Source organism: Camellia sinensis, chromosome 11, assembly GCF_055761805.1.
Source record: "Camellia sinensis isolate YWXY chromosome 11, ASM5576180v1, whole genome shotgun sequence".
NCBI lineage: Eukaryota > Viridiplantae > Streptophyta > Magnoliopsida > Ericales > Theaceae > Camellia > Camellia sinensis.
The window spans coordinates 116,567,985-116,712,163 of NC_138971.1; the positions used below are offsets into that span (position 1 = coordinate 116,567,985).

The 144,179-nt window shown below is 38.6% G+C and overlaps 2 long non-coding RNA genes and 1 pseudogene across 4 annotated transcripts; all 3 read right to left on the reverse strand.

The window, feature by feature from the left end:
- Nucleotides 1–221: 221 nt before the first annotated feature.
- Nucleotides 222–33,914, reverse strand: LOC114276114 (small ribosomal subunit protein uS17-like; annotated as a pseudogene). The gene is made up of 5 exons (XR_014344595.1): nucleotides 33,870–33,914; nucleotides 25,254–25,386; nucleotides 3,161–3,323; nucleotides 990–1,058; nucleotides 222–900 (listed from the first exon to the last, which is right to left on the reverse strand). The product of XR_014344595.1 is annotated as a small ribosomal subunit protein uS17-like (transcript).
- LOC145802093 (uncharacterized) lies at nucleotides 5,356–6,183 on the reverse strand. The gene is made up of 2 exons (XR_014344373.1): nucleotides 5,805–6,183; nucleotides 5,356–5,728 (listed from the first exon to the last, which is right to left on the reverse strand). It is a non-coding gene; the product is annotated as an uncharacterized LOC145802093 (long non-coding RNA).
- Nucleotides 33,915–41,683: 7,769 nt separating the features above from the next.
- Nucleotides 41,684–117,726, reverse strand: LOC114276357 (uncharacterized). 2 transcript variants are annotated; one of them, XR_014344372.1, is made up of 8 exons: nucleotides 115,526–117,726; nucleotides 115,342–115,418; nucleotides 114,026–114,126; nucleotides 113,408–113,495; nucleotides 95,845–95,931; nucleotides 44,571–44,748; nucleotides 43,371–43,422; nucleotides 41,684–42,048 (listed from the first exon to the last, which is right to left on the reverse strand). It is a non-coding gene; the product is annotated as an uncharacterized LOC114276357 (long non-coding RNA). The 2 variants fall into 2 exon arrangements; XR_003634181.2 differs by lacking the exons at nucleotides 41,684–42,048; nucleotides 43,371–43,422; nucleotides 44,571–44,748; nucleotides 95,845–95,931 and having other exon boundaries at nucleotides 113,158–113,495; nucleotides 115,526–117,720.
- Nucleotides 117,727–144,179: the final 26,453 nt, after the last annotated feature.

A 144,179-nucleotide genomic window follows, 5' to 3' on the forward strand; every position in this document is an offset into this window, starting at 1 on the left:
CTAAAATAACCACTTCCCAAACACCCGCAAAGTTACTCAGTGGATGGTGATAATTATGGCTTTGTGGCAGAAACCAATTATGAATTCAGATCATTTTATTAGCAAGTATGGAAGAGAAGGACAATGGATAGAAAGAACAAGACAACATAATTGTTGGTAAAATCTGTGGTATTTATACCAATACCTTGAAATCATGTCCCTTCATCTGAAATGGAAAAATTAATGAAAAAATGTACAATATATCCTATACCATGATCCAGGTGATGCCATACACTTGTCCAGGTGGTTCAATGCCAACCGGGGTGCTACTTTATTTGTAACATAGGTCAAGGCCAGCTCAAGGTCCAAAAGAAGAGCATATATGGTTAGTTCTCAGAAAAAGGGGAAGAAAAAAAAAAAAAAAAAACCCCATTTGTGACGTTGAGCTACAATTTACCACTAGACTACCAACAGTTTTACAGTTTAGCTGGCCTATCATATATATTCTAGCCAATAAATCTAATCACAGACAACACAAACAAGAAATAACCTGCTCCACATAAAATCCAAATGCTTCACTAATAACAATAATCCCAGAGAAATGTATAATACAAGAAGCAATGTCAATAATCTGACAGAAATGTATACTATGTGAGGCAATGTTTCCAAAGGGACAAACTACTAGCTAGCAAACAATGACAACTTCACCACATTGCACACTCGAGTTATATGACTGACAAATTGAAAAAATTGTAAATTGGCGACATACAAAAACTCAAACCTTAAGAGAGTACAGATCAAAAGAAACATTCTAACTGAAGTTGATCCACTAAACTCACATTGTAAATGCCTTCTTCCCACCACCAGAAGAACCAGCTGGAATCACTTTCAACACATTAAACCTCAGTCTTTGACAATGGCCTGCAAAGAGGGACATAATCGTACACGGTTACCAAGAAGTAAGTATATCCTCCAAAAATTCAATGAAAGAGTAGAGCTTCAAGACAAACCTGCATTGACCAATAATATGGTCTTCCTCTTTCACAAGGAAGCAAGGGGATGTGTGAGCTGGAATAGAACCTCACGATTTATGATTCAATAAGTTTCAACCAAAATAATTTAATTCGTGCCATTGACTTTTAAATTGAGCGAATCGTACAATTTGTGTGTTTCTGCTGCATGAAATGATGTCATTTCCGCAACAGAGAGATCAATTTAATATATGATTTATGCAAATTAAGTATATAAATATACATGATTTAATTATATTAATATTTATTTCATTTTTAACATAATGTGGGTGTTTTTATATGCATATACATATCTATATATATATATATAATTATATATTGTGCTATATAAAGTAAATAAGAGGCATTCATATGATTTTTATCGATTTTGAAAAAGTATATGATAGAGTATCTCGGGATATAATCTGATGGGTGTAAGAGAAGAAAATAGTGACAAAAGGTTACATTTATGTGATTAGGGATATGAAGGTATGGTGACCACTATTAGATCACTTGCTAGAAACACAAGTGAATTTTCAATTACTGTAGGGTTACACTAAGGATCAACCATAAGTCCCTATCTTTTTACTTTTGTTATAGATGAGTTGACGAGAAATATTCAGAATGATGTGTCATGGCATATGCTTTTGCAAATAATATCGTGTTAGTGGGTGAGACTAGAGAAGGAGTTAATACTAAATTGAAAATTTGGAGAGAAGCACTTGAATTTAAAGGATTTAGGATAAGCAGAACTAAGACAGAATACATGGAGTGTAATTTAATAACAGTAACAATGGAAGCAGATGAGAAGTAAAGATTGAAAACCACGAACTACCTAAAAGTGAATATTTTCGTTATTTATGATTGATTATCACAACAGCTGGGGAGATTGGAGTGGATGTGGTCTATAGAATTAAGGCGGGGTAGCTTAAGTGGCGGAGTGCGTCTGAGGTACTGTGTAATAAACGAGTACTTACTAGACTAAAAGAAAAGTTCTATAGAACGGCTATTAGACCAGCGATGTTATATGGGTTGAAAAGTTGGGCAACTAAAAAACAACATGTAGGTAAGATGAATATTACTGAGATGAGGATGCTAAAGTGGATGTGTGGCATGACTAGAAAAGATAGAGTTAGAAATGTATATTCAAGAATGGGTAGAAGTAGTATCAATAGAAGATAAGTTGAAAGAAAATAGATTGAGATGGTTTGGTCATATACAACAGAGACTAACAAAGACAGTAGTAAGGAAATGCGATACAGTGACGGTAGATGGAAGTGTTAAGGGAAGGGGCAGACCTAAATTGACGTGAACTAGGGTAGTAAATAGAGATATAAACCTCCTTAATTTGATTAACGAAATGGTCTTGGATAGAATCGAGTGGAGAAGAAGAATTCATGTAGCCAATCTCATTTAATGGGACTTAAGACTTGGTTTGCTATATAAAGTGATCATTACCATTATGATTCACGATTTACAATTCACAATTTGACAATAATAATCACACAAGATAGCATTCTTTGCGTGGACAGCGGCGTTGGATAGGATTCTCACTATTGATACTCTTATTCGGCGTCGGTAGATTATGGTCAATTGGTAATGTATGTGCTGTAGGGATGCGGAGTCGGTGTCGCATCTTCTTCTTCATTGTTCGATTTGGGTGTTGAATTTTTCTTTGTTTGGTGTGATTTGGGTACAACAACAAAGTGTTGAGGCTGTCCTTCATAGTTGTAGAGGGGGTAGGGTTGGAAAGAGGAATAAGAAGGTGTGCGCTTTGGCACCTTTGTGTTTGATATGGATGATTTGGTTAGAGCGTAATCGGCAAGTTGACTGTAGACCGCTATGCTTTAATAAAAATGAGTCAGAAGTCGGGAGAGTCGTTCAGGGAGAAGAAGAATCAGTGACTCATTTGAAGGATCAATTTTTAGTGTTTCTGTAGAGTTGGGTGTCGGGGAGAGTGTCCCTAGATTTGTTTGGTTTTGTGGATTTTATAGATACTTTTCTTGCTTAGTTTTTGTTTTTCGGTTGATTCTTTGTCGGTTTATTTGTTAATATTGCCTGATGCTTTTTCCTTAATAATATTGACTTTTATTTATCAAAAAAACAAAAAATTTGATCACACATTTCAAAATTTCCATAAAAATGGTAGAAAAAATAGTATTGATTAAAATGAAAGTGATCGGTCTTGCCTTTGGTATTTCTTGACAAAATGAAGGTAGTTCCGTCAAACAATGATTGTTCTCATCATCTTGGCACTGTGGCAGGTTCCAGCAAGTATGCGGCCCCTAATAGAAACATTGCCCGTGAACAGACATTTCTTGTCAATATACGTTCCTGCAAACATGGAAGACATTGGGATTAGTTACTAGTTCTAATTTGATACAAATTTATATTTTTTTGAAAATTGGTTGGAATGTGTTCGTATTTAATTACTAATTGATGTGAATCTAGAAGACATACCAGAGCAAAGAGTAACAAACAATTCTAATTCCCTTATTTCATTAGAGTAAATTTCACTTTACTCCCCATGGTTTGGGCCATGTGCACAAACCAAGTGATTTGTGGACTAAACACACTGCTAAAATCTAGTAACAACGTATGTAAATGGACCTAAATACTCTCATAATCTTATTCTCTTCTAAATTAAACGTCTCTATATTATATGTACGTATACCTCTCTCATTTTTAACTCATCCTCTTCTTTGCCGGGACCAACAGCATATAACTACCGACCCATCAAAAGTCAACTTCTAAATTTGCAAAATAATCCCGACATTAAGAAATAAGCACATAATCCCATGTGATTTGTAAACTAAAACACACCCTAACATCTGTTAACGACACTTGTAAATAGACCTCAATACCCTCATCTTCTTACTATATTCTGAACTAAACATTTCTATATAATATAGACATAAGCATACATATGTAAACTTTTCTATATAATATAGACATAAGCATTGTTACCATATTCTGAACTAAACTTTTCTATATAATATAGAGATAAGGATACATATATAGTCTCTCTCTGTGTCTCACACACACACACACAAGCTTACTCAATCATAGCCTATTTAATTTAAGTACATTTCTAAACAAATTTGTGATATTCACAAAAATATTATTTATTTTTTGGAGTTCTAAAAAATACACAATATATTTATTGTAGTACCCTGAGATTTGAACAAAAAAAATATATTTACGCCCTAGCATACCCACAAAAGTACCCAACACGTACCCATGTTGTACAAACATTCAATTTTTTAAAAAGTAAAGTTCCGGATATGTATTTTGTGTACGCAACACGCACGTAGCTGTACCCGTACCCATACTGGATACATACAACCCATATAAAGACTTATGATAACATATAGATCAATAAAATTTATGGCATAAATATAAATTTTTGATGTCAAACTCCATCTTTAACACCAAAAACATTTCACCATAGATAATGGAAGTTTCAGTCCTTGTGAAATAAGAAATATGAATGCTAACAACAATGCTAAAAGAGGTAGAGCAAAATTTCAAGCTTAGAGTCAAACTGCATAGCAATGTAATCATAAAAAGAACGACTGTTGACATCATTCAAATCGTGGACATCCACAATGGCAGAACTCCTTGTATTGGATTCACAGAAAGAACAAAGATGGGTTTAATCCTTAAACTTATTATTGAATTTAGACCCATTTAAAAAATTAATTTGTGATTATATTTCAGTTTTAAACAATCATTACACCAGAGTTAGCCTTTAACGGCGGTAACAAACCGTCATTAATAGGTATATAACCGTCACAAATACTTTTAATAGTGGTAAGATGACAAAAATGGAAACCGTCATCTATATAAGTGTCGAGAATAATATAAAGGCCGTACTATTACCGCCGTTAATAATAATGGCAGTATCTATGGTGGTTATTAACAGCCACATAAAGAATTCGACGTCTATAGAAATTAGCAGCATTTTTTGTAGAACCGTTGTAAATGTAGTTCTTTTAACGATGGTTTTTTCAAGGGAAAGATGGTTGTATAATACTGCCACAAAAGATGTCAACAATTAACGACAGTAAATAACTGCCGTTAAATATATTGTAAAATTAAATGTGACTTTCTATTAGTGACGAAATTAAACCGCCAGTAATTGTGAACCATTTGCTAAACTGATTTTGTTTATACATTTATATTCAATACCTGTTAATGTACTCAATGAAAGTCATTCAATAGAAGTGTATAACCGATTAAAGCTTCCATACATTCAATATTATATCCATAGAAACCCATACACCATATTCAGTATTCAAAATCTATTCCAAAACACATGTCACATGTAGCAAAGTTCCAAAATACATGAAACACATAGCAATTAGTTCCAAAATACATTTCACTTGTAGCAATTAGTTCCAAAATATTTGTCTCAAAACGCAAGTGCCAAAATAAAAGTCCCAAAAAGCATGTGCATCATTTACATGGTCCATTTAGCTCCCTCAATCTGCAAACACAGCAACTAGTTCCAAAATGTTTGTCTCAAGACACAAAGTGCCAAAATAAAAAGTCCCAAAAAGCATGTGTATCATCAACGTGGTCCATTTAGCTCCCTTCAATCTACAAATGTAGCAACTAGTTCCAAAATATTTGTCTAAAAACACAAGCGCCAAAATAAGAGTTCCAAAAAGCATGGGCATTATCTACATGGTCTATCTAGCTCCCCTCAATCTATGGTCTGCAAGTGGATCCTCAATCTGCACATGTATAAAAATTTAACTACCACTAAGATTTATAAATATAATAAATATAGTATTAATGAATGTGCATTACATCAACTGAAGGCCAAGCTACACATTTGTGAAGTGCATCTCCAATTGTTTTGACACCTTGATGACCTTTCACCAAATTTTGACGAGGCTTTATCGCCTTCGTAATATGAACTTTCCATTATTCTGGCCCCAATCGTTGTCCATCAACTATAACAACACTCGAGGTCAAAGTTCAAATGAAACTATGAAATTTGTGGCATAAGCATGACAATTAGATCAACAGCATAGCAATTTAGCATCTAAAATTTTCACACATAGTTTGAAGACAATGTCTTAAATTCTGGAGAACAATCATCATTTTCATAAAAATTAAGATATATCAAGTTCATAAATATGAGAGATGAGATAATAAAATACTGATTGCCTTGACAAGAATGCTCATGCAGACCTGGGCCGCACATACAGCAGCATGACCCGCATGAGAGTGAATGTCATTCAGGACATTGGTCTGCAAAAACAGTGTTTCTGTCAAAAAGTATAGGCATCTACAACAAGAAACCTAAACTTAAAATATAGATAGAGTTGCATACAGCTGGAGCTTCTTCAATTATTTTCTGATGTCTTCTCTGCACACTGCAGTCTCTTTCGTATAAATGTAAGATGTTGCCATGTTTGTCCCCAAATACCTATAACATTAAGCAAATTCAGGAACACTCAATGAATCAGTACATAAGTCTTATAGACATATGTTTCTTATAATGCCATTAAATGAAAGTATCAATGCATCATCTACAGATTTTAAACCCAAATATAAATAAATAAATAAAATTAAGGAAACTGGGTATGATATAGGACATGCTGAATTTGACAGATAACATTACTTTAGTATGGATGAATAGAAACAAGAGACGTGTAAAAATAACAGTATCTGGACTTCAATGTGTCTTGGCTGTGTGATATATTTCTCTAGCAAGATTGTATTTATGCCAAAAGAAACAGTAGCCTCACATTGTGCCCCCAAGAATGAGTCAACAAATTCATTTAGACTTTGCACAATCCTCAAACCCTGAGAATGACACATATCTTGAGAATTTCATCTCAAACATAATTGATGTCCATATAACAAGGACACTCCTATTATGACCTTTGCTAAGCATGTTGTTAGAGGTTTGAACAAAAGTTGCACTATATAATTGGAAAATCTAGAAATCCCCTAGATATTGATTTGTGATTGTGTATCAATTTTAAGCAGTATATAACAATCCCAATCAAACAATCAAGACAAATCAACACAACGATTTTAATGTGAAAAAACCACAATTGGAGCACCTCCAATTGTGATAAAAAACCATGGGCAACAGCCACAAAACAATCCACTAAGAAGATATAAAGGAATTACACAGGTATACTCTCAATTACTTAGCGAATCCACGCCCGAATTAAACCAACCCCTATGTGCCTCTTCCAACCCCGTCTTCACCTCGAAATTGTCTTGACGATGAGCTACTCTAGAATCTACCAAAGCTTCAGGCTCGAATTCCCCAAAATCTACTGAAGAACAACTCTCTCTTTTGTGTAGAATAAACAAACAAACATTTGATGTATGCTTCTTAAACCATGAGTTGAATACTCAATGAAGCATCAAAGAAAACTAGCCAAATAGCCCCAGATATAAACCCTAGAACCCAAGAAGAAGATCTGGAGGCGTAATCCTAGATTTGGACTGAAACACGTATTTATAGAAATCTGTCCCGCGATCTCCGCTCGAGCGTCAGATTGGCCGCTCGAGCGGACCTACGCTAGAGCGCGGAAAGTTCCGCTCAAGCGGGAAAAAACAACATCCAGTATTTTTGCAGGCGAATAAACTTTTAGGACTCAGCATTCTCCGCTCGAGCGGGGGAACGTTCGCTCGAGCGCACAGGCAACTTGGAATGCATTTTTGCATTTTGCTTCGGGGGCGCTACCCCTCAACCTCGCCTGGGCGCTGCCCCTGACCCACCAAGGGACGCTGCCCCCTGGACCCCCGCGAGCTAACCGGGCAGCTCAATCCCCGTCATAATTAGCGAAGTGGCAATCTTGAAAGAATTAAACACCACAAACTTCTCTGCAAGGCACGATTCGGGTTGGATTCGCATCTAATAAACTCATAACCTCACTAAAATAAAAGTGCAAAAACAAGTACAACTGAAAGGAGTTTTGTCAAACAGGATTGCCAAGAATAAAAACCTAACAATAATATTAATAAAGAATGGAAGAAACGTGAATATACAAATATTGCATGAAATGTTTACTTTGATAGGGTAGGTGTAACTTAGTTGAAGCTAGTAAACAAGCATCGAAGAGGAGCTGACTGTAAAAGGGGGGGGAAAAAATTACTATAGACTGCATTAAACCCTTACAATTGTTTTTTCTGTTCTATTTTCCCATGGTTTATATACTACTCCTGCTTTGTCATACCCAGGCTTGTTCTAATCTACAGTGCATACGACATATTACTTGATGGCCTCCCATATTCAAGAGAGTATCAGAAAAATGTTCGGAGGGAACTCAACAATCGTCACACCTTCCCTCCACCTCTATGAGTTGGCTTTATCAAAATAGGATATCCAATCTTGTCTGTTTCAGACTTCCTAAGGTCAATATCTTGTTCTTCACCATGATATACAGGCACAAGTGGCAATGAAGATAGAGGAGATGAACAACAAAATATTCATGCTACTAGAGTTATTGCTTTGCACTTAATTTTTAATTTTATTTTTTTAAAGAAAAAAAAAATTTAACACTAATTCTTGACATACACAAATCCTAAAGTACAAATGATGAATGAAGAATAAATAGAAAATAGAAAAAGGCAGACACAAATGATGGAAGACTCTACACAACAGCTCAACTTTAATGAAATTTTCAGCAAGCCATACACGCACCTAAATAATGAGAAATTTGGATAACCAGCAACATGGTCTACATTGGGCATGGGAAATGAATCATCCCTCAATGATGAATGTTTTTCCCCAGCTAGAGAGACCACATGATATATCCAACCAAAAATAATTCCATTGAACCATTTATAAAATTTTCAACGAGACCATGCTTGTACTCTTAATCAATGTCCACTTTTAGTAACATAATATTGTAAACCAGCATATTTTACTTTCAAAATGTGTGTGTAAGCGGCGATAACTCAATCGAGATAGAGACTTCACATGGAAAGCATAGCACCCCCAAAAATGCAATTCTTTAGTTGGCTAGCTTTGAAAGGAATAGTTAAAATCTCAGTGTTCTTGCAAAGGATTGGGGTGTTAGATGCCAATGTCAACACTTAGTGTTTGTTCTGCAAAACAGAGGGAGAATCAGTGGATCATGTATTATTATTTTGTCGATTGGTTTGGAAGCTTTGGTCAGATATGGTCAGTTGGTGGGAGCAGTCATGGGCAATGTCTTACATGCAGAGGACTATGCCATTTGCATGAACTGCCCATTTGTGATTTTAAAAAATATAAAGTGATTTACTCTCTCATTCTCTCTTGTTTCATTTTTCTCACGTACGGTATAAACAATGGCTCGCTGAAGCTCAATTTCTCGGTGTTCTCGATCACCCTAAGCTTCTAAAACTTCTAGGATACTGTTCTGTGGATGGGAAAAGAGGGATACAATGTCTATTGATATATGAATACGTGCCCAATAAGAGCCTAGAAGGTCATCTTTTCACCAGAGATTAATAAATTTTAAAATTTGTAGAAAGACATGATTAAAATGAAGGAAAGGAATTAATCAAGATGTTGCTCGGAATTCAGAAAAGAATACATGCAAATGACAAAATATATGATCCATTAGCCCAAACAAACCCTTAAAACCAAACACACCATTACCCTCCTACTCAGATTACAGGTTTAACAAGTACAAGGCATAATAGACATTTTATCAAACAGGTGGTGAGCGCCACTAAAATTCACAATTTAAACATACAAAAGCACAACATATATGAATTTCAATAATTAATAATACGAGGTAAAGCATTTTTTTGCTCATCAAAACTCTGTAAAATTTCTTTAGTGAAAAGAGACCTACAAAAATCTCTCTAAAAATCTCTATTTTTATTTCTGGGTTTGTCTATTTTTGCTTCTTTCATCTTTGTCAACCAATATATATATATATATATATATATATATATATATATATATATATATATATATATATGTATGTATGTATGTATGTATAAAGTAATAATAAGAGGGAGATTTTAAAAATGTATAGTTGATTCTTGCTTTCATTGAAACAAACCCTAAAATGACATTACCCATTCTCTAATCACTCATGGCCTAGTAGAAACACCATCAAAAAAGGTAGAAGGAATGGCAATATAAAGAGAAGGAAAGGGGAAAACATGGAAAAAGAAACTAATGGAGGCAACAACAACAAAGAGTGAAAAAAATGAAGCTAATAGGGGAATCAGAAGGTAGGCAAAGGACTCTTACCTCCGACGATGGTGCTGCAGTGCGACAATGGTACTTCGAACGACCTCCGATGCTGAAGCTTCACTCGTGACTCTTCGTTGACTACCTCCAATGGCAAGCCTCTTTCAGAACTTAGAGATATAAGGGAAAAACTAATCAATTAGGAAAAATAGGTAATAGAAGGGACAACGATGTCGTCTGACAAATTAATTGGAGGGAACCCAATTTTTTGGGAGCATGAATTACGCTATGTTTGGGAACTTTGGAAGAAATTTTTTTTTTTTTTTTGATTATTTAAGTTATAAGAGAAAATAAAATAAAATAAATGATTATGATTTCTCTCCTTCTTATTTGGTTAGATTTCACAAGAGAAAAAAAAAATTATTTTATGTTTTATTACCAAAATAACATTTTTATACGAAAAGCCATTAAAGACATGAGTGTCAATCATTTTATTTCTTTTATTTTTACAGAGAAAATTTGATATTATAAAAATATAAGAATCGGTTGGTTTCTTTTCTATCTCTATCTCTCCATTTTTGAAAAGATTGAAAATGAAGATTATAAAAGAAATAAGTTTATCTCTGTTTCTCTCTATTTCTTCCTATTTCTCTCTACTTAAGTTATCCAAACAAGTAAGAGAAATACATATCTCTCCATTTCTTTTATTTTTTCTCTAAATCACTCAATCCAAACATAGTGTTAGAAAAACACGAAAGTTTTTTACGGCAGTCTTCAAACAACAGCCTTAAAAGAATGACCCTTCAGCATCATTGTCCATAATATGCTTTTTTTGGTCGTCATTACACACCCTTTATTAGCCCTTTTTTATAAGCACCGTTAGTAATAACTTTTTAACGGCACTTTATTTACCGCCAATAATAAAGATCTTTAATGGCTATTTTTTTCCACCATTTTTGAAACCGTTGTTAAAGACCAACTTTGACGTAGTGAATGAATAACAATCCCAATCAAACAATTAAAGACAAATTGACATAACGATTTAATGTGAAAAAACTACAATTGGAGCGCCTCCAATTATGATAAAAAAAAATCACAGGCTAAAGTTACAAAACAATCCATTAAGAAGACAAAAATAAATTACACGTGCATCCTCATTATCTAGCAAATTCACGCCTGAATTGAACTGACCCCAATGTGCATCTTCCACCACTGTCTTCACCTCGGAATTGTCTTACCCAACGTTAAATCCACAATGCTGATATATCGTTTTTGTTTTGTTTTTTGCTTCGGGGGCGTTGCCTCTCAACCCCGCTTGGGGCTGCTGCCCCGGACCTATAATGGGGCACTGCCCCTTAGACCCAGTGAGCTGACTGGGCAGCTCGATTTGTTGGGAAAAACTACTCACATTACATAATTTCACATTGCATATCGCAAAATTATGAGATGAACAAAACAAACATTCAATTCCAGGAAAAATAAAATGCTGAATAAAATACAGATAAAATATAAAATGGTTAAAGGAAGCAAACCGAAGCCTGTGTGATACCACAGTCTCCTTAAAATAGATTCGCCACCTCACCGTTGGGTGCTGGAGGTATGCCGGCATCTACTTTCTAGGATACGACGGTTTTTACCAGCTACAACAGAAGCACCTTCTGATTAGCTTAGCGAACGGACAACAGCAGCACTCTCTCTCAGGAAGAAAATTATAGGAGAAGTAGACTGACAGTGTATGGATGTCAAGGAAAAATTCTATATATCTTTTCAAGGAATAGGGCCTCCTTTTATACACCATGGGGGAGAGGGGAGGAGCCTCTAGCCATCAAGACTGGCAACTAATGCTAGCAAAACTGCCCAATCAATTTTGTAAAACTGATGAGCCTTAAATGTGTGAGTTATATACACATTTATGAGACAATTTCTTATTCAACCATTTTTCTCCAACAATCCCCTACATGAATAAAAATTGACCGAATACAGCAAAGGCTCAACGTTTATCAACAAAGACTCGGAAAGAGAGAGAGAGCACATAGACTAACCCTGCATCAGAAAAGGTAGCTGTTGGCCTTTAACCTTTCGTAGTGAAAGCCTATCGGATTTACTGGCTGACCAGTGAACGTGATGTCTTGAACTGTTCTGCCGTTTATGTAAACCGAGACAATAGACCTCACACAGGAGTTAGTCCAACCATTGTTCTTGTTCTCACTGGTGTGTTCGGTATGGCCCTGGAACACTAGCCTGGTTCTGTGAGTGTTTTTAAAGAATTCGGCCTTGGCAATTCTTAAAGAAGCGGCCCCACTTCGCACTCACATAGGTGACCTAGATACGGTATTTTATTATACCACATCACTAAGGTCATTAAAAGCATTAGCTTAACCTTCCACCCCCACAGGGCATCACTGTATAAAGGAATGGGCAAGAGGATTTACCTCTTCAGTGACTCACCCGTTACACGAAGTTAGGTTGTCCCTTTGAACCTAGATCTTGGGATCTCTAGTCAACTAGGTTGGGTTTTCCATTCCGGTAACCTTTACTAAAGGCCTTCCATTTGAGAGTAGTTGTCGTATGGAATTATGTCTACGACGAATATGTCTAGACTTTCCATTATACATATTACTATGTGCCCGACCAATCGCTGATTGGCTATCACAATGAATACTAATAGCTGGCACAGGTTTCGGCCAACGTGGAATATCCTCAACAAACTGGCGAAACCATTCAGCTTCTTCAGTTGCTTTATCTAAAGCAATAAACTCAACGATGTCGAGATACACGTTTGCTTGGCAGATTTCCAAGACACAGCTGCTCCTCCGAGGGTAAACACATAACCACTAGTGGATTTGGAATTTTTTATATCAGATATCCAATTTACGTCACTATACCCTTCTAGTACCGCTGGGTATCTGGTATAATGCAGCCCATAATCTAGGGTGTAACGGATATACCCCAACATCCGCATAATGCCCTTCCAATGAGTAGCATTAGGATTACTCGTGTATCTACTCAGCCTACTAACAGCGTAGGCGATATCTGGCCATGTACAACTCATCAGATACATCAAACTCCCAATGACCCGAGAATATTCTAGTTGAGAGACACTCTCACCATTATTCTTGGTCAAATATAGACTTAAGTCTATCGGTGTCCTAAACATACTTGTATTTGACTTTCCAAATTTCTCAAGTATCTTATTAACATAATGAGCTTGAGAAAGTACAATACCACCAGATGTTCTGGTGATCTTAACACCCAGAATGACATCTGCAAGGCCCATATCCTTCATGTCAAACTTAGAGTTTAACAATTTTTGGGTAGCTTTAATCATTTCATCATTGCTACCAACAATGAGTATGTCATCAACGTATAGACACAAAATGACATAACCTTTGTCAGTGTCTTTAACATATACGCACTTATTACACTCATTGATTCGAAACCTATTTTACAACATAGCATTGTCAAACTTCTCATGCCATTGTTTGGGAGCTTGCTTCAAACCATACAATGACTTGACAAGCTTACAGACTTTCTTACTTTTTCCTGGAGCTGAAAACCCTTTGGGTTGCTCCATGTAGATTTCTTCATCTAAATCTCCATTTAAGAAAGCTGTCTTTACATCCATCTGATGTATTGCTAAACCATGTAAAGCTACTATTGCAATCACCATGCGAATGGATGTAATCCTTGTCATAGGTGAATACGTATCAAAGTAATCCAGGCCTTCTCGTTGTCTGTATCCTTTGATAACTAGCCGAGCTTTATATTTGTCAATTGACCCATCCGCTTTCATCTTTCTTCGAAAAGATCCACTTACTCCCCAAGGCCTTACTGCTTGGGGATAGATCAACCAACTCCCAAATATGGTTCTGTAAGATGGAGTCAATCTCACTCTTAATTGCTTCTTTCCATAAAGGATTTTCAGGTGAAGTCACAGCTTCATGGAACGTTTGAGGTTCTCCCTCTAACATATAAGTCAAGAAATCTGAACCAAAAGACTTTGTGGTTCTAGCCCTTTTACTCCTTCTTGGCTCATCTACTTCATCAGCTTGATCATCTACTTGATCAGTTATTTGATCAGCTGTTTGATCATCCATGTGATCATCTATGTGATCGTCTTCGTGATCATCTATTTCTTTCATGGAACTCGGAACCCTATCTTGGGGACGACACGAAATACATCTTCAAAAAAAGATGCACTTCTAGATTCCATGATAGTATTCTTGTGTATATCTGAAATATCAGACTTGTGCACAAGAAATCTATATGCACTACTATTTTGTGCATAACCAATGAAAATACAATCCACGGTTTTCGGACCTATCCTAACCCGTTTGGGCGTAGGTACCGCCACTTTTGCAAGACACCCCCACATTCGTAGGTATTTATATGAAGGATTGTGACCTTTCCACAACTCATATGGAGTCTTGTCCACTTTTTTCTGTGGTATTCTATTAAGAATATAATTCGTGGAGAGAATTGCTTCCCCCCATAAGTTCTGTGGCAACCCAGAACTTATCAACATTGCATTCATCATCTCTTTCAGCGTCCTGTTCTTTCGCTCAGCAACACCATTTAACTGAGGTGAATAAGGCGCTGTGGTTTGGTGAATAATCCCAAATTGAGCACAAGTCTCGGTAAATGAGGATTCATACTCACCACCACGATCACTTCTCAATGCCTTGATTTTCCGGCTTTATTGATTCTCAACTTCATTCTTAAAAAGAATAAATTTATCAATAGTCTCGTCTTTGCTTTTAAGCAAATACACATAATAGTATTTAGTGCAATCATCAACAAAAGTGATGAAGTACTTGTTGCCACCACGTGATTGTACAACTTTCAAGTCACACACATCACTATGCACTAAACCCAAAGGCTGGGTACTTCTTTCAATAGAATGAAAAGAAGACCTTGTCAATTTTGCTTCTACACAAGTTTCACACTTGTGTTATGGATTAATCTTGAAAGATGGTATGTGATCTAACTTGATTAATCTACGTAAAGAGTCAAAATTTACACGACCCAATCTACCATGCCATAAATTAGGGGACTCAAGCATATAAGCAGAAGAAGAAGCTTTCTCATTAATCTTAGGGATAAGTGTCATTACATTCAATTTAAACATACCACCTGACATATATCCCTTCCCCACATAGACCCCGCCCTTAGTCAACACGACCTTGTCTGATTCAAACACCATGCGGAAGCCATGCTTGCTTAGGAGAGACCCCGAGACAAGGTTCTTACGAATGTCCAGCACAAAAAGGACATCGTTCAAAGTCAGTTCTTTTCCTGAAGTCATCTTCAGGATCACCTTGCCTTTACCCTCAACAACTGAGGTTGCAGAGTTTCCCATAAACAACTTATCCCCGTTTGAAACCAGTTCGAAAGTTGTGAACATTCTCTTCTCTGCACAAATATGGCGAGTGGCCCCAGTGTCCACCCCTACTTCCTCGGGTTTGACCCCATCATGTTCACTTCTGACACGACAGCTGACAGATGCATGTCGTCCACATCGTGTGACAATTCCTCCATTTCAGCCATATGTGCCTGGTTTTTGTGTTGGGGAAGGTTTTTCCTGTAGGGCTTCTTCTTCAGACAATCAACTGCCCGATGCCCGTCACTTCCACAGTTGAAGCATTTGCCATCGAACCTAAAAGTAGGCTCCTTTGGCTTGTAGGCTGGCCTTTTGGAGATTCCTCCTCTAGCCCCCAACTTTGAGCTTTTGCCTGTCGGGGGTTTTTTCCTCGCCCCCGAGGACTCGCCATGCTCAACCATGTTGGCTTTGACAGTGGAGGTACTCCCTTCTTTCTTCCTGTTGTCCTCTTCAATCCGGAGCCTAACAACGAGCTCTTTGACTGTTATCTCCTTTCGTTTGTGCTTCAAATAGTTCCTGAAGTCTTTCCAGTCGTTAGGCAGCTTCTCAATCAAAGCAACTGCCTAGAACGACTCACTTAGGACCATCCCTTCTGCATGTATCTCGTGCAGAATCACTTGGAACTCTTGGGCTTGACTCAGGACAGTTTTAGAGTCCACCATCTTGAAGTCCAAGAACCGGCCGACGATAAATTTCTTTACCCCCGCATCCTCGGTCTTGTACTTTTTGTCCAAGGCATCCCATAACTCCTTAGCCGATTTCTTGGCATAGAACACGTTGAAAAGCGGATCCGCCAAGCTGTTCAGAATGTAATTTCGGCATAAGAAGTGTAAGAACCCGAATATAAAAATTAAATAAATAATTAAATAATAATAAATTACAATCTCAAATATTTTGATGGTAAAACCTAAAATGCAAACTAAATATTTGGTGGGTCTTTTAATTAATTTTAAACCTAAATAAATTTAAGGTGAAAGTCTTTAATTTAGAGACAAGATTTATTATAAAGAAATAAAATAAAATAAAATAGAGAAGTGGGTGTGACTTGAACTCTAGACCACAAAATTAATAAGTTAGACTCTTACCATTTGAATTGCATGTAACTTATATATGTATTTTGTATATTTATCTATCTATTTGACCTAAGTGTGCCCACCACTAGTATAAAATAAAATAAACACAAACCCTAATTCTTGTTATAATTGTTTTCCACAACACTAGCAGCCCTAGCAGCCGTGGGTTTATGAAGGAAAGAGAGGGGTTTTTCAATCATCAAGATTATTGTTATAGCCAAGAAGAAGAGCTTTGGATGTGTTGTGCTGTGTGGCCTCCTAGGTTTTCTTCTCTTCTTTCTTTGTTCTTCATCCTTATTCTATAATTATTTTATTCATTCATGGAGAGGTTGTAGGTTTATGTATTTTGTATATATATACTGTTAAGAAATTTGAGGAGTTAAATTTATGTATAAAGAATGGTGTAATTCTTAGTCCAAAAATTCTGCACAGAATCACAAACTTTAAAAATCAGGAAACCATATCAAACAGATGAATTTTAATACGAAATTTTTACAGTAGATTAATTACATATTTAATTGCATATCTGATTTTTTTCATAATTTTTGGGAGTCAAAATCCATATAAATTGAGGTATTCAAATTTGTCCAGGAAACCAGTCTGAAACAGTAAATTCGGGAGTGTTGTTCTCTTTGGGTATAAATCCAAAAATTATCAAATTAGTGTCATTAGAACCGGTTATGAGTCTAGTTTCGTATGTTTTTGGCCTTGCATTGATTGCTCGTGTATATTAAGAGAGCCGTCAATTTCTTTAAAGTGCTGCAGAAAACAATCTGTTTGGATATAATAAATTGTAGATAATTATTTTGATAAGCAAATCAAGTGAAACCAATTGGGTTTGAAACTTAGGATATATTAGATCATATCTGAAGGTTATTGGAATTTTTTGAATAGTGTGGAATGGGTTTTGTAATTTTCAAAGTTAGCGAATAGGTTGGGAAGGCTTGTTTGAAATTCTGTTTTATCTTAAAGTCACAATTAATTAAGTTTTGACCGGAACCCATGTCTTGGGTGATTTTAAACCTTGAAGAACATGAACTTAGGTAATATTTAAGAGTAACGGTGAGTTGAGTTGAGCCGTGTTAGTGCGCTTTAGTTGAGGTTACTTAGTTCCTATTTTTTTGTATTTTTAAATTAGTTGTGACGTGTAGTTTTTTATACTTGGTTCAGGGCACTAGTTGGACTTTCATACTCTATTCGAGGATTATATTATTTTGTTTCCAGGTGAGTAGTTTCATGCTACGTATTTTCATAAATGTTCCCCTACCCTGAACTGTTGGAAAATTAAATTGTTGTTTCAAGATTAAACTGTTTTGATAAATTATTATATTATCAATTGAATCAAATTATTTCTGAAACATGTGTGAACTTGGCATACTGTAAACTATTTGTTTTGGTCTCATGTTTATAATGATGAACTACCATGTTTTGCGAAACTGATGTGTATTGATTATTGGGACCATGTGTGTATTTAGTCCAGGGAAATTATTCCACTGTGTGTGGTGACTCTGGCCACTAGGGAACAGATCCGGGTTGGGCCGTGATGACTCTAGTGCTCAACGATTGTGAGGAAAAGACCTTTAAAAACAACTAGGTGACCTTCAATCGAATCGTCTTTGAGAAAAGGCCCAGGTGCCACCCTGAGGATGACTCTTAGTTCGGTATTGGATCCAACGGGGCTTATAGCCTGAGAAATGTGTGGCGTATTATTTGTTTTTCTTGGTACCCAGAAAATTATTGGTGTTCATGTTATAATCTGTTTTAAGTGGAAAATATCATTTATCATGTTCTTGCGAGATATGAGTATTTTAAGTGTGGAACTGCGGAACCTTCTTTTTGAAAAAGATTGTATTTACCAAACTGTATGCCAATCTAGTTTCTGTGATATATATCTTATTTTGGAATTGAACCCTGTTTTCAAAACTGTATTTACTATCCACGTTGCTACTCACTGAGCTATCAGCTGACTTAGTTTTTTACCATTTCCAGGTGTTAGAAGGACTTAGAGTGGACTCATGGCGTAGCGAGGACTCAATTGCATGGACCTCTAGGGCATTTATTTAATTTGTTTTAGGTTGCTTTGTCGAGTTTTGTGCATACATTGTGGTTGCGTTTTATTTAGAATTATTTTATTTTGTGGGTGGTTTGTGTCCCATTTAGTATATATATATATATATATATATATTTTTAGGAAGTTGGTTATGACTTGTTTTTCACTTGTGGTATGTCACTGGATTGAGTGTTGATTTATTTATTTCTGGGCCATCATCACATTTATTCTTTATGGTTTTGGATTCATGTTTTAGGCTTACGTGTGCCTTGGGCTAAGTCCCTGTGGGCCACGGCCGGTCATGCCCGGATTTGGGGTGTAACAAGAAGTCAGCTTGTTTCCAAGCGTCCAGAGCCATGAGCTTTTGTTTATCTTGCTCATTCTCCTCTACGGCTGGTACATCTTCACTCAGAAACCTCGCAAGGCTTAGAGTAGTCAAATAAAACAGCATCTTCTGCTGCCATCTCTTGAAATTCACTCCCGTGAACTTCTCCGGGCGCTCGTGATGATTGAGCGGTCCTCCCGGAACAGCCGGAGTAACAACAGGAGGATTGACCACAGAGGTCACAGCAGGGGTTGGCAAGCTAGTCGCCCCGGGGTTCGGATCCCCACCAACATTAGCAGCATCAGAGACAGTTGCCATTTCTGAAAAATTACAGCCGAATTTTCACTATTCTGTATTTCCAGAAATCAAACTTAACACTAAAAAATCCCACAATTGGAAATTTAATTCAAAACTAGTCTCACCACGCAACCTAGAATCGAACATGGTCAGGAAAGTTTCCAGGAAGACTGGAGGGGTCACACCGGTCCCACTTAAAACCTAATTAACCTTAGACAAAACTTTCAAGAGCATGTTGACTCCTAGTCCATGGGAAACAACTTTAAGAATTAAATTTTCCAAGGGATGAACTAGGTTAAACACACCAAGTTCCAAACTGTACAAGCAATTACAACAAAATTGCTACAATAATTACAAGAAAATAAAACGTGCTTTACATATTGGTGAATAACCACAAATGAACACTCAAGAAAACAATTGCTTCAAATATTTAGTCCAAATTAATCATTTTTCCCATTTCCATAGGTATTCCTGCAATAAAGAGTTAGCAGCAAAATACAACAAAACCTCCCTCAGCTTTTCTTTGCTTTTGGCAAAGTAGTGATTGAAGGAGAGGGTACTAGCAAACAAACTAATAAATAACTATAAGTAAAGATTAAAACCAATCCTTAAGTTACACATCTAGAATTTAAACTAAAAAAAAACTGTAAAAAATTAATTACATAATAAACATGTAATTAACTATATAAGTTACAGACCTAAATTAAATATAATTAAACCATATTTTAAATTGGTAAATGTTACATATGAACTTATGGTACACTAAACATGTAATTAATTGAGGCAAGTTATAAACATTTTATAACTCCTAAATACTTAAATCACATTACTAGGCAAGAATTGCAAATGACATGATTAACATGCAAATAATTCTAGAGAAATTAACATGGATTTAAATATAGGCAAGTTATAAACTTTACAACTCCACACCTAAATTAAAGATTAATAGGTACAAGTTACATGAAAATTTACTACCTAATAAACATGCTAGAAATGTAAATTACACTAAAAATTAAACCCGAATGAACATGTAATTTATATTGTAAACTAGAAGCATGTGAACTAGAAGCATGTAAATCTAGAAATACAAGGCATGAACCGGTACCATAAATTAATAAATTAATTAGAAATACAGTGAATTAACGTTGCACCAATGGAACTCTTCTTCCCTATTGATAACAGTGGCCTATTCCATGCCATGGGAAGACCAAACAGTAGCATACACAAAATGGCAAAATCAAAAGCTTAACCCTGTGTACATGCATCTAATAAACCAATTAACTCGCTAGTACTACCAGTGGCCAATTACATGCAAAATTATTACACACACCTATGAATCTATTAATCTAATTCTATGATAAACGTCGAATCTATTTTAAGCTTGTTGGGAAAAACTACTCACATTACATAATTTCACATTGCATATCGCAAAATTATGAGATGAACAAAACAAACCTTCAATCCCAGGAAAAATAAAATGCTGAATAAAATACAGATAAAATATAAAATGGTTAAAGGAAGCAAACCGAAGCCTGTGTGATACCACAGTCTCCTCAAAATAGATTTGTCGCCTCACCGTTGGGTGCTGGAGGTACGCCGGCGTCTACTTCCCAGGATACGACGGTTTTTACCAGCTACAACAGAAGCACCTTCTGATTAGCATAGCGAACGGACAACGGCAGCACTCTCTCTCATGAAGAAAATTATAGGAGAAGTAGACTGACAGTGTATGGATGTCAAGGAAAAATTCTATATATCTTTTCAAGGAATAGGGCCTCCTTTTATACACCATGGGGGAGAGGGGAGGAGCCTCTAGCCATCAAGGCTGGCAACTAATGCTAGCAAAACTGCCCAATCAATTTTGTAAAACTGATGAGCCTTAAATGTGTGAGTTATATACACATTTATGAGGCAATTTCTTATTCAACCATTTTTCTCCAACAAGATCCTCATACATAACTAGCGAAATGGCAAACATGAAAGGATCAAGATCACAAATTCCTCTACAGAGACACAATTTGGATTAGATTTGCATCTAAACACTCGCATCCTTACTAAAACAAATGAGCGAATAAAATTACAATTAAAAAGAGTTTTATCAAACGAGATTGTCAATTATAAAAACTAACAAAAAAGTCAAATGTCAAAACAATTAATATAGCGATCCCGGTTTTCCCTTTCGTGCTTAACTGTAATCCGGGTTCAGTTTCGTGAGGGTGCTGTCATCTTATCCTCTTTCTATCCCTTTCTCTTTGTGTTCAAGCTTTGGGTTGTGTTTTAAAACGTAAAGTCTTTGCCCAGTTTTTGGTCTCTCCGCTCGAGCGGCGCTTTTGACGCTCGAGCGGGACTCTGTTGTTGCTTGTCCGCTCGAGCGGGGGTATTGGAGCTCGAGCGGGGAAATCACCCATCCAGTATGTTGTCTGCAGTGGTATACGCTCGAGCGGGGGATTGGACACTCGAGCAGGAGTTTGTGTCTGACGCTCGAGCGGGGAGTTTGATGCTCGAGCGGGCATCATGTCTGTAAAAGTTCTGGGAGAGTGCATCCGCCGCTCGAGCGGGGGATTGGACGCTCGAGCAGGGATCTGTGAGTGACGCTCGAGCGGGATTTTGCCGCTCGAGCAGGGCGACTTTTATATAAAGCCGAGATTCGACTTTTTTGTTCACTTTTCAATATCCTTTCTCTCTCCTACTTTTCCAAAAAGCTATTTTGAGAGTTCCTCTCACTAAAACCCAAACTTCTCTCTTAGGATTGATCTAGTAGGAGTTATTTTCCCACCTTGGGCCTTTACAAAAGTTGTGTTGATCGTCGAGGGCTACCTTTTAATCTGAAAATTTCGGGATTTGGAGCATTTCCGTTTCTTCATCTTCTTCGTTGAGCCCTATCATTCGAGGTAGGGATAACCTAATCCATCTTATGAGCTTTGTCTTTGAATTTTAGCATATTGATATGTTGGGGGTTGTTGGGAAATTTTGAGAAAGTTTGGGCCTTTGTGTAATTTTACAAAAGTTGGGGTTTGAAATATATAAACCTATATACACGTTAGGCATAGAGAAATGAGATTAATGTTGGGACATTGATGGAAATGGAGCCTTGGGGTTGTTTTGTGAATTATGGTAATTTGCCCTAATTGGTTTAATTAATTAATGCATATAATTAATTGAAGAAAGCGAGGAATTGAATTGAAAATGTTGAAATTAGGAATGTATGGGATTAAAGAGTGTAGACGAATCTTTTATTGCTCATCCAGTTGTAATGTTGATATATTATCCATTTGCGCATTTATTTCCTGCTTAGAAATAATTTTCCGTGGGCTACCGGTGGAGGGTAGTGTTGATTGTTGTAGACAATGCATGTTGATTAGGCAAACTAAAACTAGTCAATTGGTTGTGTCATAGAGTATGACGGTTGATAGAATGCATTAACTTTATGTATTGAGTGATTGTGTATATGACCAATGTGTGTATATGCATCATGTGTAGACGGTTGATAGAATACATTAAGTTTATGTATTGATCGATGTGTATATGATTCTGTTTTTATATGCATTGCTTGTGTAGAGGAGGAGATGGGGGATGTACTCCGCGGTTTAGGGGAAGATGGGGGATGTACCTCTAAACCGGATAGGATTGGGAGGAGATGTAGGATGAACTCCGTAGATACAGCTCATATGCTTGTCTAGTGAAGTGTAGATACAGCTCATATGCTTGTCTAGTGAAGTGTAGATACAGCTCATATGCTTGTCTAAGTGAAGTGTGGATACAGCTAATATGCTTATCTGTTGATGTGTAATATGCTTATCTGTTGTGGTATTGATATAGCTCATATGCTTATCTATTGGAATGTTGATATAGCTCATATGCTTATCTGTTGTAGTAGTGATATAGCTCATATGCTTATCTATTGAAAAGCTTGTTTGATTGATATAGCACTAAAATGTATATCATCATCGTTTGTGAAGCATGGAAGTAGTTTATGTGTTATTGATACAACACCAAAATGTGTATCCACTGTGAATTTTGAAAATGTTCTAGTGATGAACTATAATCTCATCAAAATGTTTTGGCCAGAGTACTAAGCCCTGTTTTCAAACCCAAAGTTGAACAAGAAATGAAAAGTGAATTGTAACGTAGACTTGGTTGTCATGGAATTGAAATAAGATGTAAATGGAAATGTAAGTATCGACCATCTATCAGTTGCTAATCTTTTAATCATTGTTCATAGTTGGTTTAGTATATCTCTGTTGGGCTGTGGCTCACCATATATGGGAACATCATTTTCAGGTACAGGTAGCATGCCACCTTTGAGGACATAGCTTGGGAGGTTAGGGGCAAACATACTTTTGTTGCCTTATTTTCCTTTGATGTATTATATGTAAATTCAAGCCAAGGGCTTAATGTGTAACCGAGTCAATACTCTCTTTTGTAACCAAGTGTTAACCTGGAAAGCTGTAAGCCCGTAGGGCATTTACTTTTATTGTTAAGGTGTAATACTTTTGTAATGAAGTACTTTGTTAAATTGAGGAAATGTGGATCTTTTGTATATAAATGTATGTTTATATTGATGGGTTTAATGTTATTATTTTGAGGGCGTTACAATTAAAAATTTACATGGAGCATAGCCTTGCAGCTAAATTACCAAACAATGGATGACTGGATAATTCCAGATAGATTCTTCAAAATTTTCCTAATAATGAATTTAAAAATTACTAATTTGAAGTAGATTTGGTTAGCTAAGATACAAAAACACAACAAAATCTAATTGGTTGCCTCAGACCTGGGTCAAGATTTCACCCAAACAATAAAAAAAACAAGTATCTTGAATTTGTGGGTTTTTTTTTAGAAGGTCTTCTCAACAATAATATATAGGCAAAAATGCCAGTCTTCTTACTCTGATTGTTACAAACTGAAGGCACCTGGGATATACAATAATGATTCATCCCACTAAAAATATCACCACTAATAGCACTAATGCATTAAAAAAGTAGAAAAAAAAAAATACAACTCCAAAACCAAAACATCACATCATTAATGGCGGGACCCACTGCCACCTAATTAGTGGGAGCACTAATTAGTGCTCCCAAGCATTTTTCTGGGATATAATAAAAGCTGACATGGACATAGGTAACCAATAAATGGACAACTAGCAAACGCTAGGCTGGACAAATGACAGTTAGGTGGAGTTTGGCAATTACTTTTTTAGAATCCAAAAAAATGCATTGAGAAAGTTGATTTTCTGTTATTAGTACTCACACTCCTTTGTTAACAATCCTAGTGATTCGATTTATATGCTTATTCTAATAGGAAATAGGATATTCAAATAAATAATTTTTTATCGAATTATTATTCATCTATTATAATTTATTGAGAAATTTTATTTTATTATTATTTTTTTTTAGCTCAAGACAAACATGTTTTTGCTTTGGGTGGTTTGCGTATGACTTATTTAGTGATTTTTTGACTTTTACAAAAATACATATAAAAAAGTAGAGAGGTGATGTGACAACTTGTAACAAATACGTCAATAAACAACTTATTTAGGTGGTTGCCAAGCCACCAGATTTTTTAGTCCATGCCAATTCGGCCTTTGTTAGTTAATGTCGTTGGTTGAGATGCTCTGTTATAGTCTGTTTTGGTATGAATGGAACATAAAAGATAGAGAAATTGCAGTAAGAAATTCTACTCTCTAACTATTGGCTGTAAGAATTGCTCACATGGTTTTCTTCAAATTTTACTCCAACAAAACAAGTGCAATGCAACATTCAAAATAAAGCATTTCAAGTAAAGCCCGGAACAACTTATTTCCCACTTGTCATTTCTCATACACAATACAATACACTACTTTGGGAAACTTTAGGGAAAAAAAAAACTCTAGAGGATCCTTGGTGAAAAGAATAACTGCTAAAAAACCATAATTCAGGTACACAGTTAAATAAAACTGAAAAAAAAAAGGCGCCATTATATACCGTATACCTTCAATGGCATCTCTAGGAGTCTTGAACCCCAATCCAACATTTTTCCAGTATCCATTCCCTCCCCTTTCGGGCCTCTTTCCCTTCCCTGATTTATTCGAGCCACAAGAATTGTTAAACAGATTCACAATGCTCTAAATATACATTAACATAAAAAGAAGCTTTAATAGTAGTATAGTCAGAAAATAAAAATGGGCAAATTACATTTTATTCTACATAAACTATTATCTAACATCACTTCACTCCTATGAATTGAAAATTGTAATACTTATTCCCCTCATCTATTCATTCTTGACAAAATTCTATTTGCATACTATTAATTGTCTCAGTACACACCATCTCTTCACTGTTTACTTAGTTCACACCACACTTAAATTAAAATTTTTAAGGGTGAATTACATTAACGGTTTCTATAGTTTGGGCCTTGCGTCATTTTGGTCTCTGATTTTTCAATTGTGACACATTTGATCTTGAATTTTGAATCTTGTTCCAAATAAGGACAATTGAAGATACCATTGAATTTTTCAAGGGCAAAATCATCAATTTGATAAAATATAAACTAATTTGACAAAAATAAATATCAAAAAATATTTTTAAATATTTTAAAATTATTTCTACCCACTAAAGATAAAATTATGTAAAATTGATAAATCTTTTAGACATTTTTTTTTTACAAAATTAATTTTTATTTTGTGTTTGGATAATAATCATGTAATTGGTGGTTATTTTTGTTTTCATTAAATTAGTTTCTATTTTTTCAAAAGTCAGATATGGCAACAAATTTGATATCATTATTAAACCAATCCATTAAATCAAAAAATTCAAAACTAAAAATATTTCATATATTAAATATAACGATTACACATTAAAAGCTTAACAACCACCCATTACATGATCATCATCAAAACATGTAATAAAAATTAATTTGGTAAAATAAATAAATAAATGTCTAAAAGATATATTAATTTTGCATAATTTTATCTTTGGTGGGTAGAAATAATTTTGAAAAATTTTAAAATATTTTTTTGACATTTATTTTTATTAAATTAGTTTATATTTTATCAAATCGACAATTTTGTCCTTAAAATGTGCCTCAATTGAAAAGTCAAGAACCAAAGTGACACGAGCCACAAATTATAGGGGCTGTTAGTATAATTCGCCCAAGTTTTAATTTCGTCTCTATATACACCATTATTTTTCAAATAATACCAAATTATCCCTTTCTCTAGCAAAACCCTAATTCTAACTAATTCACTGCCGCCCGTCAGTTGTTACTCTCTCCCTTCCGATCAATGCCTACTCCACAACATCTATTTCCTCCCGTCGCAGCCTCCCTCTTCTCTTGCTGCAACCAGTACTTACCTTGTCACGTTGTCCCTCTACCACCCCTGTGACCCCTACCCCTCATTTTTCTTATTCTTTTTCATCATCGAGATCTGAAAATCTTTGAGTTTTCTTTCTTTCTCTCTACAGTAGAGAAAATTATGGGACTGCATTGCGATGGAGAAAATGGAAAAGTGGCTCGCAATGGTTGAGGCGAGGGCAGAGTTGTTCAAGATAACGAGAGCAGGGTTGTTCGCGGTGGTGAAAAGCCACTAGTGGCTACGATGGTGATTGGGAAGGGTTGTGGTGGTAGTGGCTGGCGACGACGGTCGGAGGTAGGAATTAGACAACGGAAGAGAGAGGCGGTCGCCGATAGTGATGGTGGGGTACGGGGAGAGTGTATTGAGATATTAGGGTTTAGAAGATTGTCTAAAATGGTAATTTGATTAAGGGACACAAATGTAATAAAAACTATAGTGATGGTATATATTGAGAGAGATTGTGGTGGTGTGCAAATAGAATTACCCTTAATTTTTTTTCAATATAGACCTTAGTGATGAAAATGGGTGGCGCTAATAGTCTTCACTTTTTTTCTACGGATCCTCTATTTCTTTGAATCCCTACTTATAAAATTTAAACATTGATAAAAATTTTAAGGATCTGCATATAATATCAAAACTATCTCTCATCCAAAATATTATACACCCACCTAAACTGTCATTACAACTCCATACCGATTTTCCCCCCAATATCTTATCAACACAGAGCCCATAAACAAATGAGTGTGAAGAAAAGGAAAAGAAAATCTTGAGAGATTGAAACCCAGATAATGAAAATGAGGCTTCTTCACAGAGAGATGGGAAGTTTTTTAGGGTGGCTGCCTCTGTATATACAAAAAGAAAAAAAGAAAATGAAAAAAGAAGTCCATGATTTCTTCTCCATCTCCAAAAATCATTAATCCTTTAGGTGTGTGTTTGTATGTACTTAGTACTCTGTATTTTTTTTTATCTATATATATGTCTGTTTGGTTTTCTTTCAACATTGCAGTAACCATGAATAAGAATACTATAAGCTACGCCAATATTAGGCAATACATGCTGGTTTAAAGCACAACGGAAGAAAAGTGCCCAAGTTTTAAGACCGGTCAAAATGAGGTGTCTACAATGATGCATCAATAAAAGTTCATTTTTTGCTAATAAAAGAAAAAAAAGACAGAAAAAATGTTGCGTTGCCCTTAAAGGAGTGATGCATCCCTTGGAGGCAAACCATTGTGAAGAAAAAAGAAACATTAAGAATGTATTTCAGAGTAGAATCAATTGATTCACTCACTGTCAATAGCATGCATCTTTGATTGATATATATATATATATATATATATGTATATATAATGTAATACCCCTGTTCCGTAATATGTTAATTGGTCCTTAACATGATGTGATTATGTATTTTGATATGATTTGTGTTCCACTATGTGAAAATATGTGATTTGAAGTTCCATCTGTTCACCGTAGGAATATCTGTTTGAATAATCAGCTTTGGAAATTTAATTGAGGGCCTTATCGGCCACAGAACCCGAAATCGATTACGCCATTGTGGTTGGCATAATTTTTAGAGCCTACGGTGAAATTTAATTGAAAATTGATTCTGGTCAATTTAAACTGATTGAAATGATAAATTAAGTACCCCATTATTTTATATTATTATATTGACTTAGTGGGACTTAATATATTTGAGCACTACACCTTATTTCTCTCCCTTGGCTTATTTTGGCTGATTCTTGAACTCAATTTGAGAGGGAGAGCCGACCATAGGAGGGAGAAAGAGGGATTATGCAACTTTGGTCTTGAAACTTGGAGATTGGAAGTCTAATTCAAGATTTGATCATAGATTGTGAGGATCAAGCTCCTAGGTGAGTGATTCTTGGATTATAATTGTAATTTTGTGCATGTCCAAGCTATCTTGGTGATCAAGAACAAGATTGTAATGAAGTTGAGTTGTGTTTGTTGAATTGAAGCTTAATATGTGCATGCATGTAAGAAATACTTTGAAATTTGCATGTTTGAGCACAAATGTGTATAACCCATGTGAAATATTAAAGGAAACTCATGTCTTGATCACCATTGGTGTTATCTAAGTTGAGAAAGTGGCTAATCCATCACATGCAAGTACAAATTGAGAAGATATGAGCTTTGAATGCATGAAATGGCTACATTGGTAATGAGTTGGTGGAAAATGAGCCATGCATGTAAATAAATTATGAAATTGAGCTTCAATATGTTGTAATTCTATGTTTGTACCATGTTAGTATATGATTATGTGAAATTTGGGCCGAAATCATGCATTTAGAGCCTTTGAATGTCAAGATGAAGCTCAAGAACTCAATCTGGAAAACCCAGATTTTCGATGTACGCTCGAGCGGGTGAAGTTATGCTCGAGCGGAGAAATCGAGCTCCCAGCATTTTCTGCAGATGTGGTGTTCGCTCGAGCGGGGAAGTTTACGCTCGAGCAGGGAGCTGTGTAGGCAGGCAGTCCGCTCGAGCGGCCTAGTTCACGCTCGAGCTGGAATAGAAGGCAACCAGTACTTTCGCAGACTTAAGGGTCCGCTCGAGCGGGTAAGTCCACGCTCGAGCGGGGACCCTATTTTCTGAAATTCTGTTTTTGCATTTTGTGTTCTGTTTTCCGTTCTCTTTCACTTGCAAGCACTCTTAGGCATATATATTAGCATTGTAAATGAGTTAATGAGATAATAATAAAGCCTAAAGAGGAATATGTGAATTAAAGAACGGATTGAACTGTTAATGACCCTTTTGTGTTCATGAAACGTGTAGGGTCAAGCTCCAGGGCAAATCCACAAGCCGATCACTGTGAGTAATATCAATATTTGAAAACTTGTCAATGTCCAATTGTTATTCCCCTATAAATATTATGAGTTGTTAATTGGGATTGTGGACAAAAGTTTGACATGAATGAATGGGCCAAAGGCCGTTTGACATGAATGAATGGGCCAAAGGCCGTTTGACATGAATGAATGGGCCAAAGGCCGTTTGACATGAACGAATGGGCCAAAGGCCGTTTGACATGAATGAATGGGCCAAAGGCCGTTTGACATGAATGAATGGGCCAAAGGCCGTTTGACATGAACGAATGGGCCAAAGGCCGTTTGACATGAATGAATGGGCCAAAGGCCGTTTGACATGAATGAATGGGCCAAAGGCCGTTCGACATGAACGAATGGGCCAAAGGCCGTTTGACATGAATGAATGGGCCAAAGGCCGTTTGACATGAATGAATGGGCCAAAGGCCGTTTGACATGAATGAATGGGCCAAAGGCCGTTTGACATGAATGAATGGGCCGAAGGCCGTTTTGCCATGAATGGAAACCCGGATGGGCCAAAGGCCAGAATGGTTGGAACTACAGTTACTTGACTTGCATTTCGTGTATATATATATATATTTTGTTGTTAAACAGAAGTATGAATTGGGCCCAAGGCCGTTTGGAGCATGTTGATCTACATATTGTTATGTAACTGTTATGTTTGATATTATTCACTGGGCTATCGCTCACGCTCATTCATGTATTTGTAGGTGAGCCAAGGGAAGTCAAAACCCAGCCCCAGTGAAGTCTGCTAGGAACAACAGGAGTTTTGGGAGAGTCAGCCTTGTGCCTCGCGCATGAGACCATCCTTGCCCTTTTACTATGTACCTATGTTTTGTCTTGTTGGCAAGGACCCAGTGCATGTCTGTACATAGTCTGTTATAGGTTGACTCGTTTTGGACGATCCTGTCTGTAATGAATTTTGTGAAACTGCACTTTTGATGTGAGTTATTAACGTATCTGAGTATGGTTTGTTTGATGTGCATATAAGCACGGCTCTATGGACAAAGTTTTTAATTTTGCTTCCGTTTGGCCCCCATTAACTCTGTTAAAATGCGTTTAGAACAGTTTGAGGCCGTAGGTAATCTCATGATTACTGGCCGGTTACGTCCTTAACCCACGGGGGCGGGTTCGGGTCGTGACAGAGTGGTATCAGAGCACGAGTTAATAACTCACACACTTGTCCAAAAGAGCAATAAGCGTCTAGAAAAGATCTAGGATGCATTCATGAGATAAGTATGAATTCGAAAGCATCGAGAATATGCTTAAGTGTTTTGATTTGGGCAATTATGTGCTATAAGTTGTGTTGTACTTGCATTGCAAACTGTTTGATTACATATACTCTCTAGTATATGCATATTCGTAGAATCTTTTGTATATTGTATAATGCAAGTTTAATCAGACGGTGAATAAGAACTCCGTAAAGTTGTGTTCAACTTTAAATATTTGTTAATGATATGAAATGACAAAGTCCCCTAAAATGTTATGTTGGTATGAATTAATGATTGTTCAAAATTTTCCTTGAACATAATTGTGGTATCCTTAGCAGAGGCCCTCGCCCAGGGGACATAATACTGTGGCTTATGGTCATGAGGCCCTAGCCCGGGGGAAATAATACCGTGGCCTATGTATGAGACATGTTGCCAGTATCGAAGATTCCCTTATGGAACTTGATGTGCTTGACCAATATGATATGTTACGCTAAGGGAAGTACCACACATGACTTGAATATGAGATATGAATTGTTACACTAACGTGTCAAACAAGTTTGTTTTGTTGAAATGCACACCCATGAAAAGTTGTTTATGTGCATCCAATTCTGCCTACGGGTGTCTATGTGAAATATGAACATGATTTGAGTATATAATTACTTAGTAAATGTTCAGCATGCGATATTTGATAAATATGCAATTATCTGTTACGTAAGTGATTAATTGCGTGCGATATGTGAAAGGAGAATATAACAATGTGTCTATGTGCGAATGTACTCATGTGATTTTGTGTTTAATTTCGTATTGGGCATCCCAGTATTTGGTAAAGTTTGATAAGAATTTGTGTAGAGTGTGGGCAAGTTAAGGGCATACGGGTTGGAAGGTTCTTCCACAGCCCGACTTGATAGTTCGGAAAGAGTAGTACAAGAATTGGCAGAGATCTTGAGACAACAGCGTCAGTTGCCGCTACGGCAAGAACCTTTGCCACCACCAGTGTGAGAAACACCGAGGAGTTTGTTATCAGACTCCTGGGGCTCGTTATAGATATGGTAAAATGGACCATACGGTAAGGAACTGTCCCCGGATTGAACGAAGTGTGAATGAATCCTCTGCCTTGGCTAAATCCGTACCAGTGGTAGGAATTGCTACTCAGGATGGAGTAATCACACTCATCCCAGAAAGCACTCAGAATGTTGTAACCATTATCCCAGGTATCTATACTGTTTACAAAACGAATGCTTATGTGTTGATTGATTCTGAATTAGTACGTTTGTATGTCTTCGCTTGGGATATTATTTGATTCGGATAGGCATATATTTCATATCTGCTGCATGTGTATCTAGATTGGTTAGACCCACATGATCGAGACTGTATTCATTGGAGGTATATGCCCCGTTTGGGAAATTTGTGAAATACGTTTTGGGATATTGATGGACTCTGCACATGCACATATATCTATCTACACCTAAGCTCAGGGTGATTTATTATGTTATCGTCGTCAATGACTAAACCACTGGAATTGTGACCTTGTGATTGTATAACTAAGTTGAGCACCCCAAATAATAAACTCTGCAAATTATGGATCATGTATGTGGAACTGGTAGAAAATTGACTGAACTGCGTGACTAAACTGAGCTTGACTCGTAAGTCTTTGTTTTGTGACCGATTTGGAACCTTTGCGTGACAATCCTAGGTTATGTGTAACTGAGGAACCTTGTTTACCGTGTTACTGTGCACTATGTACTTGCATATAAGACTTATTTGGGAACTGCTGATTTGATTATGATACATACCTTTTTATATGAACAACTGCATGCAAATGCATCTACACTTGGACTTATGTGAACAATGTCGTATTGTACGTGACCTGAGTCATTTTGATATAAACAGTTGTGATGAATGACCCTGATTTGACTTTGGGAACTGGTAGACTTAGGACAGTTGTGTAACTATCAACCAAGTACCTAAGCAAACGAAGTATGCCTTACAGAACCGAATGTGCCTATTTGAGAAAATTCTTATCTGATTCGATCCGGTAGAACCTTTGCCTGATATTGTTCCGATGGAACCCTCATTTGATATAATTTGATGGAACCTTTGTTCGATCTAATCTGACAAAACCGTTGCTTGGATCGACCGATAAGACCCTCTATCTAATTTGATTTTGTAAAAAGGGGATTAAGAATGGCTTGTGAATAAATAGCCAGATTATTCTTGGCAGAAAAACTGATAGACCCAAAACTTGAATTCATTTGGGATACTTGATTTATTTGAAAGACCTTTTGTGGGCTATCAACAGATTGATCTGACTATGAACACCGTTGAGAACCAATCCCCAACTATTGAGAACATACGTGTTAAAAACGAACGGAATTGTACAAACCCCGTGATTGGGTGTCGTAAGGAGTGTTGTTCCATTTTGTTTGTTTGACGCTATGGGAACCAATGACGGTAGGCTGATTTGATTTTGAGCAAGTACTGAACATTTGTCTTTGACTGATCAGAACATGTTTTGTAAGGGAGAGTGGTTGTTTCAGTATTATCAGATTTTGGAGAAATTAGGTTATAGTGAATGGTGTTGTGTTGCTTTGATGACATTCTTAAAGTGTCCTTTTATGCTAGGGGACGTTAAGCCTATGTAGCACCTTTGATTGAGATACCTTTTGCCACCGACGGTTTCGTACGGGTGGGTTTGACTAATCGATCTGGAATCGGCCGCCGACGGTCGCAAACGGGTGTGCTTCGATTCCGAGACGATTATTCCTTTGTTTTGTTTGGAATGTCATCCTTTGGCATTATGTAAATGTTATAGACGTCCAAGAAGCTTTGAAAAATCCTGATCAACCATAAGTGTGCGAATTCAGTGCACCATGTGAACGCCTGCCCAGCGCCATCATATTCTGTAATTGGGGCCCTGAGGATGTGTAAATTGTGCTTAACATGTGATTGACTCCTTTGATACTACCTTTGCCATTATGGAGGTTTATATATGAATTGCCTTATGCTTTTAACGACTATAAGATAAAGTAGAAAGACTTGATGGAACAGAGAATTGAATACTGAACTGAATTGTGAATTGCAAACTGTAAACTGTTGAATGAACTGAGAATACGTGTGTTCTATTAGAAGTCGATTGCCTCAGTGTTGTTGTACCTTACAATCAGTATTATGGGGATGTCTGGACTATGTGTATTGTGTGGGTAATTACTTCGATGTTACCTTTGTTGTTTCGGGAATCAGTATCTGGATCCATCTTATGTTCCTGAAGACTGCTAATTGACCTTGGATAATTGTGATGAGTCACTGGACTAAATACCGAATCAGATCGTGAATTGGGGAAATTATTGAAGAATGAATTGAACTTTTGTGACACAGAATAGACCGAACTTCTGTGATAAAGTTAGCCGACATCTAAAATAAATTTGTTGGTGACCTACCATGAATGGGGCAATTAGTGAATTTGTGTTTGAATATTTTCGGTACCAACAGGTCGAAGTCGAATATCAGTGGTGGCAGAACTGCTTCAATCTCTCCATTTTGGAATGGGAATGGGAATATGTGGCTACGAATTTCGTTGTGGGGCTACCTTGAGCACCCAAGGTATAAGTCCCATTTGGGCTATTGTAGGTAAAATTATTGAAGTTGCCCATTTCTCCCTATAAAATTTTGTATGGTGCTTGTAGACTAGCCACTGTTTACATCGATGAGATCGCTCATTTACATGGAGTCCCAGTACCTATTGTTTAGACAGAAATTCTAAAATGTGTTTGAATCCGGAAAAGCCTTCAAAAGGCAATGGGGGCTCAGCTTCTGTTCTGTTATGTTACCCGGACCCGAAGGTTCCCTTGTGAAACTGGTTATTCGTAACCTCACATGTATATGTTCTGTACTGTTCCGTTCTGTTCTGTTCTGTTAATGCTAATGGATGTGTCACGTAAACTTAATCATGAATTATGATTCGGCGCCGTTTTTCCATCCGCAAATTGATGTATGATCAGAAAGAACTTGTTAGACTCTGGGAGAAATGCTCCAAATGTGTACCTTAGATTTTCGAGGAATTGGAAAGATCTATTCATCGTTGGCAGACCTTACTCACGACGACGGCTTACACTTTAGTTTCGGTATGGCACCATACAGGCCTTGTATGGAAGAAAAGGTAAGTCTCTGACCGAGTAAGAACTGAGTTTTGTTTGACTTTGGGGCTAGTAAGTGGCTATCTAAAAGAAATGGAACCGTTGAATAAGAAAGTATTCCGAATTATTTTCGACTACAGGTAAATTAAGTTTGGAGGACCAAACTTCCTAAAGGGGGGAAGACTGTAATACCCCTGTTCCGTAATATGTTAATTGGTCCTTAACATGATGTGATTATGTATTTTGATATGATTTGTGTTCCACTATGTGAAAATATGTGATTTGAAGTTCCATCTGTTCACCGTAGGAATATCTGTTTGAATAATCAGCTTTGGAAATTTAATTGAGGGCCTTATCGGCCACAGAACCCGAAATCGATTACGCCATTGTGGTTGGCATAATTTTTAGAGCCTACGGTGAAATTTAATTGAAAATTGATTCTGGTCAATTTAAACTGATTGAAATGATAAATTAAGTACCCCATTATTTTATATTATTATATTGACTTAGTGGGACTTAATATATTTGAGCACTACACCTTATTTCTCTCCCTTGGCTTATTTTGGCTGATTCTTGAACTCAATTTGAGAGGGAGAGCCGACCATAGGAGGGAGAAAGAGGGATTATGCAACTTTGGTCTTGAAACTTGGAGATTGGAAGTCTAATTCAAGATTTGATCATAGATTGTGAGGATCAAGCTCCTAGGTGAGTGATTCTTGGATTATAATTGTAATTTTGTGCATGTCCAAGCTATCTTGGTGATCAAGAACAAGATTGTAATGAAGTTGAGTTGTGTTTGTTGAATTGAAGCTTAATATGTGCATGCATGTAAGAAATACTTTGAAATTTGCATGTTTGAGCACAAATGTGTATAACCCATGTGAAATATTAAAGGAAACTCATGTCTTGATCACCATTGGTGTTATCTAAGTTGAGAAAGTGGCTAATCCATCACATGCAAGTACAAATTGAGAAGATATGAGCTTTGAATGCATGAAATGGCTACATTGGTAATGAGTTGGTGGAAAATGAGCCATGCATGTAAATAAATTATGAAATTGAGCTTCAATATGTTGTAATTCTATGTTTGTACCATGTTAGTATATGATTATGTGAAATTTGGGCCGAAATCATGCATTTAGAGCCTTTGAATGTCAAGATGAAGCTCAAGAACTCAATCTGGAAAACCCAGATTTTCGATGTACGCTCGAGCGGGTGAAGTTATGCTCGAGCGGAGAAATCGAGCTCCCAGCATTTTCTGCAGATGTGGTGTTCGCTCGAGCGGGGAAGTTTACGCTCGAGCAGGGAGCTGTGTAGGCAGGCAGTCCGCTCGAGCGGCCTAGTTCACGCTCGAGCTGGAATAGAAGGCAACCAGTACTTTCGCAGACTTAAGGGTCCGCTCGAGCGGGTAAGTCCACGCTCGAGCGGGGACCCTATTTTCTGAAATTCTGTTTTTGCATTTTGTGTTCTGTTTTCCGTTCTCTTTCACTTGCAAGCACTCTTAGGCATATATATTAGCATTGTAAATGAGTTAATGAGATAATAATAAAGCCTAAAGAGGAATATGTGAATTAAAGAACGGATTGAACTGTTAATGACCCTTTTGTGTTCATGAAACGTGTAGGGTCAAGCTCCAGGGCAAATCCACAAGCCGATCACTGTGAGTAATATCAATATTTGAAAACTTGTCAATGTCCAATTGTTATTCCCCTATAAATATTATGAGTTGTTAATTGGGATTGTGGACAAAAGTTTGACATGAATGAATGGGCCAAAGGCCGTTTGACATGAATGAATGGGCCAAAGGCCGTTTGACATGAATGAATGGGCCAAAGGCCGTTTGACATGAACGAATGGGCCAAAGGCCGTTTGACATGAATGAATGGGCCAAAGGCCGTTTGACATGAATGAATGGGCCAAAGGCCGTTTGACATGAACGAATGGGCCAAAGGCCGTTTGACATGAATGAATGGGCCAAAGGCCGTTTGACATGAATGAATGGGCCAAAGGCCGTTCGACATGAACGAATGGGCCAAAGGCCGTTTGACATGAATGAATGGGCCAAAGGCCGTTTGACATGAATGAATGGGCCAAAGGCCGTTTGACATGAATGAATGGGCCAAAGGCCGTTTGACATGAATGAATGGGCCGAAGGCCGTTTTGCCATGAATGGAAACCCGGATGGGCCAAAGGCCAGAATGGTTGGAACTACAGTTACTTGACTTGCATTTCGTGTATATATATATATATTTTGTTGTTAAACAGAAGTATGAATTGGGCCCAAGGCCGTTTGGAGCATGTTGATCTACATATTGTTATGTAACTGTTATGTTTGATATTATTCACTGGGCTATCGCTCACGCTCATTCATGTATTTGTAGGTGAGCCAAGGGAAGTCAAAACCCAGCCCCAGTGAAGTCTGCTAGGAACAACAGGAGTTTTGGGAGAGTCAGCCTTGTGCCTCGCGCATGAGACCATCCTTGCCCTTTTACTATGTACCTATGTTTTGTCTTGTTGGCAAGGACCCAGTGCATGTCTGTACATAGTCTGTTATAGGTTGACTCGTTTTGGACGATCCTGTCTGTAATGAATTTTGTGAAACTGCACTTTTGATGTGAGTTATTAACGTATCTGAGTATGGTTTGTTTGATGTGCATATAAGCACGGCTCTATGGACAAAGTTTTTAATTTTGCTTCCGTTTGGCCCCCATTAACTCTGTTAAAATACGTTTAGAACAGTTTGAGGCCGTAGGTAATCTCATGATTACTGGTCGGTTACGTCCTTAACCCACGGGGGCGGGTTCGGGTCGTGACATATAACCAAAAAAATCTCAACCAGTATTAATGTGACTGGCAATTTTAAAATTATAAATCATCATAAAAGGGTGTTTTAGTTGAAAATTAAATGAAGATCAAAAAATTATTTATTTTCTTTATGTATTTTCATGATTTTTCTTGATTTGAATCTCACAAAATGTCTCACAAACTGTTTATGAAAACGTAGTGGAGGAGACAAATATTAAACAAGCCACAATAATGGAATTATTAAAAAAAAAAAAAAAACCATATTATGATGCTTGGAGGTGTTTGAATTCCGAAAGGTTTTGGTTATTCGGTAGATGTATGTTGTGATGTGATATTTAATAAACTTGAGAAGGTATTTTAAAATACTAAAAAAATAAAGAACATATATGCTCTTTAGATTTTTAAAATAGTAATAGATAATCACAATATAATTTATAACTTTCACTTTAGATAAACACATCATAAATTTATTGTTCGTAACTTTTAATACAAAGGGACATAATACACCACAAAATGATAAGTTTTTGTAGTCTGATTGTATAATAAAGAGATGATTTAAAATAACCGGACAAAGGAGATCCACATAGGATCCCAATTTCAATGATCCGAACCGTTCACATTTTAAGATTTGTCGAGTATATCATACCTGTAAAAAAATCAAGTTGATCAGATATAGAAAACCACGTGTTCGAATAACTATTTATTAAATTTTTTTTAATAAACGATTTTAGTTCGATGATCCAAACACATGGTTTTCGATATCCGATCAACTTGATTTTTTACAAGTATGATATACTCAACAAATCCTAAAATATGAATGGTTCAGATCATCGAAATTGAACTCAAAAGTGAGCCCAATGACTCACTATGTAAGAAGGCAAGGAAAGGATCCAAGGAGAGGATCCTTGCCCCATAGGATTCCTATATTTTGCAGGGTTTTTTTGTTTTTTGGGATATGGAAAATTATTAAGTTTGGTATTATATATATTTTTTATCTCCTTAATTAAAAACTTCTTTTGCACATTCGAGGTAGGTTTGAAGGACACCACAATACTTACCGCGATTTGCATGCCGAAAGTTAGATTTGGTGTTCAAATCTTTGTTCACTTTTTCTTATGATACATGTCCTTTATTTTTTTTTATAAATAATTTTAGATATTCATCTTTAATTTTTTCGAATTTATTCTGAATGAGATTGCGTGGTTGTGATTGAATTTTGTGTAGCGATGTTTATGTATAAAATAAATTTGAACCACAAGTTAAAGATTCTGAATAATTTCTAAATTGATAAAGATGGATTTGTAATATTAGTCATTTCTCTATTTAAAAAAAAAAAATTATATAGAGGAGTGCACACCACTTAAGCAATACATATTATGATGTTAATTTTATTATTATTTTCACTTATTTAAATTGCACACACATCGCGTGTGCTAATCATTAGTCTTCATAAAATTCATTATCTACTCTAATAACATATTAGCTTATTAACTAGTTATTTATGTAAAAATTTAAATTATTAAGAGATTTTACTAGCAAGCTAAGCCAAACTTGAGGTTATTTGATCCTCCCCAAAAGCTTTCTATTGTAAGAGAAAGTTCTAACAAATTTCCTCTTTGAATTTTTTGTTTTTTTTGTATATATAGACCAATGTATTCATCATTTAAAATTTGAAGTACAATCAAATTGATTTAGTAGGAACTTGATGGGAAAGGAGGTCTTCATGGTCAACTAGATCAACCAGTCAATACGCTGACTGAATTTTATCATTTATTGAGAAAAATGGGGTCACCTTAATTTATTGGGTAAATTACACTTATCAATTTGGAGATTTATAAAAAAAATATATCAAATTTCATAATTTTAATATAATTATGTCAAAATTTTATAATATTTTAATTTACATGACGTTTAATTCTATTTTTTTAATAATTTGTTAGTCATAAACTGATATGTCATCTCTTTTACATTGATTTTTTTTTATTACTGTATCTTGTGATGAATTTTTTTGTTAGTCGGGAAAATATATTTATTGATTATTGTATTTTGTGATGAAAATTAAGAATATTTGTGGTGTACATTGTGTCACTTACTCTATGATAAAAGTTACAAATGGTGAATCTATGATGCACACAACTAAAGCAAAATTTATAACCATTGTGATTATGTATATTACAAATAATTTATGATGAGAAATGTTAGGAATAATTTTGGTTATAAAATTACAACATATTATTTAGTGTTTGTTTTGAAAGGCTATAATTATATTATACATATTGTAATAGAATACATATGATATACACCTTGTGAAGGAGGCACATTGTTGAGAAAATATTATTTTGCCCCCAAAGCTATTACTTAAAAATCAAATCAATTCTTATTCTTCTAATAAAATCAATTTTACATATAAACTATTTAATTTTATCCTCACCATCAATTGTCATCTATAATTAAATAGAAGTTGTTCATATGACCCTCAAATTCATTTTACCTTCTAAACTATTTCTAAAATAACAATTACACCCCTGGACAAAATGAAATTTGAGGGTCTAATTAATATTTTATAGATAATTTGGGGGACGAAATGAAGTTGTAAATGAAAACATGATGCCAAGTTAGCAAATTCTGTCTGATCATAGACAACAGTTGACAACGGGGTGAAATTGATCCAAAATTGAATGGTTTATGTGTAAAATTCATATAATCGAAAGAATGGATGTTGAATTGATTTTGAGTGATAGTTTGGGGGCAAAGTAAAACTTCCTTCACATTTTTTAAAGGAGGGTTGAGCTTCTCCATGGAATCCATTACGAGTTTCGTTTCAATGATTCTAATTATTTATTTTGTAGGGTCTTTAATGTATATTATTTATACAGAAAAATTAAGTTGAACCAATAATCATAATATTTTTATTTTATTACTTTTGTTTTCGAAAAATTAAACAAATATATTTATTAAAATAGACTATTTATTTTTTTAAAAAAAAATAAGATAAAATGAAAATATTATAATTATTGAATCAATTTAATTTTTTTTATAAATAATATACACACAAAAATTTATAAAATAAATAATTCAAATCATTAAAATAAAATTCATAATAAACTCTACAAGCCAAAACAAAACCATAATAAAATCCACCAAGTAATGTTAGGAATCATGGAAAAAAATAATATGAAAATAATCATGAAAGATTCTTCATCGTTAAATTACACATATAACAAAATACCGCACACAAATCAAAAAATAAAAAAATTTCATAAAATATTTCATAATATTTATTTGATAATCCCTAATATTATTCAAATCTTCTCTCAAGACAACGCAGTTCAACAACCCTAATTTGATAATCCCTAATCCCTAATATATTCAATACAGATTAACATTTTTATTATGTGAATGTGAAGGAATTTAGTGAACTACTTTTAAAAGGAGTATATATATAAAAATTAAAAAGATGGGAGTGATGGGCATTGGTATCATTGTAAGAGATTTCATGAGAAATGGCATCAAGCAGTGAGGGAATTGCAAATGAATCTGTTGTGGACAATATTAAAGTAGTTGGGGTGTACAAAGTTGTGTCTTTTGCCAATGTTTTGAATTTGTTGCATACAAGCTAAGGGATATTTACTTTTAACCAAACAAATTTGTTTTAATGAAGAAAATTTATCATCTATTGGATAGCATACAAGCTAAGGTATTTACTTTTAACCAAATAAATTTGTTTTAATGAAGAAAATTTCTAAATATATTGGGAATCATACAAGCTGAGAGTAGTTACTTTTAACCATACAAATTAGTTGTAATGAAAAAAATTTCTCATCTATTAGGAATATCATTGCTGATCTGATATTAAAGATTGGATGGGAGTTTTAAATCTGCTTGTATTCACAACAAAATGCTAGGAAATGAAACTGCCCATCTATGGTCACTTTGAATGGAAGAGGTTCTCATTGAGGTTGTTTCTTGTGTCCATTCTGATTTTTTCTGTAATTTATAAATGAAATCATCTTTCTACATAAAAAGAATTTTTTTAATTCTTCTACACATTGTTTTTAAATCGTTACATTAGTAGAAGAGTTCCATCATTCCATACCTTTTCATCCGTAGCATTTATTAGTACAATTTACCTTTCTTACATCTCTAAAATTTCTAACATATTCACATTTCATAGAAACCCAATAAATATATTTTCCACTGCAAAATCGCTTGGGTGCCCCAAAAAGCAAATGAGGGTCATTTTATTAATAAAATCACAACTTTTTCCTTTCCCTGAGCAAGGCCAAAAGTTTCCACTAAAGCGTAGCCATAATAATAATAGTTAAATAAGAAAAAAAAAAAAGAAAAGCTAAGAGAGATGGTTGTCTTGCAATATATGAACTTCAAATCACTCATGCCAGTTCCAATAATCCTTTAGGCTTCGTCAAAATCCTTTAAAAACCTATATTCCTACCAAAAGAAATATGTCAATGTGAAATGTAATACAAAAAAAAAAAGAAAAAGAAAAAAAAAGCTGGCTACCACAGAAGTACAAAATTTTAACATATATAATGTAGTAAATATTTTCAGTAACATTTTCTAACAAATCTAACCCCAACAAAAAATCTCATTCTAGCTCAATAAATCAGATTCAAGCTCCCCAAACAAAGATTTGAAAATGTTAAGGCAAAAAATAAAAGAAAAGGCTCGTCAATGGACCTGCACAGCCCTTTCAAACCTCCAAAACCTGAAAATTTTCCAATTGAAAACAAAAATACAATATCTATGTTTACAAAGATTGACTAATAAAATAACCATGTCTGCTGTAACGGTAGCTAAGATGCTATTTTTCATTCGTTTTTTCCAGCTATCATGGAGAAAAAAAAGCTAGTATGAAGATGGCATCCGAACATGATAAAAAATAAAGAAATATAAATGCAAGGTGAGTGGACACAAGTAGGCGTAGCAATAACTCTTAAGTCCTAACATTATCAGTAGTATTTCAATTTTGAAGTGATAAATTACAATTTACAATAAGATACTTGGTCTGAAAACTTTTTTAAAAAAATGTACCTAACATTAATATCAACCCCAAAGTCAACAACCCTCCTCCACAATACAAAAACAAATATACTATTCCAAAAACAAATCATTCTAGAAAGTTAAGTAATCTAAGCTTTCCAGCTAATTCATAAAATACAAAAACAACAAATCTTATCAAGCAAAGGATACCAATTAATGTAATTCACTAATAACATACCAATAACATACCAAAGGGCACCAACTAATGTACTCCAGAAAAAATTCTTATCTCCTAACTCTCACCAACAACATACCAATGGCATGGAAATTCAGTAAAATCAAAGGACACCAACTAATGTACTCCAAAAAAAGTGCAACAAATAATAAAAAACCAAAATATCTAAATATAAACAATTATTATGAAACCAACTCTACTTTGCCAACTGTTAGTTTGCGATTGTTTCTCTCTCTCTTTGTATGGTTCTTTTCACAACAACAACAAACTAAACTTATCTCGCTAATAAAAAAAACAAAGAACCACCAAAAATGCATGAATACCTTATTTTGATATCATCGAAGCATATAATTCTACCATTTGAATATATTGTTGGTGAGCTATTTTATTTCTCTCATTTGGTGTTATGATGAAGTGCCAGAGCATGGGAAAGTGCTGGAAGAGATTTCCCTTTTCACGACAGGTAAACTTAATAATTTCTTTAATTATATATATATACTTTTCAAAAGGGTCTGTCAGTTTATTCTAAGCTTACCTCAGTGCCTCCCAGGTAGCGAATGTGTAGTGTTTATCTTTTTTATTTCAACCTGAAATAAGAAAGAGTTAGGCAATGGAGAGAGATCAACAGATTGATTTCCACTAAGAGCAACTGAATCTTAACCAAAAGTAGTGATCTAAAATCTATTACATATAAAAAAACCAGACTGGAAAGCAAAGCATGCAAATCAACTTTGAAAACAACTAGGTGTGCAATTCCAGTCTCTTTCTGGTTGTTCACTATTTTCAAAACATTAAAATGGACTGAAACTGCAATTCTACTATCAAAATCTAATTACTCACCAATATCACTATAAAAGTACTATCATCCACCATTACAATATGCACTGTCACTCCATTCAAACAAAATCTTTCAACCTATATTCATTACAATACATAGTGCCCCTCACCAAATCCCAATTCCCCTCACCTTGAACACTGTTAAATAATTATGAAAGTGGACCTATAAGTCAACATGTTTAATGAAAACAGCAGGGGAATTTTAAATTGTTCCTCAACTTCAAAGTCAATTAACTGAAAAAATTCAAATCCTAACCATTAACATAAATAAACCATTAATTTGAAAACATCTTTAAAATAAAAAAACCCAATTAACTGATGAATTTACCTTTTATAGCTATGAATTTTATAAAGTAAAAATAAAACAAAGTAAGTTCCATCTTTCTCTCTATAACCATAATTTTTCCAGTTAAAACAAACAAAAAGACAATTTTATAAAAAGAAAAACAAAGTAGCAATCTTTCAGCAAATCAACAATAGCTAAAGATACAATATTAAATAATAAATAACATATCTTCATAATTGTGATTAATTGGTGATCATACGAGATTTTGTTTCTCATGACACATACAATTTCAAGGAGAAGGTTATCTTAAAAAAAATAAAAATAAAAATATTCAACCCTCCATTAAGATAACCCAAAGCATCGTCAACTTTCGAACAGAACAATTATCTAGACGTTCAAATGTGACTTTAATCAGTAGTAATAGTTTAATTAAATCAAAGATCACAATCCGATTAAACATAGCTCAGGAAACCGCCAGGAACATAAATGGCTGAAATACCAATGTCCCATATTTGAACAAAACAGAAAGACCAAACCAAATTCACAACTCAAAAGGCTTTTCTTTTTTTTTTTTTGTTCCGTCCCTCGTGAAAAAATTCTAAATAATCTTACCAATGGGGTTAGAGAATACTTCCGCCTCAACTTGAAAAGCACGTGTAGACGCCTTTAGATCCCTTTTACTCTTGTAAACACCATTAAATAAACACAAAATTCTATGGATTCAAAACCAAAGGTGTCAGTAACAAAATTCTCTACCTGAATTTTCCAAGTGATGGCAATGGGCTATTAGCTGCAAACATCTCAAATAAATTAATTAATAAGTACAATGGCTTCAACTAGATAAATATCCCAAATACTTGACAAAAGTTCATTGATGAGACTAATATACATTTCGAATATTTAGATTTAAGATTTCAAACAATATGCCCCTAATTTCAATATCCATCAATAGATCAATTGCATTTTCAACAATACAGAAGGAAAAATATCCAAACTATACATTTAAATAGATCAATGTCCAAAAAATTCAATATTTTTGCTAATAATCAATTTGAATGATTCTTCAAACATAATATTTTCCTAGCAAACATAATTAATGACAAAGGAACTTTATAGCGATCCCGGGTTTACCCTTGTTGTACAATGATCCGGACATGTGTCCGTGAATGTTGGTAGTTGTTTATTTTCTAGTTTGCATCCTCTTTACTTTGTATATTGAGTTATAGGATGTGTTGAGCGGGTTTGTTACAGGTTGGTTGAGTTTAGAAACCAAAACTAGTTGCCCAGATTTTTTTGGCCTGTACGCTCGAGCGGAGGTGTTGGCGCTCGAGCGTAGATTACATCCATCCAGTATCTTGTTGTGCAGTGTTGTGAGCTCGAGCGTAGGGTTGGGAGCTCGAGCGGAGGCCTAGTTCTGCAAAAGTGCTGGGCGAGTGCATTCTGCGCTCGAGCGGGAGGTTGGCCGCTCGAGCGGAAGTCTGTGAGTGGCCGCTCGAGCGGGGTGTTTTACGCTCGAGCGGAAGACTGGGTTTAAGTCCCGAAATTGTGACTTTTCAAATCACTTTTTCACTTTCTCTTCTCTCTCTTACTTTTCCAAAAACACCATTGTTGAGTCTTTCTCTCTAGATACTACCTTCTCTCTAGGTTTTGATCTAGTAGGAGTGATTTACTCACCTTTGGCCTTTACAAAAAAGTTGTTGATCGTCGAGGGCTTCATTTTAATCTGAAAATCTCGGGTTTTGGAGCACGTTGGGTTTTGTCGTCTTCTCCTTTGGGACTCCGAATTTGAGGTAGGGATAACCTACTCCTCTCTATGGGTTTTGTCTTTAAATTTTGGTATTTTGAGATGTTGGGCTTGGTTTAGTAATTTTGTGAAAGTTTGGGGCTTTTGTGTAATTTTTACAAAAGTTGGGGTTTTATTCATAATAAACCTAGATGCATGTTTGGCATAGAAAAATGGAATGATTGTTGAATCATTGATGAAAATGGAACCTAAGGGTTGAAATGGTAATTATGGAAAATGGCCTAATTACATTGTTTAATTAATTGGGATAATTAATTGGTGAGAAATGAGGAAATGAAATGTTGATTGAATATCCATTTGTGCATTTATTCTCTGTTTTAGAAATAACTGCTTTGGGCTATCGGTGGAGGATAGTCGAGATTGTTGTAGACAATGCATGATGATTAGGTAAACGGAAACTAATCAATGGAATGTGTCATGGAACTTGACGGTTGATAGAATACATTAATTGTGTGTATTGTGTGATTGTATATAGAACCAATGTGTTTATATACGTTATGTGTAGAGGAGGAGATAGGGGATGTACTCCGCGGTTTAGGGGAAGATAGGGGATGTACCTCTAAACCGGATAGGTATTTGGAGGAGATAGGGGATGTACTCCGCGGTTTAGGGGAAGATAGGGGATGTACCTCTAAACCGGATAGGTATTTGGAGGAGATAGGGGATGTACTCCGTAGACAGAGCTCATATGCTTGTCTAGAGAAGTGAAGATAGAGCTCATATGCTTATCTTTGTGAAGTGAAGTGTGGATACAGCTTGTATGCTTATCTGTGGATATTGTTGATATACATATCTGTTGTAGAGTGTGGATACAGCTTGTATGCTTATCTGTGGATATTGTTGATATACATATCTGTTGAGAATGTGGATATAGCTTTTATGCTTATCTGAATGTGAGATATAGTTTTTATACATATCTGTGGAAATGATGATAGAGCTAGTATGCTTATCTGTTGTTAAAAGGAAAATGAAAAGTAATTGGGACTTGTAAGTCGTTGACATAAATATGTTATTTATGTGTCTGTATCAGTGTTGACCAACTATCAATTGCTAATGTTTTAGTCATTGTCCATGGTTGGTTTAGTGTATTTCTACTGGGCTGTGGCTCACCCTATATGGGAATATCATTTTCAGGTGCAGGAAGCATGCCACCTCCAAGGACATAGCTGGGAGGCTTGTGGCGGGCATAGTTTTGTCGTTTTACTGTTGATGTATTACATGTAATTTCAAGCCAAGGGCTTAATGTGTAAACGAGTTAGAACTCTTTGTTGTAACCAAGTGTTAACTTGGAAAGCTGTAAGCCCGTAGGGCATTTTGTTATGAGGTTAACATGTAATACTTATGTCTTGGAATTCTAATGAATGAAAGGAATGCAGTTAGTTTAAATGTAAATGCATGTCTTACCTGATGGGTTTATTGTTATTATTTTGAGGGCGTTACAACTTGGTATCAGAGCGTACCGGGTTCGAATACTTTGGGTACGTGGGAAGTGATTAGGATCACAATGGGTTTGTCTCGCTTGATAGAGACTTAGATGTAGTATCATATGCTATGTGCTCAATTGATAACATGCTTATGTGACTATGTGGGTATGGGATTTAATTTCTAGGATGTTGATTGGATCCTTGAGTTTCTGGGAGTCTTGTTGGAAAAGCACTTGATCAATGCTGTTTCTAACCGGAACTCTAGTAACGTCTCGGGACTATCATTATCCGGAAATGAAATTCGTAAGTGCTTATGTGTTTATGTGCTTATGTGGAGTGAATTACAGTTGTCCATGCATTAGGACGTGAGTGATTAGTTTCGGCACACCTATGAATGTGCTAACGTTCTGTGTTACCTTTATTAGGATGTCAGGACGAGGAAGAGGTGCTAGGCGTGGTAGACCTGCAAGGCAGGAAGTACCGTTACCGGGTGAGATTCCGGCAGTGCAGGAGGGAGTTGGGCAGGCCAATGTGGCCGAGCCAGTGGGTATAGCGATCCCGGGTTTACCCTTGATGTATAGTGATCCGGACATGTGTCCGTGGATGTTGGTAGTTGCTTATTATCTTGTTTACATCCTTTCTTACTTTGTATGTGAGTTATAGGATGTGTTGAGCGGGTTGTTACAGGTTGGTTGAGTTTAGAAACCAAAACTAGTTGCCCAGATTTTTGGCCTGTACGCTCGAGCGGAGGTGTTGGCGCTCGAGCGTAGATTACATCCTTCCAGTATCATGTTGTGCAGTGTTGTGAGCTCGAGCGTAGGGTTGGGAGCTCGAGCGGAGGCCTGGTTCTGCAAAAGTGCTGGGCGAGTGCATTCTGCGCTCGAGCGGGAGATTGGCCGCTCGAGCGGAAGTCTGTGAGTGGCCGCTCGAGCGGGGTGTTTTAAGCTCGAGCGGAAGACTGGGTTTAAGTCCCGAAATTGTGACTTTTCAAATCACTTTTTCACTTTCTCTTCTCTCTCTTACTTTTCCAAAAACGCCATTGTTGAGTCTTTCTCTCTAGATACTACCTTCTCTCTAGGTTTTGATCTAGTAGGAGTGGTTTACTCACCTTTGGCCTTTACAAAAAAGTTGTTGATCGTCGAGGGCTTCATTTTAATCTGAAAATCACGGGTTTTGGAGCACGTTGGGTTTTGTCGTCTTCTCCTTTGGGACTCCGAATTTGAGGTAGGGATAACCTACTCCTCTCTATGGGTTTTGTCTTTAAATTTTGGTATTTTGAGATGTTGGGCTTGGTTGGGTAATCTTGTAAAGGTTTGGGGCTTTTGTGTAATTTTTACAAAAGTTGGGGTTTTATTCATAATAAACCTAGATGCATGTTTGGCATGGAAAATGGAATTAATGTTGAATCATTGATGAAAATGGGACCTAAGGGTTAAAATGTTAATTATGGGAATTGACCTAATTACATTGTTTAATTAATTGGGATAATTAATTGAGAGGAATGAAGGAATGAAATGTTGATTGAATATCCATTGTGCATTTATTTTCTGTTTAGAAATAACTGCTTTGGGCTATCGGTGGAGGATAGTCGTGATTGTTGTAGACAATGCTTGATGATTAAGTAAACTGAAACTAATCAATGGAATGTGTCATGGAATTTGACAGTTGATAGAATACATTAAATGTGTGTATTGTGTGATTGTATATAGAACCAATGTGTTTATATGCGTTATGTGTAGAGGAGGAGATAGGGGATGTACTCCGCGGTTTAGGGGAAGATAGGGGATGTACCTCTAAACCGGATAGGTATTTGGAGGAGATAGGGGATGTACTCCGTGGACAGAGCTCATATGCTTGTCTGAGAAGTGAAGATAGAGCTCATATGCTTATCTTTGTGAAGTGAAGTGTGGATACAGCTTGTATGCTTATCTGTGGATATTGTTGATATACATATCTGTTGTAGAGTGTGGATACAGCTTGTATGCTTATCTGTGGATATTGTTGATATACATATCTGTTGAGATTGTGGATATAGCTTTTATGCTTATCTGAATGTGAGATATAGTTTTTATACATATCTGTGGAAATGATGATAGAGCTAGCATGCTTATCTGTTGAAAAAGGGAAAATGAAAAGTAATTGGGACTTGTAAGTCGTTGACATAAATATGTAATTTATGTGATTGTATCAGTGTTGACCAACTATCAATTGCTAATGTTTTAGTCATTGTCCATGGTTGGTTTAGTGTATTTCTACTGGGCTGTGGCTCACCCTATATGGGAACATCATTTTCAGGTACAGGAAGCATGCCACCTCCAAGGACATAGCTGGGAGGCTTGTGGCGGGCATAGTTTTGTCGTTTTACTTTGATGTATTACATGTAATTTCAAGCCAAGGGCTTAATGTGTAAACGAGTTAGAACTCTTTGTTGTAACCAAGTGTTAACTTGGAAAGCTGTAAGCCCGTAGGGCATTTTGTTATGAGATTAACATGTAATACTTATGTAATGGAATTCTAATGAATGATAGAAGGTGGTTAGTTTATCTATCAACGCTCGTCTTATTTGTTGGGTTTAATGTTATTATTTTGAGGGCGTTACAACTTGGTATCAGAGCGTACCGGGTTCGAATACTTTGGGTACGTGGGAAGTGATTAGGATCACAATGGGTTTGTCTCGCTTGATAGAGACTTAGATGTAGTATCATATGCTATGTGCTCAATTGCTAACATGCTTATGTGACTATGTGGGTATGGGATTTAATTTCTGGGATATTGATTGGATCCTTGAGTTTCTGGGAGTCTTGTTGGAAAAGCACTTGATCAATGCTGTTTCTAACCGGAACTCTAGTAACGTCTCGGGACTATCATTATCCGGAAATGAAGTTCGTAAGTGCTTATGTGTTTATGTGCTTATGTGGAGTGAATTACAGTTGTCCATGCATTAGGACGTGAGTGATTAGTTTCGGCACACCTATGAATGTGCTAACGTTCTGTGTTGCCTTTATTAGGATGTCAGGACGAGGAAGAGGTGCTAGGCGTGGTAGACCTGCGAGGCAGGAAGCACCGTTACCGGGTGAGATTCCGGCAGTGCAGGAGGGAGTTGGGCAGGCCAATGTGGCCGAGCCAGTGGGTCAGCAGGCTATGGGTGCCTTGGCCAGAGAGATAGCAGGAGCTTTAGGTATTCTTAGAGCTGGGAATCAGGCAGCTGAGACAGGGCCTTCCTTCTTGAAGAGGGAGTTCTTTCGGTGTAATCCGGATGAGTTTATCGGGGATCCTAAAGAGCCGCTTAAGGCAGATGAATGGCTCGAACAGACAACGAAGACGTTTGAGATGCTTGGCATCGAGGACGGAGCACTGAAAGTGACCTTGGCATCCTTCCAACTGAAGGGAGATGCGGGTCAATGGTGGAAGTACGAGAAGGCTCGTGTTGGTGGTACTTGGGAGGCGTTTGTGAATGCTTTTCAGGAGAGGTTTTTGTCTGCAGTAGCAAGAGAGAAGCTGAGGGATCAGTTTAGCCGGCTTAATCAGCAGGGCTTGTCAGTGGCCGAGTTTGAGGCTACTTTTACCAGTCTGTCCAGGTTTGCACCTGAACTGGTGGCGTCTGAGGAACGCCGTTGCTATGAGTTTGAGCGGAAGTTGAGGCGGGGCCTCAAGTTGAGAGTTGGTGGGTCTTATATTCGAGAGTATAGACACCTAGTGGATGCTGCAGCTCATATGGAGCTTATGATGCAGGAGGAGGATGAAGGTCAGAGAGGCTCCAAGAGGAGCCAGGATAGTCAGAGTGATGGCAGGAGGCAGAGGGGTTCTAACCCTCAGCAGTCTCAGGGTGCAGTCTCTAGATCGACCTTTCCAGTGCCTAGTGTAGGCTCGGGGAGAGGCAGTCAGGGAGAATTCACTTGTTACAAGTGTGGCCAGCTGGGTCACAAGGTTTCTGTTTGCCCGCAGAAGGGTGGGGGTCAGAAAGCTGCTTCTTCTTCAGCTAGACCGCCGAGTCAGAGTTTGGGCAGGGGGCAGCTCTTGATTTGTTATCAGTGTGGACAACCTGGGCACATGAAGAGGTTTTGCCCACAGTTGAGTGCCACTTCGGGAGCGTCTGGTTCTAGGCAGACGCAGGGTTTTCAGCCAGCTCAGTCTGTGCAGGCCTCGAGGGCCAATCCGGGAGCTTCGTCATCCCAGTCTGTGCAGCAGTCTTTTGCTCCGAGAGGTGAGCAGGTAGACCAGGGGCCTACGGGGCGCGTGTATGCTGTTACCGCGCAGGATTTAGTACCGGCTCCATCAGTAGTGAGAGGTACTTTTCTGTTTTGCAACTCAGTTGCTAATGTGTTGATAGACACGGGTGCATCTCATTCTTTTGTATCTGCTGCATTTGCATCTGTTTTGGAATTGGAGTTAGCACAGTTAGCATCTCCTATTTGTGTGGTATCGCCTTTGGGTGGTGAGTTGATTCTGAAACAGGGTGTTAGAGGATGTGATATAGAGGTCGCCGACTATAGGCTTCCTTTTCCGTTTGTTGTCATGCCCATGAGGGGTTTTGATGTTATTTTGGGTATGGACTGGTTATCGTCATACCGGGCTGTTATTGATTGCTACCGCCAGAGGGTTACATTATGTACCTTGAGCGGGGAGTGGTTCCATTTCTTGGGAGACCGGGTTGGTAGTGTTTTGCCACCGGGGTATGATTCGCGAGGGCGAAGTGAGCTTAGTAGTCTACTTGCTAGCTTTGAGAGTGGTGAGAGTGGTGAGACCCAGCATGTATTGCCGAGGGTGGTTTGTGAGTATTCGGATGTCTTTCCCGAAGATCTTGTTAGTTTGCCACCTCACCGAGAGATAGAGTTTTCTATTGATTTAGTGCCTGGTACGGCGCCGATTTCTATGGCACCTTACCGTTTTGCTCCAGCAGAGTTGGTTGAGTTGAAAGTTCAACTCCAGGAATTGCTAGATAAGGGCTTTGTTCGCCCTAGTGTTTCACCGTGGGGAGCACCGGCCCTCTTTGTTAAAAAGAAAGATGGTGCCTTGAGATTGTGTATAGACTACCGGAAGTTGAATCGGGCTACGGTTAAGAATAAGTACCCTATGCCCCGTATAGATGATTTGTTTGACCAGTTGAAGGGTTCCCGTTGTTTCTCTAAGATAGACTTGAGATCGGGTTACCATCAGTTGAGGGTCAGGGAGGAAGATATTCCGAAGACGGCATTCCGTACGCGGTATGGCCATTATGAGTTTTTGGTGATGCCATTCGGGCTTACCAATGCACCGGCAGTCTTTATGGACTTGATGAACCGGATTTTCCGGGAGTTCTTAGACCGATTTGTGGTTGTCTTCGTGGACGATATCCTTATCTATTCGTCTTCTGAGGAGGAGCACGAGGCACACTTGAGAGTGGTGCTTGAGTTACTTAGAGCCCATAGACTGTATGCCAAGTTTGGGAAGTGTGAGTTCTGGCTGAGGGAAGTCAAATTCTTAGGCCACGTGGTATCCGGGGAAGGGGTGTCTGTTGATACATCCAAGGTTGAGGCAGTGCAAGATTGGGCACAGCCTAAGAGTGTGTTTGAGATCCGCAGTTTTCTGGGATTAGCTGGGTATTACCGTCGGTTTGTGAAAGATTTCTCCAGGTTAGCGTCACCGTTGACTAGACTGACTCGGAAGGGAGTCAAGTTTGTGTGGAGTGAGACTTGTGAAAAGTCGTTCCAAGAGTTGAAAGTTAGATTGACCACCGCTCCGGTATTGATTATTCCGGAGAGAGGGTTGGGTTATGCGGTTTATTGTGATGCCTCACGAGAGGGTTTGGGTTGTGTGTTGATGCAAGAGGGAAAAGTGGTAGCTTATGGCTCACGTCAGTTGAAAATACACGAGAAAAATTACCCCACACACGATCTAGAGTTAGCAGCTGTGATCTTTGCCTTGAAAATCTGGAGGCACTACCTTTATGGTGAGAGGTTCGAGGTATTCTCGGATCATAAGAGTTTGAAGTATCTGTTTACACAGAGAGACTTGAATCTGAGGCAGAGGAGATGGATGGAGTTCATCGAGGATTATGATTTTGAGTTACATTATCATCCGGGAAAGGCCAATGTTGTGGCCGATGCCCTTAGTAGGAAAACCATTAGTGATGTAGCTTGTATAGCCATCCGGGAATGGGAGATGTTGGGAGCACTTGGCGAGTTTGATTTGCTACTGGGCGAATCTGTCGAGGCTGCGGCCTTGTTTTCTGTTGTTGCGCAGCCTACACTTTTGATTAGAGTGTTAGAGGCACAGAGAGGTGACCTTGAGGTAGAATCCCTCCGAGAGAAGATCTCCAGTGGGAAAGTTGAGAAGGGTTTGACGGTGTATCCCGACCTGGGTGTGAGATACCGAGACCGTTTGTTTGTACCGGAGTCTTGCCGAGAGGAAGTACTCCGAGAGTTTCACCATTCGCGCCTTGCGGTGCATCCGGGAGGTACTAAGATGTATCAGGATTTGGGTCGCCAGTTTTGGTGGCGGGGTATGAAAAGAGATGTGGCTGTTTTCGTATCGAAGTGCCTTACTTGCCAGCAAGTGAAGGCCGAGCATCAGAGGCCAGCGGGTTTGTTGCAACCCTTGCCTATTGCCGAGTGGAAGTGGGAGCATGTCACTATGGACTTCGTTGTAGGTCTTCCGAGGACTCAGCGGGGTAGTGATGCTATTTGGGTGGTTGTAGACCGGTTGACTAAGTCGGCGCACTTTATTCCTATGCGCGTGAGAGATTCGGTAGATCATCTTGCCGATTTGTATATTCGGGACGTAGTGAGATTGCACGGGGTCCCAGTGACGATCGTCTCAGATAGAGATCCTCGTTTTACTGCTAGGTTGTGGCAGAGTTTGCAGAGTGCCTTGGGCACTAAGTTGACCTTTAGTACGGCTTATCATCCTCAGACTGACGGGCAGTCCGAGCGTACTATTCAGATCCTCGAGGATATGCTTCGGGGTTGTGTCCTGGACTTCAGTGGGACGTGGGAGAGGCACTTGCCATTGGTAGAGTTTGCCTACAACAACAGTTTTCAGTCTAGCATCGGTATGGCACCGTTTGAGGCCTTGTATGGCCGACCGTGTAGGTCTCCAGTTTGTTGGGCCGAGGTGGGTGATGCACCTTTGTTGGGTCCGGAGTTGGTTAGGGAGACGACGGAGAAAGTTGAGCTTATCCGTAGGAGGCTTGTTACAGCCCAGAGTCGACAAAAGAGTTATGCCGACCGTAGGAGGAGGCCTTTGGCGTTTGAGGTAGGTGATCATGTCTTTCTGAAGATATCACCTAGGCGAGGCCTGATGAGGTTTGGGAAGAGTGGGAAGTTGTCCCCTCGGTTTATTGGTCCTTTTGAGATCCTTGAGAGGATAGGTGAGGTTGCTTATCGGTTAGCCTTACCGCCGCAGTTGTCCGGAGTGCATGACGTGTTTCATGTGAGTATGCTTCGGAAGTATGAGCCAGATCCATCACATATGTTGGATTGGACTGATTTAGAGGTAGATGAGGATGCCTCGTATGAGGAGAGACCGGTTCGGGTCTTGGATAGGCGGGATCAGGTCCTGCGTGGCAAGACCATTCCTTTGGTGAAAGTCTTGTGGAAACATCACGGAGTGGAGGAAGCCACTTGGGAACGTGAGTTGGAAGTCCGAGAGAAATATCCGGACTTGTTTGTTGATATGTAATCTTATATTTAAATTTTACATTTTTGTTGAACTTAAGAGCTTTTATATATGTCTTAAGTTGTGAAACATTGAAAATGTTTTGGTTATTGGAAGTATGTTTTGGAACTTGCCTCATATGGAAGTTGAAAGTGACATTATATGTGTTAAATATATTGTTGAAACTGGAAGGATAGTGCATAATGATGATGCATGTTGAAAATACATATGTTGTTTACATATTGTGATATGTCTCTTGTTAAAGGGATGGGATGACCGGTAATGGGTCGAATTGTTGAATGTTAAAATGTAACATTGTTTAAAATGGAGGAAAACTTGTTTTTGAAAACTTGTGTTTAATTTCGGGGACGAAATTCTTTAAGGGGGGGAGGTTATAGCGATCCCGGGTTTACCCTTGATGTATAGTGATCCGGACATGTGTCCGTGGATGTTGGTAGTTGCTTATTATCTTGTTTACATCCTTTCTTACTTTGTATGTGAGTTATAGGATGTGTTGAGCGGGTTGTTACAGGTTGGTTGAGTTTAGAAACCAAAACTAGTTGCCCAGATTTTTGGCCTGTACGCTCGAGCGGAGGTGTTGGCGCTCGAGCGTAGATTACATCCTTCCAGTATCATGTTGTGCAGTGTTGTGAGCTCGAGCGTCGGGTTGGGAGCTCGAGCGGAGGCCTGGTTCTGCAAAAGTGCTGGGCGAGTGCATTCTGCGCTCGAGCGGGAGATTGGCCGCTCGAGCGGAAGTCTGTGAGTGGCCGCTCGAGCGGGGTGTTTTAAGCTCGAGCGGAAGACTGGGTTTAAGTCCCGAAATTGTGACTTTTCAAATCACTTTTTCACTTTCTCTTCTCTCTCTTACTTTTCCAAAAACGCCATTGTTGAGTCTTTCTCTCTAGATACTACCTTCTCTCTAGGTTTTGATCTAGTAGGAGTGGTTTACTCACCTTTGGCCTTTACAAAAAAGTTGTTGATCGTCGAGGGCTTCATTTTAATCTGAAAATCACGGGTTTTGGAGCACGTTGGGTTTTGTCGTCTTCTCCTTTGGGACTCCGAATTTGAGGTAGGGATAACCTACTCCTCTCTATGGGTTTTGTCTTTAAATTTTGGTATTTTGAGATGTTGGGCTTGGTTGGGTAATCTTGTAAAGGTTTGGGGCTTTTGTGTAATTTTTACAAAAGTTGGGGTTTTATTCATAATAAACCTAGATGCATGTTTGGCATGGAAAATGGAATTAATGTTGAATCATTGATGAAAATGGGACCTAAGGGTTAAAATGTTAATTATGGGAATTGACCTAATTACATTGTTTAATTAATTGGGATAATTAATTGAGAGGAATGAAGGAATGAAATGTTGATTGAATATCCATTGTGCATTTATTTTCTGTTTAGAAATAACTGCTTTGGGCTATCGGTGGAGGATAGTCGTGATTGTTGTAGACAATGCTTGATGATTAAGTAAACTGAAACTAATCAATGGAATGTGTCATGGAATTTGACAGTTGATAGAATACATTAAATGTGTGTATTGTGTGATTGTATATAGAACCAATGTGTTTATATGCGTTATGTGTAGAGGAGGAGATAGGGGATGTACTCCGCGGTTTAGGGGAAGATAGGGGATGTACCTCTAAACCGGATAGGTATTTGGAGGAGATAGGGGATGTACTCCGTGGACAGAGCTCATATGCTTGTCTGAGAAGTGAAGATAGAGCTCATATGCTTATCTTTGTGAAGTGAAGTGTGGATACAGCTTGTATGCTTATCTGTGGATATTGTTGATATACATATCTGTTGTAGAGTGTGGATACAGCTTGTATGCTTATCTGTGGATATTGTTGATATACATATCTGTTGAGATTGTGGATATAGCTTTTATGCTTATCTGAATGTGAGATATAGTTTTTATACATATCTGTGGAAATGATGATAGAGCTAGCATGCTTATCTGTTGAAAAAGGGAAAATGAAAAGTAATTGGGACTTGTAAGTCGTTGACATAAATATGTAATTTATGTGATTGTATCAGTGTTGACCAACTATCAATTGCTAATGTTTTAGTCATTGTCCATGGTTGGTTTAGTGTATTTCTACTGGGCTGTGGCTCACCCTATATGGGAACATCATTTTCAGGTACAGGAAGCATGCCACCTCCAAGGACATAGCTGGGAGGCTTGTGGCGGGCATAGTTTTGTCGTTTTACTTTGATGTATTACATGTAATTTCAAGCCAAGGGCTTAATGTGTAAACGAGTTAGAACTCTTTGTTGTAACCAAGTGTTAACTTGGAAAGCTGTACGCCCGTAGGGCATTTTGTTATGAGATTAACATGTAATACTTATGTAATGGAATTCTAATGAATGATAGAAGGTGGTTAGTTTATCTATCAACGCTCGTCTTATTTGTTGGGTTTAATGTTATTATTTTGAGGGCGTTACAGTGGGTCAGCAGGCTATGGGTGCCTTGGCCAGAGAGATAGCAGGAGCTTTGGGTATTCTTAGAGCTGGGAATCAGGCAGCTGAGGCAGGGCCTTCTTTCTTGAAGAGGGAGTTCTTCCGGTGTAATCCGGATGAGTTTATCGGGGATCCTAAAGAGCCGCTTAAGGCAGATGAATGGCTCGAACAGACAACGAAGACGTTTGAGATGCTTGGCATCGAGGACGGAGCACTGAAAGTGACCTTGGCATCCTTTCAACTGAAGGGAGATGCGGGTCAATGGTGGAAGTACGAGAAAGCTCGTGTTGGTGGTACTTGGGAGGCGTTTATAAATGCTTTTCAGGAGAGGTTTTTGTCTGCAGTAGCAAGGGAGAAGCTGAGGGATCAGTTTAGCCGGCTTAATCAGCAGGGCTTGTCAGTGGCCGAGTTTGAGGCTACTTTTACCAGTCTGTCTAGGTTTGCACCTGAACTGGTGGCGTCTGAGGAACGCCGTTGCTATGAGTTTGAGCGGAAGTTGAGGCGGGGCCTCAAGTTGAGAATTGGTGGGTCTTATATTCGAGAGTATAGACACCTAGTGGATGCTGCAGCTCATATGGAGCTTATGATGCAGGAGGAGGATGAGGGTCAGAGAGGCTCCAAGAGGAGCCAGGATAGTCAGAGTGATGGCAGGAGGCAGAGGGGTTCTAACCCTCAGCAGTCTCAGGGTGCAGTCTCTAGATCGACCTTTCCAGTGCCTAGTGTAGGCTCGGGGAGAGGCAGTCAGGGAGAATTCACTTGTTACAAGTGTGGCCAGTTGGGTCACAAGGTTTCTGTTTGCCCGCAGAAGGGTGGGGGTCAGAAAGCTGCTTCTTCTTCAGCTAGACCGCCGAGTCAGAGTTTGGGCAGGGGGCAGCTCTTGATTTGTTATCAGTGTGGACAACCTGGGCACATGAAGAGGTTTTGCCCACAGTTGAGTGCCACTTCGGGAGCGTCTGGTTCTAGGCAGACGCAGGGTTTTCAGCCAGCTCAGTCTGTGCAGGCCTCGAGAGCCAATCCGGGAGCTTCGTCATCCCAGTCTGTGCAGCAGTCTTTTGCTCCGAGAGGTGAGCAGGTAGACCAGGGGCCTACGGGGCGCGTGTATGCTGTTACCGCGCAGGATTTAGTACCAGCTCCATCAGTAGTGAGAGGTACTTTTTTGTTTTGCAACTCGGTTGCTAATGTGTTGATAGACACGGGTGCATCTCATTCTTTTGTATCTGCTGCATTTGCATCTGTTTTGGAATTGGAGTTAGCACAGTTAGCATCTCCTATTTGTGTGGTATCGCCTTTGGGTGGTGAGTTGATCCTGAAACAGGGTGTTAGAGGATGTGATATTGAGGTCACCGATTATAGGCTTCCTTTTCCGTTTGTTGTCATGCCCATGAAGGGTTTTGATGTTATTTTGGGTATGGACTGGTTATCGTCATACCGGGCTGTTATTGATTGCTACCGCCAGAGGGTTACATTGTGTACCTTGAGCGGGGAGTGGTTCCATTTCTTGGGAGACCGGGTTGGTAGTGTTTTGCCACCGGGGTATGATTCGCGAGGGCGAAGTGAGCTTAGTAGTCTACTTGCTAGCTTTGAGAGTGGTGAGAGTGGTGAGACCCAGCATGTATTGCCGAGGGTGGTTTGTGAGTATTCGGATGTCTTTCCCGAAGATCTTGTTAGTTTGCCACCTCACCGAGAGATAGAGTTCTCTATTGATTTAGTGCCTGGTACGGCGCCGATTTCTATGGCACCTTACCGTTTTGCTCCAGCAGAGTTGGTTGAGTTGAAAGTTCAGCTCCAGGAATTGCTCGATAAGGGCTTTGTTCGCCCTAGTGTTTCACCGTGGGGAGCACCGGCCCTCTTTGTTAAAAAGAAAGATGGTGCTTTGAGATTGTGTATAGACTACCGGAAGTTGAATCGGGCTACGGTTAAGAATAAGTATCCTATGCCCCGTATAGATGATTTGTTTGACCAGTTGAAGGGTTCCCGTTGGTTCTCTAAGATAGACTTGAGATCGGGTTACCATCAGTTGAGGGTCAGGGAGGAAGATATTCCTAAGACGGCATTCCGTACGCGGTATGGCCATTACGAGTTTCTGGTGATGCCATTCGGGCTTACCAATGCACCGGCAGTCTTTATGGACTTGATGAACCGGATTTTCCGGGAGTTCTTAGACCGATTTGTGGTTGTTTTCGTGGACGATATCCTTATCTATTCGTCTTCTGAGGAGGAGCACGAGGCACACTTGAGAGTGGTGCTTGAGTTACTTAGAGCCCATAGGCTGTATGCCAAGTTTGGGAAGTGTGAGTTCTGGCTGGGGGAAGTCAAATTCTTAGGCCACGTGGTATCCGGGGAAGGGGTGTCTGTTGATACATCCAAGGTTGAGGCAGTGCAAGATTGGGCACAGCCTAAGAGTGTGTTTGAGATCCGCAGTTTTCTGGGATTAGCTGGGTATTACCGTCGGTTTGTGAAAGATTTCTCCAGGTTAGCGTCACCGTTGACTAGACTGACTCGGAAGGGAGTCAAGTTTGTGTGGAGTGAGACTTGTGAAAAGTCGTTCCAAGAGCTGAAAGTTAGATTGACCACCGCTCCGGTGTTGATTATTCCGGAGAGAGGGTTGGGTTATGCGGTTTATTGTGATGCCTCACGAGAGGGTTTGGGTTGTGTGTTGATGCAAGAGGGGAAAGTGGTAGCTTATGGCTCACGTCAGTTGAAAATACACGAGAAGAATTACCCCACACACGACCTAGAGTTAGCAGCTGTGATCTTTGCCTTGAAAATCTGGAGGCACTACCTTTATGGTGAGAGGTTCGAGGTATTCTCGGATCATAAGAGTTTGAAGTATCTGTTTACACAGAGAGACTTGAATCTGAGGCAGAGGAGATGGATGGAGTTCATCGAGGATTATGATTTTGAGTTACATTATCATCCGGGAAAGGCCAATGTTGTGGCCGATGCCCTTAGTAGGAAAACCATTAGTGATGTAGCTTGTATAGCCATCCGGGAATGGGAGATGTTGGGGGCACTTGGCGAGTTTGATTTGCTACTGGGCGAATCTGTTGAGGCTGCGGCCTTGTTTTCTGTTGTTGCGCAGCCTACACTTATGATTAGAGTGTTAGAGGCACAGAGAGGTGACCTTGAGGTAGAATCCCTCCGAGAGAAGATCTCCAGTGGGAAAGTTGAGAAGGGTTTGACGGTGTATCCCGACCTGAGTGTGAGATATCGAGACCGTTTGTTTGTACCGGAGTCTTGCCGAGAGGAAGTACTCCGAGAGTTTCACCATTCGCGCCTTGCGGTGCATCCGGGAGGTACTAAGATGTATCAGGATTTGGGTCGCCAGTTTTGGTGGCGGGGTATGAAAAGAGATGTGGCTGTTTTCGTATCGAAATGCCTTACTTGCCAGCAAGTGAAGGCCGAGCATCAGAGGCCAGCGGGTTTGTTGCAACCCTTGCCTATTGCCGAGTGGAAGTGGGAGCATGTCACTATGGACTTCGTTGTAGGTCTTCCGAGGACTCAACGGGGTAGTGATGCTATTTGGGTGGTTGTAGACCGGTTGACTAAGTCGGCGCACTTTATTCCTATGCGCGTGAGAGATTCGGTAGATCATCTTGCCGATTTGTACATTCGGGATGTAGTGAGATTGCACGGGGTCCCAGTGACGATCGTCTCAGATAGAGATCCTCGTTTTACTGCTAGGTTGTGGCAGAGTTTGCAGAGTGCACTGGGCACTAAGTTGACCTTTAGTACGGCTTATCATCCTCAGACGGACGGGCAGTCCGAGCGTACTATTCAGATCCTCGAGGATATGCTTCGGGGTTGTGTCCTGGACTTCAGTGGGACGTGGGAGAGGCACTTGCCATTGGTAGAGTTTGCCTACAACAACAGTTTTCAGTCTAGCATCGGTATGGCACCGTTTGAGGCCTTGTATGGCCGACCGTGTAGGTCTCCAATTTGTTGGGCCGAGGTGGGTGATGCACCTTTGTTGGGTCCGGAGTTGGTTAGGGAGACGACGGAGAAAGTTGAGCTTATCCGTAGGAGGCTTGTTACAGCCCAGAGTCGACAAAAGAGTTATGCCGACCGTAGGAGGAGGCCTTTGGCGTTTGAGGTAGGTGATCATGTCTTTCTGAAGATATCACCTAGACGAGGCCTGATGAGGTTTGGGAAGAGTGGGAAGTTATCCCCTCGGTTTATTGGTCCTTTTGAGATCCTTGAGAGGATTGGTGAGGTTGCTTACCGATTAGCCTTACCACCGCAGTTGTCCGGAGTGCATGACGTGTTTCATGTGAGTATGCTTCGGAAGTATGAGCCAGATCCATCACATGTGCTGGATTGGAGCGATTTAGAGGTAGATGAGGATGCCTCGTATGAGGAGAGACCGGTTCGGGTCTTGGATAGGCGGGATCAGGTCCTGCGTGGTAAGACCATTCCTTTGGTGAAAGTCTTGTGGAAACATCACGGTGTGGAGGAAGCCACTTGGGAACGTGAGTTGGAAGTCCGTGAGAAATATCCGGACTTGTTTGTTGATATGTAATCTTGTATTTACATTTTGCATTTTGTTGAACTTAAGAGCTTTTATATATGTCTTAAGTTGTGAAACATTGAAAATGTTTTGGTTATTGGAAGTATGTTTTGGAACTTGCCTCATATGGAAGTTGAATGTAACATTATAGGTGTTAAGTATATTGTTGACATTGGAAAGTTAGTGCATAATGTTAGTGCATGTTAATAATACATATGTTTGTGTTATGCCTCTTGTTTAAGGGATGGGATGACCAGTAATGGGTCGAATTGTTGAATGTTAAATTGTAACATTGTTTAAAATGGAGGAAAACCTGTTTTTGAAAACTTGTGCTTAATTTCGGGGGCGAAATTCTTTAAGGGGGGGAGGTTATAGCGATCCCGGGTTTACCCTTGTTGTACAATGATCCGGACATGTGTCCGTGAATGTTGGTAGTTGTTTATTTTCTAGTTTGCATCCTCTTTACTTTGTATATTGAGTTATAGGATGTGTTGAGCGGGTTTGTTACAGGTTGGTTGAGTTTAGAAACCAAAACTAGTTGCCCAGATTTTTTTGGCCTGTACGCTCGAGCGGAGGTGTTGGCGCTCGAGCGTAGATTACATCCATCCAGTATCTTGTTGTGCAGTGTTGTGAGCTCGAGCGTAGGGTTGGGAGCTCGAGCGGAGGCCTAGTTCTGCAAAAGTGCTGGGCGAGTGCATTCTGCGCTCGAGCGGGAGGTTGGCCGCTCGAGCGGAAGTCTGTGAGTGGCCGCTCGAGCGGGGTGTTTTACGCTCGAGCGGAAGACTGGGTTTAAGTCCCGAAATTGTGACTTTTCAAATCACTTTTTCACTTTCTCTTCTCTCTCTTACTTTTCCAAAAACACCATTGTTGAGTCTTTCTCTCTAGATACTACCTTCTCTCTAGGTTTTGATCTAGTAGGAGTGATTTACTCACCTTTGGCCTTTACAAAAAAGTTGTTGATCGTCGAGGGCTTCATTTTAATCTGAAAATCTCGGGTTTTGGAGCACGTTGGGTTTTGTCGTCTTCTCCTTTGGGACTCCGAATTTGAGGTAGGGATAACCTACTCCTCTCTATGGGTTTTGTCTTTAAATTTTGGTATTTTGAGATGTTGGGCTTGGTTTAGTAATTTTGTGAAAGTTTGGGGCTTTTGTGTAATTTTTACAAAAGTTGGGGTTTTATTCATAATAAACCTAGATGCATGTTTGGCATAGAAAAATGGAATGATTGTTGAATCATTGATGAAAATGGAACCTAAGGGTTGAAATGGTAATTATGGAAAATGGCCTAATTACATTGTTTAATTAATTGGGATAATTAATTGGTGAGAAATGAGGAAATGAAATGTTGATTGAATATCCATTTGTGCATTTATTCTCTGTTTTAGAAATAACTGCTTTGGGCTATCGGTGGAGGATAGTCGAGATTGTTGTAGACAATGCATGATGATTAGGTAAACGGAAACTAATCAATGGAATGTGTCATGGAACTTGACGGTTGATAGAATACATTAATTGTGTGTATTGTGTGATTGTATATAGAACCAATGTGTTTATATACGTTATGTGTAGAGGAGGAGATAGGGGATGTACTCCGCGGTTTAGGGGAAGATAGGGGATGTACCTCTAAACCGGATAGGTATTTGGAGGAGATAGGGGATGTACTCCGCGGTTTAGGGGAAGATAGGGGATGTACCTCTAAACCGGATAGGTATTTGGAGGAGATAGGGGATGTACTCCGTAGACAGAGCTCATATGCTTGTCTAGAGAAGTGAAGATAGAGCTCATATGCTTATCTTTGTGAAGTGAAGTGTGGATACAGCTTGTATGCTTATCTGTGGATATTGTTGATATACATATCTGTTGTAGAGTGTGGATACAGCTTGTATGCTTATCTGTGGATATTGTTGATATACATATCTGTTGAGAATGTGGATATAGCTTTTATGCTTATCTGAATGTGAGATATAGTTTTTATACATATCTGTGGAAATGATGATAGAGCTAGTATGCTTATCTGTTGTTAAAAGGAAAATGAAAAGTAATTGGGACTTGTAAGTCGTTGACATAAATATGTTATTTATGTGTCTGTATCAGTGTTGAACAACTATCAATTGCTAATGTTTTAGTCATTGTCCATGGTTGGTTTAGTGTATTTCTACTGGGCTGTGGCTCACCCTATATGGGAATATCATTTTCAGGTGCAGGAAGCATGCCACCTCCAAGGACATAGCTGGGAGGCTTGTGGCGGGCATAGTTTTGTCGTTTTACTGTTGATGTATTACATGTAATTTCAAGCCAAGGGCTTAATGTGTAAACGAGTTAGAACTCTTTGTTGTAACCAAGTGTTAACTTGGAAAGCTGTAAGCCCGTAGGGCATTTTGTTATGAGGTTAACATGTAATACTTATGTCTTGGAATTCTAATGAATGAAAGGAATGCAGTTAGTTTAAATGTAAATGCATGTCTTACCTGATGGGTTTATTGTTATTATTTTGAGGGCGTTACAAACTTGAACATAATAATGAACACCTATTACATCCATTAATTATTTTCAAATAATATAGTCGTGTTAATCTTGACTAATTGTTCAAGTAGTCCTTCATTCAGTTAGTTGAGCAAAATTTGAACTCTTCCATGGTTATCCACACAACTATTCACAAAAGGCAATGAAGTTGCCACAACACATAAACAATGAAAATTTTCCTTTGTAGAACCATAATGATAATGATAACAATAACAAAACTTCAATAGCAGTTATAACACATCATCTAACACATCCAAGTAGTGGACCTACCAAGTCTAGAGCAACTGGAGCAACATAGATTCAACTACAAAACATTAAATAACATAGACAATCAAGGCTCAAATGGTCTTCCAAAACACATAATCTCATAAATTACACCTAAACAAAAAATGAATTCTTTCTTCAAAGGAAATGAGACTGCATGAAGATGGGTTTTTTACTTAATCATACAAAAAATTCATGTCCTCTGCTTGAAAACCCTAAATTTGGAAATTTCCTCTCAACACAGATAAATCGCAAATTATAACAGCAAAAGGATGGGCTTTGAGCGATTATGAACTAAATACATACCGGTTTGTAATCGAGCTCGAACACATATAGGGTTTCGTTGTCAGAGCAGGGGGTTGGGCGTTATCGACCGGAGAGAAAGGTGTGGGACTTACTTGGAGGTGGTGATGGTCAGTGGCGATGACCGGAGAGAGGCAGAGCGTAATTTCTCAAAATGTTTAGGGCCAAAGAAAAGGTCTAGGGATTTGTTATAGCGATCCCGGTTGTCCCTTTACTATTCTGTCGTATTCCGGACTCGGTTCCGTGAAGTTGGTAGTGGTATCCATCTTGTTGTCGTCCTTTAATTCCACTTGATTGAGTTTTAGGATGTTTTGAGCAGGGTTGTTACGGGTTGGTTAGGCCTTGGTTTCAATTCCTTGTTGTTCAGTTTTTAGGCGGTCCGCTCGAGCGGGTCTTCTTGCGCTCGAGCGGGGATTGCACACCTCCAGTATTTTCGTGTTCCTGCAAAACTTTTGTAGATGTGATTTTACGCTCGAGCGGTAGCGCTCGAGCGGGTTTGGTGGCGCTCGAGCGGGTAGTACTTTCTGGGTATAAGTTCTGGGAAGGGGAGATCTACGCTCGAGCGGACTGGTTTTCGCGCTCGAGCGGAAGTGCTTTATTCTTGTGTCTTGGCGCTCGAGCGGGCCTTATTGCGCTCGAGCGTGTTCAGATTTTGTTCTTGACGCTCGAGTGTTGTGTTCTCCGCTCGAGCGGGTCATGCGTATATGAGTTATCCGCTGGGTGATTTTAAATCACTTTTTGCTTTTCTTTCTCTCTCCTACTTTTTCTAAAACTCATTTTGAGAGCTCCTCTCTCTAAAACCTTGACTTCTCTCTAAGTATTGATCTAGTAGGAGTGAGTTCCTTCTCTTCGGCCTTTGTAAAAGTTGTGTTGATCGTCGAGGGCGTCGTTTTGATCCGAGAATCTTGGTCTTTGGAGCACTTTGGTTTTGGCCTCTTCTCCATTCGAGCTCTAACTTTGAGGTAGGGATAACCTACTCCTTACTATGAGCTTTGTCTTTAAATTTTAGTATTTTGAGATGTTGGGGTTGGTTTGGTAATTTTATGAAAGTTTGGGGCTTTTGTGTAAATTTACAAAAAGTTGGGGTTTTTATTTATATAAAACCTAGATGCATGTTTGGCATGGACAAGTGAAATTAATGTTAAAACATTAAGGAAAATGGAACCTAAGGGTTGTAATGTTAATTATGGAATATGCCCTAATTACATTGGTTAATTAATTTGCATAATTAATGAGGAAGAAATGAGAAATTGATTTGGAAATGCGTGAAGTTAAAAGGGTGTAGTTGGATTATTTATCACTCATCTGGTTGAAATGTTGATTATATATATGTATATATATATATCCGTTGTTGCATTTATTTTCTGTATAGAAATAACTGCTTTGGGCTATCGGTGGAGGATAGTCTTGATTGTTGTAGACAATGCATGATGATTAGGTAAACTAAAACTAATCACTGGAATGTGTCATTGAATATGACGGTTGAAAGGATACATTAAATGTATGTGTTGTGTGACGATGTGTATAATGATTGTTTATATGCATTGTGTTGTGTTGGAGGAGATAGGGGATGTACTCCACGGTTTAGGGGAAGATAGGGGATGGACCTCTAAACCGGATGTTGTTGGGAGGAGATAGGGGATGGACTCCATAGATAGAGCTCATATGCTTATCTATTAATATGTTGACAGAGCTCATATGCTTGTCATTGGAAGTGTGGTAGTGCTCTTATGCATATCTATGGAAGTGATGATATAGCTTGTATGCTTATCTGTTGGTGTGTGATATAGCTAGTATGCTTATCAATTATGAAATGGGAAAGTGTTTAATATGAGTTATTGTCTCATATGAATTGTTTGGCCAGGTTCTGAGCCATGGTTATAAATTGAGAATTGAAAAGAATTGGAAAATGGGTTGTAACATGGACTTGTATGTCATGAAACCGTAAAGTGTGATAAGGGAAAGTATCAGTGTTGGCCATCTATCAACTGCTAATCTTTTAGTCATTGTCCATATTTGGTTTAGTGTATTTCTACTGGGCTGTGGCTCACCCTGTATGGGAATATCATTTTCAGGTACAGGTAGCATGCCACCTCCAAGGCGTAGCATGGGAGGCTAGAGGCAGGCGGACTTTTGTTGTTTTATTTCTTTGATGTATTACATGTATATTCAAGCCAAGGGCTTAATGTGTAAATGAGTTAGCACTCTTTTGTAGTAACAAAGTGTTAACTTGGAAAGCTGTAAGCCTTTAGGGCATTTGCTTTTGTTGTTAACATGTAATACTTTTGGTAATGAAATTCTGATGAATAGATGAAAGTAGAGCTTTTATATATCAATGCATGTCTCTATTGATGGGTTTAATGTTATTATTTTGGGGGCGTTACATTTGTCAACAAAAATTAGGAAGGAATTTTGATTTGGACAAAATTTCGGGTGTTTGTTCCGAATTTTTGACAATTATTTGGGGGGGAAATTATGATAAAATTGATAATTTTTTTTAATAACAATTAAAAAAATCATGATTTGAGTGTTATAATACAATAAATTATTAATTTAAATCCAAAATTTTTTATTTGCTTTTAATATAAATTATTTGTCTATTTTTGTGTATTGTAGTCATCAACCACAAAATGTATAACCAACACTAATTGATGTAACAAAAATATCTAAATTTTTTAAAACCTACAAATATCGTAATCAAGTTACAAAATTTCGTAACATAAAACACAAAATACGTAACTATATCACTATTTGGCGTAACAAAATTATTCAAAATTATTAGAAATCACAAACGTCATAATTAAGTCACAAATTTTCGTAACATCAACCACAATAGTGATGAAATAGACAGAGAGAGCAGCGACAAACTCAAGGATCTGGTGTAGAGACACAGGAGTAGAGAGAGATGATCGAGGTTGAGAGAGTAAGAATTGAATGAGAAAGAACTACCAACATTGATCGTTCAATAATTTGAACGAAATAGAGGAATATGAGTGAGAAATAAAGAGAGTTGAGGCACAATCATGACAAATTGAGAGAAAGAAAAGATAATAGAAAAAGAAAAAGAAAAATAGTTGGGATATGTGTCATCTCAAACTCGGCCTAACATCGAGACTAATTTAACCATCCCAAGCCCGACCTTAAAACAATTAAAATTCCAAACCCGACCACTTAATCCAATAAATACAAACTATTAAAATTTTTTTTTATTTTCTTGAATGTGTATTAATTTATTTAAATCTTTTTATATATCATTGAATTTACAATGTTAATGAAATTAAATAATAAAATGAAAATGATTTTTAACAAATGTTTTAATTTAACTCCTACAAAGAGGTATATATATATATATATTTTGTCTTATATATATTTTTTACTTTGTTTTATAATTAAAATGTTATAAAATTATAATTATTGTTTTATAAATGGACCAACATGGCTATAACTCTTTATCCGAATCCTTGCTAAGGCAAAATTTCAGCCCACCCCTAGTATAATGTCACATTTTTTTTATTTACCCAAAATACCCTCGCATAATTGTCACTTGTAACTAACATGTGTCCTGTAAATAATTAAAATTATATTCAAATAAATTTTTTATTTTAATTGCATACCCATTGAGCGGCCACACACCACTAGTTATATACTACCCAAAATCATTTTCCAACCATTCTAGAACACATATGTGCACAAATTGAAAAAACCAATTTTGAACAAAAGTGGTGTGATTATGAGTCAAAAGATATTTGGTTATGAGGTATGTGATATTGATTATGATCAAAGTAGTGTGATTATGAGTTAAAGGATGTAACGCCCTCAAAATAATACATAAAACTTGTCACTAGACATGCAATTATATAAAAGAAAACAACCATTGATATTCATCAGAGTAGTTCTTACAGTAGTATTACATGTTAACAACAAAAGCAAATGCCCTATGGGCTTACAGCTTTCCAAGTCAACACCTGGTTCCACAAAAGAAGAGTACTAACTCTATACAAAATAAGCCCTTGGCTTGATATACATGTAATACAAACAAAATAAACAAAAGAGCCTTAAACTCTCATCATCATCCAAGCTATGTCCTTGGAGGTGGCATACTACCTATACTTGAAAATGATGTCCCATATAGGGTGAGCCAACGCCCAGTAGAAATATGCTAAACACAATATGAGCAATAATTAAGACATTAGCAATTGATAAATGTTCAAGTTCCATAAATCAATTCATAATCCATTTCCATTTCATGACCACTATGTTCATGTTTCATTTCAGTTTCCATTTCTTATCAATTTCACAATTTACATCAACGGCTTAGAACCTGGCCAACCACTTATATGAGACAGTGACTCATATTAGACATTTCCCAATTTGCGATAGATAAACCTACTAGTTGTATCAACATTTTAACAGATAAGCATACAAGCTGTATCCACATTTCAACAGATATGCATATTAGCTATATCAACACTTCCAGAGATAAGCATATGAGCTGTATCAACACTTCCATAGATAAGCATATAAGCTGTATCGACACATTAACTGACAAGCATATGAGCTGTATCAGTGGAGTCCATCCCCTATCTCCTCCCAAACAACATCCGATTTAGAGGTCCATCCCCTATCTTCCCCTAAACCGTGGAGTACATCCCCTATCTCCTTCCATACACACAACGTATATACACATGGGTCATATACACAATCAATCAATACATAACGTTAATGTATTCTATCAACCGTCATACTCTATGACATATCCAATTGATTAGTTTTAGTTTGCCTAATCATCATGCATTGTCTACAACAATCAAAACTACCCTCCACCGGTAGTCCAAGCAATTATTTCTAAACAAATAATAAAAGCTTCAACAGATAAAATATCAATGTTTTCAAAAGTGAGCGATTAACAAATTCAACTCCACTATTCTACTATATAATGAGTCAATTTCATTATTTCCAACTCAATTCCATATAACCACAATTTTCCCAAATTAATCACACCAATTAATTTATACAACCAATTAGGGTTTTCTACCCCATTTCCCAATATTGACCCAATGGTCTATATTTCAACAACCAACAACAATATCATTATTTTGAAACTCATAATACACATTCTTGGAATCAAAATAACAAAACCCTCTTTTAACATTTCGAAACCCTAAGTCCCAAAATTACCCAACTTCAACAATTTACAAAAACAACCAAAAATCTATGTCAAAGACCATAAGAGTGAGTAGGAATCCCTACCTCAAAATCAGAGCTCAAGGGAAGAAGATGAAGAAACTCAACGTGCTCCAAAACTCAATATTCTCGGATCAAAGTGTAGCCCTCGACGATCAACCCAACTTTCACAAAGGCCGAAGGAAAAGGAAACACTCTAACTAGATCAAACCCTAGAGAGAAGGGAGTTTCTAGAGAGAGGAACTCTCAAAATGTATTTTTAGAAAGTTAGAGAGAGAGAGAGAATGTAAAAAAGTGATTTTAAAATTCCCAGCTGCCAACTGATATACGACATTCCCGCTCGAGCAGAGAACATAACGCTCGAGCGTCAAGAACAAAAAACTAGGTCCGCTCGAGCGCAATAAGGCCCGCTCGAGAGCCAAGACACAAGAATAAAGTACATCCGCTCGAGCGCGAAAATCAGTCCGCTCGAGCGTAGATTTCCCCCTCCCAGAACTTACACCAAAAAGTACTACCCGTTCGAGCGCCAGAGTACCCGCTCGAGCCTGAAAAACATGCTTGCAGAAGTTCTGCAGAGCACCAAAATACTGGGAGCGTGCAATCTCCGCTCGAGCGCAAGAAGACCCGCTCGAGCGGACCTCCTAAAAACTGGGCAACAAAAAATTGAAACCAAAGCCCAACCAACCTGTAACAACTCTGCCCAATACATCCTAAAACTCAATCAAGCGGAATTAAAGGATGACAACAAGGTATACCACCACCAACATCACGGAATCCAAGTCCAGAACGCAACAGAACAGTAAAGGGACAACCGGGATTGCTATAACCTCCCCCCCTTAAAGAATTTCGTCCCCGAAATTAAACACAAGTTTTTCAAAAACAGGTTTTCTCCATTCTCAACAATGCTACAACATAATATTAAACAATTCGTATAGCGATCCCGGGTTTACCCTTGTTGTACAGTGATCCGGACATGTGTTCGTGGATGTTGGTAGTTGGTTATTATCGTGTTTACATTCCTTTTTCTTAATATTTGAGTTATAGGATGTGTTGGGCAGGTTTGTTACAGGTTGGTTGTGTTCGGGAGCCTAGTGTTGCTGCCCAGAATTTTGGACCTTCGCTCGAGCGAGGAGTTGGTCGCTCGAGCGAGAGTGGGGTTCGTGTTTGGTGGGTCGAGCCAGAGTGGCTCGCTCGAACGAGCGGTTGCACCTGGTTCTGGACCTGAGAGCTGTCTTTCTTGGCTCAAGCGAGCTTCCTTCGCTCGAGCGGTCTGGATTTTTCTTCGCTCGATCGAGAACTTCTTGGCTCGAGCGAGAGTTTTCTGTGTCTAGTTGCTCGAGCGACCAAGCCTTCGCTCGAGCGAGCGTGTTTTATATCAGCGGACAGTAGCGATTTTAAACATCACTTTTTCACTTTCTTTTTGATCCAAAGCCTAAATCCGAGCCTCTCTCTCCCTACACTTATACTCTCTCTAAGATTTGATCTCCCTAGAGTGTGAATCTAGCCTAGGGCCTTTGTTAAAAAGATAGAGGGTGATGAGAGCTTCGATTTAATCTGAAAAAGTTTGGATTTGGGGCAAGTTGATCTTCGAGTCTTCATCTCCTTTTTGGCTAAAACTTCAAGGTAGGGATATCCTACTCCTCTCTATGGGTTTTGTCTTTAAATTTTGGTATTTTGAGATGTTGGGCTTGGCTTGGTAATTTTGTGAAAGTTTGGGGCTTTTGTGTAATTTTACAAAAGTTGGGGTTTTATTCATAATAAACCTAGATGCATGTTTGGCATAGAGAAATGGAATGATTGTTGAATCATTGATGAAAATGGGACCTAAGGGTTGAAATGTTAATTATGGAAATTGACCTAATTACATTGTTTAATTAATTGGGATAATTAATTGAGAAGAATGAAGAAATGAAATGTTGAATATCCATTGTGCATTTACTTTCTGTTTAGAAATAACTGCTTTGGGCTATCGGTGGAGGATAGTCGTGATTGTTGTAGACAATGCATGATGATTAGGCAAACTGAAACTAATCAATGAAATGTGTCATGGAACTTGACGGTTGATAGAATACATTAACTGTATGTATTGGGTGATTGTATATAGAACCAATGTGTTTATATACGTTATGTGTAGAGGAGGAGATAGGGGATGTACTCCGCGGTTTAGGGGAAGATAGGGGATGTACCTCTAAACCGGATAGTGATGGGAGAAGATAGGGGATGAACTCCGTAGATACAGCTCATATGCTTGTCTAAAGAAGTGAAGATAGAGCTTATATGCTTATCTTTGTGATGTGTGGATATAGCTTTTATGCTTATCTGTGGATATTGTTGTTATACATATCTGTTATAGAATGTGGATATAGCTTATTTGCTTATCTGAGAATGTGGATATTGTTGTTATACATATCTGTTGAGCATGTGGGTAGTGCTTATATGCCTATCTGTTGAAAAAGGGAAAATGAAAAGTAATTGGGACTTGTAAGTCGTTTGACATAAATATATGATTTATGTGATTGTATCAGTGTTGGCCATCTATCAATTGCTAATATTTTAGTCATTGTTCATGGTTGGTTTAGTATATTTCTACTGGGCTGTGGCTCACCCTATATGGGAATATCATTTTCAGGTGCAGGAAGCATGCCACCTCCAAGGACATAGCTTGGGAGGCTAGAGGCGGACATGTTTTGTCATTTTACTTTCGATGTATTACATGTAACTTCAAGCCAAGGGCTTTATGTGTAAACGAGTTAGTACTCTTTTGTTGTAACCAAGTGTTAACTTGGAAAGCTATAAGCCCGTAGGGCATTTTGTTTTGATGTTAACATGTAATACTTATGTAATGGAACTCTAATAAATAAAGGAATGTGGTTAGTTTATATGTAAATGCATGTCTTATTTGATGGGTTTAATGTTATTATTTTGAGGGTGTTACAATTCGACCCATTACCGGTCAATCCCCTCTCTTTCAAGAGGCATTTCGCATTACACATAACAACCTGCATTATCAACATGCATTCTTTTGAAATTTACCAATTTCAACTCATTTTCCACAATTCCATAATACATGCAACATTAACATCATGCCTGCATTTCCACAATACATTGAACATATGCAATGTTAAAACAAATTTCCATTAACCAAAACATTCACAATGTTTTACAACTTAAGACACATATAATGTTCTTAAAGTTCAACAATATTACAAAATTACCAATACATGGTTACACATCAACAAACAAGTCCAGATATTTCTCGCGGACATCCAACTCACGTTCCCAAGTGGCTTTCTCCACTCCATGATGTTTCCACAAAACCTTTACCAAAAGAATGGTCTTGCCACGCAGGACTTGATCCCGCCTATCCAAGACCCGAACTGGCCTCTCCTCATACGAGGCATCCTCATCAACCTCTAAGTCGGTCCAATCCAATACAAGGGACGGATCCGGCTCATACTTCCGAAGCATACTCACATGAAACACGTTATGCACTTCGGACAACTGCGGCGGCAAAGCTAAACGATAAGCAACCTCGCCAATCCCCTCAAGGATCTCAAAGAGACCAATAAACCGAGGGGATAACTTCCCACTCTTCCCGAACCTCATCAAACCTCGCTTAGGTGATATTTTCAAGAAGACATGATCACCTACCTCAAACGCCAAAGGCCTTCTCCTACGGTCCGCATAACTCTTTTGGCGACTCTGGGATCTAACAATCCTCCTACGGAAAAGCTCAACTTTCTCCGTCGTCTCCCTAACCAACTCCGGACCCAACAAAGGTGCATCACCTACCTCGGCCCAACACACTGGAGACCTACACGGTCAGCCATACAAGGCCTTAAACAGCGCCATACCGATGCTAGACTGAAAACTGTTGTTGTAGGCAAACTCCACCAAGGGCAAGTGCCTCTCCCACGTCCCACTAAAGTCAAGGACACAACCTCGAAGCATATCCTCAAGGATCTAAATGGTACGCTCGGACTGCCCGTCAGTCTGAGGATGATAAGCCGTACTAAAGGTCAACTTAGTGCCCAAGGCACTCTGCAAACTCTGCCACAATCTAGCAGTAAAACGAGGATCTCTATCTGAGACGATCGTCATTGGGACCCCGTGCAATCTAATTATGTCCCGAATATACAAGTCGGCGAGATGATCTACCGAATCTCTCACGCACATAGGAATGAAGTGCGCCGACTTAGTCAACCGGTCTACAACCACCCAAATGGCATCACTACCCCGCTGAGTCCTCGGAAGACCTACAACGAAGTCCATAGTGACATGCTCCCACTTCCACTCGGCAATAGGCAAGGGTTGCAACAAACCCACTGGCCTCTGATGCTCGGCCTTCACTTGCTGGCAAGTAAGGCACTTCGATACAAAAACAGCCACATCTCTCTTCATACCCCGCCACCAAAACTGGCGACCCAAATCCTGATAAATCTTAGTGCCTCCCGGATGCACCGCAAGGCGTGAATGATGGAACTCTTGGAGTACTTCCTCTCGGCAAGACTCTGGCACAAACAAATGGCCTCGGTATCTCACACTCTAGTCGGGATACGCCGTCAAACCCTTCTCAACCTTCCCATTGGAGATCTTCTCTCGGAGGGACTCTACCTCAAGGTCACCTCTCTGTGCCTCTAACACCCGTGTGACAAGTGTAGGCTGCGCAACAATAGAAAACAAGGCCGCAGCCTCAACAGATTCGCCCAGAAGCAAATCAAACTCACCAAGCGTACCCAACATCTCCCATTCCTGGATGGCTATACAAGCTACATCACTAATGGATTTCCTACTAAGGGCATCGGCCACAACATTGGCCTTTCCCGGGTGATAGTGCAACTCAAAATCATAGTCCTCAATGAACTCCATCCACCTTCTCTACCTCAAATTTAAGTCTCTCTGTGTAAACAGATACTTCAAACTTTTGTGGTCCAAGAACACCTCGAACCTCTCACCATAAAGGTAGTGCCTCCAAATCTTCAAGGCAAAGATCACTGCTGCTAACTCTAAGTCGTGTGTAGGGTAATTCTTCTCGTGTATTTTCAACTGACGTGAGCCATAAGCTACCACTTTCCCCTCTTGCATCAACACACAACCCAAACCCTCTCGTGAGGCAACACAATAAACCGTATAACCCAACCCTCTCTCCGAGATAATCAAAACCGGAGCGGTGGTCAATCTAACCTTTAAGTCTTGGAATGAATTTTCGCAAGTCTCACTTCACACAAACTTGACCCCTTTCCGCGTCAATCTCGTCAACGGCGAAGCTAGACTGGAGAAATCTTTCACAAATCGACGGTAATACCAAGCTAATCCCAGAAAACTGCGGATCTCAAACACACTCTTAGGCTGTGCCCAATCTTGCACTGCCTCAATCTTGGATGTATCAACAGACACCCCTTCCCCGGATACCACATGGCCTAAGAATTTGACCTCTCCTAGCCAGAACTCACACTTCCCAAACTTGGCATACAGCCTATGGGCTCTAAGCAATTCAAGCACCACTCTCAAGTGTTCCTCGTGCTCCTCCTCAGAAAGCGAATAGATAAGAACGCCGTCCACGAAAACGACCACAAAACGATCCAAGAATTCCTGAAAGATCAGGTTCATCAAGTCCATAAAGACTGCCGGTGCATTGGTAAGCCCGAATGGCATCACCAGAAGCTCATAATGGCCATACCGCGTACAGAATGCCGTCTTAGGAATATCCTCCTCCTTGACCCTCAACTGGTGGTAACCCGATATGAAGTCTATCGTAGCGAAACAACAGGAACCCTTCAACTGGTCAAACAAATCATCTATACGGGGTATAGGGTATTTATTCTTAACTGTAGCCCGATTCAACTTTCGGTAGTCGATACACAACCTCAAGGCACCATCTTTCTTTTTAGCAAAGGGGGCCGGTGCTCCCCACGGCGAAACACTAGGGCGAACAAAACCCTTATCTAGCAATTCCTGGAGCTGAATCTTCAACTCACTCAACTCGGCTGGGGCAAAACGATAAGGTGCCATAGAAATCGGCGCCGTGTCGGGCACTAAATCAATAGAGAACTCTATCTCTCGGTGAGGTGGCAAACTAACGAGATCCTCGGGAAAAACATCCGAATACTCACAAACCACCCTTGGCAATACAATCTGGGTCTTATCACACTCACCACTCATAAAGCTAGCAAGTAGACCACTAAGCTTATTTCGCCCTCGCAGATCATACATCAGTGGCAACACACTACCAACCCGATCCCCCAAGAAATGGAAGCACTCCCCGCTCAAGGTACAAACCGTGACCCGTTGGCAGTAGCAATCAATAACAGCCCAGTATGACGATAGCTAATCCATACCCAAAATAACATCAAAACCCTTCATGGGCATGCCAACAAAAGGAAAAGGAAGCCTATGGTCGACGACCTCTATATCACAACCTCTAACACCTTGTTTCAAGATCAACGCACTACCAACAGGCGATACTACACATATAGGAGATGCTAACCGTGCCAACTCCAATTCCAAAACAGATGCAAATGCAGCAGATACAAAAGAATGAGATGCACCCGTATCAATCAATACACTAGCAACCGAGTTGCAAAACAAGAAGGTACCTCTCACAACTGACAGAGCAGGTACAAGATCCTGCGCGGTAACAGCATACACGCGCCCTGTAGGCCCCTGATCCACCTGCACACCTCTAAGAGCAAAAGACTGCTGCACTGACTGGGATGATGAAGCTCCCGGATTGGCCCTCGAGGCCTGCACAAACTGAGCTGGCTGAAAACCCTACGTCTGCCTAAAACTAGACGCGCCCGAAGTGGCACTCAACTGTGGGCAAAACCTCTTCAGGTGCCCAGGCTGACCACATTGATAGCAAGACAAAGGCTGGCCCCTGCCCTGACTCTGGCCCAGAGGTCTAGCTGAAGAAGAAGCAGCTCGCTGACCCCCTCCCTTCTGCGGGCAAACCGAAGACTTGTGAGCCAGCTGGCCACACGCAAAACAAGTCAAGCCTTCCTGACTACCTCTCCCAGAGCCGACACTCAGCACTGGAAAGGTCGATCTAGACAAACTACCCTGAGACTGCTGAGGGTTAGAACCCCTCTGCCTCCTGCCGTCACCCTGACCATCTTGGCTCCTCTTGGAGCCTCTCTGCCCTTCATCCTCCTCCTGCATCATTATCTCCATATGAGCTGCAGCATCCACCATGTAGCGCCCTCAAAATAATACATAAAACCCATCACTTTAGACATACATTAATATAAAAGAAACCAACCATTTTTATTCATCAGAGTAATTCCTACAACTGTATTACATGTTAACAACAAAAGCAAATGCCCTATGGGCTTACAGCTTTCCATGTTAACACTTGGTTACAAAATAGAAGAGTGCTAACTCAATACATATTAAGCCCTTGGCTTGAATTTACATGTAATACATCAAAATAAACAAAAAAGAGTCTTCAACTCTCATCATCATCCAAGCTATGTCCTTGGAGGTGGCATACTACCTGTACCTGAAAATAATGTCCCATATAGGGTGAGCCAACGCCCAGTAGAGATATGCTAAACACAGTATGAGCAATAACTAAGACATTAGCAATTGATAAATGTTCAATTTTCATAAACCAATTCATAACCCATTTCCATTTCATGACCACTATGTTCATGTTTCATTTCAATTTCCACTTCTTATCCATTTCACAATTTACATCAACGGCTCAGAACCTGGCCAACCACTTATATGAGATAGTGACTCATATTAAACATTTCCCATTTTACAATAGATAAACATACTAGTTGTATCAACATCTCAACAGATAAGCATACAAGCTGTATCCACATTTCAACAGATATGCATATTAGCTATATCAACACTTCCAATCATAAGCATATAAGCTGTATCAACACTTCCAAAGATAAGCATATGAGCTATATCAACACATTATCTGACAAGCATATGAGCTGTGTCAGTGGAGTCCATCCCCTATCTCCTTCCAAACAACATCCGGTTTAGCGGTCCATCCCCTATCTTCCCCTGAACCGTGGAGTACATCCCCTATCTCCTCCCACACACACAACGTATATACACAAAGGTCATATACACAATCAATCAATACATAACGTTAATGTATTCTATCAACCGTCATACTCTGTGACATATCCAATTGATTAGTTTTGGTTTACCTAATCATCATGCATTGTCTACAACAATCAAAACTACCCTCCACCGGTAGCCCAAGCAATTATTTCTAAACAGATAATAAAAGCTCCAACAGATAAAATATCAATGTTTTCAAAAGTGAGCGATTGATAAATCTAACTCCACTATTCTACCATATAATGAACCAATTTCATTATTTCCAACTCAATTCCATATAGATACAATTTTCCCAAATTAATTATACCAATTAATTTTTAAACAACAAATTAGGGCTTTTACCCCCAACTCTCAATATCAACTCAAAGGTTCAAATATCACCAATCAACAACTATATCATCATTTTGAAACCCAAAATACATATTATGAGCCCAAAATCACGAAACCCTCTTTAACACATTTTGAAACCCTAAGTCCCAAAATCAACCATTTAAACAATAAGCTCAAAATCTAGGTTAAAACCTATAAGAGTGAGTAGGAATCCCTACCTCAAATTTGGAGCCCAAGGAAAGAAGATGAAGAAACTCAACGCGCTTCAAAACTCAATATACTCGGATCAAAATGTAGCCCTCGACGATCAACCCAACTCTTACAAAGGCCGAAGGAAAAGGAAACACTCTAACTAGATCAAACCCTAGAGAGAAGGGAGTTTCTAGAGAGAGGAACTCTCAAAATGTCTTTTTAGAAAGTAAGAGAGAGAGAGAGAATGTAAAAAGTGATTTTAAAATGCCTAGCTGCCAACTGATATACGAAATTCCCGCTTGAGCGGAGAACACAACGCTCGAGCGTCAAGAACAAGAAACTAGGTCCGCACGAGCACAAAAAGTCCTGCTCAAGCGCCGAGTTACAAGAATAAAGTACATCCGCTCGAGCGCGAAAACCAGTCCGCTCGAGCGTAGATTTCCCCCTCCTAGAACCTACACCCAAAAAGTACTACCTGCTCGAGCGCCAGAGTACCCGCTTGAGCGCCACTGCTCGAGCGTAAAGAAACCCGCTCGAGCGTGAAAAACATGCTTGCAGAAGTTCTGCAGAGCACCAAAATACTGGGAGCGTGCAATATCCGCTCGAGCGCAAGAAGACCCGCTCGAGCGGACCTCCTAAAAACTGGGCAACAAAGAATTGAAACCAAAGCCTAACCAACCTGCAACAACTCTGCCCAATACATCCTAAAACCCGAACAAAAGGAATTAAAGGATGACAACAAGGTAGATACAACTACCAACTCCACGGAACTGAGTCTGGAAAACAACAGAACAGTAAAGGGATGACCGGGATCGCTATAACCTCCCCCCCTGAAAGAATTTTGTCCCCGAAATTAAACACAAGTTTTTCAAAAACAGGTTTTCTCCATTCCCAACAATATTACAACATAATATTAAACAACCCGACCCATTACCGGTCAATCCCATCTCTTTTCAAGAGGCATATCACATTACACATAACAACCTGCATTATCAACATGCATTCCTTTGAAATTTACCAATTTCAACTCATTTTCCACAATTCCATAATACATGCAACATTAATATCATGCATGCATTTCAACAATATACTTAACATACGCAATGTTAAAACAAACTTCCATTAACCAAAACATTCACAATGTTTTACAACTTAAGACACATATAATGTTCTTAAAGTTCAACGATATTACAAAATTATCAATATAAGGTTACACATCAACAAACAAGTCCGGATATTTCTCGCGGACTTCCAACTCACATTCCCATGTGGCTTCCTTCACTCCGTGATGTTTCCACAAAACCTTTACCAAAGGGATGGTCTTGCCTCGCAAGACTTGGTCCCGCCTATCCAAGACCCGAACCGGTCTCTCCTCATACGAGGCATCCTCATCTACCTCCAAGTCGGTCCAATCTAACACATGGGACGGATCCGGCTCATACATCCGAAGCATACTCACATGAAACACGTCAGGCACTCTGGAAACTGTGGTCGTAAAGCTAAACGATAAGCAACCTCGCCAATCCTCTCAAGGATCGCAAAGGGACCGATAAACCAAGGGGATAACTTCCCACTCTCCCCAAACCTCATCAAACCTCGCCTCGGTGATATTTTCAAGAATACATGATCACCTACCTCAAACGCCAAAGGCCTCCTCCTACGGTCGGCATAACTCTTTTGGCGAATCTGGGCTGTAACAAGCCTCCTACGGATAAGCTCAACTTTTTCTGTCGTCTCCCTAACCAACTCCGGACCCAACAAAGGTGCATCACCCACCTCGACCGAACACACTGGAGACCTACACGGTCGGCCATACAAGGCCTCAAACGGTGCCATACCGATGCTAGACTGAAAACTGTTGTTGTAGGCAAACTCCACCAAGGGCAAGTGCCTCTCCCACGTCCCACTAAAGTCAAGGACACAACCTCGAAGCATATCCTCAAGGATCTGAATAGTACGCTCGGACTGCCCGTCAGTCTGAGCATGATAAGCTGTACTAAAGGTCAACCTAGTGCCCAAGGCACTCTGCAAACTCTGCCACAACCTAGCAGTAAAATGAGGATCTCTATCTGAGACGATCGTCACTGGGACCCCGTTCAATCTCACTATGTCCCGAATATACAAGTCGGCGAGATGATCTACCGAATCTCTCATGCACATAGGAATGAAGTACGCCGACTTAGTCAACCGGTCTACAACCACCCAAATGGCATCACTACCCCGCTGAGTCCTCGGAAGACCTACAATGAAGTCCATAGTGACATGCTCCCACTTCCACTCGGCAATAGGCAAGGGTTGCAACAAACCCGCTGGCATCTGATGCTCGGCCTTCACTTGCTGGCAAGTAAGGCACTTCGATACGAAAACAGCCACATCTCTCTTCATACCCCACCACCAAAACTGGCGACCCAAATCCTGATACATCTTAGTGCCTCCCGGATGCACCGCAAGGCGTGAATGATAGAACTCTCGGAGTACTTCCTCTCGGTAAGACTCCGGCACAAACAAACGGCCTCGGTATCTCACACTCTGGTCGGGATACGCCGTCAAACCCTTCTCAACCTTCCCATTGGAGATCTTCTCTCGGAGGGACTCTACCTCAAGGTCACCTCTCGGTGCCTCTAACACTCGTGTGACAAGTGTAGGCTGCGCAACAACAGAAAACAAGGCCGCAGCCTCAACAAATTCGCCCAGAAGCGAATCAAACTCGCCAAGCATACCCAACATCTCCCATTCCTGGATGGCTATAGAAGCTACATCACTAATGGATTTCCTACTAAGGGCATCGGCCACAACATTGGCCTTTCCCGGGTGATAGTGCAACTCAAAATCATAGTCCTCAATGAACTCCATCCACCTTCTCTGCCTCAAATTTAAGTCTCTCTGTGTAAACAGATACTTCAAAGTTTTGTGGTCCGAGAACACCTCGAACCTCTCACCATAAAGGTAGTGCCTCCAAATCTTCAAAGCAAAGATCACTGCTGCTAACTCTAAGTCGTGTGTAGGGTAATTCTTCTCGTGTATTTTCAACTGACGTGAGCCATAAGCTACCACTTTCCCCTCTTGCATCAACACACAACCCAAACCCTCTCGTGAGGCAACACAATAAACCGTATAACCCAACCCTCTCTCCGAGATAATCAAAACCGGAGCGGTGGTCAATCTAACCTTTAACTCTTGGGATGACTTTTCGCAAGTCTCACTTCACACAAACTTGACCCCTTTCCGCGTCAATCTCGTCAACGGCGAAGCTAGACTGGAGAAATCTTTCACAAACCGACGGTAATACCCAGCTAATCCCAGAAAACTGCGGATCTCAAACACACTCTTAGGCTGTGCCCAATCTTGCACTGCCTCAATCTTGGATGTATCAACAGACACCCCTTCCCCGGATACCACATGGCCTAAGAATTTGACCTCTCCTAGCCAGAACTCACACTTCCCAAACTTGGCATACAGCCTATGGGCTCTAAGCAATTCAAGCACCACTCTCAAGTGTTCCTCGTGCTCCTCCTCAGAAGGCGAATAGATAAGAATGCCATCCACGAAAACGACCACAAAATGATCCAAGAATTCCCGGAAGATCCGGTTCATCAAGTCCATAAAGACTGCCGGTGCATTGGTAAGCCCGAATGGCATCACCAGAAACTCATAATGGCCATACCGCGTACAGAATGCCATCTTAGGAATATCCTCCTCCCTGACCCTCAACTGGTGGTAACCCGATCTCAAGTCTATCTTAGAGAAACAACAGGAACCCTTCAACTGGTCAAACAAATCATCTATATGGGGCATAGGGTATTTATTCTTAACCGTAGCCCGATTTAACTTTCGATAGTCGATACACAACCTCAAGGCACCATCTTTCTTTTTAGCAAAGAGGGCCGGTGCTCCCCACAGTGAAACACTAGGGCGAACAAAACCCTTATCTAGCAATTCCTGGAGCTGAATCTTCAACTCACTCAACTCGGCTGGGGCAAAACGATAAGGTGCCATAGAAATCGGCGCTATGCCGGGCACTAAATCAATAGAGAACTCTATCTCTCGGTGAGGTGGCAAACTAACGAGATCCTCGGGAAAAACATCCGAATACTCACAAACCACCATTGGCAATACAATCTGGGTCTTATCACACTCACCACTCATAAAGCTAGCAAGTAGACCACTAAGCTTATTCCGCCCTCGCAGATCATACATCGGTGGCAACACACTACCAACCCGATCCCCCAAGAAATGGAAACACTCCCCGCTCAAGGTACAAACCGTGACCCTTTGGCAGTAGCAATCAATAACAGCCCGGTATGACGATAGCCAATCCATACCCAAATAACATCAAAACCCTTCATGGGCATGACAACAAAAGGAAAAGGAAGCCTATGGTCGACGACCTCTATATCACAACCTCTAACACCTTGTTTCAAGATCAACTCACTACCAATAGGCGATACTACACATATAGGAGATGCTAACTGTGCCAACTCCAATTCCAAAACAGATGCAAATGCAGCAGATACAAAAGAATGAGATGCACCCGTATCAATCAATACACTAGCAACCGAGTTGCAAAACAAGAAGGTACCTTTCACAACTGATGGAGCAGGTACAAGATCCTGCGAGGTAATAGCATACACGCGCCCTGTAGGCCCCTGATCCACCTGCTCACCTCTAGGAGCAAAAGACTGTTGCACTGACTGGGATGATGAAGCTCCCAGATTGGCCCTCGAGAACTACACAGACTGAGCTGGCTGAAAACCCTACGGCTGCCTAGAACCAGACGCGCCCGAAGTGGCACTCAACTGTGGGCAAAACCTCTTTAGGTGCCCAGGCTGACCACACTGATAGCAAGACAAAGGCTGGCCCCTGCCCTGACTCTGGCCCAGAGGTCTAGCTGAAGAAGAAGTAGCTCGCTGACCCCCTCCCTTCTGCGGGCAAACTGAAGACTTGTGAGCCAGCTGGCCACACGTAAAACAAGTCAAGCCTCCCTGACTACCTCTCCCAGAGCCCGCACTCGGCACTGGAAAGGTCGATCTAGACAAACTACCCTGAGACTGCTGAGGGTTGGAGCCTCTCTGCCCTTCATCCTCCTCCTGCATCATTATCTCCATATGAGCAGTAGCATCAACGAGACATCTGTACTCTCGGATAAAGGACCCTTCAACCCTCAGCTTGAGTCCACGCCTCAACTTCCACTCAGACTCAAAACAACGGCGTTCCTCGGACGCCACCAGTTCAGATGCAAACCTAGACAGACTAGTAAAAGTAGCCTCAAACTCGACCACTAACAAGCCCTGCTGTCTAAGCTGGCAAAACTGCTCCCTCAGCTTCTCCCTAGCAGCTGAAGATAAAAACTTCTCCTGGAAAGCATTCACAAACGCCTCCCATGCACCACCAACACTGCCCTTCTCGTACTTCCACCATTGACCTGCATCTCCCTTCAGCAGGAAGGATGCCAAGGTCACCTTTAAAGCCCCATCCTCGATGCCAAGCATCTCGAACGTCTTCTCCATCTGTTCCAACCACTCGTCAGCCTTAAGTGGCTCATTCGGATCCCAAACAAACTCGTCTGGATTGGACCGGAAGAATTCCCTCTTCAAGAAGGAAGGCCTTGCCTCAATAACCTGGGCCTGAACTGGAACCTGAACTGGATTCTCAGCTCGAAAAATACCCACAAACTCCCTCAAAGCATCGGCTATCCCTCGGGCTAAAGCGCCCATAGCCTCCTGACCTGCTGGCTCGGCCACATTGGCCTGGCCAACCCCCTCCTGCTGTGCCGGAATATCATCCGATAAAGGCATCTCCTGCCTACCACGTCTGCCTCGTCTACCACGTCCTCGTCCTGACATCCTAATAAAGGTAACCAAGACCATTGGCACATTCACAAATGTGCCGAAGCTATAACACTCACGTCCTAATGCATGGACAACTGTAATTCACTCCACATAAGCACATAAACACATAAGCACTTACGAATTTCATTTCTGGATAATGATAGTCCCGAGGTGTTACTAGAGTTCCGGTTAGAAACAGCATTGATCAAGTGCTTTTCCAACAAGACTCCCAGAAATCCAAGGATCCAATCAACATTCTAGAAACTACATTCCATACCCACATAGTCACATAAGCATGTTATCAATTAAGCACATAGCATATGACACTACATCTAAGTCTCTATCAAGCGAGATAAACCCATTGTGATCCTAATCACTTCCCACGTACCGAAAGTATTCGAACCCGGTACGCTCTGATACCAAGTTGTAGCGCCCTCAAAATAATACATAAAACCCATCACTTTAGACATACATTAATATAAAAGAAACTAACCACTTCTATTCATCAGAGTAATTCCTACAACTGTATTACATGTTAACAACAAAAGCAAATGCCCTATGGGCTTACAGCTTTCCAAGTTAACACTTGGTTACAAAAAAGAAGAGTGCTAACTCAATACATATTAAGCCCTTGGCTTGAATTTACATGTAATACATCAAAATAAACAAAAAAGAGTCTTCAACTCTCATCATCATCCAAGCTATGTCCTTGGAGGTGGCATACTACCTGTACCTGAAAATAATGTCCCATATAGGGTGAGCCAACGCCCAGTAGAGATATGCTAAACACAGTATGAGCAATAACTAAGACATTAGCTATTGATAAATGTTCAATTTCCATAAACCAATTCATAACCCATTTCCATTTCATGACCACTATGTTCATGTTTCATTTTAATTTCCACTTCTTATCCATTTCACAATTTACATCAACGGCTCAGAACCTGGCCAACCACTTATATGAGATAGTGACTCATATTAAACATTTCCCATTTTACAATAGATAAACATACTAGTTGTATCAACATCTCAACGGATAAGCATACAAGCTGTATCCACATTTCAACAGATATGCATATTAGCTATATCAACACTTCCAATGATAAGCATATAAGCTGTATCAACACTTCCAAAGATAAGCATATGAGCTATATCAACACATTATCTGACAAGCATATGAGCTGTGTCAGTGGAGTCCATCCCCTATCTCCTCCCAAACAACATCCGGTTTAGAGGTCCATCCCTTATCTTCCCCTAAACCGTGGAGTACATCCCCTATCTTCTCTCACACACACAACGTATATACACAAAGGTCATATACACAATCAATCAATACATAACGTTAATGTATTCTATCAACCGTCATACTCTGTGACATATCCAATTGATTAGTTTTGGTTTGCCTAATCATCATGCATTGTCTATAACAATTAAAACTACCCTCCACCGGTAGCCCAAGCAATTATTTCTAAACAGATAATAAAAGCTCCAACAGATAAAATATCAATGTTTTCAAAAGTGAGTGATTGATAAATCTAACTCCACTATTCTACCATATAATGAACCAATTTCATTATTTCCAACTCAATTCCATATAGCTACAATTTTCCCAAATTAATTATACCAATTAATTTTTAAACAACAAATTAGGGCTTTTACCCCCAACTCTCAATATCAACTCAAATGTTCAAATATCACCAATCAACAACTATATCATCATTTTGAAACCCAAAATACATATTATGAGCCCAAAATCACGAAACCCTTTTTAACACATTTTGAAACCCTAAGTCACAAAATCAACCATTTAAACAATAAGCTCAAAATATAAGTTAAAACCTATAAGAGTGACTAGGAATCCCTACCTCAAATTCGGAGCTCAAGGAAAGAAGATGAAGAAACTCAACGTGCTCCAAAACTCAATATACTCGAATCAAAACGTAGCCCTCGACGATCAACCCAACTCTTACAAAGGCCGAAGGGAAAGGAAACACTCTAACTAGATCAAACCCTAAAGAGAAGGGAGTTTCTAGAGAGAGGAACTCTCAAAATTTCTTTTTAGAAAGTAAGAGAAAGAGAGAGAGAGAATGTAAAAAGTGATTTTAAAATGCCCAGCTGCCAACTGATATACGACATTCTCGCTCGAGCAGAGAACACAACGCTCGAGCGTCAAGAACAAGAAACTAGGTCCGCTCGAGCGCAAAAAGTCCCGCTCGAGCGCCAAGACACAAGAATAAAGTACATCCGCTCGAGCGCGAAAACTAGTATGCTCGAGCGTAGATTTCCCCCTCCCAGAACTTACACCCAAAAAGTACTACCCGCTCGAGCGCCAGAGTACCCGCTCGAGCGCCACCGCTCGAGCGTAAAGAAACCCGCTCGAGCGTGAAAAACATGCTTGCAGAAGTTCTGCAGAGCACCAAAATACTGGGAGCGTGCAATATCCGCTCGAGCGTAAGAAGACCCGCTCGAGCGGACCTCCTAAAAACTGGGCAACAAAGAATTGAAACCAAAGCCTAACCAACCTATAACAACTCTGCCTAATACATCCTAAAACCCGAACAAAAGGAACTAAAGGATGACAACAAGGTAGATACAACTACCAACTCCATGGAACTGAATCTGGAATACAACAGAACAGTAAAGGGACAACCGGGATCGCTATACACCAGACGTCTATACTCTCGAATAAAGGACCCTCCAACCCTCAACTTGAGTCCATGCCTCAACTTCTGCTCAAACTCTAAACAACGGCATTCCTCGGACGCCACGAGTTCAGGTGCAAACCTGGACAGACTAGTAAAAGTAGCCTCAAACTCGGCCACTGATAAGCCCTGCTATTTAACCTGGCAAAACTGCTCCCTCAGCTTCTCCCTAGCAACTGAAGATAAGAACTTCTCCTGGAAAGCATTCACAAACGCCTCCCATGCACCACCAACACTGCCCTTTTCGTATTTCCACCACTGACCCGCATCTCCTTTCAGCTGGAAGGATGCCAAGGTCACCTTTAAAGCCCCGTCCTCGATGCCAAGCATCTCGAACGTCTTCTCCATCTGTTCCAACCACTCGTCAGCCTTAAGTGGCTCCTTCGGATCCCCAACAAACTCGTCCGGATTGGACCGGAAGAATTCCCTCTTCAAGAAGGAAGGCCCTACCTCAGCTATGTGGGCCTAATCCTGATTTCCCGCTCTGAGAATACCCAAAGCTCCTACTATCTCTCGGGCGAAGGCACTCATAGCCTGCTGACCCGCTGGCTCGGCCACATTGGCCTGACCAACTCCCTCCTGCTGTGTCGGAATATCGTCCGGTAGAGGCATCTCCTGCCTACCACGCCTGCCTCACCTACCACGTCCTCGTCCTGACATCCTAATAAAGGTAACCAAGACCGTTAGCACATTCACAAATGTGCCGAAGCTATAACACTCACGTCCTAATGCATGAACAACTGTAATTCACTCCACGTAAGCACTTAATCACATAAGCAATTGCGAATTTCATTTCTGGATAATGATAGTCCCGAGGCGTTACTAGAGTTCCGGTTAGAAAAAGCATTGATCAAGTGCTTTTCCAACAAGACTCCCAGAAACCCAAGGATCCAATCAACATCCTAGAAACTACATTCCATACCCACATAGTCACATAAGCATGTTATCAATTAAGCACATAGCATATGACACTACATCTAAGTCTCTATCAAGCGAGACGAAACCATTGTGATCCTAATCACTTCCCACGTACCCAAAGTATTCGAACCCGGTACGCTCTGATACCAAGTTGTAACGCCCTCAAAATAATACATAAAACTCGTCACTAGACATGCAATTATATAAAAGAAAACAACCATTGATATTCATCAGAGTAGTTCTTACAATAGTATTACATGTTAACAACAAAAGCAAATGTCCTATGGGCTTACAGCTTTCCAAGTCAACACCTGGTTACACAAAAGAACAGTACTAACTCTATACAAAATAAGCCCTTGGTTTGATATACATGTAATACAAACAAAATAAACAAAAGAGCCTCCAACTCTCATCATCATCCAAGCTATGTCCTTGGAGGTGGCATACTACCTGTACCTGAAAATGATGTCCCATATAGGGTGAGCCAACGCCCGGTAGAAATATGCTAAACACAATATGAGCAATAACTAAGACGTTAGCAATTGATAAATATTCAAGTTCCATAAATCAATTCATAATCCATTTCCATTTCCATTTCATGACCGCTATGTTCATGTTTCATTTCAGTTTCCATTTCTTATTAATTTCACAATTTACATCAACGGCTCAGAGCCTGGCCAACCACTTATATGAGACAGTGACTCATATTAGACATTTCCCAATTTGCGATAGATAAACCTACTAGTTGTATCAACATTTCAACAGATAAGCATACAAGTTGTATCCATATTTCAACAGATATGCATATTAGCTATATCAACACTTCCAGAGATAAGCATATGAGTTGTATCAACACTTCCATAGATAAGCATATAAGCTGTATCGACACGTTAACTGACAAGCATATGAGCTGTATCAGTGGAGTCCATCCCCTATCTCCTTCCAAACATCATCCGGTTTAGAGGTCCATCCCCTATCTTCCCCTAAACCGTGGAGTACATCCCCTATCTCCTCCCATACACACAACGTATATACACATGGGTCATATACACAATCAATCAATACATAATGTTAATGTATTCTATCAACTGTCATACTCTATGACATATCCAATTGATTAGTTTTATTTTGCCTAATCATCATGCATTGTCTACAACAATCAAAACTACCCTCCACCGGTAGTCCAAGCAATTATTTCTAAACAGATAATAAAAGCTCCAATAGATAAAATATCAATGTTTTCAAAAGTGAGTGATTAATAAATCCAACTCCACTATTCTACTATATAATGAGTCAATTTCATTATTTCCAACTCAATTCCATATAACCACAATTTTCCCAAATTAATCATACCAATTAATTTATACAACCAATTAGGGTTTTCTACCTCATTTTCCAATATTGACCCAATGGTCTATATTTCAACAACCAACAACAATATCATTATTTTGAAACTCATAATACACATTCTTGGAATCAAAATAACAAAACCCTCTTTTAACATTTCGAAACCCTAAGTCCCAAAATTACCCAACTTCAACACTTTATCAAAACAACCAAAAATCTATGTCAAAGACCATAAGAGTGAGTAGGAATCCCTACCTCAAAATCAGAGCTCAAGGTAAGAAGATGAAGAAACTCAACGTGCTCCAAAACTCAATATTCTCGGATCAAAGTGTAGCCCTCGACGATCAACCCAATTTTTACAAAGGCCGAAGGAAAAGGAAACACTCTAACTAGATCAAACCCTAAAGAGAAGGGAGTTTCTAGAGAGAGGAACTCTCAAAATGTCTTTTTAGAAAGTAAGAGAGAGAGAGAGAGAATGTAAAAAAGTGATTTTAAAATTCCCAGCTACCAACTGATATACGACATTCCCGCTCGAGCGGAGAACACAACGCTCGAGCGTCAAGAACAAAAAACTAGGTCCGCTCGAGCGCAATAAGGCCCGCTCGAGAGCCAAGACACAAGACTAAAGTACATCCGCTCGAGCGCGAAAACTAGTCCGCTCAAGCATAGATTTCCCCCTCCCAGAACTTACACCAAAAAGTACTACTCGCTCGAGCGCCAGAGTACCCACTCGAGCGCCACCACTCGAGCGCAAAGAAACCCGCTCGAGCGTGAAAAACATGCTTGCAGAAGTTCTGCAGAGCACCAAAATATTGGGAGCGTGCAATCTCCGCTCGAGCGCAAGAAGACCCGCTCGAGCGGACCTCCGAAAAATTGAGCAACAAAGAATTGAAACCAAAGCCCAACCAACCTGTAACAACTCTGCCCAATACATCCTAAAACTCAATCAAGCGGAATTAAAGGATGACAACAAGGTATACCACCACCAACATCACGGAACCCAAGTCCGGAACACAACAGAACAGTAAAGGGACAGCCGGGATCGCTATAAAGGATGTTGGTTATGAGATATGTGAGGTTGTTTATGAGTTAAAGGGTGTTGGTTATGAGATGTGGTTATGAGCTATGTGGATAGTGGTTATGAGATATGTGATATTGGTTATGATCAAAGTGGTATGGTTATGAGCCAAAGGGTGTTGGTTATGAGACGTGATTATGAGATATGTGATGATAGCTCATAACTAAGTTATGATCAATTCGATTCTAGTTATGAACAAATATGATTTTGGCTCATAACTATAAAGAGTGACCTGTTTACTATGTCACTTTTAATGATGCGGCTTGTACTTGTCTAATTTGGTTATATCTTATAAGCTAGCTTATTTTGTACAACCCATCAAAAAGCAATAAAAGAAAACTTATTTCTTACGACAAGTTAATACAAATACAAACAAATGATGTGGCTTGTACTTGTCTAATTTGACTATATCTGATAAGCTAGCTTATTTTGTACAACCCATCAAAAAGCAATAAAAAAAACTTATCTCTTACGACAAGTTAATAAAAACAAATTTAAGTGTAAAATGATTTTTTGACATTAATTTTGTAGAAAACAATAAAAACTTGGAGAGAAATTGAACAAATTTTTGACTTTTTTAAATGACTTTTTGATTTTTTTAACATTTTTTTAAACATTTTAAATACTTGCCAAATAGAGCTCAAAATGATAAATATCACAAGAAAGATGCTTACAATTTTGAACCGCTTTGGGTTATAATTACTTGGAAACTTTCTTTGAACTCCTTTAGAAATTGTTAGGGTGTAATCAGCTCGGTTCAGTACGGTTAGTGTTGAGAAAAGTATAATAACAAATCGATCTTTTTGGTTTTGATGATTGAAAAACTGATACAGATCATATACTGCTGTTCAATATTATCGATTTTGTGGATTTGATGTAGAAGAGGGATTTGCTTGATGTTTTAAAGAATTTATAAAAGTTTATAGAATTTGACATTGAAAATAAATGAAGAAAATGTATGAAAGTTGCTTTATAAATATGTCTCACTAGTTTTCATTACAAACATATATTATATTAGTTGCTTATCATATAATGCTCAAAAAACTAAAATATAAAAGTATTTAAATATAATTTTTGATCAATTCAGTTTGCATTAGTATACAAATTTTCAAAAACTAAAACAAGCCGTATATTATGAAAAAATGACCGAAAACTAAAATTTCAATCAATTTCAATAAGTTGGCTCATTTTCATCAGTTTTTCTAAGAAACTCTCGCTAATTTTTCTAAATTATTTAAGAGTAACTTTTAGAAAATATTTGCCCCTACTTGAATTTGAAGGCGAAAAAAAAAAAATCATTTCATACCAAGTCATTTATGCGCCTGGGAGAAAGCACAAAGGACAAGCAATATATGCTATTCCAGAAAATGGTCTTCCATTTCACGAGGTTTGAGAAAAGTTCTCCACAATTTTCCCATGGATTTTAGATCAATTACAAATACACCCTCTAAAATTTATTTAAAATACAATTTACCCCTTATAATTTTAAAAATTACAAATACTTTTCGTCAGAATTTATCTTTTAATAGAGTTCATAAAAAAAAAATATCTGTACTATACTCCTATACAATAATAAAATTACCAGAACTATTAATCAAAATATATTTCTAACACATCGTTAAAAACTATTAATTAACTTAATAACTAATTAATAAAAGGATTAATTTATTATGCGATTATAAATTTAAAATGATAAGATGTAATTTCCAAAACTACATAGAATAATTAATATTTTAAACAAATTTTGAGAGTATATTTTTGTAACGCCCTCAAAATAATAACATTAAACCCATCAGATAAGACATGCATTTACATATAAACTAACCACATTCCTTTATTTCATTGAGTTCCATTACATAAGTATTACATGTTAACATCAAAACAAAATGCCCTACGGGCTTACAGCTTTCCAAGTTAACACTTGGTTACAACAAAGAGTACTAACTCGTTACACATTAAGCCCTTGGCTTGAAGTTACATGTAATACATCAAAAGTAAAACAACTACACTATGTCCGCCTCTAGCCTCCCAAACTATGTCCTTGGAGGTGGCATGCTTCCTGTACCTGAAAATGATATTCCCATATAGGGTGAGCCACAACCCAGTAGAAATGCACTAAACCAACCATGGACATTGACTAAAACATTAGCAATTGATAGTTGGTCAACACTGATACAATCACATAAATAACATATTTATGTCAACGACTTACAAGTCCCAATTACTTTTCATTTTCCCTTTAACAACAGATAAGCATACTAGCTCTATCATCATTTCCACAGATATGTATAAAAACTATATCCACATTCTCAACAGATATGTATAACAACAATATCCTCAGATAAGCATATAAGCTGTATCCACACTCTACAACAGATATGTATATCAACAATATCCACAGATAAGCATACAAGCTGTATCCACACTTCACAAAGATAAGCATATGAGCTCTATCTTCACTTCTCTAGACAAGCATATGAGCTGTGTCTACGGAGTTCATCCCCTATCTCCTCCTAATACCTATCCGGTTTAGAGGTACATCCCCTATCTTCCCCTAAACCGCGGAGTACATCCCCTATCTCCTCCTCTACACATAACGTATATAAACACATTGGTTCTATATACAATCACACAATACACACAATTAATGTATTCTATCAACCGTCAAGTTCCATGACACATTCCATTGATTAGTTTCCGTTTACCTAATCATCATGCATTGTCTACAACAATCTCGACTATCCTCCACCGATAGCCCAAAGCAGTTATTTCTAAAACAGAAAATAAATGCACAAATGGATATTCAATCAACATTCTATTTCCTCATTTCTCACCAATTAATTATCCCAATTAATTAAACAATGTAATTAGGCCATTTTCCATAATTACTATTTCAACCCTTAGGTCCCATTTTCATCAATGATTCAACAATCATTCCATTTTTTTCTATGCCAAACATGCATCTAGGTTTATTATGAATAAAACCCCAACTTTTGTAAAATTACACAAAAGCCCCAAACTTTCACAAAATTACCAAACCAAACCCAACATCTCAAAATACCAAAATTTAAAGACAAAACCCATAGAGAGGAGTAGGATATTCCTACCTTGAAGTTTTAGCCCAAAAGGAGATGAAGACTCCAAGATCAACTTGCTCCAAATCCAAACTTTTTCAGATTAAATCGAAGCTCTCAACACCCTCTACCTTTTTAACAAAGGCCCTAGGCTAGATTCACACCATAGGGAGATCAAACCTTAGAGAGAGTGCAAGTTTAGAGAGAGAGAGTGTCGGATTAAGGGTTTGCTCAAAGAAAAGAAGTGAAAAAGTGATGTTTTAGACGCTGCTGTGCGCTGATATAAAACACGCTCGCTCGAGCGAAGGATTGGTCGCTCGAGCGACCAGACACAGAAAACTCTCGCTCGAGCCAAGAAGTTCTCGATCGAGCGAAGAAAAACCCAGACCGCTCGAGCCACGAGAAGCTCGCTCGAGCCAGGAAATGCAACTCTCAGGTCCAGAACCAGACGCAACACCACTCTCGCTCGAGCGACATACTCCTCGCTCGAGCGAAGGACCAAAAATCTGGGCAGCAACACTAGGCTCCCAAACGCAACTAACCTGTAACAAACCTGCCCAACGCATCTTATAACTCAATATACAAAGTAAAGAGGATGCGAACTAGAAAATAAACAACTACCAACATCCACGGACACATGTCCGGATCACTGTACAACAAGGGTAAACCCGGGATCGCTATAATTTTAATTTACCCTAGATTTTGCAATTTAAATTATTAGCTCAAGACTTTTGCCTTTCCATCTCTTGCAAGAAAAAATAGAATGTAACAGTAATATCATCTCACGTAATATAACATACCAATAAAAAATTAAAAAAACTATTAAATCCACAAAGCTTACCTCCCACTAACCCAACCAAGTTGTGGTCTCCACCACAAAATTAAGGTAGTGTTTGGTAAAATTTTAAAATTATGATTTGAGAATAAAATTATATTTTAAGTTTGTGAGTTTTGAAATTATGATTTGAGTGTGAAAAATTTGTTTAATTATGAATTGAGTTTGGAATTTTGGATATGACATATGATATTTGATTCCAAAATTTACAACTCATAATTAAACACACAACCCAAAATTCTATTCAAAACTCATAAAAAATTTTAAAAAAATTCTGAAAATATTTTTTATTTAAAATATAAAAATAACAGGTGCCAAAAAAATAAATAGAATAAGATAAAAATACTATTTTGGTCAACCGGCTGGACGTCCAGGAGACATCCGGGAGAACGACTGGGTAGATATGTTTCCAAAAGTAGGTGCGGAATCCATGCCACCCAGGGTGGTTTAATGCCAACCAGGGTGCTACTTCATTTGTAACATAGGTCAAGGCCAGCTCAAGGTCCAAAAAAAGAGCATATATATGGTTAGTTATTCCCAAAAAAAGGGGAAGAAAAAAAAAACCCAATTTGTGAAGTTGAGCTACAATTTAGCTGGCATATCATATATATTCTAGCCAATAAATCTAATCACAGACAACACAAACAAGAAATACCCTGCTCCACATAAAATCCAAATGCTTCACTAATAACAACAATAATCCCATAGAAATGTACAATACAAGAAGCAATGTCAATAATCCGAGAGAAATGTATACTATGTGAGGCAATGTTTCCGAAGGGACAAACTACTATCTAGCAGACAATGACGACTTCACCACATTGCACACTCAACTTATATGACTGATAGAAATTGAGAAAATTGTAAATTGGCCACATACAAAAACTCAAACCTTAAGAGAGTACACATCAAAAGAAACACTCTAAGTGAAGTTGCACAATCTAATGCCATAGTCCATAGTCGGCCTTACATCATATTCAGCTTGTGTGGATCTAGTTTTCAAAAAATAATTTTCAGAAAATTCTACATTTTTATTTTTCGTATTTTAATGTTTTCAATGAATTTTTTTAATATTTTAAGCAATTTTTTTTTTAATTTTTAGGCACACCTAACATAAATACACTTAAAAAGTATAATATTTGTAAAAAAATCTTTAAAAAATACAAAAATTCAGTACATTTTCATATTTTTGTATATTTATTAATTTTTAAAATATTTTTTCACAAATATTTTACTATCTAAGTAAGGTGCATCTAAAAAAAAAATGCTTAAAATTTTAAAAAATATTCACTAAAAACAAAAAAACACGAAAAAAAAACTCAGTTTTCAAAAAACTAAATTCAGAAAACTAAAACCAAACACACTTATTACTACAAAAAATTGATCCACTAAACTCACATTGTTGTAAATGCCTTCTTCACACCACTAGAAGAACCAGCTGGAATCACTTTCAACACATTAAACCTCAGAGTCTTCAACAATGGCCTGCAAAGAGGGACATAATCCTACACAGTTACCAAGAAGTAAGTATTGTTATAAAAATTGTGTGATTCACTAAAACAAATAGATTCATGATTAACAATTCAAATTTCACAAGAAGAAACATGCTGGAAAAATTACAAGTAGAAGGAACAAAATTAAAGAATAAAATAAAATTGCAAAAGGAAGCAAACCGAAACCTGCACTAGACAGTCTCCTTAAAACAGATTTGCCCCCTCACCGATTGAGTGCTGGAGGTTCTTCGACGTTTATCTCTTAGGATACGACGGTTAGACTAGCTACAACAATGCACCTACTATGTAGCTTCGGGGAACAAAACTCAGGCAACACTTTCTCACTAGGAAGAATTTAAAACTAGAGAAAAATAGAGAGCAAGAATTTCTAGAGTTGAAGAATGAAGGAAAATGGTCTCGTTTTATACACATGGAGGGAAAGAGGAAGAGGCTCCCCTGCAAAAAATGCAGGATTTAATTTCTGCAAACTAATGGATTATAGTCCATGAATAGAGGAGTTACCAGCTCTATTATACACGTGTTTTGTGTATATATTCTTGTAGCCCACAGATTTAGCTTGGCCAAAAAAGATTAAGACGGGTAGGCTAAGCCCAACCCCCACACTCAATCCAGCAAGCCTCAAGCCTAAGACCAAGCCCAAGCCCAAGATTCAAGATTCATGGATCACAGATCATGGACCACAGACCCGAACCCAGACCCAGACCCAGACCCAGACCCAGACCCGGCCTAGTCCTGGCGGTGCAGGCAACGCTGGCGCGTGGGCAATTTTTGCATAACTAACTTGGACCATAGTCTTGGTCTAAGTCCATCCTTGAAGCATCCATAACTCTCTTCCTTCAGAAAATTTGCATGCCCCAAAGGGCTTACACCCTTAGGCCAAAAATAGGATTTAAATACCCATCAATACTCTCCTCTACAATCAATGTGAGATAGAACGTTTCACACCTTTCCCAACACCTCTTTCATGAAGCGAACTTAATGAGTCAATTTCTCATTCAAATCTTAATGGTTTTTGGTCATTCTTTTTGTGGTATAAAGATTTCATTACAAAGAATCTAAACCTGCTTTAATATACCTCAATTGAGGATTGGCACCCACTTCAATATTGCATTAAAGTCACCAAAAATTATTATTTTCTAACAATCCCCCACATGAATAAAAATGATTGAATAACAACAAACAAACAACGCTTAACAACAAAGACTTGGAGAGAGTGCAATGGAATAACCCTTGCATCGGAAAATGTAGCTTTTAGCTTTGAACACCTCCTAGTGAAGTCTATCGGATTTACTGGCTGCCCAGTGAACACGAAGTCTTGAATTGTTCTCCCATTTATGTAAACCAAGGCAATAGACTTTACATAGGTATTACTCCAACCATTGTTCTGTTCTCACTGTTGTGTCCAATTTGGCCTTGGAACATTAGCCTGGTTCAGTGAGTGGTTTAAAGAATTCGGCCTTGTCAATTCTTATAGAAGCGGCCCCACTTCACACTCACATAGGTGACTCTACTTGAGTATCCTACTATACTCAGCTCAACAGCTCAACACACTAGAGTCATTAAAAGCTCAGATTAACCTCTACATTTGCAGGTATCACTGATAAAAGGGATGGCTGGAGGTTTAACCTCCTTAGTGATATACCACCGTTACACGTAATTAGGTTGTCCCATTGAACCTAGATTTTGGGATCTCCAATCAAATAGGTTGGGTTTCCATTCTAGTAACATCTTAAACTACAGGCCTTAAACCTAGTCTTTTTGACGATTTCTCTACTAACAATTGATTTAACTCTTTGGTTAGCGGATTCGCAATGTTGTCCTTAGTCTAAATTGACAACTCCATTAAAGAGTAGTTGTTATTTGGAGTTATGTCGACGACGAATATGCCTAAACTTTTCATTATACATATTACTCTATGCCCGTCCAATAGTCGATTAGCTATCACAATGAATACAGATGACTGGCACAGGGTTTCGACCAACATGGGATATCTAGAACGAAATGGCGAAGCCATTCTGCCTTTTTTGTTGCCTTATCCAACTCTATAAACTTTGATTCCATCGTTGATCGTGAGATACACGCCTGCTTGGAAGATTTCCAAGACACGGCTGCCCCTCTAAGGGTGAACACATAACCACTAGTGGATTTTGAATCCCTAACATCAGATATCCAATTCGCATTGCTTTAGCCTTCTATTATTGTTGGATATCTAATGTTAGGGATTCGCAATGTTGCCCTTAGACTTCACATAGTCTAAATTGACAACTCCATTAAAGAGTAGTTGTTATTTGGAGTTATGTCTACGACGAATATGTCTAAACTTCCCATTATACATATTACTCTGTGCTTGTCCAATAGTCGATTGGCTATCACAATGAATACAGATGGTTGGCACAGGGTTTCAACCAACGTGGGATATCTTCAACGAAATGGCGAAGCCATTCTGCCTGTTCTGTTGCCTTATCCAACTCTATAAACTCTGATTCCATCGTTGATCGTGAGATACACATCTGCTTGGAATCTAAGACACGGCTGCCCCTCTAAGAGTGAACACATAACCACTAGTGGATTTTGAATCCCTAACATCAGATATCCAATTCGCATCGCTTTAGCCTTCTATTATTGCTGGATATCTGGTGCAATGCAGCCTATAATCCCGGGTGAAACGAAGATACCTTAACACCTAAACGTTACCTTTCTAGTGAGTGGCATTGGGATTGCTCGTGTATCTACTAAGTCTGCTAACTAAGTGGGCTATATCCGACCTTGTAAAACTCATCAAATACATCAAACTCCCAATGACCCAATAATATTCTAGCTGAGAGACACTCTCACCATTATTCTTGGTCAAGTATAGACTCAAGTTTACCGGTGTCCTAGACACACTTGTATCTGATTTACCAAATTTCTCAAGAGTAAGTACAATACCATCAGATGTTCTGGTAATCTTAACACCCAAAATTACATCTGCAAGGCCCATGTCTTTCATGTCAAACTTAGAGTTTAACAATCTCTTAGTAGTTCTAATCATCTCATCGTTACTACTAACAATGAGTATATCATCAACCTATAGACACAAAATGACATAACCTCTTTCAGTGTCTTTGATATATACGCATTTATCACACTCATTGATCTTGAACCCATTTGACAACATAGCATTGTCAAACTTCGCATGCCATTGTTTAGGAGCTTGCCTCAAACCATACAATGATGTGACAAGCTTACAGACTTTCTTATTTTGTCCTGGAGTTGAAAACCCCTCAGGTTGCTCCATGTAGGTTTCTTCATCTAAATCTCCATTTAAGAAAGCTGTCTTTACATCTATCTGATATATCTCCAGACCACGTAAAGCTGCTATCGCAATCACCATGCGAATGGATATAATCCTTGTCACAGGTGACTACGTATCAAAGTAATCTGGGCCTTCTCGCTGCCTGTATCCTTTGATAACTAGCCTAACTTTATACTTATCAATTGACCCATCCCCTTTCATCTTTCTTCTAAAGATCCACTTACTCCCCAAGGCCTTACTGCTTGGGGGCAGATCAACCAACTCCCAGGTATAGTTCTGTAGGATGGAATCAATCTCACTCTTAATTGCTTCTTTCCACAAAAGCCTTTCAGGTGAAGTCACAGCTTCACGGAAAGTTCGAGGTTCTCCCTCTAACATATAAGTCAAGAAGTCCGACCAAAGGACTTTGCGGTCCTAGCTCTTTTACTCCTTGGCTCATCTACTTCCTCAACTTAATCATCGACTTGATCATCTATGTGATCATCTGCATGATCATTGTCACCTTCAACCTCTTTCATGGAACTCGAAATCCCTTCTTAGAGACGACAAAGAAATACATTTTCAAAGAAATATGCATTTCTTGATTCCATGATAGTATTCTTGTGTACATCTACAATAACAGACTTAAACACAAGAAATCAATATTCATTGGTATTATGTGCATAGCCAATGAATATACAATCCATTGACTTCGGGCCTATCCGAACATGCTTAGGTGTAGGTACCGCCACTTCTGCAAAACACCCCCACATTCGTAGGTATTTATATGAAGGCTTGTGGCCTTTCCACAACTCATATGAAGTTTTGTCTACATTCTTCCGAGGTATTCTATTAAGAATGTAATTCGCGGAGAGAATTGCTTCCTCTCACTATAGCGATCCCGGGTTTACCCTTGTTATACCGTGATCCGGACATGTGTCCGTGGATGTTGGTAGTTGTTTATTATTTTGTTTACATCCTTTTACTTCGTATTTGAGTTATAGGATGTGTTGGGCGGATTTGTTTCAGGTTGGTTGAGTTTAGAAACCAAAACTAGTTGCCCAGATTTTTGGCCTGTACGCTCGAGCGGAGGTGTTGGCGCTCGAGCGGAGATTACACCCATTCAGTATTTTCCTGTGCAGCGTTGTACGCTCGAGCGTGGTATTGGCCGCTCGAGCGGGGTTGTCTGAGTGCCGCTCGAGCGTAGGGTTGGGAGCTCGAGCGGAGGTCTGGTTCTGTAAAAGTGCTGGGCGAGTGCATTCTGCGCTCGAGCGGGAGGTTGGCCGCTCGAGCGGAAGTCTGTGAGTGGCCGCTCGAGCGGGGTGTTTTACGCTCGAGCGGAGACCTGGGTTAAAGTCCCGAAATTGTGACTTTTCAAATCACTTTTTCACTTTCTCTTCTCTCTCTTACTTTTCCAAAATCACCATTGTTGAGCCTCTCACTCTAGACTCTACCTTCTCTCTAGGTATTGATCTAGTAGGAGTGATTTACTCACCTTTGGCCTTTACAAAAAAGTTGTTGATCGACGAGGGCTTCATTTTAATCTGAAAATCTCGAGTTTTGGAGAACGTTGGGTTTTGTCGTCTTCTCCTTTGGGACTCCGAATTTGAGGTAGGGATAACCTATTCCTCTCTATGGGTTTTGTCTTTAAATTTTGGTATTTTGAGATGTTGGGCTTGGTTTGGTAATTTTGTGAAAGTTTGGGGCTTTTGTGTAATTTTACAAAAGTTAGGGTTTTATTCATAATAAACCTAGATGCATGTTTGGCATAGAAAAATGGAATGATTGTTGAATCATTGATGAAAATGGGACCTAAGGGTTGAAATAGTAATTATGGAAAATGGCCTAATTACATTGTTTAATTAATTGGGATAATTAATTGGTGAGAAATGAGGAAATAGAATGTTGATTGAATATCCATTTGTGCATTTATTTTCTGTTTTAGAAATAACTGCTTTGGGCTATCGGTGGAGGATAGTCGAGATTGTTGTAGACAATGCATGATGATTAGGTAAACGGAAACTAATCAATGGAATGTGTCATGGAACTTGACGGTTGATAGAATACATTAATTGTGTGTATTGTGTGATTGTATATAGAACCAATGTGTTTATATACGTTATGTGTAGAGGAGGAGATAGGGGATGTACTCCGCGGTTTAGGGGAAGATAGGGGATGTACCTCTAAACCGGATAGGTATTGGGAGGAGATAGGGGATGAACTCCGTAGACACAGCTCATATGCTTGTCTAGAGAAGTGAAGATAGAGCTCATATGCTTATCTTTGTGAAGTGTGGATACAGCTAGTATGCTTATCTGTGGATATTGTTGATATACATATCTGTTGTAGAGTGTGGATACAGCTTATATGCTTATCTGAGGATATTGTTGTTATACATATCTGTTGAGAATGTGGATATAGTTTTTATACATATCTGTGGAAATGATGATAGAGCTAGTATGCTTATCTGTTGTTAAAGGGAAAATGAAAAGTAATTGGGACTTGTAAGTCGTTGACATAAATATGTTATTTATGTGATTGTATCAGTGTTGACCAACTATCAATTGCTAATGTTTTAGTCAATGTCCATGGTTGGTTTAGTGCATTTCTACTGGGCTGTGGTCACCCTATATGGGAATATCATTTTCAGGTACAGGAAGCATGCCACCTCCAAGGACATAGTTTGGGAGGCTAGAGGTGGACATAGTGTAGTTGTTTTACTTTTGATGTATTACATGTAACTTCAAGCCAAGGGCTTAATGTGTAACGAGTTAGTACTCTTTGTTGTAACCAAGTGTTAACTTGGAAAGCTGTAAGCCCGTAGGGCATTTTGTTTTGATGTTAACATGTAATACTTATGTAATGGAACTCAATAAAATAAAGGAATGTGGTTAGTTTATATGTAAATGCATGTCTTATCTGATGGGTTTAATGTTATTATTTTGAGGGCGTTACAACTTGGTATTAGAGCGTACTGGGTTCGAATACTTTGGGTACGTGGGAAGTGATTAGGATCACAATGGGTTTGTCTCGCTTGATAGAGATTTAGATGTAGTATCATATGCTATGTGCTTAAATGCTAACATGCTTATGTGACTATGTGGGTATGGGATTTAATTTCTAGGATGTTGATTGGATCCTTGAGTTTCTGGGAGTCTTGTTGGAAAGGCACTTGATCAATGCTGTTTCTAACCGGAACTCTAGTAACGTCTCGGGACTATCATTATCCGGAAATGAAATTCGTAAGTGCTTATGTGTTTATGTGCTTACGTGGAGTGAATTACAGTTGTCCATGCATTAGGACGTGAGTGTTTAGTTTCGGCACACTTATGAATGTGCTAACGTTCTGTGTTGCCTTTATTAGGATGTCAGGACGAGGAAGAGGTGCTAGGCGTGGTAGACCTGCGAGGCAGGAAGCGCCGTTACCGGGTGAGATTCCGGCAGTGCAGGAGGGAGTTGGGCAGTCCAATGTGGCCGAGCCAGTAGGTCAGCAGGCTATGGGTGCCTTGGCCAGAGAGATAGCAGGAGCTTTGGGTATTCTTAGAGCTGGGAATCAGGCAGCTGAGACAGGGCCTTCCTTCTTGAAAAGGGAGTTCTTCCGGTGTAATCCGGACGAGTTTATCGGGGATCCTAAAGAGCCGCTTAAGGCAGATGAATGGCTCGAACAGACGACGAAGACGTTTGAGATGCTTGGCATCGAGGACGGAGCACTGAAAGTGACCTTGGCATCCTTCCAACTGAAGGGAGATGCGGGTCAATGGTGGAAGTACGAGAAGGTTCGTGTGGGCAGTACTTGGGAGGCGTTTATAAATGCTTTTCAGGAGAGGTTTTTGTCTGCAGCAGCTAGGGAGAAGCTGAGGGATCAGTTTAGCCGGCTTAATCAGCAGGGCTTGTCAGTGGCCGAGTTTGAGGCTACTTTTACCAGTCTGTCCAGGTTTGCACCTGAACTGGTGGCGTCTGAGGAACGCCGTTGCTATGAGTTTGAGCGGAAGTTGAGGCGGGGCCTCAAGTTGAGAATTGGTGGGTCTTATATTCGAGAGTATAGACACCTAGTGGACGCTGCAGCTCATATAGAGCTTATGATGCAGGAAGAGGATGAGGGTCAGAGAGGCTCCAAGAGGAGTCAGGATAGTCAGAGTGATGGCAGGAGACAGAAGGGTTATAACCCTCAGCAGTCTCAGGGTGCAGTCTCTAGATCGACCTTTCCAGTGCCGAGTGGAGGCTCGGGGAGAGGCAGTCAGGGGGAATTCACTTGTTACAAGTGTGGCCAGCTGGGTCACAAGGTTTCTGTTTGCCCGCAGAAGGGTGGGGGTCAGAAAGCTGCTTCTTCTTCAGCTAGACCGCAGAGTCAGGGTTTGGGCAGGGGGCAGCTCTTGACTTGTTATCAGTGTGGACAACCTGGGCACATGAAGAGGTTTTGCCCACAGTTGAGTGCCACTTCGGGAGCGTCTGGTTCTAGGCAGACGCAGGGTTTTCAGCCAGCTCAGTCTGTGCAGGCCTCGAGGGCCAATCCGGGAGTTTCGTCATCCCAGTCTGTGCAGCAGTCTTTTGCTCCGAGAGGTGAGCAGGTAGACCAGGGGCCTACGGGGCGCGTGTATGCTGTTACCACGCAGGATTTAGTACCAGCTCCATCAGTAGTGAGAGGTACTTTTCTGTTTTGCAACTCAGTTGCTAATGTGTTGATAGACACGGGTGCATCTCATTCTTTTGTATCTGCTGCATTTGCATCTGTTTTGGAATTGGAGTTAGCACAGTTAGCATCTCCTATTTGTGTGGTATCGCCTTTGGGTGGTGAGTTGATCCAAAAACAGGGTGTTAGAGGATGTGATATAGAGGTCGCCGATTATAGGCTTCCTTTTTCCGTTTGTTGTCATGCCCATGAAGGGTTTTGATGTTATTTTGGGTATGGACTGGTTATCGTCATACCGGGCTGTTATTGATTGCTACCGCCAGAGGGTCACGTTATGTACCTTGAGCGGGGAGTGGTTCCATTTCTTGGGAGACCGGGTTGGTAGTGTTTTGCCACCGGGGTATGATTCGCGAGGGCGAAGTGAGCTTAGTAGTCTACTTGCCAGCTTTGAGAGTGGTGAGTGTGGTGAGACCCAGGTTGTATTGTCAAGGGTGGTTTGTGAGTATTCGGATGTCTTTCCCGAAGATCTTGTTAATTTGCCACCTCACCGAGAGATAGAGTTCTCTATTGATTTAATGCCTGGTACGGCGCCGATTTCTATGGCACCTTACCGTTTTGCTCCAGCAGAGTTGGTTGAGTTGAAAGTTCAGCTCCAGGAATTGCTCAATAAGGGCTTTGTTCGCCCTAGTGTTTCACCGTGGGGAGCACCGGCACTCTTTGTTAAAAAGAAAGATGGTGCCTTGAGATTGTGTATAGACTACCGGAAGTTGAATCGGGCTACGGTTAAAAATAAGTACCCTATGCCCCGTATAGATGATTTGTTTGACCAGTTGAAGGGTTCCCGTTGTTTGTCTAAGATAGACTTGAGATCGGGTTACCATCAGTTGAGGGTCAGGGAGGAAGATATTCCTAAGACGGCATTCCGTACGCGGTATGGCCATTACGAGTTTCTGGTGATGCCATTCGGGCTTACCAATGCACCGGCAGTCTTTATGGACTTGATGAACCGGATTTTCCGGGAGTTCTTTGACCGATTTGTGGTTGTCTTTGTGGACGACATCCTTATCTATTCGTCTTCTGAGGAGGAGCACGAGGCACACTTGAGAGTGGTGCTTGAGTTACTTAGAGCCCATAGGCTGTATGCCAAGTTTGGGAAGTGTGAGTTCTGGCTGAGGGAAGTCAAATTCTTAGGCCACGTGGTATCCGGGGAAGGGGTGTCTGTTGATACCTCCAAGGTTGAGGCAGTGCAAGATTGGGCACAGCCTAAGAGTGTGTTTGAGATCCGCAGTTTTCTGGGATTGGCTGGGTATTACCGTCGGTTTGTGAAAGATTTCTCCAGGTTAGCGTCACCGTTGACTAGACTGACTCGGAAGGGAGTCAAGTTTGTGTGGAGTGAGACTTGTGAAAAGTCGTTCCAAGAGTTGAAAGTTAGATTGACCACCGCTCCGGTGTTGATTATTCCGGAGAGAGGGTTGGGTTATGCGGTTTATTGTGATGCCTCACGAGAGGGTTTGGGTTGTGTGTTGATGCAAGAGGGGAAAGTGGTAGCTTATGGCTCACGTCAGTTGAAAATACACGAGAAGAATTACCCCACACACGACCTAGAGTTAGCAGCTGTGATCTTTGCCTTGAAAATCTGGAGGCACTACCTTTATGGTGAGAGGTTCGAGGTATTCTCGGATCATAAGAGTTTGAAGTATCTGTTTACACAGAGAGACTTGAATTTGAGGCAGAGGAGATGGATGGAGTTCATCGAGGATTATGATTTTGAGTTGCATTATCATCCGGGAAAGGCCAATGTTGTGGCCGATGCCCTTAGTAGGAAAACCATTAGTGATGTAGCTTGTATAGCCATCCGGGAATGGGAGATGTTGGGAGCACTTGGCGAGTTTGATTTGCTACTGGGCGAATCTGTCGAGGCTGCGGCCTTGTTTTCTGTTGTTGCGCAGCCTACACTTGTGATTAGAGTGTTAGAGGCACAGAGAGGTGACCTTGAGGTAGAATCCCTCCGAGAGAAGATCTCCAGTGGGAAAGTTGAGAAGGGTTTGACGGTGTATCCCGACCTGAGTGTGAGATACCGAGACCGTTTGTTTGTACCGGAGTCTTGCCGAGAGGAAGTACTCCGAGAGTTTCATCATTCGCGCCTTGCGGTGCATCCGGGAGGTACTGAGATGTATCAAGATTTGGGTCGCCAGTTTTGGTGGCGGGGTATGAAGAGAGATGTGGCTGTTTTCGTATCGAAGTGCCTTACTTGTCAGCAAGTGAAGGCCGAGCATCAGAGGCCAGCGGGTTTGTTGCAACCCTTGCCTATTGCCGAGTGGAAGTGGGAGCATGTCACTATGGACTTCGTTGTAGGTCTTCCGAGGACTCAGCGGGGTAGTGATGCTATTTGGGTGGTTGTAGACCGGTTGACTAAGTCGGCGCACTTTATTCCTATGCGCGTGAAAGATTCGGTAGATCATCTTGCCGACTTGTATATTCGGGACATAGTGAGATTGCACGGGGTCCCAGTAACGATCGTCTCAGATAGAGATCCTCGTTTTACTGCTAGGTTGTGGCAGAGTTTGCAGAGTGCACTGGGCACTAAGTTGACCTTTAGTACGGCTTATCATCCTCAGACTGACGGGCAGTCCGAGCGTACTATTCAGATCCTCGAGGATATGCTTCGGGGTTGTGTCCTGGATTTCAGTGGGACGTGGGAGAGGCACTTGCCATTGGTAGAGTTTGCCTACAACGACAGTTTTCAGTCTAGCATCGGTATGGCACCGTTTGAGGCCTTGTATGGCCGACCGTGTAGGTCTCCAGTGTGTTGGGCCGAGGTGGGTGATGCACCTTTGTTGGGTCCAGAGTTAGTTGGGGAGACGACGGAGAAAGTTGAGCTTATCCGTAGGAGGCTTGTTACAGCCCAGAGTCGACAAAAGAGTTATGCCGACCGTAGGAGGAGGCCTTTGGCGTTTGAGGTAGGTGATCATGTCTTTCTGAAAATATCACCTAGACGAGGCCTGATGAGGTTTGGGAAGAGTGGGAAGTTATCCCCTCGGTTTATTGGTCCTTTTGAGATCCTTCAGAGGATTGGTGAGGTTGCTTATCGATTAGCCTTACCACCGCAGTTGTCCGGAGTGCATGACGTGTTTCATGTGAGTATGCTTCGGAAGTATGAGCCAAATCCATCACATGTGCTGGATTGGAGCGATTTAGAGGTAGATGAGGATGCCTCGTATGAGGAGAGACCGGTTCGGGTCTTGGATAGGCGGGATCAGGTCCTGCGTGGCAAGACCATTCCTTTGGTGATAGTCTTGTGGAAACATCACGGAGTGGAGGAAGCCACTTGGGAACGTGAGTCGGGAGTCCGTGAGAAATATCCGGACTTATTTGTTGATATGTAATCTTGTATTTAAATTTTACTTTTTGTTGAACTTAAGAGCTTTTAGATATGTCTTAAGTTGTGAAACATTGAAAATGTTTTGATTATTGGAAGTATGTTTGGAACTTGCCTCATATGGAAGTTGAATGTGACACTATATGTGTTGAATATATTGTTGAAATTGGAAAGATAGTGCATAATGTTAATGCATGTTGAAAATACATATGTTGTTTACATATTGTGATATGTCTCTTGTTAAAGGGATGGGATGACCGGTAATGGGTCGAATTGTTGAATGTTAAATTGTAACATTGTCTAAAATGAAGGAAAACTTGTTTTGAAAACTTGTGCTTAATTTCGGGGGCGAAATTCTTTAAGGGGGGGAGGTTATAGCGATCCCGGGTTTACCCTTGTTATACCGTGATCCGGACATGTGTCCGTGGATGTTGGTAGTTGTTTATTATTTTGTTTACATCCTTTTACTTCGTATTTGAGTTATAGGATGTGTTGGGCGGATTTGTTTCAGGTTGGTTGAGTTTAGAAACCAAAACTAGTTGCCCAGATTTTTGGCCTGTACGCTCGAGCGGAGGTGTTGGCGCTCGAGCGGAGATTACACCCATTCAGTATTTTCCTGTGCAGCGTTGTACGCTCGAGCGTGGTATTGGCCGCTCGAGCGGGGTTGTCTGAGTGCCGCTCGAGCGTAGGGTTGGGAGCTCGAGCGGAGGTCTGGTTCTGCAAAAGTGCTGGGCGAGTGCATTCTGCGCTCGAGCGGGAGGTTGGCCGCTCGAGTGGAAGTCTGTGAGTGGCCGCTCGAGCGGGGTGTTTTACGCTCGAGCGGAGACCTGGGTTAAAGTCCCGAAATTGTGACTTTTCAAATCACTTTTTCACTTTCTCTTCTCTCTCTTACTTTTCCAAAATCACCATTGTTGAGCCTCTCACTCTAGACTCTACCTTCTCTCTAGGTATTGATCTAGTAGGAGTGATTTACTCACCTTTGGCCTTTACAAAAAAGTTGTTGATCGACGAGGGCTTCATTTTAATCTGAAAATCTCGGGTTTTGGAGCACGTTGGGTTTTGTCGTCTTCTCCTTTGGGACTCCGAATTTGAGGTAGGGATAACCTACTCCTCTCTATGGGTTTTGTCTTTAAATTTTGGTATTTTGAGATGTTGGGCTTGGTTTGGTAATTTTGTGAAAGTTTGGGGCTTTTGTGTAATTTTACAAAAGTTAGGGTTTTATTCATAATAAACCTAGATGCATGTTTGGCATAGAAAAATGGAATGATTGTTGAATCATTGATGAAAATGGGACCTAAGGGTTGAAATAGTAATTATGGAAAATGGCCTAATTACATTGTTTAATTAATTGGGATAATTAATTGGTGAGAAATGAGGAAATAGAATGTTGATTGAATATCCATTTGTGCATTTATTTTCTGTTTTAGAAATAACTGCTTTGGGCTATCGGTGGAGGATAGTCGAGATTGTTGTAGACAATGCATGATGATTAGGTAAACGGAAACTAATCAATGGAATGTGTCATGGAACTTGACGGTTGATAGAATACATTAATTGTGTGTATTGTGTGATTGTATATAGAACCAATGTGTTTATATACGTTATGTGTAGAGGAGGAGATAGGGGATGTACTCCGCGGTTTAGGGGAAGATAGGGGATGTACCTCTAAACCGGATAGGTATTGGGAGGAGATAGGGGATGAACTCCGTAGACACAGCTCATATGCTTGTCTAGAGAAGTGAAGATAGAGCTCATATGCTTATCTTTGTGAAGTGTGGATACAGCTAGTATGCTTATCTGTGGATATTGTTGATATACATATCTGTTGTAGAGTGTGGATACAGCTTATATGCTTATCTGAGGATATTGTTGTTATACATATCTGTTGAGAATGTGGATATAGTTTTTATACATATCTGTGGAAATGATGATAGAGCTAGTATGCTTATCTGTTGTTAAAGGGAAAATGAAAAGTAATTGGGACTTGTAAGTCGTTGACATAAATATGTTATTTATGTGATTGTATCAGTGTTGACCAACTATCAATTGCTAATGTTTTAGTCAATGTCCATGGTTGGTTTAGTGCATTTCTACTGGGCTGTGGCTCACCCTATATGGGAATATCATTTTCAGGTACAGGAAGCATGCCACCTCCAAGGACATAGTTTGGGAGGCTAGAGGCGGACATAGTGTAGTTGTTTTACTTTTGATGTATTACATGTAACTTCAAGCCAAGGGCTTAATGTGTAACGAGTTAGTACTCTTTGTTGTAACCAAGTGTTAACTTGGAAAGCTGTAAGCCCGTAGGGCATTTTGTTTTGATGTTAACATGTAATACTTATGTAATGGAACTCAATAAAATAAAGGAATGTGGTTAGTTTATATGTAAATGCATGTCTTATCTGATGGGTTTAATGTTATTATTTTGAGGGCGTTACACTCACAAGTTCTGTGGCAACCCAAAACTTATTAACATCGCATTCATCATTTCTTTTAACGTCTTATTTTTCTACTCAACAACACCATTTGGCTGAGGGAAGTATGGTGCTGTGGTTTGGTGAATAATCCCAAATTGAGCACAAATCTCCGCAAACGGGGATTCATACTCACTACCACGATCACTTCTTAAAGCCTTGATCTTTCAGCTTAGTTAATTCTCAACTTTATTCTTGCAAAAAATAAATTTATCAATCGCTTCATCTTTGCTTTTAAGCAAATACACATAACAGTTTTAGTGCAATCATTGACAAAAGTGATGAAGTACTTGTTGCCACCACGTGATTGTACGACTTTCAAGTCACACACATCACTGTGCACTAAATCTAAAGGCTCAATACTTCTTTTAACAGAATGAAAACAAGTCCTTGTCAATTTTGCTTCTACACAAGTTTCACACTTGTAATTTGGATTAATCTTGAAAGATGATATATGATCTAACTTGATTAATCTACGCAAAGAGTCAAAATTTACATGACCCAATCTACCATGCCATAAATTAGGGGATTCAAGCGTATAAGTAGAAGAAGAAGCTTTCTCATTAATTTTCCAGATAATAGTCATTACATTTAGCTTAAAGATACCACTCGACATATATCCTTCCTCACATACACCCCGTTCTTGGTCAACACGACCTTATCAGCCTCAAACACCATACGGAAGCCATGCTTACTCAAGAGCGACCTTAAGATAAGGTTCTTACGAATGTCCGGCACATATAAGACATCGTTCAAAGTCAGCTCTTTTCCTGAAATCATCTTCAGGACCACCTTGCATTTCCCCGCAACAGTTAAGGTTGCAGAATTCCCCATGAACAACTTCTCACCATTTGAAATCGGTTCAAAAGTTGTGAACATCTTCTCAACACAGATGTAGCGAGTGGCCCCAGTGTCCACCCACCATTCCTTTGGGTTTGACCCCACTATATTCACTTTAGAGATGACAGCTGACAGATGCATGTCGTCCACATCTTGTGACAGATCCTCCATTTCAGCCATGTGAGCCCAACTTTTGTTTTGTGGAGGGTTCTTCTTTAGGGCTTCTTCTTCTTCTAGCAATCAGCTGCCCGATGCCCATCGCTTCCGCAATTGAAGCACTTTCCATTGAACCTAAAAGTAGGTTCCTTTGGCTTGTAAACCGGTCTCTTAGAGACTCCGCCTCTAGGCCTCAACTTTGAGTTTTTGCCTGTCGGTGGCTTTTTCTTCACCCTCGAGGACTCGCCATGCTCAACCACATTTGCTTTCAAAGTGGAGGTGCTCCCTCTTCCTGTTGTCTTCCTTAATGCGGAACCTGACAACAAGCTCTTCGACTGCCATTTCCTTTCGCTTGTGCTTCAAGTAGTTTTTGAAGTCTTTCTAGCCATTAGGCAGCTTCTCAATCAAAGCAGCTGCTTAGAAGGATTCACTCAGAAACATTCCCTCTGCATGTATCTCATGCAGAATCACTTAGAAATCTTGGAACTAACTAATTATGGTTTTTGAATCCACCATTTTGAAGTCCAGAAACTGGCCAACAACAAATTATTTTGCCCCAGCATCCTCGGTCTTGTACTTCTTGTCCAAAGCATCCCACAGCTCCTTTGCCGACTTCTTGGCATAAAACACTCTAAAAAGTGGACCTGCCAAGCCATTCAGATTATAGTTTTGGCAAAGAAAGTCTGACTGCTTCCAAGCATCTAGAGTCGTGAGCTTCTGCTTGTCTTGCTTATTCTTCTCCATGGCTAGTGGTAGCCAGGTAGAACAGCATCTTCTGCTGCCACCTCTTGAAATTCACACCCGTGAACTTCTCCAGGTACTTATGATGGTTGGGCGGGCCTCCCAGAACAACAGGAGTAACAATAGGGTTGACTACAGAGATCACAGCAACAGGGGTTGGCAAGCCAATTGCCTCGGGATTCTGATCCCCATCGACATTAGCAGCAGCATTAGTGACAATTGTCATTTCTAAAAAATACAACAGAATTTCACTATTTTGTTTTTCCAAAAATTAAACTTAACACTAGAAAATCCTAAAGTTAGAAATTTAATTCAAAACTAGTCTCACCACTTCCTTAGAATCGAACATGGTCAATAATGTTTCTAGGAAGATTAGAAAGGTCACATCGGTCCCACTTAAAACTCAGTTAACCTTAGACAAAACTTTCAAGAACATATTGATTCCTAATCCATGGGAAACAATTTTTAGAATTAAAATTTCAAAGGGATGAACTAGGTTAACACAAACCAAGTTTCAAACTTACATGCAATTGAAAAATTGCTAACCAAATACAAGCAATTAAAACAAAATTGCTACAACAATTACAAGCAAATAAAACTTGCTTCTACACATAGGTAAATAACCATAGTTCAAACTCAAGCAAACAATTGCTTCAAATTTAGTCCAAAAAACTCCTTTCCACACTTAGGTATTCCTGTTCAACAAAAAGGTTAGTAGCCCAAAAATGTTTTTATTTCAACCCCAAATTCTATTCCTTTGGATTTGAATTTTTTTTTCCAATCCCTTTCGCATAGGTATTCCTATAGTGAGAAGGTTAGCAGAAAACCATAATAAAATATAATGCACACATTATTCACAAAACATCCCTCAGCTTTTCTTTACTTTTGGCAAAGTAGTGATTGAAGGATGACCAAATTTTATCCCCTCAGCTTTTCTTTGCTTTTGGCAAAGTAGTGAATGAAGAGAGATGGGAATGAAACCTTATCTAGCAATCTAATCAATAGCAAAAAATTAAAATTAAAATGCTATACAGATTACACAAATAAACCTTAAAACTTCACAATCAAATTTAAAATTTAATTTACACAATAAACATGTAAATAAATATAGACAAGTTACAAAACTTTATTACTCCAAATACTTAAATTAAAAATTTAACTAGCAAGAGTTACATATGAACTTATTACACATTAAACATGTAAATAATTCTATCAATTAAAATCATGCAAATATTCTAAAAAATTATAACCATGTAACCAACTAAAATCTAGAAACAAAGAACATGTAAATTTCCTACAAATCTAGGATCTAACCAACATGTGAATATTAATCTAGTACATAGGAAAAATGAACATGCATATCATATTCGAAACACACTACTAAAAAAAACAGTTTTTGTGACCGCTATAAACCGTCGCAAATAATAAAAATACAGTTGCAAAAGATCTTTTGTGACGGCAAATGGGTGTCGCAAATGTAAGGATGGCAAATACTTTTTGTGACAGCATAGCAACAGTCGCAAATTATTCGCGACCGCCTAAACTACTTATGGCTACCGCTATTTTTCCGTTGCAAAAAAACAAAATAAAAAAAAAAACAAGAAAGCATAGAATTAGAAATTATTCAAAGTACCAAGAAAAACTTATATCCTATTTTAAAAAATAAATAAATTGCATGGTGCTAGTGGTGTGACACCAAAGCAGGTTTAAAGTTGTGTAAATTATTCTATACAAAATGTATATCCAGTGCTAAGAAAAATTCTAAATAAACAAGGCCACATGACTCACATCACCAAAGAAAGTTAATAGGTGTATCAACACATATATCATCTCCATGTGGAAAGAAGTTTAAATGAATTGTAAAATTCATTCAGAAAATGTACAAGGAATTTAAAAGAAGTAAATGAGTCATATATATATATATACACGTGCACACTCGAATTTAAAATATACTCATGAGAAAGATTCTCTATCTCTTCGTTGAGCTTCCTAGTGTTCAAAGTAGTGCTGCTCGAGGCAGCTTTGTTTCAGCTCGCGTTTGCTGTAAGAGAAAGTATAAATTATAAGTACTAGTAGTTAAGTTAAAATAACTAACAAATACCTGATCCTTATCATACTGTAAATACGAAACATGCAATAACAAGTAATGAGTTAATTAATTAATGTAATATGCTGTTGACTCTTGGCACTTAATTCAGAAGAATAAAATCAACATCACTAATTCGGAAGAATAAGATAGTATCAATCGCGATTGATTTTTAGACAGTCCAATACTACAAAACTAAAATGTAAAAATTTGTATCTTTAACAAGCATTAAAATTGCTAGGCTTCACATGTTGATCATGAACTAACATATTTCAAGGAAATCCAGGCTTTAAAGCAAATACCTGATCATTTCTCTTACAAAAGCTAAGAAACCAAAAACAGAGGACAATTCAATCTATCAATTCCTCTTCACAATATGCATCGATTCATAGCTTGATACACAATAATTTATACTAATATATATCTGCAACAGTTTTTTGTTGAGAAACAATTTCATCAATTAAAGTTCTAGAATAGTAAAATACCTATTCATCAAAACTTCCATCGAAAATGTTGGTGTCACTATATACTTGATCATCATTGTCATCAGATATTGTTGCCCCCGTGCCTTCTTCAGGAGAAACACCTATTCATGTAGCATGTTAAAGCAAAATTTGCTTTAGTATTTTATGATTTAGCCAATGCATAGAGTTTAACATAGTAAAATTTCCCTAGAAGCAATCGTTTATCCACAAAATATACAAAGCAATAAGTGTTCCTTCATTTTTAATTTTTTCCCCCCATGAATGGAAATAAATAAAAATTTAAAAAAGAGGATAAGGATGTTTGAGGTTAGATTAGAGATAAGCGGTAGACGAAGGATGTTTGAGATCTCTTCCTCTCTCTCTCACATCTGGCAGCTTTTCAAAGCCTTCCTAACCAAATACAGCCCCTATAATTTAGAGGAAACAAAAATAGAAAGACCAACAAAAATAAATAAATAAATAAAAGCACTTCCTTAAACAAGAATTAAAATTTTATTTGTTTGATTGAATGAATGAGATTGAGTCTTGAGGGGGATAGGTTGGACAGAGCATGCAATTCTTAAATGATGAGTGAAGATATAATTAGGATGTAACACAAAGTCATTAAACTAATAGACATACCATGTCGCTATATTAAGAATGTGCATATTGCTTCTTGAGCTCCCATGCATCATATCTAAGAACTCAATGAAATGGGTCTCAAAATAATTTATATACATTGCCTTTAGAAGTCTTGTTATATTAAGTTTTTAAATTATACAACCATGAAACTTGCAAACAGACAACAGATCATTAGCAAATAGAAATTAATTTTTTAAGATAAAGCTGTCATTTAATTGATTCATTTAGGACACAAAATAAATAAATTGGTATATCTAAATCAGTTTGCAAACTTCAGACCAGAAATGATCTTGTTCACAATATTGCATGTGAACACAAGATGAAGCAAAATCCTTAATGAAACACCTAACTCTCACTAAAGCATTAATTTGTCATTACATCTAAAGCATTCATTTAAGTTATTGTATGCAGAAACAGCCTGAAATTTTTATTTTGAAACATCTAACAAACTTCTTTCAAGAATCACACAAAATTGAGGCACACTTATCAAATAAACTTAACTAATAATTACCATTATAAATACATCCCCAAGATGTCAAATGAGGAAATAATTATAAGATAATAAAAATAGAGTACCATGCACACAAATAATTTAAACGAAAAAATAAAAAAAAAAATACAAAGCAAAGGTTAATTCCAGACAGTGAAGACAAAATTTCATATATTTACTAGAAATATAAATTCCATTCACTAACCTCCATAGTGCATGCATGACATAGGAGCAAAGTCATAAGAAGTTGGTGCTGCTTCTGGACAACTGGAAGGATAGCAACTAAATACAAAAAAAGATACATGATGGAAACCCAAAGAATAACAAGCAGCAGCACAAGTTTTCCTAAAGACACATGATGTAATGTCCATGTACACACAAAATTATACCTTTCCAGTCTTTCCAATTGCCAGAATGAGTTCAAGTTGTTTTTGCTGCTGCTCTTACACAAAAGACTCGAATTAACAAATAACAAGTCAGATTGATAATAGCATTTTAGCATGCATCCAATTCTTCAATGTCTTAAAACCAATCCATGAGTCTAAAAGATATGATATACATGATTCACACTACTAAACTTTTGGACAATTTCTGGTAATATTTCAGACCAACCTCCAAACAATGATATAATACAGATAGTATTTGTCACAGACAGAACTTGACAATAGGGTGAGATTCAAGAAACAATTGTGTTAAGTGCATATGGAGGACAAACTTTTATTTGTTCAAGTTTTGCTTGAGAAAACATGGTCATCTGATCTAGGCATCCCTAAATGAAGCCTGAGACAGTTTACTATGGTGCACATATACATCCCAAAAGAAGAACAATAAATCAAGCTTCTATTGCTTGGTACACATGCAAGATTCATATCCTTGATGCCAAAAGTGTACACACATGCATGTGCACAAGCACACCAAACCACCAAAGAGAAAAAATAATAAATAATACAAGATAGGAAAGGACGACAACAAATCACACTCTGATTGTTTTGTGTGTGTGCATGAACCCATATCCTTGTCTAACTTTTGGCTGAAAATGGAAAGTGTTTCTGAGAAACATCAACTAATCCATCTACAAAACCTATAAAAGATACCTGAAAAATAATCATTGAAATACTTTTTTCGTAACTCACATCTAGCCATAACCTAAATGATGCAATGCAATATACCCAATGGACTGTAAGCACTGCAGATGCTAATTCAGATCAGTGCGTATAAATAGAACCAGGGTGAGGGAATTCATAATGAGAGAGAGAGAAACAGTAGAATGAAGAATCAGGAATGAAATCTCATTAGGAAGAACAGGATGTCATTATACATAGGTGGCATGTTCAAGTGTTCAAACAAGATAAAAGTTCTTCCCTAGAAAAAAGGCGTTCTCTGCATATGAAAGTTCAAATAGAGCATTGCCACAAACATTTGATATAAATCATCATTTGCTCATATATAATTAACATAAAAATAAAAAAAAACCAAAAGGTATCCAAAAATAATCGGCAACATAAAAAAGAGCATGATAAACATCTTATGATCCCCAGTCTGATCAGGTGTAAGAAATCCCATTCTCCTCTGCCAATCAAATCACACCAAAAATAATAGAACCTTATATATGTTCAAAACACAAATAAAAGACCCTAGTTAGGTATCCAAAACACAAAGCAAAGCACTAATTCAACAAAAACAATAAACAATTCATGATAACCAAACACACACATAGGACTAATTTATACTAAATTGAAGAAAAGAAACAAAAATGGAATGGCCAAAATTAAAGTTGAAGGATATAGACCTTAATGAACTAAATGAACATAAAATTAAATGAAAATTACAAATTAGACTGAGTAAAAAATTACAAATTCACATTTTTTGGAGAAGCAAAGGGAGCCTTTGTTTGTATCTATATCTGTATCTATATCAGTGAGTTTGAAATTTTTAAAAAAGATAAGATTAATAAGGCAAATGAGAAAGAGAGATGATGATGATCCTATTATTACCTCTGATGAAGGATTGAGCAGTGTTAACTCTCATCAAAGACCTCGTGCAAAACGAGTGAGAGAAAAATTCACGAAACATCAATCAACATACCCTAACTCACTCTGCTATTACTCCATCTCGATTTATAACACACTCAAAAATCCCCAAATTCATCTACTCAAAATCAACAGTGATTCAATGCTTAACACACACACACACACACACACACACACACACACACATACACATTTTGAGAGCATAGATTTGAAGCAAAATTGCAAACCAGAGAGACATGAGATTGACAGAGTCCCCAACGGTGCTCTCGAATCGGGTCAGAACAACGCTTGTTCGATGACGCCGCCGAGTTATTGGGTTTGGGGCGGGAGGAAGTGAGGCTGAGAGCCTTAAGAGAGATAGGAGAGTTTAGAGAGAGTGTGAGAAAAGCGTGGGGGGAGAGAGAGAGTGAATATGTGTTTTAAAATTTCAAATCTGGAAAGTGAGGCTGAGAGAAAGAGAGATAGAAGAGTTTAGAAAGAGAATGAGGTGAGACATGAAAGAGAAAGAGGAAGGTTGGATGGGTGCAAAGTTTTAGATGGTGATGTTAGATATGAAGAAGACAATTGCGTTTGAGAAAGTAGTGCACTACACTTGAAATTTGGGAAAAGACTCAAAGAGAGAGAGAGAGAGAGAGAGAGAGAGAGAGAGAGAGAGAGATTTTAGGAGAAAAAACAAAAGTAAAGAAATCATCTTGATCCTTAAATGGTTAGATGAAATAATATGAACCGTTGATTCAAAACGTATCTCTAATACATTTTGAGACATTTTCAAAAACTATCCTGCTTTATTATATAAATATATAAATAGTGTTTTTTTATTACTTAGGTGGAACATTCTAAGGCTTATTTTTTTTTCTAAAAAAATCACATTTTACATATAAAATTGTACACAAACTCAATTTCAATTATAATAACCAATTTTATATAAACTGTGATGACCAGGTCTTTATTCTTCCTTCTTTTTCTTTCCTCTCCACTTCGTCCTCTTTTGTTCCCGTTGGGATTGAAACATTCGGAAGTTATTTCAAATTAATGCTCTCGTTCTCGTTTTGTTTGTCGGTGTTGAATTCCACCGGTTCCGGGAGGTACAAGGTTAGGTCTGGAGTGCCTGAGAGCGAGACCGGATTTTTCTGGGCTGCTGGGCCAGGGCCACACGTGCGGGGGCCCAGGGCCGCACATGTGGGAGGCCAAGCCGCACGTGCGGGAAGAGGGGAGCCCGAGGGTGTTGCATTCTACTTAAATTGCAGGCGCGGAGGGGGAAATGCGGGACCAGCCGCACGTGCGGAGCGGGACCGGTCCGAAAACCTATTATTTTCACACTTCGAGGCTGTTTGTATCTCATTCTAAAATCCCACCCTCTCTCTCTAAAAACATTTTCTCTCCTCCTTCTCTCTAAAAACCCTAACCAAAGCACTAGAAACTCTTGAATCTTGCTATCCATTGGGCTTAGATCATCATCATCCTCCTTCAATCTTCAAGATAAAGCTAGAATTTCACTTGGGTGGTAGAAGTTGAAGGATCTTCCATCAAAGCAAGGATTCCACTTTCTCTTCATCATCAAGTTTGAGGTAGGGAATTCTTGAGTCATATATACAAGTTTTGCTTCCTAAATGTTGATTTTAAAGCGTTCATGAGGTTGTGGTGTTAATGTTGATCTTGCATTAAATGAAGAGAGAGAAAGGGGAGTTTTGAAGGAGGGGTCTTAAATCTCAACTTATTTTTATCCATAAGAATGTTCTTTGTGCCAAATTAAGAAAAATATGGTTTTGATTGAGTTTCACCATGAAATGGGAGGGTTGTAGGGTTTTTGATGGAAACCCTAGAAATTGGGGTTTTTTGAAAATATGAGTAAAACTATGACATTCTTCTTTTCTTGTGTTTAAATATGTAAAAGAGTGTGGATTTTCACAATGTGATATATGGGAGGATGATTTTCTTGATATAAAAGGGTGGAGGACTTATTTTTAAACTATTGTTGAATGTAAGGAAATATTTAAGTGAAAGATGATAGTTGTTGTGTGTTATGAATTGTGGAATTTAATGTTTGAAGAACATTAAATGTAGTCTTGATGAGATTACCTTATCAAATATGGTGAACGGTGAAATGTGGCTAAGTGTAGATAACAAATGGTTATCTTGGAAAGAGCATTGAAAAGAGATAATGGGAAATATGATTGTTGGCATTATTGTTCAGACTTTGAGAATGGAGGCATGTTATGAGATATGAGAAATCATCGCATTACATACTCATTTATGTTATTATTAACTTCGCATTGTAACTTTCGATTGAAGATAATTGTTTTATGAAAGAACATAATAATGCAATGAGAACCATGGCAATGTGATATAGGGTAAATACGTGGTAAGTCCGGATAGGGGGTGTAGTTGTACTTGATAAGTTGGCTTGAGTGTCCTTGGTGAAAGACCAGAAAACCGCGCGGATAGGTGTCGAGCCTTTCGGTTAATACCGGTAAAAATGACAGTTTGGTAGTACTCGTAGAGTCTGCTTGCAGACACCAGTCTAGGGATTACCAGTGTCGTATTTACCACCCCTATTGAATTAATATTGGAAGTTTGAAATTGATGAGATTACATGATAATATTGAGAACATGGTGTTTTGAAATAGTGCGTTAAAACGAATATTTTCCTCATTTATTAATCTTGGCATGGCATTGCATTTATGTTTATTTTTATGTTGAGGAAAGAGCATAACTGTATATACTTTGCGAGAATTTCTCTACTGGGCTTTATGCTCACCCCTATGGGATTTGGTGCAGGTAAAGATGTGGTGATCTCGCCGAGTTGATGGCATGGACGTGATTGTGAAGAGTACTTGCTCTTATATTTTTGTGTAAATTTCTGCAAAGCCAAGGGCTAAAGTGTATGGGTCCGAGAGGCCATTTTGTGTAGCCGGGCTATTGCCTTGCAACTTGTAAGCCCCTTGAGGGCCTTATTCGTTTTGATATGATGATTTTACATGCTATAGATTCATGTACTAGTTTATCAATAAATGTATAACCGCATGTGAGATTATTTTGTAGAACATTTGATCTTATGTAATGGGATTTGGGTAATATCTTATTCGGAAGTGGGTAGTTTATGTCGAATTATTTCTGGGCGTCACATAAACTCTATTTGAGAAATACTTATTTTTCATATATTTTTCATCGTGTATTTAGTTTTGTCATCGTCAGTTTTTTTATATATAGTTTGTATTTTAATTTAATTTAATTATTGTAATATTTGAATTTTTTTTATCTTGATATACAAATAAATAAATAAGACAAAATTTGCTTAATTATGTGTATTGTAAGGTTCAAATTAATTTTCTTTTATATTTTTTTATTGTTTGTCTATCATATTGATGCCTTAATATTAATTGATATTTAATTATTTATTTAATATGAAATTATTTATTACAAAATATTTATATTTAATTTAAGTTTGTATGCCTATATACAATATGTATGAATAATTCAAAAATAATATTAACAAAAAAAATTAATATTCTATATAATTAATTTATATATTTGCTTCTAAATCTAATCACAATACATTTATATTTAATCTTTTAAATAAACTTTGTGTAGTTCTATTTCCACATATTTTTATTTTCTAAATAAATATAAAATTAAAATTAAATAATTAGAATCACTTTTAATTTTATATTATTAATTATCTTTTTAATTTAACTATTATTTTTAATATCAAAATGAGTGTTTATTTTACTATCTTATAATTTAATATATATCATATAAAACTATTATATGATAATTACTGTAACGCCCTCAAAAAAAAAACATTAAACCCATCAAATAGGACATGCATTTACAATTAAACTAACCGCATTCCTTTATTCATTCGAATTCCATTGCATAAGTATTACATGTTAACATCAAAACAAAATGCCCTACGGGCTTACAGCTTTCCAAGTTAACACTTGGTTTCAACAAAAGAGTACTAACTCGTTTACACATTAAGCCCTTGGCTTGAAGTTACATGTAATACATCAAAAGTAAAACAACTACACTATGTCCGCCTCTAGCCTCCCAAGCTATGTCCTTGGAGGTGGCATGCTTCCTGCACCTGAAAATGATATTCCCATATAGGGTGAGCCACAGCCCAGTAGAAATACACTAAACCAACCATGGATAATGACTAAAACATTAGCAATTGATAGTTGGTCAACACTGATACAATCACATAAATTACATATTTATGTCAACGACTTACAAGTCCCAATTACTTTTCATTTTCCCTTTTTCAACAGATAAGCTTGCTAGCTCTATCATCATTTCCACAGATATGTATAAAAACTATATCTCACATTCAGATAAGCATAAAAGCTATATCCACATTCTCAACAGATATGTATATCGACAATATCCACAGATAAGCATACAAGCTGTATCCACACTCTACAACAGATATGTATATCAACAATATCCACAGATAAGCATACAAGCTGTATCCACACTTCACAAAGATAAGCATATGAGCTCTATCTTCACTTCTCTAGACAAGCATATGAGCTCTGTCTACGGAGTTCATCCCCTATCTCCTCCCAATACCTATCCGGTTTAGAGGTACATCCCCTATCTTCCCCTAAACCGCGGAGTACATCCCCTATCTCCTCCTCTACACATAACGTATATAAACACATTGGTTCTATATACAATCACACAATACACACAATTAATGTATTCTATCAACCGTCAAGTTCCATGACACATTCCATTGATTAGTTTCCGTTTACCTAATCATCATGCATTGTCTACAACAATCTCGACTATCCTCCACCGATAGCCCAAAGCAGTTATTTCTAATACAGAAAATAAATGCACAAATGGATATTCAATCAACATTTTGTTTCCTCATTTCTCACCAATTAATTATCCCAATTAATTAAACAATGTAATTAGGCCATTTTCCATAATTACTATTTCAACCCTTAGGTCCCATTTTCATCAATGATTCAACAATCATTCCATTTTCTATGCCAAACATGCATCTAGGTTTATTATGAATAAAACCCCAACTTTTGTAAAATTACACATAAGCCCCAAACTTTCACAAAATTACCAAACCAAGCCCAACATCTCAAAATACCAAAATTTAAAGACAAAACCCATAGAGAGGAGTAGGTTATCCCTACCTCAAATTCGGAGTCCCAAAGGAGAAGACGACAAAACCCAACGTGCTCCAAAACCCGTGATTTTCAGATTAAAATGTAGCCCTCGACGATCAACAACTTTTTTGTAAAGGCCAAAGGTGAGTAAATCACTCCTACTAGATCAAAACCTAGAGAGAAGGTAGAGTCTAGAGTGAGAGGCTCAACAATGGTGATTTTGGAAAAGTAAGAGAGAGAAGAGAAAGTGAAAAAGTGATTTAAAGAGTCACAAATTCGGAACTTTAACCCAGGTCTCCGCTCGAGCGTAAAACACCCCGCTCGAGCGGCCACTCACAGACTTCCGCTCGAGCGCAAAATGCACTCGCCCAGCACTTTTGCAGAACCAGGCCTCCGCTCGAGCTCCCAACCCTACGCTCGAGCGTACAACACTGCACAACAATTACTGAATGGGTGTAATCTACGCTCGAGCGCCAACACCTCCGCTCGAGCTTACAGGCCAAAAATCTGGGCAACTAGTTTTGGTTTCTAAACTCAACCAACCTGAAACAAATCCGCCCAACACATCCTATAACTCGATATACAAGGTACAAAGGATGCAAACACGATAATAAACAACAACCAACATCCACGGACACATGTCCGGATCACTGTACAACAAGGGTAAACCCGAGATCGCTATAACCTCCCCCCCTTAAAGAATTTCGCCCCCGAAATTAAGCACAAGTTTTCAAAAACAAGTTTTTCTCCAATTTAGACAATGTTACACTTGAACATTCAACAATTCGACCCATTACCGGTCATCCCATCCCTTTAACAAGAGACATATCACAATGTGTAAACAACATATGTATTTTCAACATGAATCAACATTATGCACTATCTTTCCAATTTCAACAATATACTTAACACATCTAATGTTACATTCAACTTCCATATGAGGCAAGTTCCAAAACATACTTCCAATAATCAAAACATTTTCAATGTTTCACAACTTAAGACATATATAAAAGCTCTTAAGTTCAACAAAAATGTAAAATTTAAATATAAGATTACATATCAACAAACAAGTCCGGATATTTCTCTCGGACTTCCAACTCACGTTCCCAAGTGGCTTCCTCCACTCCGTGATGTTTCCACAAGACTTTCACCAAAGGAATGGTCTTGCCACGCAGGACCTGATCCCGCCTATCCAAGACCCGAACCGGTCTCTCCTCATACGAGGCATCCTCATCTACCTCTAAATCAGTCCAATCCAACACATGTGATGGATCTGGCTCATACTTCCGAAGCATACTCACATGAAACACGTCATGTACTCCGGACAACTGCGGTGGTAAGGCTAATCGATAAGCAACCTCACCAATCCTCTCAAGGATCTCAAAAGGACCAATAAACCGAGGGGATAACTTCCCACTCTTCCCAAACCTCATCAGACCTCGCCTAGGTGATATCTTCAGAAAGACATGATCACCTACCCCAAACGCCAAAGGCCTCCTCCTACGGTCGGCATAACTCTTTTGTCGACTCTGGGCTGTAACAAGCCTCCTACGGATAAGCTCAACTTTCTCCGTCGTCTCCCTAACCAACTCCGGACCCAACAAAGGTGCATCACCCACCTCGGCCCAACACACTGGAGACCTACACGGTCGGCCATACAAGGCCTCAAATGGTGCCATACCAATGCTAGACTGAAAACTGTTGTTGTAGGCAAACTCTACCAATGGCAAGTGCCTCTCCCACGTCCCGCTGAAGTCTAGGACACAACCCCGAAGCATATCCTCGAGGATCTGAATAGTACGCTCGGACTGCCCGTCAGTCTGAGGATGATAAGCCGTACTAAAGGTCAACTTAGTGCCCAGTGCACTCTGCAAACTCTGCCACAACCTAGCAGTAAAACGAGGATCTCTATCTGAGACGATCGTCACTGGGACCCCGTGCAATCTCACTACGTCCCGAATATACAGGTCGGCAAGATGATCTACCGAATCTCTCACGCGCATAGGAATAAAGTGCGCCGACTTAGTCAACCGGTCTACAACCACCCAAATAGCATCACTACCCCGCTGAGTCCTCGGAAGACCCACAACGAAGTCCATAGTAACATGCTCCCACTTCCACTCGGCAATAGGCAAGGGTTGTAACAAACCTGCTGGCCTCTGATGCTCGGCCTTCACTTGCTGGCAAGTAAGGCACCTTGATACGAAAATAGCCACATCTCTCTTCATACCCCGCCACCAAAACTGGCGACCCAAATCCTGATACATCTTAGTACCTCCCGGATGCACCGCAAGGCGCGAATGGTGAAACTCTCGGAGTACTTCCTCTCGGCAAGACTCCGGTACAAACAAACGGTTTCGGTATCTCACACTCAGGTCGGGATACACCGTCAAACCCTTCTCAACTTTCCCACTGGAGATCTTCTCTCGGAGGGATTCTACCTCAAGGTCACCTCTCTGTGCCTCTAACACTCTAATTACAAGTGTAGGCTGTGCAACAACAGAAAACAAGGCCGCAGCCTCGACAGATTCGCCCAGTAGCAAATCAAACTCGCCGAGTGCTCCCAACATCACCCATTCCCGGATGGCTATACAAGCTACATCACTAATGGTTTTCCTACTAAGGGCATCGGCCACAACATTGGCCTTTCCCGGATGATAATGTAACTCAAAATCATAATCCTCGATGAACTCCATCCATCTCCTCTGCCTCAGATTCAAGTCTCTCTGTGTAAACAGATACTTCAAACTCTTATGATCCGAGAATACCTCGAACCTCTCACCATAAAGGTAGTGCCTCCAGATTTTCAAGGCAAAGATCACAGCTGCTAACTCTAGGTCGTGTGTGGGGTAATTCTTCTCGTGTATTTTCAACTGACGTGAGCCATAAGCTACCACTTTCCCCTCCTGCATCAACACACAACCCAAACCCTCTCGTGAGGCATCACAATAAACCGCATAACCCAACCCTCTCTCCGGAATAATCAACACCGGAGCGGTGGTCAATCTAACCTTCAGCTCTTGAAACGACTTTTCACAAGTCTCACTCCACACAAACTTGACTCCCTTCCGAGTCAGTCTAGTCAACGGTGACGCTAACCTGGAGAAATCTTTCACAAACCGACGGTAATACCCAGCTAATCCCAGAAAACTGCGGATCTCAAACACACTCTTAGGCTGTGCCCAATCTTGCACTGCCTCAACCTTGGATGTATCAACAGACACCCCTTTCCCGGATACCACGTGGCCTAAGAATTTGACTTTCCCCAGCCAGAACTCACACTTCCCAAACTTGGCATACAGCCTATGGGCTCTAAGTAACTCAAGCACCACTCTCAAGTGTGCCTCGTGCTCCTCCTCAGAAGACGAATAGATAAGGATGTCGTCCACGAAGACAACCACAAATCGGTCTAAGAACTCCCGGAAAATCCGGTTCATCAAGTCCATAAAGACTGCCGGTGCATTGGTAAGCCCGAATGGCATCACCAGAAACTCGTAATGGCCATACCGCGTACGGAATGCCGTCTTAGGAATATCTTCCTCCCTGACCCTCAACTGATGGTAACCCGATCTCAAGTCTATCTTAGAGAAACAACGGGAACCTTTCAACTGGTCAAACAAATCATCTATACGGGGCATAGGATACTTATTCTTAACCGTAGCCCGATTCAACTTCCGGTAGTCTATACACAATCTCAAGGCACCATCTTTCTTTTTAACAAAGAGGGCCGGTGCTCCCCACGGTGAAACACTAGGGCGAACAAAGCCCTTATCTAGCAATTCCTGGAGCTGAACTTTCAACTCAACCAACTCTGCTGGAGCAAAACGGTAAGGTGCCATAGAAATCGGCGCCGTACCAGGCACTAAATCAATAGAGAACTCTATCTCTCGGTGAGGTGGCAAACTAACAAGATCTTCGGGAAAAACATCCGAATACTCACAAACTACCCTCGGCAATACATGCTGGGTCTCACCACTCTCACCACTCTCAAAGCTAGCAAGTAGACTACTAAGCTCACTTCGCCCTCGCGAATCATACCCCGGTGGCAAAACACTACCAACCCGGTCTCCCAAGAAATGGAACCACTCCCCGCTCAAGGTACACAATGTAACCCTCTGGCGGTAGCAATCAATAACAGCCCGGTATGACGATAACCAGTCCATACCCAAAATAACATCAAAACCCTTCATGGGTATGACAACAAACGGAAAAGGAAGCCTATAGTCGGCGACCTCTATATCACATCCTCTAACACCCTGTTTCAGAATCAACTCACCACCCAAAGGCGATACCACACAAATAGGAGATGCTAACTGTGCTAACTCCAATTCCAAAACAGATGCAAATGCAGCAGATACAAAAGAATGAGATGCACCCGTGTCTATCAACACATTAGCAACTGAGTTGCAAAACAGAAAAGTACCTCTCACTACTGATGGAGCCGGTACTAAATCCTGCGCGGTAACAGCATACACGCGCCCCGTAGGCCCCTGGTCTACCTGCTCACCTCTCGGAGCAAAAGACTGCTGCACAGACTGGGATGACGAAGCTCCCGGATTGGCCCTCGAGGCCTGCACAGACTGAGCTGGCTGAAAACCCTGCGTCTGCCTAGAACCAGACGCTCCCGAAGTGGCACTCAACTGTGGGCAAAACCTCTTCATGTGCCCAGGTTGTCCACACTGATAACAAGTCAAGAGCTGTCCCCTGCCCAAACTCTGACTCTGCGGTCTAGCTGAAGAAGAAGCAGCTTTCTGACCCCCACCCTTCTGCGGGCAAACAGATACCTTGTGACCCAGCTGGCCACACTTGTAACAAGTGAATTCCCCCTGACTGCCTCTCCCCGAGCCTACACTCGGCACTGGAAAGGTCGATCTAGAGACTGTACCCTGAGACTGCTGAGGGTTATAACCCATCTGCCTCCTACCATCACTCTGACTATCCTGGCTCCTCTTGGAGCCTCTCTGACCCTCATCCTCCTCCTGCATCATAAGCTCCATATGAGCTGCAGCATCTACCAGGTGTCTATACTCTCGAATGTAAGACCCACCAATTCTCAACTTGAGGCCCCGCCTCAACTTCCTCTCAAACTCATAGCAACGGCGTTCCTCAGACGCCACCAGTTCAGGTGCAAACCTAGACAGACTGGTAAAAGTAGCCTCAAACTCGGCCACTGACAAGCCCTGCTGATTAAGCCGGCTAAACTGATCCCTCAGCTTTTCCCTAGCTGCTGCTGATAAAAACCTCTCCTGAAAAGCATTCACAAACGCCTCCCAAGTACCACCAACACGAGCTTTCTCATACTTCCACCATTGACCCGCATCTCCCTTCAGTTGGAAGGATGCCAAGGTCACTTTCAGTGCTCCGTCCTCGATGCCAAGCATCTCAAACGTCTTCGTTGTCTGTTCGAGCCATTCATCTGCCTTAAGCGGCTCTTTAGGATCCCCGATAAACTCGTCCGGACTACACCGAAAGAACTCCCTCTTCAAGAAGGAAGGCCCTGTCTCAGCTGCCTGATTCCCAGCTCTAAGAATACCTAAAGCTCCTGCTATCTCTCTGGCCAAGGCACCCATAGCCTGCTGACCTACTGGCTCGGCCACATTGGCCTGCCCAACTCCCTCCTGCACTGCCGGAATCTCACCCTGTAATGGTACTTCCTGCCTCGCAGGTCTACCACGCCTAGCACCTCTTCCTCGTCCTAACATCCTAATAAAGGCAACACAGAACGTTAGCACATTCATAAATGTGCCGAAACTAAACACTCACGTCCTAATGCATGGACAAATGTAATTCACTCCACATAAGCACATAAACACATAAGCACTTACGAACTTCATTTCCGGATAATAATAGTCCCGAGGCGTTACTAGAGTTCCGGTTAGAAACAGCATTGATCAAGTGCTTTTCCAACAAGACTCCCAGAAACTCAAGGATCCAATCAATATCCCATAAATTAAATCCCATACCCACATAGTCACATAAACATGTTATCAATTAAGCACATAGCATATGATACTACATCTAAGTCTCTACCAAGCGAGACAAACCCATTGTGATACTAATCACTTCCCACGTACCCAAAGTATTCGAACCCGGTACGCTCTGATACCAAGTTGTAACGCCCTCAAAAAAAAAACATTAAACCCATCAAATAGGACATGCATTTACAATTAAACTAACCGCATTCCTTTATTCATTCGAATTCCATTGCATAAGTATTACATGTTAACATCAAAACAAAATGCCCTACGGGCTTACAGCTTTCCAAGTTAACACTTGGTTTCAACAAAAGAGTACTAACTCGTTTACACATTAAGCCCTTGGCTTGAAGTTACATGTAATACATCAAAAGTAAAACAACTACACTATGTCCGCCTCTAGCCTCCCAAGCTATGTCCTTGGAGGTGGCATGCTTCCTGCACCTGAAAATGATATTCCCATATAGGGTGAGCCACAGCCCAGTAGAAATACACTAAACCAACCATGGATAATGACTAAAACATTAGCAATTGATAGTTGGTCAACACTGATACAATCACATAAATTACATATTTATGTCAACGACTTACAAGTCCCAATTACTTTTCATTTTCCCTTTTTCAACAGATAAGCTTGCTAGCTCTATCATCATTTCCACAGATATGTATAAAAACTATATCTCACATTCAGATAAGCATAAAAGCTATATCCACATTCTCAACAGATATGTATATCGACAATATCCACAGATAAGCATACAAGCTGTATCCACACTCTACAACAGATATGTATATCAACAATATCCACAGATAAGCATACAAGCTGTATCCACACTTCACAAAGATAAGCATATGAGCTCTATCTTCACTTCTCTAGACAAGCATATGAGCTGTGTCTACGGAGTTCATCCCCTATCTCCTCCCAATACCTATCCGGTTTAGAGGTACATCCCCTATCTTCCCCTAAACCGCGGAGTACATCCCCTATCTCCTCCTCTACACATAACGTATATAAACACATTGGTTCTATATACAATCACACAATACACACAATTAATGTATTCTATCAACCGTCAAGTTCCATGACACATTCCATTGATTAGTTTCCGTTTACCTAATCATCATGCATTGTCTACAACAATCTCGACTATCCTCCACCGATAGCCCAAAGCAGTTATTTCTAATACAGAAAATAAATGCACAAATGGATATTCAATCAACATTTTGTTTCCTCATTTCTCACCAATTAATTATCCCAATTAATTAAACAATGTAATTAGGCCATTTTCCATAATTACTATTTCAACCCTTAGGTCCCATTTTCATCAATGATTCAACAATCATTCCATTTTCTATGCCAAACATGCATCTAGGTTTATTATGAATAAAACCCCAACTTTTGTAAAATTACACATAAGCCCCAAACTTTCACAAAATTACCAAACCAAGCCCAACATCTCAAAATACCAAAATTTAAAGACAAAACCCATAGAGAGGAGTAGGTTATCCCTACCTCAAATTCGGAGTCCCAAAGGAGAAGACGACAAAACCCAACGTGCTCCAAAACCCGTGATTTTCAGATTAAAATGTAGCCCTCGACGATCAACAACTTTTTTGTAAAGGCCAAAGGTGAGTAAATCACTCCTACTAGATCAAAACCTAGAGAGAAGGTAGAGTCTAGAGTGAGAGGCTCAACAATGGTGATTTTGGAAAAGTAAGAGAGAGAAGAGAAAGTGAAAAAGTGATTTAAAGAGTCACAAATTCGGAACTTTAACCCAGGTCTCCGCTCGAGCGTAAAACACCCCGCTCGAGCGGCCACTCACAGACTTCCGCTCGAGCGGCCAACCTCCCGCTCGAGCGCAAAATGCACTCGCCCAGCACTTTTGCAGAACCAGGCCTCCGCTCGAGCTCCCAACCCTACGCTCGAGCGTACAACACTGCACAACAATTACTGAATGGGTGTAATCTACGCTCGAGCGCCAACACCTCCGCTCGAGCTTACAGGCCAAAAATCTGGGCAACTAGTTTTGGTTTCTAAACTCAACCAACCTAAAACAAATCCGCCCAACACATCCTATAACTCGATATACAAGGTACAAAGGATGCAAACACGATAATAAACAACAACCAACATCCACGGACACATGTCCGGATCACTGTACAACAAGGGTAAACCCGAGATCGCTATAATTACACTTTTATAGCACAATAGAACTAAAATTATAAAACTAAACAAATAATTTAACTAAATTTATTATATATAAGTATTTAAGTAACACTTTTATAGAACGATAAGGTTAAAATTATTAAAATAAATAATTTAAATTAAAAATTAATATTATTTTTTGTAACACATATCACAGTATAAAATATCATTACTTTAATTAAAGTTAAGTTCATTGTGATTTTATGTCAAACATCATATTTCTATAAGTGATTTACATATGTATGGCATCCAATTTGATATTGATTGATTATAATAATAGAACTTAATACTTTTTTTTGTGAAGTTTTTAGAAGAAAAATTGACAAATGTTAAATGATAAATAGTATGGAGTATTATTAAAGATAAATGATTCATTGAAAATGATTATGTATATTTAAGGCACCTATTGATGTTTCTTGGATAATTTTTAAATAAAATTTTAGAATTTATAGTACTATTGATAATGCATATTCATGAGCTCTATCAGAAAATATATGCAAAAATAATTTGGCTAGAATAAAAATTTTGCGGTTATTATGACATGTCACATAATTAATCAGAACCCATTTGAGAACTGAAATTATTAAAGTTATAGAGATTTTGTGTCTGATTCCCTTTGAGGACATTATATATGATTTGAATTTGTAATTTTTTATGTATCAATGTGCATAACTTTTACGATCTTACTAATATAAGCATAAATCCTATACTTGAGTCAACCCACCTTAATATTTTTTTTTGTAATAAAATACTTAAATATTATCATATAAAAATATTATAATAGATCATAATCAAATACCACTTGAAGTATAATTAAATATCTGATGCACCACTTTAGATATAACCAAAAACATAAGAAATTAGCAAATACCTTTTCAATTAATAACCAAAATAATACACCATGAGTTATAATTAAGTCATAATTTGTATATTATAGAATTTTCCGTTGTTTTTACTTTTTTCAGAAAAAAATATTTTGATACAAGTGTTATTCATGATTTTTTGTAATTTTGATTAACATATGAGAATTTGATTTCAGGCTAAGAATACATCTTTTTTTTAAACTTTAAAAGAAATTATTTTTATGAGCCTATTTTATATAAGATCACACACAGTGACAAAAATTTTCATCAACCTTTATCAAATCTGTTTGTATTTGGCTTTCAGTTGTTAAAATTTTTTACACATAAAATATCAAGACTAAAAAATTAATTTTTCATTTTAAAAATAAATTTTCCGTGCATCGCACGGGTCACCTATTAGTCTCCTACTGATTTAATAATAGGGAAATTCTACTTACACTACAATGTTACCTCTTTACACATATTTTCTCATTACACCTTTAAGAAGTAATTGAAATTCTCATTACAGCCTCCAGAATATCAAAACTAACCCTAAACTAAACTATTTTCAAAATCCCTACAAATTTTTCTCATTAAACCTATGCCTTTTGAATTACTCTGGTGTTATGTTACTGAACAAACTATATTTGTCCAACTATCTGTTACTGCATGTTTATTGATTCATTTTCCTTAAAACATTAATTTTCTTTTCTAAATGTATGATGGGCCTGTTCGGTTATACATTTTCAAACAATTTGGATTATTCTGGTGTCATTTGCCAAACAAACCAAATTTGTCTAGCCATCTATTGTCATACGTTTACAGATTCATTTTTTTAAAAATATCAAGCATCCATAAAAATATGAAGTATACAAACATCAATAAAAACATTCATAGAATTTGTCAATACAAATATTTTTAAATTTATCAATGCAAACATTTATAAATACACACTGAGATGTTTTCACAATCTATCTATGTTGATTGTTTTGGTAATTACTATATCATAGCTGACAAGCGTACGAAATTGATCAATACGGTTAGTATATTCTTTCTCCCATCCATTAGCACACGGATGATGAAAACTAATTCAATTACTTGCTTTTCGGAAGTACTAGATAATTAGGAAACAAATAAATCTAACAAACCTCGTCTGTAATTAATTCATGATTGTAGTCCATGAATAATGCATTACTAGCCTTACTACAATGAATAGAAGTGTAATCCTTCAAAGGAAAGAAAAAAAAAATGTCAGAAAAAAGAAACTAAAAATGTTTAGTAATGAATTATTGGACATATACTTTTTGTTCGGCAGTAGGTTAGTGAACATGCATTTTTTGTTCGGCAGTGTGATTCTGGGCTATTTGAATTTGTTCATTTTAGTGCACCAAACAAAAGTCAAACAACCCTCCTAAAAAATGAAATGAAAACATAAAAAATAAAAAATAAAAAACTCACCATTTTATTTTTTTGCTAGTCCTTCATCACCATTTATTCGTCTATTGTTTTTTTTATAATCAAAATACTATGATTCTCACTTTTTTAAAAATAGATGTATAGTAGAGAAGAAGAAATGATAAAAGAATAAAAGAAGTAGGGACTGAAGTGTAATAGGTGTAAAGAGATAATTAAATCTATTTAATTTTTACCTTTTGTCCTTAAAGGTAATTTCACACATGGATAAAATTGATGGAGAAAAATCTCAAATGAAAGGTGTAAAGAGGTAAATGTATTTTGTAAGTTGAATTTCCCTTAATAATATTGTGATGTCTGTTGCAAATTAAAAATGTTCATTTGGAAAGTAATACCACCACTCACATCGAATATGTACTCTTCCTTTAAATTGAAAAAAAAAAATTATTAAATAGTTTAGTGTTATGTTTTATTGGGGGATTTGGAAAGAAATTTGGAAAGTAAAAACGAAATGTAAGTGAAATGTTAATGAAATATACTTACATTTTTTTTAATTTTACATATCTTTCCCTGTTCTTTTTCAAATTCCTCAATCAAACACAGTATAGAAATACCATAATTTTTTACTAATTATCAAATATTAAGTTTTTTATTATTTCTCACCTTCTATCATAAAGTCATGAGTCTTTTCACTATTAATTACAAACTCTTAAAAACACAATCTAATTTTGTCTGGAAATCATCAAATAACTTCTCATAAATTGGTTGGCTCCCTCTAGACTCTTCCATACTCTAGTCGTTCGTTAATGCCAAAGGAAGTGGTACGAACCTTCATCATCACATCGATTGACTAACAAGGCAAAAAGTGATTGCATTGCACCCACTTCCACTTCATCCGCAAAGTGGTTGCCTCTTTACTCCTCCGGTTGGTAGCCTTTCAATCCAACAATGGAGACCCATCTCCAACCATTTATCTCTGTAATAATATATATATATATTGTCATGTATAGATATAGGTAAGGGCGTGACCATCGACCCGTGATTCATTCGAAGTTTGTCTACGGCCCAATTTAACCCCGTCAAGTCAGGTATAGGCACGAGCCCAATCTAAGACTCTGGGCCTGGGGTTGGATAGTCTGTTTTAAAACTCTGCCCAGCTCGATTGGCCTAAATTTTTTTTATAATATTTTATTTCATTTTGAAATAAAAATTATTCATTAAATGTTATCTATTTAATTTAATGATTGTAATATTTTTGTTTTATTTTGATATATAAAAAATTATTCATTTAATTTTTTTTTTGAAAAAGATTATGTACACACCTTATAACGAAAGAAAAAAATGGCATGATTTTATACTTTTTTAGTCATAACTAAAAAGAAAAGTCATAATTAAACCACATGAAACATAATCAAACATCTCATTAATCATAACTAAAATATTATAGTACAATTTTTCTTTTATTTTTATCCCTCATAAATTATATATATATATATATAATATCTATCAATTATTTTTTGTAACCAAAAAAAAAAAGGCCCAGCCTACCCCCGATATAGCGATCCCGGTTGTCCCTTTACTGTTCAGTTGTATTCCGGACTCGGTTCCGTGGAATTGGTAGTTGTATCTATCTTGTTGTCGTCCTTTAAATCCATTTGTTTGAGTTTTAGGATGTGTTGGGCTTGGTTGTTACAGGTTGGTAGAGTTTTGGCTCCCATTGTTGTTGCCCAGTTTTTGAGTGGTTCGCTCGAGCGGGTGTTTTTGCGCTCGAGCGGGGTTTACACCCTTCCAGCATTTCGAGTCCCTGCAAAACTTCTGCATGTGTGTTTTCTACGCTCGAGCGGGTTTCTTGCGCTAGAGCGGGTTGCGCTCGAGCGGGATTGTTGGCACTCGAGCGGGTAGTACCTCGTTAGTGAAAGTTCTGGGAGATGAAAATCTACGCTCGAGCAGACTGGTCTTTCGCGCTGGAGCGGGTGTGCTTTGTCTTTGTGTCTTGGAGCTCGAGCGGGAATTCTTACGCTCGAGCGGACCCAGTTTTCTGTTCTTGACGCTCGAGCATCCTGTTATCCGCTCGAGCGGGTATGTCGTATATCAGTTGGCAGCTGGGCGTTTTAAAATCACTTCTTACATTCTCTCTCTCTCTCTCTCTCTCTCTCTCTCTCTCTCTTACTTTCTAAAAACACTTTTTGAGAGCTTCTAGGATCTCACTTCTCTATAGGGTTTGATCTAGTTAGAGTGTCTCCCTACCCTTCGGCCTTTATAAAGAGTGTGTTGATCGTCGAGGGCTTCGTTTTGATCTGAGAATCTTGGTGTTTGGAGCATTTTCGTTTTCTTCTCTTTCTCCGTTTGAGCTCTAACTTTGAGGTAGGGATATCCTACTCCTCCTTATGAGCTTTGTTTTTGAATTTTAGCATTTTGATATGTTGGGGGTTGTTGGGTAATTTTGAGAAAGTTTGGGTCTTTGTGTAATTTTACAAAAGATGGGTTTTATTTATAATTAAACCTGTATGCATGTTTGGCATAGAGAAATGATATAGATGATGAACTATAGATGAAAGTGGAACCTTGGGGTTGTTATGTTAATTATGGGAAAATACCCTAATTAGTTGGATAAATTAATTCGCATAATTAATTTTGAGAAATAAGGAATTGAATTGAGAGTATTCACATTGAAAAGATTATGGGATTAACGGGTGTAGTTGAATTCATTTAATCGCTCACCCAAGTTGAATGTTGATAATATATCCATTTGGTGCATTTATTTCTGTTTAGAAATAACTGTTTTGGGCTATCGGTGGAGGATAGTCTTGATTGTTGTAGACAATGCATGATGATTAGGCAAACTAAAACTAATCGATTGAGTATGCTATCGAATATAGCGGTTGGAATAATACATCGACTTTATGTATTGGTTGTTTATGTATATGATCTATGTTTATATAAATTGTGTGTGTGTGGGAGGAGATAAGGGATGCACTCCACGGTTTAGGGGAAGATAGGGGATGAACCTCTAAACTGGATTTCGTGTGACATTGATACATCACTACAATGTGTATCAAGTGTTGATTATGGAAGTGTTTAAATTGACTTGATATAGTACTAAAATGTATATCGTTATCAATTGTGAAGTATAGAAGCGTTTCTATGTTATGTTGATACAGCACCAAAATGTGTATCGTTCGTATAGTATGGGAGTGGTTTATGTGTTATTGATACAACATCAAAGTGTGTATCCATCATGAATTTTGAAAGTGTTTTTAAGATGAGTCTTATTCTCATTAAGTTATTTGACTAAGTGTTGAGCCTTGTTTTCAAACTCAAGGTTGAAAAAGAAATGAGAAATGAAGTGTAACATGGACTTAAATGTCATAAAACTGAAATGTGATATAAGTGAGTGTATCGGTGTTGACAATCTATCAACTGCTAATATTTTAGTCATTGTTCATAGTTAGTTTAGTGTATTTTTGCTGGGCTGTGGCTCACCCTTTATGGGACATCATTTTCAGGTACAGGTAGCATGCACCCTCCAAGGACATAGCTTGGGAGGCTAGAGGCAGACAGACTGCTTTTGTTGTTTGCTTACTTTTGATGTATTACATGTAAATTCAAGCCAAGGGCTTAATATGTATTGAGTTAACACTCTTCTTTTTGTAACCAAGTGTTAACTTGGAAAGCTGTAAGCCCGTAGGGCACCTGCTTTTGTTGTTAACATGTAATACTTTTGTAAGAACTACTCTGATTAATAGAAAGATGGTTGGTTTCTTTTATGTCAATGCATGTCCAAAGTGATGGGTTTTACATATTATTTTGAGGGCGTTACACTTGAGGCTAGGCCTGAGACTCTATTCTGAGTGGACTTCGGCCTAAATTTTTTTCATGTGACCCAACCCCACCCAAATTTTAGTGAGAGATCGCATGGCCCGATAGTGGGCTGGGCCGGGCCAAATTCCTTGATGTGGGCATGCTTGGTGTAATTTCTTACCAAGAGTAAATTACATTTGCCCACTTTATGTTTTACTATTTTTTCATTTTATTTTCTAAAATTTATTCGTTTGACTTCAACTCTTTATATTTTTATTTTTTTAATTTATTTTTAAAATTAATTTTTGTTTAAAATTAGATTAAAAAACACCATTTTGAAGTCTACTTGACATTAAAAAAGAAGAAGAAGATATTATTATATTTGAATTGAAATTTGAGTTTGAAGTATAGGTTAAATATAATAATATATTTCATGTTATGTAGTTGTTAATGTGATATTTTTTATTTAATTTTGAATAAAAGTTAGCTTCAAGAGTAAATTAATAAAAAAAACTTGAAATGTGAAGGGCCAAAATGAGAATAAAAAAAACTTTTACGACCAAAGTGAAAAAATAGTAAAATATCAAAGGGACAAAATGTAATTTACCCTTTTTCAAAAATTCAGAAAATAAAAATGAATCACACACATTTCATTGCGTCTTAATTATTTTTTTTTTCAATTTATAAAAATTATTTATGTCACGTAAGTTGTAAACAGAAATTAATTCTCACAAATTTTCAAAATAAACATATATGAGAAATCCTATGCAGTGTACTCTATGCACTTTTATATATGCTTTTACGGTGTGTTACGCATTTTTGTGATAAATGTTACATTTTTTTTATAGGAGTTATGACTATTTGTGGTTAAGAAATGATTTTATGTATTTTGTGGTAGTAATATGCATTTGTGTGGTAACATTACACATTTTTTTTATCCAAACTTTTTCTAACCATAAAATATATAATAATATTATAAAATATGTAACATTTATATCTCAATCACAAATTGTCATAATTCCTATTAAAAAAATATATAATATTTATCATAAAAATAAATAATACACTACAAAATTATATAATAAAATACATATGTTTCTAATATATAAACTACACCAAACAAGACGATAATAATATAAGCCCCATCGGTTTCCTTTTCCAACTTGACCCCACGTGCACACAGTATAAAATTATATTGTAAAATTAGGTAAATTCTTATTAATTTATATAAATGATCTCATAAAAATACATAAATTGAATATAAATTTATATAAATTCACTTTTTTTTAGATTGCTTATATAATTTTTTTCGATCTATCTACTATAGATGGATTTTTTTAAAAAAATTACTAAATAAAATAAAATAAATCACTTATTTTGGCTTTCTTTAAAAAAAAATCTTCAGTGGTTTTTTAAATTTTTTTTACTTCTGTGGTGTGTCTATTTTGAGTAAAACTTAGAAGTATAAGGTTTTTTTGAAATTTTTATAAAAAGTTTACTAAAAATAAAATAATAAAAAAGTCACTAAAAAAATTAATTCTAAAGAAGATTATCATAATTATTTTATCCTTACCATTGTTGTTGTTTTTTTTTTTTTTTTTTTTTTTTTTTTTTTAGAATGTACCCTCATCATTGTTTAATTGAGTTTCTTTGTTTAATCTATCATAAAAAAATCTTGAAAATGATTTATAATTTTTTTTTTTTGATTTATAAAATCTCTTCAAAAATATCACCATCACAACACAATCAATTTATGAATTGATAATAGCCAAATAATTGATTTATTTTTAAAAAAATTAAGATTACGTTTGGTAGAGTTTTGTAAAGGGTTTTTTTTTTTAAGGTCCTTGATCTTATGATTTTATAGCATAAAGGACATCAAATATTTTTATGATGTCTAAGGTCCATCAACAATATTTTCATAATGTCTAAGGTCCCTCAACCTTGATCCAGAGAAATTTCAGTCCAGAGAAAATTGGTCCAGAGAAATTTCAGTCCAAATTTCTCTGGAAAATCTAATTATTCTCAGAATTTTATGCAGAGGGAGCCACACATACACCATGCATATTTTTGGTGAATGTTTGTGCACTGATAATCAAGAAATGTCTTTTTTATCTTGAAGAAGTTTACGAATGATTTTTTTTTGTTTCCCCTTCCCTTTTATCACTTGATGCAAGTTCTTCCCAATTCCTAAGAAAAAACAATGTATTGGCTGTAAATTCAAAATTCTTTCTACCATTGTGTTTCGTATACAATTCGTGGCCTTTATATTTCCGCTTCAGTCTTCCATTAATGGGAGAGTTCTGCAACTTCTTCAGCGCCGAATCATGACCATTGTCATCATCTCACGTCACAGAGAAAATTGGTCCAGAGAAATTCTGGGAAGAATTTCTCTGGACCAACCCTAATAAAATTTAGTTCAAAAATCAAAGAATTTCTCTGGTTTCAACCTAGAGAAAATTCAATTCAAAAACTAGAGAATTTCTCTGGTTTCAACTTCAAATGAAAAAAAAAAATTCAATTCACAATTTGGAACCTGGAATGCTTAATTTGAAACCCAGAGAATTTCTCTGGACTAGCATTGCTATTGCTTGTGGTGAACCCAACACAACTGCAATTGTTCCAGCACTTTTCCATACAATCGCTAATGCTTAAGCCCGAATTATCGTCACGGTCACTGGATTCGGCCGAGTTGGAAGTGAAGGCTCGGAGCAATAATGAGATGAAAAGGACTTTTACTTGACTACTTTGCCTCTTGTAGAACACAGAGATGCTGAGGTTTTGAACTCCAGGTTTATCTTCTTGTTCGACATCTTCATCAACCTCTATATCAGTAACTAAACAGCACAAATGCTGCACAAACTTTATTACCAAGAAACAACAACAATACCAAAAGCATACATATACAAGAACACATCATTTGTGTAGTTGACAGATATAATACAAGCTGTAGAAGGGGAAATTGAATCAATTAGACTCAACTAGTCAGAGAAAATTCGATCTAGAGACTCTAGACGAATTTTCTCTGGACTTCACAGAGAAATTCTAGTTTACAGAGATTTTCTCTGGTCCAATTTTCTCTGAACTTCACATTTCACAGAGAATTTCTCTGGTCCAATTTTCTCTGAACTTCACATTTCACAGAGAATTTCTCTGGTCGAATTTTCTCTGGACATCACAGAGAAATTCCTCTTCCATTTCTTGTTCTTTTGCATCTTGCTTCCCAGATTGATCATCACACTTGTTCATTGTAAGGTGCAAATCTAAAGCATTAGGGACAGAAGAGTAGGGAAAGTGTATGAAATAGACTGTAAAAGCTTGACGGAATAGTAGGGAAAACAGGGGATGACGAATTAAAATGAAATTGAAGGGGTTCAAGAACTTGAAACCCTAGAATGAGAAAGTGTATGAAAGAGGAGGAGGAAGAGGAACCTCGTTGATTATCGCCCTACATGTCCACAATTCCACTTCTTGGAGACCAATTAAGCATTCGACGAACGATGAGAGTGATGATTCATCGCCGATTGCATAGCAGCTTCGCAATTGGAGTTTCTTGAGCTGTTTACAACTCCTCCAGAGCCAACTGAGGCTGTAATCGCAGTGTTGAATCCCGGACAAACCTAGGGTTTCTAATTGAAGTTTGGTTTCGGAGTTTCCGATCATTGAATCGGTCAAATTGAGTTTGTGTAAATCGAATTGTCCAGTGTTGAAGACGATCGAGAGGTCTTTCAGTGAGTGGAAAGAGATGAGCCAGTGAAACTTTCATCTGATATATGTTTAGGGACCTTAGACATCAAAAAATAATTTTGTGGATCTCTTCCATTACGAAAAGTGGAAGAGGGACCCTAGACCGATTTTCCCTTTTGTAAATATGATTGGAGAGTATGAGTTGTATTTTGAGTTTGTGAGTGTTAGAAATTGGGCACCTATGTGGCCTGACCCTTTAAACCTTTTGAACCTTATCCATGTAAGTTTGAATTTGAATTCAAAACTTACTTGGATAACCACTCAGGATATCCATATCTATCATATCAACTGATATGGATAGATGAGATATTATCCTATATATCTGATATGATATAGGATATGGGTGATTAAGAGAAAAATAGCGTATGTCGTATGTTTTTCCCATATACTAACTCTCTCCTAAAATACAATGATCAAGAGCCATTTTGCACTGTGACTTGTGTGGGTGATATTCATTCTGTAATATCACTCCATTGCTAGGTTGATTGATCAGATTCAGGAAGCACGTGATTTACCCACGAGATCCTTCAATTCAGACTCTACAGAAAAAGGTATGACCATAATTTTTCATCCGCTGCATTTACCTTTGATTTACATTGGTATCAGAGCATGAATGGGTATTTTCGTGTTTTCTCTAATCATGTGTATATTTTATATATATATATATACACATTATATACATGAATGTTTATATAGGAGGAAAATTTCAACTCCCATTAGATTGAGAGTGTGGTATACCTCATTTTTTATGTTCATTAAATGTGATTTTTGATACTATAAATGGTTTTATTTTGAAAAATGGAGTCTGGCAGTACAAAAATTGGACCAAAAAACACCATGGAAGGCAGAGCGTGGGCCTCAGGCGCCACCTGACGCCGTGGGAGGCTTCCACGCGCCTCTACGCACTGCCACGCCCTTGCACGCGCCTCTATGCTCCAGGCGCGATTCAGACGTGCTTCCACGCGTCGTCACTCGCACGTCAGCCGCGCTGTCCACGCACGCGCCCTCCGCGCCACACATGCGCGCCGCGTGCTGAGCCACGCGCCGAGCAGCGTTCCGAGCCGCCCGCCGAGCCGCGCACGCTGAGCCATGCCGTTTTTTCCTCCGTCGACTTGGCTGGCTTGGCTGCTGATGCATAAGGCTCTGTTTGTTCTGTTTTAAATTCTGAATCGCGTTAAATGGTCTTAATTAATTCGTTATAGCTTTGTTTTAAGCGTGGTTGGTACCATTAGACTCAGAATTAAATTTTTTATCTTCTGTAAAATTTTGAAAATTTTATGAAAATAAAAAATATTTTTCCTGAAATAATAATTCATTATTTCTTGTTTAAAATGCGTCTGGGGTTGCATGATTAAGTTTCTGGGGCTGAATTTTTTATTGTGGACTACTGTTGTAGTTTACTATTTACTGGTATAGTTATAGCATTTTACCAGATTCTGGAATATTTATTTCTAATTTTATGTGTGTTTATTAATTATTTAAAATTCCAGAAAATACCAGAAAATTCCAGAAGTGATATAGTTTCTGTTATGGCATAATTTGAGTATTAAATACAACATATTGTTCTTTTTTGCCTAGAGTTTCTAATATGTTGTAATTAGAATAGCATGATTAATTGTTATTTGTTTAAATTTCATTATTAATTGTGACATAGCATGAGTTGGTTGTGAATCTACATTATGATGCTATTGTATGGAATTAGAATTTTTTATCATGCTTTTAGACATGTCATAGTCAATGGGAGGTTATTCGGTTGAGAGAAATCTTTGTAGATTAACTCCCGAAAACTAATATTTTGCGCATAAATTAAATTAAATTTTGGATAATTGTCACCTGTGGCGCAAGAGATGATTATGAACATAGCGGATTTTCGATCTTGCGACTTGTGTAATATTGTCACTATTTAATTTAGATTTTTGTGGCAAAATTATATTATGCTAATCAAATTAATCCCAATGCGAATTTCTCTCTAAATTGACTTATGGAAGTTAATTGGTTGACCTAGACTTAGTAAAGATGTTCAAATGTGAACAATGTAATCCCATTCTTTAGATGAGCAAAAGTCTTGGAAACTTTAGGTCAAGCCTTAATTGAGCTAAAGTAAGGAAACATGACTCAAAGTCGCCGTGGTTTTGTTGCCTTGTTTGGCATAATAAAAACTAATGTGTGCGCTATGGTTAGCGGCACGCTACGTAGTTTTGGTTGGCGAGTTTTGAAGTTATGAAATTAGTAAGCCCTCAATAGATCTGTATATGATCTTGACTATTGAGCTACGCAGATTGACTTTGTAATTTGACTTGTAAATAATGTTACATCATTGGATGAAGTAACATTCAAGAGTCACGTCATCTAAGAAATGCGAGCTTAAATAAATTAGTCATTAAGTGTAAGATGAGTAGCCAGTATGAGCAGTGTTTTGCTCTCTAACCAATTATTGGGAGTGGATGGAGCAAAATTTCATGCACTATAATAATGTGCGTTGAAATATCACGTGAAGTTAAAAGATTAGCGCTTAGAAGCTGCAAAATCTATTAACACTAAGTGAAAAGATTAGCGCTTAGAAGCTGCAAAATCTATTAACACTATGTGAAAAGATTAGCGCTTAGAAGCTGCAAAATCTATTAACACTAAGTGAAAAGATTAGCGCTTAGTGGTTGCAAAATCTATTAGCATTGCCAACTTGTCTAAGTCTGGACACTTACTGTTTCCACACTTGAGTGTGAAACATGAGGATGGGCTTCTTTGTATGATTCCTTAACTAGGCTAACGTTTTTGAATAACGTTTACCACTAAGCGCAAACGTTGCAGCATAATAATGAAAAGGTCAAGGCCGACAAGGTTGTTATGACTCTAAGAATTTGACGCATGGCTCGTCAGAGCATTGTGTTGAATTAGACTCTTTAGCCTAATTTGCGTTTAAGTTACTTCAGGAGCTGTCATAGTTGATAGCTTATTCTCTCCTTCTTGTGGATAGTAGAATTAATTGCAAGTAATTATGAAGCGAGAAATAGATATGGCAAGAGGAGAATCGTCATCTTTCAACTAGATGCAGTAAAGTATATGGAGAATAAAATTGACTTGAAGGTGTAGGGGTTTAGCACTTACTAGTTAAATTTGCGACTTAGGCACACTTGATATCTCCATGACATCCTTTTATGATCTAGTGAATATGAATTAGTTGTGAGTCATTGCCTAGTTGGGCCTAAACCTTTAAAACTTGTCTTCGAGAACTCACACATTAAGATGATTGGAATTAGTTTGTGACATTGGTCATGAACCAATGGCTTATTATACTTAATCACATCAATGAGTTGATGACACGATGGTTTGAGTAGGCCTTCTCGGGCCCACTCGCTTATGACGTCCTGCTCTCACGTGAATGTGTAACTTTGTTCGCAATGGGTGGGCACAAGTAAGTAGGAAAGTCGTAGAAGGTCATTTGTTTTGGCGCATTTAGTCCACTATGATACTTGTGACTAGATATGTGTAAGGGTATGATAGCTAAGCCTCAATCTCGACACATTTATAGATTACGATACGCATCTGAGTCAAGACTATTTAATCTCCCATAAGTCAAAAGTTTTTAGATGATTTTTGACATTGCACATATGAGGTTGAGATCAATTAGATAATAGCTTTCGTGCCTTTAGTTTTGACCAAGGTGGCGAGTATCTATTTGAGTTATTTTAGAAAACTCTGTGAAGAGAGATGGATGCTTAGAAAATTGATTATTCCTAGTACTCAACAACACAATGGTGTAGTAGAGATAAGGAATTAAGTATTGTTAATGTTAGGTGGATAATGGCGCAAAATGTTTCCCAATTGGGAATTGCACTAGTTTGTTGCCTATATCCCTAACTAAGTGCCCTCCATATCAGATTTTACACTCCATTTGAGTAA